Source organism: Colius striatus, chromosome 1, assembly GCF_028858725.1.
Source record: "Colius striatus isolate bColStr4 chromosome 1, bColStr4.1.hap1, whole genome shotgun sequence".
NCBI classification, from domain to species: domain Eukaryota; kingdom Metazoa; phylum Chordata; class Aves; order Coliiformes; family Coliidae; genus Colius; species Colius striatus.
Window position 1 is genome coordinate 145,427,566 of NC_084759.1, and position 132,942 is coordinate 145,560,507.

The 132,942-nt window shown below is 39.3% G+C and overlaps 1 protein-coding gene across 1 annotated transcript; it reads right to left on the reverse strand.

Annotated features, from left to right (window-relative positions):
- Positions 1-42,352: 42,352 nt before the first annotated feature.
- Positions 42,353-110,829, reverse strand: PTN (pleiotrophin). The gene is made up of 5 exons (XM_061988894.1): positions 110,693-110,829; positions 61,372-61,481; positions 59,721-59,894; positions 58,599-58,760; positions 42,353-42,500 (listed from the first exon to the last, which is right to left on the reverse strand). Exons 2-5 carry the CDS (start codon positions 61,478-61,480, stop codon positions 42,448-42,450), a joined length of 498 nt encoding a protein of 165 aa, XP_061844878.1. The 5' UTR covers position 61,481; positions 110,693-110,829; the 3' UTR covers positions 42,353-42,447.
- Positions 110,830-132,942: the final 22,113 nt, after the last annotated feature.

The window sequence follows — 132,942 nt, forward strand, 5'->3', positions numbered from 1 at the left end:
AGCCAGTGTTGCTGTATAGCTGCTTCAGGAAGTAGATTTCTAAAGACAGAAGCAGACAGACATCTTTTATGATGTGACACATCTCTCAGCAACTCCGTTAAGTGTACTTTCAGTATAATGGTATGGCACAATGCCTTTAAAAAGATTGCAGTTGGTAAGTACAACGATTGGGCCGAAACTAATCAAGAGAATTTATTAAATCAGAAATTTGAATTCAATGCAGAGATTAATTTGAACTAGAAGAGTTCTATAAAAAGGTTAGAGTTATATAAATGATGAACAGCAAGATTTTGCTCTCCTTTACTCCTGCAGTTTCTTGCTCTCTCTCTTTCCATGTCTTTGTTAAAAGCTATTTCAAGTTACTGAAAAACACATTTGTTCAAGAGAATCCTCAAAAAATTCTGTTAAATTTCTTGGTAATTAAAACTCTTCACCTTTTGAGGTGGAAGAAAAAGTTATCGGTGGGTAAGAAAAAGGAATTAACAAATGTGGCCACTAATTTACTATTTCAGCACATCAGAGATGGAAATAGTCACAGTGAAATTTTTTTATCCACAATATTGAAAATTTTAAAAATAAATAAAACACAAACCCAGCAACAATTTCTAGCAAAGGCAAATTTTACATGTCTCTGAGAAAGGTTATTTGAGAAGGCAAAAATAATGGAATATGCTCTGCTTTCTTTTCACTAAAGCAGACATTACATAAAACAGCATCATCATTGGTTTAGTCACAGCATTTTTCACTTTGAGATTTCAGAACATTAGTGGTATTTATTTTTCCGCTGGGTTCATTCTCAAGCTCTTTCTGAATACGCATAAATAAATTCCTGCAGTATATGCTCACTTTTAAAAGCAACAGTTTAATTGCTTTGGTCATAAGACCTGTAAATTAACAATAACAAGTAAGTTATGTTTTCATTGTGATCATTTCTCAAACAAAAGTACTCTAAGCATTCAAGACAACTGGCCAAGGCAGAACTTTGGTGTATGGGAAAGACATAAGAATTTCATGGATCCATCTGAGTTCTCAAACATGAAAAGCCAAATTTTAGACCATCCTGGATGCACTTTGCAGTAATTTACAAGCAAGAAACTTCTCTGCAGTCTCCATAAATATTCATACATGAGGAAAAGGTCTGTGTGCTTCTGCTCACAGCCAGAGCAGGGAAAAGCTGGTTTCAGGATAATGGCTCTTCTCATCAAACTCCAGCAGGTGAGGGAGTAGGACCAGCAGCATGGATTTTGCGTCATTTCACTTTGTTGTTGCTGTGAGGAAGAGAATGTGAAGCTACTTAAGATTGCTCATCCCTTCCTAGCCCTTGATCTGCTTGCAGCCTAGCCCTCACTTTCCTCAACTGTTGCTCTATCTGTAGAACAGAGGAAAGCAGCACTTCCCTGAAGCTGAATCAGCAGCAAAAGTATTCCCCCATTCTTTAAATAAAATGTGTGTGTTGTTTTTGTCTGTGCCTGTGACTTGCTCAGATAAGAGCTGCCAAGGCTTCCAGCATGGTGAGCATCAAGAGGTATCCATCACCCAATATATCTAACAGGTTGAGATTTCTGTTTTTCTCATCCACTCTTCTGGCTTGCAGCTAAACAGCTGCATAAGGAAATGAAGACAAGTTTATTCCCACTTTTTTTCTCCCACAAATTAGTGAGTATCATTTCCTTCTAGTGCACAGTTACTGATTTTTCAGTAAGCAGTGCCTCACCAATACACCTGTAAATAATCTCAGGGCACCATTCTGTCAGTCTAGTTTGACCAACAGCACAACACAGGTCACAAGACTTTCAGGAGTAAATTATTTCTGTTTGGACAAGTGTGTCCACTATGGAAGAATGACTATTTTTAATGTCACAGATTTCAAAACTGGAGAATCACAATTCAGTAGAAAATCTTCCAGGCTTAGCTACATTCATGGTTTAAAACATGCTTCACATTTTTAGGAATAATCTCTTGTGAAAATAATTTGAAACATTCAGGTTACTGGATGGCTACAAGTTCAGAAAATAATCCAAGTAAGCTTTCTGTAGGACAGAATGTATTGCTTTCGTGGAACACTTTTTATTTGTAATCTGGGTTTTTAAATGTTTGAAAACTATAACTCTCAAACTGACACATGTGTCTGACCTTGAGTCTATCTATTTGAGGTGTATTATTGAAGACTAGGGCTTTTGTTTTTCTTTTAGTCTTTACATGACTTGGAACTGATAATGACATATGTATGCTGGCTAACACTCCCCTGAAGGAACCTGGAGTGATGGGAATGTTTAGCTCACTGGACAGGCTTCCTGTAAAAGCTCCTTCTTCTTGCAATAAGGCATCTACCCTTGCTTGACCCTGCGTTTGATGTCAAGATAATATGTTGCTAAGGATGTCACAAGCTCAGCATAATTTTCCTTCACTAGAAGCTCAAATGCAGTCAAAGACGGAGAACAGTTCAGAGAAGGCAAGATTCAATTTAATTGCAAATATCTATAAAATTAGTGGGAGATAAATTGGTTTATGACTTATTAATAAAAAAAGAGCTAAGTTTTCAGTTTCTAGTGTGGTCCTTGATCCTACTGTCTGGCACTCCTTATATATGTGATAATACAACAACACAACATCAGCCCTGTCCATCTTTTTAGAAGAAATTTACATATTTACCTATCTTACATTCACATACTCTGTATCAAGTACTCTAAACTGAATCTATGGCAATATTTCTGTTAAATTTTCTATTCACTGAAAAATGCAAATTAACAACCACTGAGCTTTATGTATTTCAGATAAAATTCAAAGGAAAAAAAACCCATTTATTATTTTCATATATTACTTCCAAAACTAAGGAGAAATTTCCACATTTTTTCCATTGCAAGCTCCTTTTTTCTTCCAGTTTAAGGCTTGTATCTTTAAGAGTCCTTTTAACGGGAAGTTTTGGCATGTTTCTTCATCAACTACAAAACTTTTTTTTTTCAACCTGAAAGAAATGTGGACAATAAAGGTTTTTAAAATATTGTAAATAGAAAATAAATAGTTTCATTCTTGACAATGCTAAATAACATTTGCTTTTCAAGGTACCCTCACTAAATAGGCTCATCCTTCCCAACATTTTCTAATACTAAAAACTGACCTTTGCCAGTGATCCAAACACCAAGATATTAACACCATATAACTTCAAAGAGATGGAGAACGAACTCATTACTGAGCAACTTGTGCACCAAAAGGTTTCACCAAAGATCAGGATAAAGGCATGATTGTAACAGAAAATACAGCATACTCTTGAGATGGTGTCCAAAATGACCTAATTAATATCTTCAGATGTTAACTGTGCTGAAGCCCAATATTACCAAAATCACGTTTCATTTTCTGAACCATCCTCTTATACTCTTATATAGTCTTTAAGTAAACTGTCAAAGCTCCTTTTACAGTTGAATATCATCAGAAGATTATCCTTACATAAAGGAATCCACCAAAGGATAAAATGGTGGAACTCAAGACTAGACTAAAGCTTTATTTTACGTCCTAACAGATTGCTTCTTCCATCAGCTTTTTTCTCAGTAAATATAGGCTCTTTTTTTTTTCCCTAAATGTTATAGTCTCTTTGCACCGTGTCTCTTGCTACAGTGAAAGTTAGCCTGCCTTCCTGCCTTTCTTCATTCATTTCTTCATATCATAGGCCACTTTCAGTGTTGAATAAGTCTAGAGGATTTGAGGACAACACAGAACAAGGATATAACTTCGAAGGTATGAAAGGTTTATCACTGTGTGTGCCATAAGAGGCTAAAAGGACACAAATGCCTAAGACTGTGACAGTTTACACAGCACACAAGACAAATTGTAGTAACTTATAGTCTGTTTCTAAGGATGAACTCAATTATCTCTGCTAGTTGTGAGTTTAAAAACAGTTATAAAAGCAAGTCTTAATAAAACCAACGAGACTTATAAAATCAAAACAAACCACTGCACAAAATGATATAAAGTTGTATTAATAAATAATATTTATATTGATTTAGTCAAAGGCTATAGTAGTAGTTATATGTCAACAGAAACCTCAGAAGTTTTCTGTTGACCTGGATTTGGTTAGCTTATCAATCAGTTCTGATACATTTGCTCTTGAGGGGTAAAAGCATAATCACCTGTTATCTATAGATGAAAGTGACAGACAGCTTTGCTGCCCTGAGGCTTAATCAGGCCATGCAAGCTAGGTAGAGGAGCATATGGTTATTATTTAACCAGTGTTGGAAAGTAAAGCATTTAGCATATTCTAGTATGGCAGAGGGTTTTTCAGGGTCACCACACCTCTAGGAACGAAAAGCCTAGTGACAAATCAAATCACGGAGAGTCTGATTTATCACTTTCCTTGAATCACAAGAAGATATTTCTCTTAAAGCACAGCTTTAAAACATTAACAGGCAACAACAAAGCAATCTATTGTGATGTTACTTTGCAATATATAGCCTTCTTACACCTCAGGTTCTCCCATTCTCCTATGCTAAACTAGAATATCTCCATCTGTTAAGACGCGGTCTCTCTGGGTTTTGCTGTGGTCTTTGCGGTCTCCTTCTCTCTTGTCATCAGAAGAAGCCAAGTTCACAGTATTCCTGCTAGAGTCATTCTTTGTTTTTGTTCTGTAACTAACACAGAAAGGCTAAGATCAAAAAGGATATGTGTGTCAGAAGAATTAGAAACAGGATGATCTGCCAGTGATGCTCACAATGGACAAGTTTAGCTCCTATCCAAAATGGACTCTTTGAATTTAGCATATCCCTGAATTCACTCTTCACTTTCGATGTGCAAGAGCAATCAGGCATACAGTAAAGTAATGCCATTCCTATTGCCTCCCACTCCTCTACAATTAGCTTTCCTTTTAAAAGCCTGCTACAGGCTATATTCACTGTGGGAAGGAATTGCGAATTGCGCAGGAAACCTATTTCCCCTCAGGGAAGGAGTGGGCCATAATTTTATTCCTTAACATTATAAATTATGCTTTTCTTTGCTTTAAAGGTTAGAAAATGCAGTGAAGATTAATAACATCACTGTTATTAATTATGACCTACTAAAATACAAGTTTCCACAATACGGAGGGAGTATTCTCAGTGGGAGACAACTATGCTGGTGAAGAGAAATGACTTAGGAAATAGCTATGCCTGAGTCAGCTGTCAGAAAGCAATTAGAGCTTCTCTCCAGCACTTGGAAAACAGGCAATAGTAAAATTGACTCATTGTATTTTTTTAAATAAACCAGTCAGACAATGCACAAAAAACATAACCATCATACCTTGTGTCAAACTGGAGTCACAAATCCTGTGGAACAAAATGGTAGCAAAGACACACAAGAAGACAGAGGACAGTAAGAAGATCCTGATATCAGTAGCACATTAGATAGACTGGTAGACCACTTGTAAATAATGATGCAATGTTCACTTTATGAGCCAACTGTCAGAAGTTATATATTCTTTTTACTCTGTTATACAGAGAAGGGACAAAGATAATCTTTATGTGCACAAACAGATTGCACACCTAGTCCATGAGATACAAGTAACACACCTGCAGTGGAAGCAGAATATAATTTCCAAAAGGAGTTAAATGATGGATCTCAGAAGAAGTTCAGGTCCTATAGCACTGAGCACTGACCATCATAGATACCTATAGGGAGACGCTGTCAGGTTACAAGGTTCTTTGTGCTGTGCACAGATGGCTTGGTACCCAAAAGGCATCACAAGGCATATTTTGAATGCTTATTCATAGAGCTAGACAAATATGGAATGCAAATTGCTGCAGCAATAGGGAATGCCATCAGGTTTTGTTGGCAGACCAGTGGCATCTGCCCTTAAAAGTCAGAGGATAAGTACAGGCTCTACTCTGGAAGAGGTAGTGTCCAAACCAGAATCCCTTTCCTTACTATAACCACTTTCTGCCCACGCTGAACCAGAAAGAGAAAAAAGAAAAAATAAAAAAAAAAAGAGGAAAAACCCCAAAAAGCATGACTCAGATTACAGCCACTGCAGTATATCTCATTATATCCTTTATGGTTTGAGGCATTTAATTATGTTTCCAGGACTTTGATGGTCTTTTTTTTTAAGAATAATACAATTAAATTAAATTTTATAGTTCTAGTGACTGATCTGTTTTTCTTGTATTTTAGGTTTCCTGTAAAGCTTTTGAGTCCAAATAAAAATGCTGCTTTTTTTTTTTTTTTTGCTAGTTGAAAGAATCGGCATTAAATACTATTTGAAACTGGACACCAGTGATTTTCAATTAACATTAAATAGGAAACTGTTTATTATCAATTGTTATTAAATGAGAACATTAGCATTAAATGAATGTTAAATACCATAGACAAACAAGCCAATATCAAGTGCATTCAGCCTTTTACAGTATGCACTATTCAGTCATGTTTCTTCAGCTAAAAATGCTTCTTGACGAATAGGCATTTATCTCACTCATGCTGCTTTAGCTACTGACTCCATCTGATCTCCACCATAAATATTCACTGGATAAGACATTCCTGTAAATTTTGCTGTGCACTAATTCTATGCCTCCTGCCAAATAATTGTCCTTTTCTTTGCTCCTATTCTTTGAGCTTCATCTCACATAGATCATTAACTCTTTTTTGCTCTTCCATAGGATGAGTTCATAGTGTTTAATGCTTATCCAATTTAAACAAAAGCAAACTGCTGATATCAATAAAACAGTATCACATAAAGAAGAAATGAATATAGAAAAAGTCTTTATATTTTTAAAAAGGCAACCAGTCCACACAACATACTCCTCACTTAAAGTAGACATCAACGTCTCCTTTTAAGAAGGAGTACCGTGTGAATCAAAAAAAGTGTTATATCATGATATTTGTTTACTGGAAAACCTTGATGGTGGCTGAATGATAGATATTGAGTGTCCTGAGGTGGTGGGTACATGCTGTGAGTTTTACTCAAATATAAAACCTAAAAGGAGTATGATTCTATGATTCTACATGCATTGTACCTTATCCAAAACCTAGATGTTCAGATAAGCTTGATGAGGAAGTACCAGTTTTCTTTGTACCTCTGAGATTCTGAAACCACTCTGAAACCTTATTTGTTGGGTATGTTAGGATACAGCTTGAAATGTGTCTCGTGGCCAAGAAGGCCAATGGTATCCTAGGGGGTATTAGAAGTACTGTGGTTAGTAGGTTGGGAGAGATTCTCCTGCCCCTCTGCTCTGAGACCACATCTGGAATATCGTGTCCAGCTCTAGGTCTCTCATTTCAAGAAGGACAGGAAGCTGCTGGAGAGAGTTCAGTGCAGAGCCACAAAGATGGTTAAGGGAGTGGAGCATCTCCCTTAGGATGAAAGGCAGAGGGAGCTCTGTAGCTTTGAGAAGAGGAAACTGAGGGGTGACCTCATGAATGTTTACAAATATGTAAAGGGCAAATGTCAGGAGGATGGAGCCAGGTTGTTTGAGAACAGGACAAGGGGCAACGGATACAAGCTGGAACATAAGAGGTTCCAAAGAAACATAAGGAAAAACTGTGAGGGTGATGGATCGCTGGAACAGGCTGCCCTGATGGGTTGTGGAAACTCCTTCCCTGGTGACATTGAAACCCCACCTGGATGAGTTTCAATTTGACTCTGTCAGGGAGTTGGACTAGATGGTCCCTTCCAGCCCTTCAGATTCTGTGATTCTGTGAAATCAGAGTTATTCATAATCAAAGAATTCTTGGAATTTTGTCACCAGATGGGCTTTAAGCCATAAAGTGGACAGAATCTCTTGAATTTCTGTGTCTCATCTCCTATTCTTACACAGACTGTGTTCTTACACTCCCGGAAAAATTTTATCAAACTAACTTATAAGTTTGTATGGGAATTTCTCAAAAGAGACAGCTATGTTTGGCATCTCGTGCTTAGAATTGAAATACGTTCTCAGAAGGGAACCAAAGACATGAGTATTGTAATGAAATAACAGTATAAATATAACTTAAAAGGAAATCTTCATTTTTCTCATCTAAAGATGAGGAGTTCAGTAGCCTAAAATTTATTTTTCAGTGAGTTTGTGAGACTCTCAGCATACCTGTTCTTATATAGATGCACTGTTTCAGTTGGAATAAGATGCAATTCTTGCAGTCTGCAAACATTTAGTTTTACTGAATTGTCTTCAGAGAGAAAACAAAAAAGAATTATACAGGAATTTGGTACAAAACAGCTTGTCCTGTGTTTGTGAAGTGGCAGCATGTTAGAAAACTGGTGTGACAGTTTGATGGGTTTCCATGGAAACTGCTAGACTTGAATGCATGGATGCACAAGCAAGCTTGCCAGGTGCCTGTTATTGGTTTGGAGAAAGGAAAAATTACATTTCCATGACAGCTATAGATTAGCTGAGCAAGTCTCTTTCCAAAGTGATGTACTTGCAAAAACAGATAAGCACCAACCAGACTAAAATTTGTTTGCACTTTCCACAGCAAGTTACGTAATTTGATCTCCCCTTGAAAATGTCCAGATTGCAGTTTCTGCCCATTGACTGCTTCACCCAAGATACTGTGATCTTCTGCTGCAAGGTAATTTTCTGGGAAAAGCTCACATTAGGTAGGATGAAGACACTAAAATTGAAACAGGAGGGTGATTTCCTCAGAGTCCCATACAAGCATTTTGGACACCAGCGATATGTGACAGAACGAACCACAAATAGGACTTAGTTGATAATCCTTTACATTCACTATACTAGTCTGCTGAGCTATTTTCAAAAATCCAAACAGAACCAGGCTCTCAGTTAGTGTAAATCACCATCCCTTTGATGAAATCAGCGTCATACTGAAAGCTTCTCTAAACTGGAGATTTAACACAATATTCTTCAATGGGCAGATATAGATTAGGCACAAGAGACAGGCTGAATTCTACCTGGTGCCTCATGTACTCTTTCTCAGTGCAAATCTATTGTCTTCTTCAACAATCCTTGGAGTATAACTGACATTTGAATAAGCAACACAAACACCAAAATGTCACAGTCACACCAAGTAAGAAAGAGAGCGAACATTTCAGGAGGTAATGACAAGGAGATTTAGACCCCTGAAAAAGTATACAAGCATATGATTAGAGTAACTGCTCCTGATTGCAGACTAATTTACTTTGGAATTCAACAAACAAGAAGTCTTTTCAGAGGCCATTTTAAAAACGCTAGGGATATGTGAACAAAATCTCACAGAAGTCAATTTTCCAGTTTTATCTATCTGACAGGGAATTCATTTTTCTACACTGGGGAAGACTGGGAGGAGAAAAATAAGCTGTACAGAAGACATATAGGAGGAATTATAGAGATCCCAAAGCTTTGACCTAAGTCCAAAGAACACAATGTAGGCATAGAAAATGTTTCATTGCTTTGTCTAGGTCCCTAAGTCTCACATAGCTGGAAGTGAAAACTTTGTCAGTATGTAAGAATCTTCTAATGCTCAGAGTTTCTGGGATAAACAACTTTTAAACAGATGCCTACAGGTATTGTGCTCTGGGAAACAGTAAACAACTGGTGAACCTTGTGTGTCTGTATCCATGTTGGATGTAATTGCATCCTGGGAGTTTCATTCTCTGAAGGGAGTCTACACCCAAGGTATTTACAAGACACATCAAAGAACAGAACACTGTAATTTACAGAGATAAAAGAAACTTTGTAAGTACTTAGGCTTATTCCTATACAAGTCAGAACAGCCTAGTAAGTCACCAAATATGAGAGGTGCATTGAGGAGTCATTGAACAAAATCTGAGGACTTTCACAATGAAAGTTCTGAGCTCTATCTTTGCCCAGAAGGGCAGTCTTGCACAGCTGTTTGCCCAGATGGTGAGCTCAGATTTTGGATCACTATAACTATTAATTAAAGCCTTACCCATGACAAGTTCAATAATTAAGAAATACTTTTATTTAATGGACCTTTGGGCATATATTTTAAATGGTTTTTTACCTTGTCTCAACTTCAGTGAAGGCTACTCAGAGTATTCACTCCACTCAAATTCAGAAATCTAGAGGACTGTATGTAGTTGTGGTCTGAATGTTTGAAGTCCTAACACAGTCACTAGAGATCTAAGGCTCGTTTGTTTTTCCTCATATAGGCCCACAGTGCTGTTATCCTATGGTATCTTTCCCACCTTTCATTTATGTGCAGGGGATCACAGGATTCCCTTGTGCCCTGTGTCATATTTGCCAGTGCAAAGATATGAAGACAAGTACCTTAAAGGAATTTCTGAATTTGGGTAGTTTGATATTCACAAAAAGGATATGAATAAACCATTGATTCTACTTTGATTAGAATGGGTACTTATGCAACCAATTTGCATCTTTCAGACTCCTAATGTGGATGTCTACAATCATTTCCAACCTCTCCTACTAAACCGTGGATACTTGTGTATGGGTCTTTATGCTTGGCAACACACCAAATGGTTTCTCTAGCATTAAGCATTCATGTCAATAATAAGTGACTGTTTAAAAAAAGTTGTATTTCATGTAACAGTCTCCTGATTATATATGCATATGGCTTTATATTAATTCAATAATACCCTTTTAAAAAGACCAACAACTCCACATAGATTGAACAATAGAAGCCTAAGCCCAAATAATTTTTTTTCAGTACTAGTTGTTCCAGAAATTATTTCTTTTCAAAACATATATTGTGTCTTTCTTAAGGAAATGGGTTCCTGCATCTAATTTAATGATGATCTAAACCTTTCTGGAAGGGTCCAGGCATGAGTCCTTCTGAAGGGTAGCTACCAAGATGCACAACTGTTGCAAACATCCTTCCTTTTCATACTACTTCTGTTGCAGATGGGTCACCTGTGTTATAACAGTTGAGGAGGTGGGAGTGAACATTATCACTGCACAGAGGGCATCTGGCAGAGGTACAGAACAGTCTGTGAGTCCCATACATTGTCCAGTCGTCTGAAAACAGGACAACGTAACAGCTTTGGAAAAGGAACAAATGAGTGTTTTATTTAAACGTCCATTATAGTATATGGTACTTTTCCACTTTTTCATTTGAATAAATCACAGCTTCAGGATAAAATGATGAGACAAAAAGAACTTTGTACAAATGTATTTAGTATAATGGCTGAATGAGCTGACTCTGGAGAATCTTGCATGTTCAAGCAATTTTTTATTTCTGTTTTTTCTTGACACTAATTCTGTCTCTGGCTTCCTATAATACATAATTGATATGGAAATTAAAGCATGAGTGAAGATCAAACAAGAAGTCACAGTACTTGAACTTTGTTATTCTTTCTTTCCTGGATAAAATAATTTGTATTACAGTAACGCAAACTCAGTTACACTAAGCAAATATCAATGACTGAAACCAAAACCACAATACTGGACAGCAAGATGCTGTCTGCAGGATTTGTAGGAGACTTTTTGGGAAACAAAACACACAGTTTTACATATTTGTGATGCCAAAGTTCAAATCAGGAAGCCTTTTAACCTCAAATTACTATATTTTTAAAAGGAGACAAAAGTCAGGAGCTCTCAGCAAGACTCCATAACTTCCCTTGTAATATTTTTTTATAGTTCTTATCTCTCTACTGCTAAGAATCCTTTATCAAGTGGGAGATCCAGATTTATTAATTTACTTCATCTTAGTTGCAAATCACACCTTTCAACCCTTTGAAGCCTGTCAGAAAACACTGGTCACATGATGGGGCTTGAATATAGCAAAGAGTTGTTCTACGCTAGATATAACCACTGTCTCTGTGGTATAAGAGTACCAGAAAAGTATACCAAAAAAAAAGAAAACAAGAAGAGAAACACAAAACACTTTTTGAAAGTGCATTTAACTTCTCAGTGGATATATGATTTTTAATAAGTTTGAAATAACACAGCTGTACACTCTCACACATATGCATATCATTCAAATGTTGCAATCAAATGAGAATGTCTCAACATATAACGCCCTCCCCATGAGCTTTGTACACAATAACTCAAAAAAAAAAAACACCCTAATAATGGTTTCCACAGTCCTGAAACACAATTTGAATTCAGGCTTTACAGGTTTCACTTGTACAAGATACTGTGAAAAAATATCTTTGGTTGTGTGACAGCAAATTAATCAGTTCTACGAACAACGGGTCAAACAGAGCAATAACATTCTTGTCTTTTATGCAACAAGGTAAGAATCTTATGAAGCATTAAAGAATGTTATGGAATTCTTAAAAGTTTTACTTTACCTTTAAAAATATCTCTCAGCTGTTTTAGATGGATTTTGCAAGGGACAGCAAACTCTTTCTGAAATAGTTATTGCTTCTGCAGATGTTGAGGGGGTTTCCTTCCCAGAGGTCTACACTCATGAGGACATGGGAGCAGCTTGTGTTTACATGGAAGTTTCACTTGGAAGACAAATACGATATTTTGTGAACCAGTAACCTGAATATGGGACACAGATGTGCACAATGTAAAATGTACATTCATTTTATCTGACTTAATTCTTAAGAGTTAGCCACAGCTGAGGTACCTCAGGAATAGAGCAACCACCAGGAGCCAGCTAAGGACTTGCAAACGCTTTGATTCATCAAAGAATTATGCACATACTTTTGGATTTTAATCAAATGACAGAGATATGCAAAGGCTTAAAACCAAGTCCATACTTAAATGTTGGCATGTACTACAAGTCTTCCAGAACTGAAGCAGAAGACAGTAAGAAATGTTGTCTTGTGATAAACTCATCTGGGAGTCATGTACTCTCCTGCAGCTTTCTAAGACATGAAGCATGACTTGGGATGATAGTTTCTCCATTATACATGAAGATACAGCTCACTTTTCAGTAACACTTCACAATTATAGGTTGTTCAATCAAAATTCGTCTGCAACAGGATTTTTTTAGATTGACTTACTGCATCTCTCAGATTCATATAGTCTTTTGAGTGCTGGCTGGAAGGGATCTCCGTATACCTCAGGTCCTGCCTCCAGAAAGAAACAGGGCCATGGCCAACATTAGATCAGATCAGATCAGCTGTTGCTTGCCTAGCTGAGTCCTGAGAACTTCCTAGGACAAAAGAGTTCACGTCCTCTCTTGAGTAACCTGTTCCAGTGATGCACCACCCTCCCAGTGAAGAAATTTGTCCTAATGTCTAATCTGAACCTCTAAAGCTGCAATATATGACTACTGCTTCTTTTTATACCATCTGCCACTGTTAAGAAGGATTTGCGCCTCTGCAGCTCCCAACCAAGCAGCTGTTTGCCGCTGTTCGTTTGACCAAGAGTATTCACTGGGCTAGACTTTTCCAGCTCCCCATCTTCTCCTTGCAGATCTGTGCTCCAGGCTCCTGCTCATCCTACTAGTCTTCTACTTAACCCGCTCTAGTCTCTTGCCTTCCCTCTTGGGCTGCAGACTTGAAACCGTTTCATGTGCAGCTTCACCAGTATCAATTATCAGCTCTCCTTGGACTACTGTCCACACCACTCCTGACATTGCCCGCTATGCAGTTTGTGCTGTCTGCAGTAGATCATACTGCTAACACAGCTTAGCAGCCAGTGTAATTCCAAGCTCCCTTTCAGCCAGGCTGTTCCCAGCCTATCTGATGCCTGGTGTTAGTCCTTCCCAAGTGCAGAACTTTGCACTCGCTTTCCTGCACTCCATGAAGTTCCTATTGGCTCAAAACTCACATTTTTTTGGATTATTACTCTACTTTTCAGCATGTTAAGCTTTCTCTCAATTTAGACTCATCTGCAAATTTGCTAAGGGTACGTTCTGTCCCTAAAGTTGAGTAATTAATGTTAATACAAGCTACAGGAATTAGTACTGATTAGATGTTATTCTGTGGTACTCCCAAAGCTCATATGAGAAAAATGAAACATCCCAGTCAGGATTTCTAGTTGTCAAGAAATAACCAAGTATGGAATGCCAGAGTCCACAAAGCAGAAACATCTGCAGAATAGTTCTTGCTTGTTGCGGCACAGTGTGCTAAGGATGAGTGCAAAATGAAGAGCAAAAAAAAAGACATGCTCAACAAGAATTAATGAGAGTAGAACAGATAAAGTGGCTAATAAAATGTGGATGAGAACTGACAGAGTGGGTAGCATTTCTCATTTTAGTTTTGTCTCTATTTGTCTCTAGCATCTAGATTCTTGTTGAGTTCTTCACTGTGAATTTATCCTCCCCAATGAAAAATATACTTTTGAAATACCTCAGAAGTAGAAACTGAAAAGAAAACTCAGCAGTCTCTATTGCTTTAGCCATAAATTCCTCCATCTATTCCCATAGATGAGTGAGAGCTAATGATACAGGAGAAAGTGTAGTTTTCCAAGAGCAAGGTTTAATCTGTACACATAAGAAAAAGAAAGCAAACCACCTCTTAAGCTGTGTGCTGAACAATGTTTTCCTAGAACGGCTTTCCTAATTTGCTCTTTCTTCTTCTCCAGAAAAAGGTATTAAGCAAGCTATTTTCACTTATTCTAAGTCATTCTATTTCACTAGGTTAGAAGAGATCTCTGTTTTGATTGACCCTCCCTTTCACATATCAACTTTCCTCAAGCCAAGAAAGCTTTAGAATTATCATATAACACTTGAGACCTATGTGAGGGCAGTTTCTTTTGATGGAATTGAGAATTTACACGTCTCCAAAAACAAAGTCATGTATATTTTTTTTCTCCTAAAAGAGGACAGAAAACATACGAAACAGGTTTCTAAAGCCTAAATGAGAAATAGGTGAGTGACAAATTTTTGCAGGGAACATGTTGATCCTGACTCCATTTTAGACACAACAAGTCTATTCTGTGCCAGAGTAACTCCATCAGAAGGCACATGGTTTTACCAAGAGATTCCCATCCCTCCCTTAAATGCTCCTATGATTTGAAAGTCAATTCGCTTTATGCTATGTTAGCCTATATCTCTGAAAGATCACTGAGAAAGGACTATCTGTTCTTCTGATGACATGGCACTGCACCTTTTCTCACTTTTACTGTTTGCAGGGGGCCATCAACATCCACAGTATATTTGAATGCTCAAGACAATGACATAGTCAGCCCTTCTTGTGCTAATAAACAGTTAATCCATTGAAGTGAGATATAGACAGTTTTCTTTTTTTGTTTCTCTATTCAACTGATCTGATGCATGCAGAAAAACTATTCAATCTCTGTTCTCGAGTTGATTTAGGCTCATACATACTAGAGTTATAAATCACCTGGAAATTGTTTGCAGAGAAAAGCACTTTTCTTCCTTATAAATGTTTTTGGTTGGTTACTGGAGACAAACCTGAGATACACTTTGTGACCATCTCCACTCAGACTATGCTAAAATGCCCAGTGAGCATCTGGAAACAAGAAGCATGAAGTGATCAAGACTGCTTTTCATTTGAAGCTTAATGCAGACTGATGCATGACAATTTAGCCTTTTATGGCAAAATTTGGCCTTCAATACAAAGCATTGACTAGCCTAGAGCTTTACATATCCTCCATCAGAAATAGAACTGCAAAAGTAGTTTACCAGAATGAGTTACATCAGCAAGAGGTCCCTCTCCTCAAGATGATGTTCTCCCCTGAATTTCTGAGTTACAGCAATATGAGAAACTGCCCCTTGGCCCTAGGAGTACACTGCCACTTGTTTTCCCCACATATCATATCTTCTGTTGTTTTTCTTCATCTCCTCAACTTGATGCCAAACTGTTCAAATCTCCCTCACAATGAAGAATATTTAATAAAATGTGAATAGACTTACAAGAAAGAATTTTCTGCTAAAAGCAGCTATTACAAAGGATTGACTTATATTTATTATGGATCTAGGCTCAGCTGGAAGTGCAGAGCATCTTGTGAACTCTCCCTGAAGTACATGGGGATGTCTTCTACCTCGTCTAGGCCTGTCTCTTGCTAGCTTGCTGTCAAAGGAGGCTTCTCTAGTTTAATTTGGCTTTTGTCATCAATTTGTACTAATTATTCCTTTACTAAGTCTATGCAATACATTAACTCACAAGTTCATTTCCTTCAAGGTCTATGCTCAGCAGAGGTTGGTTTATAAAAGCTGCCATCAGCTCTTGTCAAATCAGAAATGAGAAATGTTATTAGTGAGAATTGTGATTGTTTTTTCCACTAGCTATGAATCAATGCTCCTCTGCTTGTTTATTGAGTTACAGAATATTGGCAAAATAACGCCATTATGCCCAAGGAATGTTCCTTCAAATTTTTTATAATGACACTGAAGCCACTGTAATTGTGTAACTGCACTTCCTCTGGATTGAGACAACCTGCACTGTGGGACGTCTCACAATTTAAGAACTGAAGCAATGAGAGTGTCTCAATCGAAGACAATGGCCAGGCAGAAGGAAGCAAGAAGACATAAATTGCCTAGAGCTATTTGTTCCAGTGTGCTCTCCCTTGGTGTTCCCATCCCCGTGGTACTGTATGCCTGTCCTCAAATGCCTCCTCAAAGCATTAGCTGCTTTCCTTACCTCTGCAGTGGCTCCCAGCAGGCTCCTTTAAGCCACTGCTCCCACAGAGCCCTGACCCCTTTCCTGTGAAGCAGCAGCCTAGTCAGTTAGCCTCAGTTCTCTCTGCCTCTGCTCAGTGCTCCCCCATAAAGAAGCAGGGAGTCATTTTACTATAGCTCTGCATGAGGCAACAGTTAGGATAATCTTACATTTCTTCAGACCTCTGAAGTTAACAGAGGAGGTTATTGTCATGATCTTCAATAAAGATTCACCAGGGCTGTATAAAATTCAGGGCTAGCACTAAAGAATAGATTACAGGTGCACTATATTCAATCCCTTGAAAGATAACCCAGTGTCTAGACTAGAAAAGAGTCTGACTTTCTCTCACCTAATTGCAACTACCTTCAACATGGACGTCTGGAGATAAGTGTGTCAGGCTCACTCTGCAGCCAATAGACAAAGCATAAACACTTCCAGAACAGTAGTCCTCTGAAACTTTTCAGTGCCTCCTTTTGGATGAGGTACAGTATACTCAAAGCCTTCCATTGCTTCTCATAGTCTGCAAAGGGGCACCGGGCTGAGGCTGCTGCAGATTACTATTATGGTAAGTTTTTCTTTCAGCTCAGAGCTCTGTTATTGTAAGGTGAATGGTTCAAATGGAAAGAGAGAATAGGCTTTCTGAAGAGCCTGAAACTGTGGCCTTTCTGGAATATTCATCTTTCAGGAGTTGGATGGCTGCCAGGATAAATGTCCCTTGCTCTGGGAAGTTGACAGAAGTGTTTCTTCTGCAAGTCCTGCTCTTCCACCGGCAGCTTCAGAAGCTCTGAGCTCCTGGCAATGAAAAGCAGAGCTTGGGACCTGGAGGTAAGCATATTGAATGTAGCGAAAAGGGAAGGTGGTATCAATCTGGGAAGCCAAACTGCAGAAAAAGCTGTAGCTGATGAAGAGTCATAACCAATGTCCCTCTAGTGGAAGCTCATCCAGTGTCGCAAAGCTTGGGTACATGTTTGTCAGAAAATTACAAAGGAGCTCTGGACTAAGATGGTTCTTGAATGCATTCCTGCCTCCTGAAAGACATAATGGAAAGTGTAGCTCCTGTAGCAGCTTCTGATTAAGAAATAGGGTTTGATGACTATTGAAGAGAAACTTGTCTGCCATCTGCCCTCTGGAAAGGTAACAACTGAGAAAAAGGACAAGGAGAAACATTTTTTCATCTGTAAACTCAATTCCTCTTCCTCCAGAGGAAAGGAGGAAGTCACAAAATCATCTCAGACTATTTGCATCTCTGTGCATTCTGAAGATTAAATGCTACTTACAACTTGTTTCCTTCTGCAAAAACAAAAGATGTCACACCCAAAGAGACAAACAAGCTTAAATTTTGCTGGTAAAAAAGCAAATTGTTTTCTGCAGAACTCACTTTTAACAATATCTCTATTCTCCACCTTACTTGTGGAAGCCTGTCATGGTTTGATGTGACACCCATTTCTGGTAAGGAGGAAGGATCTGTAAAGATGTCTCCTGTAAGAAGTTGCTTGAAATTCTCTCCAGCTCTGAGCCAGACTCACTTCTGGGGCTGAGCAAATTAGACACCTCCACGGTCACTTTTTAAGAAGGAGCTGGAAGAGGAGGGTTCTTCCTGTTGCTTTTTCTTCTGTCTCTTCTTTTCTGGCTGATGGTAGTGCAAAGATTAGGAAGAGAGATAAGCAACCATGTGGACTCCAAGGTCAGTAAGGAGAGAGAGGAGGAGATGTGCTGGAGCTGAGACTCCCCTGCATCCTGCAGAGAGGACTGGTGAAGCTAAGATTTGTTTGCATTTTATTAAAGACCCCACACCAGGGCCAGTGACTCATTTTGCTGAAGACCTCACATCAGGGGCAGTGACTCACTTCATTGAAGACCTCGTGCCAGGGATAGTGACTATGGCCAGAGAAGGCCATATCCGATGTGAGGAATCCTATATTCACAGAAACTTTCACTGTGGGGAAGAACCCGCACCAAATAAGTTCATTAAAATTATTCCCAGAGGAGGCCATGTCTGTGGGAGGGATCCTGTATCTGCAGAAGCTGCAACTGTGGAGAAGAATCCACGCCACAGATATTCACTAAGGACTGCGTCCCTTGTGAGGGACCCTGTATCGGCAGAAGCCGCAGCTGTTGAGAACAACTCACACCAGAGAAGTTCGTTAAGGACTGTGTCCGGGGGAGGAACCCCGTGTTGGAGCAGGGGAAGAATGCCAGGAGTCGTCCTCATCTGAGAAGACAGAAGCAGCAGAGCCCATCTGTGAGAGACTGACCACATCCCCCATTCCCTGCCCCTTGAGCCGTTGAGAGGGGAGGAGGTAGAGATATCAGGAGCAGTGAGCTGGGCCTGGGAAGAAAGGAGGGATGGGGGAGGGAGATCTTAAAGTGCTGGCTGTAATTTTCTCATCATCCTACTCCTTCTATTGCTTTTTGTTCTGTTCTGTTTCTTGTAGGTAGTAGAATAAACTTTCCTACTTTCCTCTCTAAGTCAAGTATTGGAGTCCGTTTTGCCAGGAACCATAATTGGCAGTGAACCCTCCCTGCCCTTCTCTCAATCCACAACATCCTTGGTTATCATTTTTCCTCCCATCTTGCTGGGGCCTCTGCCATCCTAACGAAGGTGAGGGTGGATGGGGGGCACCGAGCAAGAGACTTTCGTGGTGCTTCATTGCTGGCTGGGCAAAACCACAAAAAACCCATAAAATAATACCTTCCTTCTTAGATATGCCAACAAGTATAATTGCACCTGGCAGAGAACTAAAGATAGGTGCAAGAAAGTAACAAATCAGAAATGCCTCTCCAAATGTCTCCACTAAAAGCTACAGTGAGAATAAGGCACTGTTCTGGTCTAGTGCCATTGCCATGCAGTGAAAGTGAGAATGACACCACTGGTGTAAAGCAGTCCACATCTGCTGCTGAACACTGACCTACCTAACTTTCCAGCTACCAGGGTTTTGCATATTGCAGGAGAGAAAAGCTTTCTTCATTAACTGCAATGTCAGTTTTTAGACTCAAATCAATCTTTTTGTCTTAGGAATATAGCAATCTCTTCCACTGCCTGTTTACCAGGCAGATGCAGGCAGATGATGCAGAGAGGCGGTCCAACTGAAGCTATAGTATTAATCGGTGTGAAGAAAAGAACACTATCTTATCTAATACAGTTATGGACTGTTATGGTTTGTTTGTAGCACAGAAATCTTTCAATCTAGTTTCCATCTGTAAAGTCTCCTGCCTCAAAATAAAATATACCAAATAACGATTAAGGACTCTTTGCTTCCTTTTCAGGGGCACGTCTCACTACAGAAAGAAGTTTCTACTTTTTCTGGCTGTTTAAATTAGCAGCTTTTCTTACGTTGAACCAGAAGATTTATCCTCAAACTTTTCTATTCCTACATCCATTGCTTTCCTTTTGAATGTGACTCTGTTCATTTTACCTTCCCGCCTTCTTTCAGTCACAAGGTATCTCTGAAAGTCCCTGAAGAATGCAGTAGCTTGCAGCAAAGTCCTTACAGAAATAACTCCCCTGCTCCCTCCCACCACCATTCCCTCAGTGTCTGTGAAATCTCAGCAGTTAGGACTTGTCAGGCTGCACTAGAGCTGTGCATAGCTCAGTTTGAAAGAAGCCAGACAAGGTGAAAAGGAGAGGATTTTTTCCCAGCTCCTCTCTTTTTTGACAAGTTGATGGTTTTATAAGGGAAAAGACGAGAACATGATGAGTTAAGAAGAAAAAAAAAAAAAGAAGTAATAATTAGAAAGAATGAATGAGAGGGAGTTAATCAAGTGGTAGTTGAGAGGCAGTGAATCACTGCTGGTATGTTTGGACTGTGCTAAAATATCTTGCATTAAAAAGCCTTGTTTACTACCCTGATTTGCTTAGTGATGGCCATTCTGAGGCAGGGCCGAGGACAACTGGTGTATTTTTAGACTGTCTATAAAACTCATTGGCTTCCCAGGAAGCTCATGGATCCATTAATGTTTTAAATATGACCTTGGAAGGGCAAAGTGTAAGGCACACTGTGGCAGGGAGCCCTCTAGATTGTCACAGCTCCAAGTTCCTCCATGCATTCAAATCTGACAAGATACATCCCAAATTCTCTGTCTTCCCTCCCCCGTCTCTATGATGATTAATAATAGCAGAAGCTTCTATGCTGTCTTCTCTTTTCTCACTCCTACAGTCTTGTATTTAGATTGTTGCTAATAGCTGTGGCTGCTATTTCTCCTGCATCATAGAAATCTTTAGAGTATCCAAAACTCATCTTGTTCTTTCTATTCCTTTTGGCAGATCCCTTTGTAACTCCTTTTGTTGGCTGACACTCCACTGTGATTCAGTCATCTACCATTTAGTGCATGTGTATGGACTATAATATCTCTCAGATGACCTTCAAATCACCTAGCCCAGTTACTGGCTTCAGTCTAGCTATTATAAACTGAGAGATTACACAATAAATTAATCCATATGATAACTGAAGAACTGAATGATTTTTCACTGTGAGGGTGACAGATCAGTGGAACAGGCTGCCCAGAGGGGTTGTGGAGTCTCCTTCCTTGGAAGTCTTCAAGACCCACGTGGACATGTTCCTATGCGACCTGATCTAGGTGACCCTGCTCCTGCAGGGGGGGTTGGACTAGATGATCTTTAAAGGTCCCTTCCAACCCCTACCACTATATGATTCTATGATTCTGAGGCCAGGCCTCAAGGTTAAACTTGCATCAGATATCCATGATACTTGCAAAGTGCAAAGTGAATAAAACAGTCGTTTACTGAGGACCATCATACACACACACACACACACACACACACACATACACACATTCACTCCTTCCCGTGCATCAAACTTTGAAATAAAACAAAAATTCATTACAATGTTAGACATGAAGAGTTAAAAGAATTAAATCATAAACACGAGATACTTATCACTCAGTAAGTTAAGTTCATCTATAAAGCAAACCATAGTTTTCATGTCATGAAAAATACATGGGACTAAACTGTGCTGGAGTGACTTTCATTTTCCTCTTTGCACCAATTCCTACCATGTTTTGAATTTGTGGTTTACTTTGCACTGATGTGGGGATTATAATTTCCATCTCTTAATTTTGTGACTTCCACTCATTTAAATCCTTATCTGTGAACCTGTACACAACTTTAGCATGAAAAGATCCTCGAGTCAAAATTACAGCCCTTGCACACTGCCACTCAAAGCAGCCAAACAGCAGAATGATGGCAGCTTGAATGAAAAGCAATAGCAAAACAATAAGGATCAGCCTAACCTTGTCAAACTGCCATGCTCAGCCAGCCTGTTGTTAAGAGGGCTCTGATAGGACTAGTTGGACCTGTGACTAGAAGCCAGTTCTATCTCCCAATAAAGCAAGCAGACATGCTGCATTTCCTTTTAATCTGTGATGTCGATTTCCCACCTTTCACAATTTAGTCATTAGGTAGAGAAAAGGGCGAGGAGAATAAGAGAAAAGAGCCTGGATAAAGAACTCTCTTATTCTTCCCTTCTTTGGACAGCCTGGTTTGGTTTATTTTATCTTGACCATAGGAAAGGATGAAATAGCCTGCCTTAGGACTTGTGTAAACATTATTAGCAGAAAAGGTTTTGTTTGCCCTTCCCAACATGACTGAAAGCTACAGGCTATTAACATCAGCTGTCATTTTTAAAAAGGCAGAGTATTAACTAACCTCTTGACTGTGCATTTTAGATATGGCTGTACCTAACAGTTGTCACTGTTCAAAAAACCAGACACAAACATCAGCCTGGTACAAGAAGTCTGTAAGAGTAACACTGAGCAGCAAGTGCAATATTACTGAGGTAACAGCACCCATATCACTCTCTTTCTTTACTCCTTTCAGTCCATGGAATTCATAGCATTGCTGTCAAAACACAGACTTCCTAGTTTTATTACTTTTAACACACTTTCAAAATTCACTTCATAATGGCATACAGCTTGACAATAGAAAAGTCCTACAATACTTGCTGACCCAAATATGCTCAGCTTCTGCAAGCCTCTTAGGCTCTTTCTATTCTCATAAAGTAATCCCAGCATAAACTGCCACAAAACTGGCCCACACTGCAGCTTTCCACAGCCTTAGCATGGCTCAGCGAGCAAGCTCTGACAGTACAGGAGCTGCACGCTCTGCTGGTCCTGCACACGGAACTCCCCTGCAAACCAACTTTATTCACGTGCCTGAGGCATTCTGCGGCCTTCAGAGCTCATCTGCTGTGATGGAAGCCACCAATCCTTCTGCTCTGTTTGTCCCAGCTGGACCCAGGCTTGTTTGTGTTCCCTCCCCAGTATCCTTTCCTCCTTAACAGATTCCCAGTTCCTCTCGCTGATGAGACCTCTGAGTTTCACTTTTAATTGCCACTGTATGCTCTCTCCCAGCAAGTGGGACACGTATTTGCTTGATGCCACTCATGTTTGCTTGGCTACGAATGCTGCAAACTCAGTTTCTGCCTCCATGTAAAAATTACATATCAGAGCAAGAGATACAGCATTAGAATTATTCCAGAATAATTTCCACTCATTGACTATTTATGAAGCATCATTTTGATTCCAGAATATTTATTGTTTCACTAAAGTGGATTTTTCTGAAGTTGGTTTGTACAGATTCAAACTTCTCCTCTCTTCTGGAATAGTTACTGCACAAATGCTTTTTGCTGGATTGCTATTCATTCAATCACTACACACGTAAGATAGAGAAAAGAGAAGAAAATTCACAGCATGAGGGATCTGAAGTCAGGACATTCCTAAGGGAAGTTGGATTAATGAAGAAGGCCAACTCCAGTTTATTTTTCTTTTGCTACCCTTCAGAGAAAACTTCCAAATCAGAAAGTGTTTGCTGGATGGCTTCATTGCCTTGCTGCCAGACTAGTAACTGATTCTACCACCTCATTAGCTAATCCACTCCCAAATTAAATATGGATTGGATTCAACAGGCACATACGCAGGAAGGGTAGAGAAGTGTAATGGAAGTGTAATTTCATTTAATGCAATGTAACATCAGAAAATGCTTTACATTAATTAGTGTTCCAGGGCAATCTGTCTAGTCTCTTACCTAACTGCCCGTAGACAATGTGAGGTTATGGAGGAATATCTACAAATAAAGCTTTTTTTGGTTCTTTCACTGGTAAAAATGTCAGAAAATGGGTGGGAAAAGGATATAAAATAGAATAAAATAGAATAAAATGCCCAGGATGTGGGATTTTTTTTACTTAGACCATAAGGTAGATTTGCCCTCCCTTACCTTAGGTTTTATGTACAATGGCTTTCAGTCATGGTTTTACCTAAACACTGCCTCAAACTTTTACCTTTTCTGGTAAAGATAACAAGGGATAAGATTGTGCCAGCTGCAAAAATGGGATGAGAGGGGCCACATTATCTAATGCCAAGTTTAGCAGGGAATTCCTGGAGGTAGCCAAAGAGTAAGAGCTCAACCACAAATGCTGTCAGATCAGAAAGGACCAGAAGAGACAAAAACAAGCATGAAGGTGTCCCAGACAGTGAATGCCTTGAGCAGTGGCCCTGCAAAGCACTGCACCATGTGCAAGAGCCGCTTTGGAAAGTAAAAACAAAGGTCTTGTGCCTGCACAACAGGCACAGCTGGGTTGAAACTAAAACATCTGCTCTAGTCCACCTAGCAAACGATGTTTTTCTAGTCTATTCCTTGTGGGAAGGACATGGTGGTTTTGCTGGGAGAGCTCATCAGCCTGGGAAATCACAGCAGATTGACTTAGTGACAATGTATTTGGAGGACGAGGACATTTCAAACAGCAGAGATGGATAAATGCTGAAAATGTGTTTTCACAGCTTTGATAATGAGAGAGGATAAATTCGTGGAGTGCACTCTGTTTAGAAAATTACATGACACTGTAAAGAATGGGAGTAAAGAAAAAAGTCAGAAATCATGTATTCAAAGCAGAAATAGGAGACCAAATCATTTCACTATATGCTAATAATGTGTCTTTTGATCAAATTTAACTGCATGATGGGCCAGCTGGAATTTTTTAGCAATGACTGAGGAGTAATCCTTCAAGTTATTACTAGTCCCACTGAACCACCTGGATTTTCCCACTTTACAGGAAAGTTCCAGTTCTCTTCAGAAATAGTATTAAAATTGTATTTTTTGCTCATGAGGCCGCACTATGTGCCAGTCATGGTTGGTTTGTATTCAGAGTATATGTCACTATTTTATAAAATAAGCACAACTTCAAATTACAGCCACACTACAGGGAAAAAAAAAAAAAGAAAGATAAGCACATTCTCTAGGCAAAAAGATAACCTTCCAGTCTACACTTCAAAATAGGCAAAATAATTAACTTCACAGGGGTGTTCACCTGTTACTGAAACTTCCCAGCTTACTAGAACTCAAATAAAGCATTTCATAACTGATGAAAATGAGGGCATGATGGTTCAATTCTTCTGATTGTCAGGCTCCCATGTAGTTCAGTGGAAAAGCAGCCAAAAGCAAAAAGAGAGGGAGCTCCAGATAAAACCAAAACCTCTCAGTAAATCAAGTGTAAAATGTCTTCCACTAATACTAATTCAGATTATAAATGGGTTCACTCTGAACGCACAGATGCCTTTTTTCTGTTTGCTTTCTGGAAAGAATCCAGCAGTATGGTTTACTGGCAAAAATATCAGAATAAATAGCTCATTTATGTCAATTTTTGAATCTGAAAATATTATCATTCCTGCTAGTGAGACAATTCTAATAGTTTCACAGACTCACTTAGAGACAGAGACACAGTCCATGCCATATTGCATGTGTCCAGCTAAAGAACAAGCAGTGCAGCACAAGATTTCATAAAGCAAATCTCTGCAGGAAGATGCTTGCAATTAACCTCCAATAATTAATCCCTCCTCTGTAGAGCAGCATGTAGGAGCTGTTCAGGAACAACAGAGGTATAGAAGAGAGGAAACAAAAGAAATAATTAAGTGAAAATTATTTACTCATTTTTAAAATGTTTGTGAATGTAGAATTAATATGAGAGCATAAAACACCAACATAGGGCTGATCCATGAAATCTCAGTCTTTACCCAAGCCTGTGGCAAGACTCTCCCTCATGCCCAGAGCTGAGAAGGGCAGTAGACGTGAAAGAGCAGCAGCAGCCCTCACTTTCATGTTCTGCAACAGCAGGATGCACTGTTAGACTCCCTGGGCATGTTTCTGGGAACTAGTCCCTCCAGGCTGTCTGCTCTCTTTGCTCTTCTTGAGCTCTTTTTCACTCTGCTCACTGACACCAGATTGCTGTTGCAGGGAAACAGAAGGAAAGTGTGATTAATAAAGGTTGCAGTAAGGGACTCAATGGCTTACAGTTAAACACTGGAAACATTACAGAAAATACGAGGACATATAAACAGGTAAGAGCGAAAGTCCGGTGAGCTCTGTGTGCTGCCTCCACATGGTCAAAATGTTTTGTGGCCTCTTCCCTTTCTCTTTTTTCTTTTTTTTGTTTTGTTTTGTTTTGTTTTGTTTTGTTTTGTTTTCCCTCAACACCTTTGATTTAGCTTCTTCTTTTTTGCCTTTTTTAGACTGGTGGAGATGGTACTGTGAAGAAGTTTTAGAGGTCAAGCACCAGCCCAGCCCTAAGAGTTGTCAGTACAGACACTAACCAGTTGTCACCCGTGGAAAAAATATCTGGACAAAAAAGACAATCTCTTACTTCCTAGTTCCTGTCTACTGACAATCCAACAGCTGTATCTTGGAGACTTCCTAAATTACAGGTGGTAACTTTGCATTTAGCAGATATGAATGGATTTTTTTTTTCCTATGAATTTGCCAAGTCACATTTTGAACTTGTTCAAATTTTTATCCATCAACAGCTGGCCAGAAACAGTTCCACAATTTAAGCACATAGTTTTCAAAAAAGAACCCACAAAACGCACTTGTAGGTGGTGTAAAAATATATTGAAATATAACCTATATATGTATATGTATCTTCTAGATAAATGTATTTATTATGTTTATACATAGACATGCATAATCAAATTGATCTTAGATCATTTTGGTATGTCTCATACCATGCAAGTCTTAGTATGTTGGCCAGGCAGTGGGAAAATGACTCAGCTGTCCAATGGCTCACTTACTACTCAGATATGAACCTCTGTCCTAGATAAACTCACTTCATGCTGCTCTCCACCTCACATAGACTTTTGTATCCTGCCTCTATATGCACAAAAGTAGCACTGATGACTCATGTTCCTCTCCTCCATCGTGTTTTAGATTTATCCTATACATGTACTCACCAACTTCCCTGGCTGAAGCTGCTAGGGTGTGTTTCCAGCTGGCTTCCTGGTCCAGGCAACAGTTTCTTGTTCTTCTAGGCATTTTTGGAAACAAAATAACTTTAGATGGAAAACGGCAGCATTCTAAATTTTGTAGATTATGAAAAAATATGGCCTGCATAAATATTACATGAAACAGTCATCTCTAGTGCATTCTCCACCTGTGCCAGATAGAAAATGGACTCTGTAAGACACCATTAACATAAACAATTGATAAAGAAAACATCAGCTGTATTTCTCTTCACCATTTCAGTTTATTTTTTCACACCCCATTCTTGGAAATAAACAGAGAGAAGAGCTGTGCCAAATGCTACTTGTAAACACTATCCCTCTTGCAGAGCATCCTGCCTCTGGGATGCTGCAGTTTGGTAAAGGAATATTCAAGATGAGTTCAAGTCCAGGCTTTCTGCAGAGGGCTTAAAGTCATTATGCGGGAACAGGGCTCGGGGCTTTTGCAGACCAGCTTTTTGGAAAAGCAACGAGTGTTGCTTTTCATGCAGGGAGCATGTTTTCTTTCCTTCTAAAATGCTTCAACATGCAAGAAGTTAAAATGGACTATGGAAATATTTAACTCAAAGAAGTCACACAGAAAGCCAGGGAGTAGGGAAAAGTCTTTAGCTCCATCCCGTAACTGTTGAGTATGTTGAGTCTCTTCTGATGAGGCAATAACTAGAAAGTAAGTAGCTTGAAGAGGTGTAATGCGCTATGACAGAGTGCAGAATATATGAGCAGAGGTATTTTGCCAAAGAACAGCAAGTTAAACTCCTTAAGTTGTTGACATAGCATGAGCCCAGCATACTCAAGTCTTGCTGAATGTTTATAGAAATAAATAATGATAAGGAAGTAGACTTTATTTTGGCTTTTTATTCCAAGCCAAAAGATACTTCTAATCCATTCTTTTCCCTTCTAAAATCTCTTGATGCCAAGAGGTTAACTGGTACACGTAGTAGTCTGTCTAATTCTATGGGTAATGGAAAGAAGCTGAAACACAAAAAGTTCAGTTAAAACATAAGGAAAACCTACTTCACTGTGAGGGTAATGGAGTCCTGGGACAGGCTGCCCAGGCAGTATGTGGAGTCTCCTTTTCTGGAGGTCTTCAAAACCTACCTGGACACCTTTCTGTGCAACCTAACCTAGGTGAACCTGCTTTAGCAGAGGGTTTAGACTAGATGATCTCTAAAAATCGCTTCCAACACCTACCTTTCAGGGATTCTGGGATTCTGCAATCTACACATTACCCAACCGTTACCAACTTGGTTGCGTTTCAATGTCTTTTTTGCATATAGAAAGCTGTGACTTCTAGGAATGTCAGTTTATTTCTTCCAAAATTACATGTTGGTCAGCAATATAAATGCTCATATTTTAGACAAACAATTGTTTCTTTTTCCATAGATACAAAGTATCTCTTCATGTCTAAATGCATCTTTCTCTTCCACTGAACTCATTTCTGGTGGACATTTGTGTGTGTTGATTTTTATTTATCGCTATTTCCATCTCCTATCTCCCTGAAAATCTGAACTGTCTAGTCCTGTCAAGAGATCTGCAGTACTCATTGAGTTCACAGGTCAGAGACTAAGCCAGTTTTACACAATTGAGAAGATGCCTCAAATTCACATACCTCACAGAAATGTAAGCTAAAGCCAAAACAGATAACATTTTCCTTGTACAGTGTAAAAAATATTTTCTTACACTAAAAAAAGACTAGCACGGCAGGAATACAAAACACTGAAGGAATGTTACATAGTGTATAAAGTGCATAGTGTATAAAGTGTATAAAGTATAGGAAGCTTATTGTGAGCTTTGATTTCCTGTGGTTGCTTTCCAGATCATCACTGAGGGAACAATTACCTAATGGAGGTACCTTTATTTAGTGACCTAGTCATCAGGCACGTAACCTCTGAGGAAAGCAGCTCTGAAAGCCAGTGACCATGTTACTATCATGCTCCAGCTGCATTCTCTACACTTTGCTTTATGGTGTCAAAATTGCTTGAATAAATCTGTGTATGTAATTTGGTTTCCACTTTCCTGCTCAAATGTGCACAAAGTAATCTCTAGGCCTATCACTCCTGCTACTGTTTTTAAGGATGCAGCATGTTCCACTTGTTTTACTCAGTCCCCTCTCATCATAGTTCAAAGGCTTCAGCTATGCAAAAAATCTTCTTCCATCACTGATGACTGAGCCAGACCAACCAACTTACACATGCTGAAAATCAAATGCTTTTTCCAAAACACATTACTATGATGGAAGAGTTGTTTGCTTTATAATTTCCCATTTCCTTTTGGCTTAACCTCTCTGTCTCACCTCTCATGTTTTATATTTCAATGAGGCATTTGCTTGCAGAATCTCCGTTTCACAGTTTCTGGAAGGTCTCATGTGATTTCACTTAGAAAATCTCTCTGCAAGTGAGTGTGTTGTATCAGTAAGGCAAAAGCTGCACAAGCATAGATTACAGGAATGCATGAGAATTAGTGATAGCAGGATTAGTAAATTATACCAGAGAACTGAAATCTCTTTTCTGTAGTCCATTCAAAAGAGACCTACCCTTAAAGGCATGAGGGAAGAAAAAGAAAGGATGTGCTATCAAATGGTTTGCCAAATGCATAGCCTTCCTCATTTCTCCCAGCAGGTCACATCCTTTGGAAACTTTTGCTTGAGGTGGCCTGTCCTTGTCCCAGTCTACTCTGATCTCCCCATCAAATAGCATGTTACACTAAATCAAGTGACTATAGAGCTTTAAATTCACTCTACTGAAAATGTTATCTCTGTTTGGCTTCTTGACCACCACATCTTAGACATTTCAAGCACTTTTGGTACTAACTGACAATGATACCAGCAACCAAAATGCCCAATTCCCTCTAGCTGTTTTCAGATATCTGCAAAGCAAAGAATAGGAGAAGTTAGTGATGGAAGAGGGAGATTAATATCTTCAGTTACATCCGATTCATAAAAAAACACAAGTCAGTCATTATTTCCAGCTTTTGGCTTAGATCCTCAAAGGTATTTTTAGGCATCTAATTAAGTTTTGCACTATTTCAGCAGGTGAATCAGAAAAAAATAAATTTGATGACTACAATCCTCACATTATCATCAGAAGTCAGATCTAGAAACAGTAAACCCAGGAGTTTATCTGAGCTCATTCCCTCTCTGAAACTGCTGACTGCCCAGAAACTTGTATTAAGGATCCCGCTTACCTGGACTAGTTCATCCTTAAGGTCCCAGTCTGGTTATTTCCTATTGATTTGCTTTAAACCTCCAGAAGAGCCCAGTCAGCAGACTCAGGGGCACAGGGAGATTTAAGGATATCTGGACTTACACTTGGTACCTCAATGCAGCTGGCGGATAGGTCCCTTAATTCAGCACATGCTTTAGCTCCAACAGTTGGAGGTTCAGTCTCCAGAGGCACTAATTTTCACAGTCCAGCCTTTCATATCTGATACAGAAAGGAAGATTGAGTTTTTAATTTGCCTAGATTACTAGAAACATACTGAAAAAAACTTTTAAAAAGTTCAGCCTTTCTTTTTCAAGGATTTGGCTTTAAGGCAAAATCAGCACCATGGCAAGATGTGGCAAATTCAGCACCTCAACATGTCAGCTCTAACTCCCACCTTTAATTCTGTTTTTGTGAAGCTCCCTGACAGTGGCTGGTCCCCTGAATCAGCAGCACAGCCTGCCAGATGCAGCCTCAGGCCTCCTTTCTTTGACATTCACACCTCCCACCTGGCATTGAAAACACAGATTTAAATATGTGGTTTTGTCCTGGCAGAGGCCCCTGCATGCCAGGCACTTTGCTTAGAGCTTTTGTCATTGCAGTCACTGATATGGATGCAGAAGGAAGAGTGTTGGGCTGGCAGGAGCTTGCTTATGCCAGAGGGGAACTGGGATGTGAGTAAGTAGGGCCTGTGGGTACTACGATTTTTTTTTTAAGTTTACATAGCCCCTTTCAACTGAAGAATTTGGAGATTTTTTTGGGGGAGAGTAGCTTGTCATAGAGAAAAGTAGTTAAGATACCAATTTTAGGTTTCTAAGGAGATGCTGAACACCTTGTGGGATGAAGCCCTAAATCTGTCAACGAGTAATGCTAGATAAGGAGTGGTCCTGCAGAGCTATTCCCAGACCATCCCCATTCTTGCTCCAAGGCCCCTTCCTGTGTTTGCTTGTTTCGAGGAATTACTGGCCTGCTGTTGAGAAATGTGTCTTCGCTCTGGTTCCCAGCTCTGATATGAAAGAAGTGGGGGCATCCACATCCACATGCGCATTCATCCGGGGAGAGGAGCTTCCCTTCACACCTGCTGTGTGACACAAAGGACCAAGGCCTTTGCCTGGCCTCTCTCCCACCCTGCCTCTGCTGAGGCAAACAAATGAACAAAAGCAGGGACTTTGACTCCCTTCTGCCTCAATATTGGAGTCAGGGCCAAGGAGGAGGGAGCAAACTTTCCTCTTTCACCTGCTCTCCAGTCCTGCTCAGGACTGGGCTACATGAGCAGTCCTCCTTCCCCTCTGACAAGAAAGATTTGCACTGAGACTTCAGATCAGATCATGTGCTGCCATAATCCCAGGCCCTAGCCCCCTTGCTTTTAACATTTTTTGGCCCTATCATCAAAGCTGTTAAGACTCCTTACTATGAAAATCTCTAGTGCTGGCCCTCAGTGTTGCAGCTTGCTACCTTAACGGAGAAGCAAACTACCCTACAAAACTCAGATCAGTCTAATACACTTAATTTCCCTAAACTCCCTGCACAGCTAGAAAGGAGAGAGGCCCTTCATGACATCTTTCAGATTTTCTAAATTAGCCCTCTACTCTGAATCACCTTCTGAATACTTGTCATGCTCCATTGACTACAGAGAGAGCCTAAGGACAACCTCTGAGATTAACCTTCCACCTCACACACGGGACTGTGCATTGACAAACTGCATAGAAGTTTTTGAAGCAAAGATGTTTTGCTACATATTAATTATTGTATTTATTAATTAATAATAATTAAATGCACCGAGAGTGTGTCACTAAAATACAGTGCAAAGCACAATAATAGCTGTTAAATTGTAGTTTTTGCTACTAATAACAACACAAAATTAAGCATATTTCTGGGTTTAAGATTAGAGTGGTTTTCATCTTCCTTGATTAAATTGATCTACTCCAGGGATCTGTAGCATAAATACAAAGTAGTAAGGTATCTGCCTTTTCCATTGTTTTGGGGTTTTTTTTCCTCTAAAAGCTTGTCATTCTGCTTTTATCATACTATTTTACTGTGATCCTTACATTAAGGTTGCAGAGCACTTACTCTTTTGGGTACACACTGCTCTGAAAGAAAAACTTACCAGTCTTTTTCTTCCCATGCTGGTAGATAGAGCAGTGGCTTATTTAGGGAGCTTTCCTGATAAGACAGTAAGTAGCAGCGATGATACACAGGCCTAGCTCAAATTCAACTGCTTACAAAACCATCTTTATCACAGAGAGCATGTGTTTTGTCTTTGCAACACTCAGTTGTGCAGGTGGCTTGACGGACCCCTGTCATCAAAGGAAAGTAGCAAAGCAAACAAATGTACTTTGCTCCCAGTTAAGGAGAAATGGAGACCTGATCCTGCTGCTCCTTGCATTTTTGCACTGGGAAGTGTCCAGTTGAATTAGTACGTTTGTCTGCAGCACATAAAGCACAGCACTCGTGTAAACTGCTACAGAACTAAGATATTATCTATTTTTATAACTTATAGTCTCAAGATATTTCTCTAGGTTGAAAATGCACTACATCAGATGCAGAAAATATCCAAAATCAGGTCCTGAATTCAACATAAGTCTTTTTTAAAACATCTTATTAGAAGAGGACAAATCTCTGGCTTTCTTCGCAGATAGTTTTGTCAGCTGCCCAGGTACTTGTATGTTTGAGCAAGGAGTCTTTAGCACCTGGAAGGAAGGAAGGAAGGAAGGAAGGAAGGAAGGAAGGAAGGAAGGAAGGAAGTGTAAGTTGGTCCATTCTTGTAAATGAGGATTCCCTTTGCATCAGGCACATCCCCTGGTAGCCACTTTGTCAGACTGATGCCCACTGTACACCCGGAAGTGACATCAGCTGTGTTTGACCAAGGTTGAGTATCTAGGTCACATGAGCACCTGTCGTGCTGTGCAATGACTTAAAGAAATACAAGAATTAACATAAGAAAAATTCAGTTTTTCAGGAAAAAGAAGAAAAATTTGGATACAGATACAAAACTCTTTTATTATGAGCAGTAGTTCACAATATCAGTGTAAAAAAACAAAACAAAACAACCTGTATTTCAAAATGCAATATTATGCAACTTAATTTTCATTATGATGGAAACCTCTTTTCTTTTCCTCTTTCCTCGGCATACTACATTTTTCTTTTACTCTGCCTCCAAAACTTTCAGTAACAAACACTTTAGTAACAAACACTGCTTAATAGCTATTGATTGACTCAAAATATTTTATTGGTTTGGGTGTTGTTTTTTTTTTTTAATAGAAGGACTCCTTGTGTTCTAGTGTTGAGTGTTTATCTATTGAAAAGCACAAAAAACAGCTACTGACCTTTTCAGATCCAAGCTCTCATCTTTTGGTCCTGAGGTAGAAATGGAGGGAAGCAGCAAATTAAAAGGACTAAAATGTAACTAAGAAAATAGAGGCTGAAAAAAATACAAATAAAACTTATTCTTTGTCAATGCAGAAAATAGTTTCAACAGTAATTGTGCAGTAATGGAGCCTTCTATGTAACACAGGATACCCAGAAGGGTTGGAGATATTTTTCTGTAGAAGACACTCTGTGCATGTGTATTTATATGCAATGTCAAATCTCATTTGACCACAAGTGAAGTGTAATCACTTACAAAATGCTCTCAGTACAGAGTGAAGATTTTATAACAGGTGTGTTTTTTCTGTAAGATTACAAGCTTTTTCCTTCCATTTAAGTTTCTCTAGAGATGCTTAGTACAGGCTAAGTAAGATAAACTAAGAAGATTTCTGTGTGGCTGGCTTTCCACATCATAGAATCACAGAATGGTAGGGGTTGGAAGGGATCTTTAGAGATCATCTAGTCCAACCCTCCTGCAGAAGCAGGTCTGTCTAGATCAGGTCACACAGGAGCACATCCAGACAGGTCTTGAAGACCTCCAAAGAAGGAAAGACAACAACGGATAGAGATGAATTGTTACTTTGTGTGGGAATGCTTCATCTTGAACATGAACAGCTGATTGTGCAAATTCTCTGTTCTCAATGAATATCAGGTGTTGCTCTGTCATCTACAAGGCAAGGAATGAAGTATGTCTGTGTCTGTGTGTGTATATGCGTTCATCATTCTTTTGAGTAGTAAGTACAATTCCACTCTGTGCAAAGCCAGATGAAGTACAAACAGGTTTTCAGTTTCAGCTGTAGTATTGCATAGATTGAGCTTTAGAGTCTTACAGTTCTCACAGTGTTACAGAGGCCTTCACACTGCTGGTGGTTACTTCCGCAAGGACATCTTGTTCCACACACCAGTAGTGGCCCTCTTTGCATCCATAGACCCATTTCATGAACCACCACTCCCAGAAGTTTGGAGCACAGAGTGGTAGAAGAACTTGGGTGTCTTCTGCATGAAGTCCTCTCACTTCATAAACTCCACATATAACAAAAAGAGGCTACATAAAGAGAGGGATGGCATTCAAAGACCCTATTCCATGACAGCATCCCATCAGAAAAGAGTTAATCTAAAAGTTCTATGCCAGACCTGCTTATAGCTTAGTCAGCATTTGGGGACAGAGATGAGAAGTACAGAGACCTGTGTGCTCTGCATGATGGAACTTTACAAAGCTAAGTATGACTTGAGCCAATCCTCAAGCAACTCAGTCTTACTGATGAGATCAAACATCTCCCTTGGAAGAAAAACAGCATCTTAAAACTCTCTCATTACTCAGTAACCTAAAAATGTAACTAACTGCTAAGTAGCATACTAAAAAGGAATTAAAATTTTTCTTTTGTAGTACTCACAATAGTGACTATTTGGTCTCCTTTCCAAGGACAGGATTTGAATTGCTGAGTCCATTAGTAGTTGGAAGAACGCACTGCCAGTTTTCATACCTTATAATATGTTTCTTTCTTCCAAAAAATTTTAGAAGCTTGCATAAATCTCCTCATTTTGTAAACTGTGTGAAGTATCTTCCTATTTTGGCAATGAGTGATAGAACAGCTTGTATTGAGTAATTAATTATTCAAACTTTTTAACTAATAGTTAGACACAGAAACAAAATGGGGAAAACCATTTGTAAAATAAAGTAGATTTGGGAAAACAAAATAAAGATAAATAAAGAACAAAAGTAAAGGAAAATAAATTAACATATAATGACTATTACCTGTATTTCTGCATAGTTCTGTTTAGTCCATTAATGTAATTTAAATTCTTTGCAATACTCTTGATGCTTAATTACCTCTCACGGAAGATACACACTTATTGAAGTCACTGTTAAGGTAAAACAGTTGAGCATGACAGGGCTGGGAATAAGGTTTTCTCACTGTTTAGCTCATAGAGTAATTTAAAAAAGAAAACCAAACTCCTCATCTGTTACCCATCATTGTGTCAATATTATATAAAGCTGAAATAACTGTAGAGTGAAACAAGGTGCTTTAAAGACTGAGAAGTGTCAGGAACTTGAGGCAGACAGACTTCAGTATCCACAAAGCCGAGAACTGTTTTCTGCCAGAATCATTTTCTGGTAGATTTTTTTTCTATAGACTACTTTTTTTAAATTATTTATTTACAAAGAAAAGTGTTTCTGTGACAAGCAACACCTACAGTTAATGAGCAATTAATACAATAAAGACAGACCACTCAGAATACTTCAAGTTAATTTAAGAAACTTCAGAAGTCCCTTACAGTTTCCACGACCAAAGGAGAACACCACACTTCTGTGTATTAGTTTATTTAATTCTGTATCGCTACTAAGAGCAAGTAAATTATGTTGATACAATTGGTAAACATATACATTCACTAGAGCCTCCCACAATCCCACAAAGCTAAGGGAAACATTAAGGGACGTTACAGGATTAATGCTTTAATTCTACAATATGGATATATGGCTTTCATACAATTTTTTAAAAAATCAAAAAGGTAACACACTGCTAGCTTACAAAATCAATATACAAACTGAAAAAAAAAGGAAAAAGAACAGGAAAAATTGAGTAACCCATGAGAAGATATCATATAGTACTGGTTTAATAGATATATACAGAATTAGAAATCCATTGAACACGATATTCAGGCTTTAATTTGTTATTTTGACTTTCATTCCTTTGTTCTGTTTAACATTCAAACTACAAGTATTAAGATGATTTCCGTTCTACTTTTTTTTCCTTCTTTTTTTCCCCACTTTCCTCACTTTTTATTGACAGAGGAAAAGCCCTTTTCTGCCTGGGGTTTCTATGTTCACACCTAACTGAAGCAGTTCATCCACTTTGAGCCTTGAACAAAGTCTTCCAGGTATTTGGTGTGACAGAAGAGAACATCACTCTGATATAAAGTCCTACAGGCCATTTCATTGACGTGTTTTGCATTTTTCTTGGACACAGCTGTCCTTAAACTAATATGCCAGCAAGTAAGAAGAAACCTAGCTCTTCATCATATATACTAATTTTGTATCCTCGTGTAAACAACAACACAGGATAAAAAGCTCTTTCACTTCTACTTTAGCATGAAAGCATGGCAATAGTTGTGAGACATATTTTGAGTTATGGATGAACTTTTTAACAGTTTTGATTCTTCATATATACATACATACATATATATATATATGTAGTATGTATACACTTATATTTAGAGAGTTGCTGTTTCTGATGCTGATATCATCCTTAGGTGGTTTCTAGCTCCAAGCTGCAGCGGTACTAGCCTGCCTCTGCTTCAAGTCCTTTCAGCAACCACAACACACTCTGGATTATCAGAACCATTTCTTTCAAATGTGAAAATCTAGATTAACTATATAACTACAATATCGGAACTATAATGACTGATGTAATGAGAAAAGTTAAATAATGTTTTGATGCCAGGTAGATTGGGGGAGGGAATTCAAACAGTGTAATTAATTGAATGAAACAGGCTATGAGTAAGACAGCCATGCAGAGGCTATCAATTTTCCCAGCTTTACATCACTGAATTCGGGACTAAAGCTTTTGTATGGTCTAACTGCCAGTGATCTACTAAAATGAGAATACTCGGGAGCCTCTGTTTTACTTCATCAGTAAATTCATACATTGGACACATGCTTTCAGTTTTGTTGTGGGTTTTGTTTGTTATTGTGGTTTTTCAATGAAAAGAATACGAAATGTAGGTACATGTTTTTCATAGGCAATTCACTCAAAGCCAAGAGATTTAAAGGCTAAGAGATAACTACTGAGTTTTTAGCCATACGGGATCCCGTGACACTCCACATTTCAATGGTAAACTGCAGGAAGGGCAAAAGGATTGCATAGCCCCACCAATGAGATAATGATACTTGAATATAGTTGAATTCCTATGCTTTCCTTAAAATATCTAATTTCTGCTCATCAGAGATGAGGCCATAAGGCAGACTGCCATTTTGAAGAGTAGCAGAAAGGGAACACTGGGAAACTGATTAGACTTCAGCATCACTTAGTTTTGGTCCAAAAGCATACAAAGTTTTCTGCTCCTGTGAACCAGACTACCTAGACCTTCTCCAAATGCATATACCCATGGGGTGGAAAAGGCTCCCTCTGTGCTCTACTTTGTTCAGGCAAGTCTTCTACTACCCCTGAAGTTTTATGTGCCACATCTCTTCCCTTTAATTTCATGGTACATTGGGAAATGATGTAGCTTCTTGACACTTCTTATCTAGCTAAGGTGTCTTTTCTATCGGAAAGCCTACACTGTTTTACTGTTGCATCTAATTTTCTACCAAATGTGATATATTTCTGTCCCCTAGAAGCTTTGCCCAGATTGAGCTGTGACAAAGGTTTTACCAGCAAGCCACCGTCACAAAGAATCCAGAAAATCTCTTTGTTCATTCTCACATTTCCTTATTAATTGTCATCTTCTGATTAACAAGTTCTACCATCTCTTTCAATCTCAGAAGGCCACAATGAGAGGTACCTCATGGCAAGGTCTTGTTGGAGTTGTTTTGCAATGTTCCAACAAGGAATGGAGAATATAGCCTCAAGCGTGAGGAATGATCAACAATATCCACAGAAGTTTGGCCAAGAGGTAGAATACCTTAGCAGAATTGACAGAAAACCTACAACTACTATAAAAATTACAGGTAAGTGGAGGAAGGCAGACAACAGATATAATCAGTCCCTGCAATCAAGAAAACACAGCCAGAAGTTCACAGAACATGCTGTCCCAAAGAGTTTAAAAAGATTGAATATGAAATACCTACCTCCATTGACATGCTGCTTCCCCTTCCTATAAGAATTTGGGAGATGTGAAAAACTACTGTGTATTGTCAAAACAGTGTACCTCACCAATATTTTGCTTAAGAATAATGGCAGGCTTATACTGTTAATGCTATTGCAATTCTTATACTGAGTGAAAGTCAAGCTGGCTTTTGTTCCACCCTCATAATTGAAATTAGACTAAGGAAACTCAGATAAAGTTCATGTTAACAGATTTCATTAAACAAATGGTAAGGGTATATAACGTTTATCTTCAGACACTCCCTGCTAGAGGTATGGTTACTTTCAGGAGTTTTCTAAGCTTGTTTCCATAGACAGTCTTCATAATTATTCACTTTGCCTTAGTTCATCCTAATGCACTGTTGTTTTGCTTGAATTGTTCATTGTCACATACCAAGTGGTGAAGGATATACACCCAAGTTAGAGAAATACTTCATGTTTTCCCCTATCAACATCATCATCATAACTTGCACTCCTAAACCAGAAAAGACAGAGATATTATTGCCTCATTTTGATGTTGCCTTCTGTTGCACAAGTTCTTTTAGAGTTGGAGTGGAACTTTACTTCTCTTTAACATTCTGTGTTTCATTAGTTTTCATTAAGGCATAAATCAAGCATAGCATAAGATCAAATGTGCCAGCCAGTAATCTCACCTTTTCTACTCAAGATGCATGCAAAAGAAGTTTGTTAAAAATGCTCCTGATTTTGTACCTGTCTCTTCTTGACAAAGTCTCCAACACTGTTTGTTGATCTGTTTTGTAAGTTTTGTTCTTTCATTTCTTCTATATTTTTTCTTTTGAAGAACAGTACACTCCACAGTGTCATTATGTAATCAGAAGACTAGAATGAGTAAATGATAACTTAGTATCTACCTGTGTATATAACAAATGTTTTCCCTTCCTGGAGCCTTGCCCTGTAGTTTTGCTGCACTTCATAGTCTGTTACATATGCCAGGCTGAGAAACACTGATTTTCTTTCAATATTGGCACTTCTGTCAGGGAGCCTCTTCTGTCAAAATCAGAAAATTTCCCAATCCTCAAATATCTTTTTAATCAAGATACAAACAGGCCTAATTGCTTAGAAGCATGGGTAAGCCTACTTAGAGGGAGATATACCCAAATTCCCCTAAGTTTAAACTTGATAAAATCCAGAGTCTGAATTCAGTTTCATCCTTAACTGATGTTCAGCAACTCGTCCCTCTCTTTTCTAAGAGATTTAAGTGCTCAGAAAAAAAGCTGTCCTTTGGGAGATTGCTATCATCTCCCCATAGCACATTATAGCTGTAGCAAATGAAGATGGAAACCACTTCTCAAGAGGGACATCTGTGAAATGAGCTTCAGTCAGTTAAAGTAGCTAAGCAACATATCTATGCTAAGTCATTTTCCATTGTAACAGGATAGCACCAAGAGGGTAAAACAAATAGTTCATCTGAAGTAGCCACCCCCACAGCACTGTCAGACAAGCTTGCCCTCCCAAAGGAGGGAGGGTAGAAGATTAGAAAGCAAGTAAGGAGAAAATTCAGAATCACTCAAACGGAAACTGAGCAAGATAAGGTGAGAAGAGGTTTTGTTCATGTACTTGCCTCCTACTTTCTTGATAATGTCACTGGAGAAGCAACTGCTCCTGCTAGGTACCTGCATTCAGAGCTCACCTAACAGACCTATTCAGTCTTCCTCTGTGTTCTGCTATTAATTACCTTTATCATCTCCCTCATAACCAGAGTTTTCTCAGAACGTTTTCTTCTGATTTCTTGGAAAAATTCTTCATTGTTTATAAACTATGACAGATACAACTCCAATTATTGACAATAAGATGATCCAAATTTAAGTGGCTGAGTAGTACAGAGGAAGTGTTCTCCTGTTTCACACCCTTTGCTACCAGGACTGCTGTGCTTTCTTCTGCTCCTAATGTGATATTTTTTTGTTTTTTTCTTTGTCTTCTGTAAACTCTCTCCATTGAGGCCCTACACTACCACAGGAACTTGACTAGCTTCCTTCAAAAACTATTAGGAAAGTTCCTTTTACAAGTCAGATGGTCAGTTAATCATAAGGGCCATAAGGTATCAGAGGAAACACAGGGAAGTTTATTATCTTCTTACTCACAGAGGTGGGAATCAGAAGTCAAATCTAAGATTTGCTAAAGGATAGTTGGTCTCAGCGTCATTCCCAACTCCTGCCAGCTCCCTATGAAACATGGACTAGATTAACCAGTGTAAGACAATGGCGCAACAGTGTTTGCACTCAAAGCTGAACCACTTTAAGTGAACTGATGCAGCATTTAGACAGACAAACCTTTGGTGAGTGAAAAAGCTTCTTTCTCCCTTTGTTTTCTATCAGACCTACCAATCCATTAGATTAAGTCTGAGGCACAAGCACAGGTAGACCTGATTAGACCATGAACAACCCAAATAGCACCCAGAACCACCCAAATATGAGCCTTCATGATTTTGGATTTGGTCATTGCACATCCACCACATGTTGGGGACATTTTTAACTATACCACTGGCTCAGGTATGTCTAACAGCATAGTCAAAATAACAAGGACATCAACACAGATTGCAAAACACACCCAAGGAGTCTGGGAAATTGTGTGGCTAGTCTACCTTGAGTGATGTGCAGCCTTGACTAGCTGGCTTCAAAAGTGTTTGGGAACATCTACAGAAGACTTGCCTCACTGTGAGTTCAGGTCAGCCATACCCTCCATGTGAGAAAAAAGAGGGCAAGCTCTGCTATTGTTATAAATTTTTTGCATAGAAAAGGGGAGTGAGGTTAGTCTGGAAAAAGACTCTCTGCTTGCCTACAAACTAATCCCAAGACAGCAATGTGATTTACTCAAACACAACCAGATGCAGCTCTGCTGAAGTCAGTAGGTACCCACAGCAGTAAAAGGGAGACTATTCGTCTTGACCAGTAAGAAAGCCTGCAGCCTAAATAAATGACAAAGCTTATTTCTTGCTGGTGAATTTTAAGAGTTAGAATATAAAAGCAGTAATTTTGAAATTAATTTGGGAACTGAAATCCTTTACATTTCCTCTAAAAAATCTGGTCTGATGGTTGTTTAGTTTATTAAACAACCCTTTTACCTGTGGAAAGACCAGCCTTTTGTCTTTTTTCTACTTTGTGACTTTTTGAAGGATTTATTATCCTTTAAAATAGGTAAAATTGAACAAACTGAAAAACAGTTATCTTTTTTTTTCCCTGCAGGCAATTATTTTTTCTTAAAGTCACAAAACTATTTTTATTTTGACTGAACTTTTCCAGAGTCTCTTTGCTTATACAAAAATGGAAGAAAGCAAAAGATACTGGTCCCTTCTGCTTTACTAGCAGAGAAACAAAAACTATTTTCAGTCCCGTTGGTTTGAAGTCCCACAAATCCATCCCTTTTTTTGTCAAAAATATGATCTGAGACATATTTCTTCTGTTACCTCCCACTAGATGTAATATTTTTCAACTAGTTATAATTAAAGTCAACAGGAAGATTCCCACTGTTACAAAAGGGAGTTGGGTCAGGAAGAATCACAGTAATTTAAACTAGATTCTTGTGAAAAGGATATTCTCCCTTCTGGCAAAATAAACATATAAAAGAAAGCATTTTTTAATTTTTATAGGTAAAACAGAGGACACTACCATCCACCAGTGTTGATATACTAAAAAATGGAACATGTTGCTATCATTCTACTTGGAAAACACATTGCTAGAAAATTGTGAAAAATTAGGACTCTTCTATGTCTGACTATTGTAAGATTTCAGAATTTTTACTGCCAATATCCCAACTATGGCCAAGGATAGGAGTGCTACCAGTTTTTATATGGAGATGTTGGCAGTTTGGAATGAGCATTCACCACACATGCAAAGAAATTCTATGCCTGTAAATACTCAACAAAATGCCCCCATCCTTTTCTTAAGCAAATAATTTCCTACAGTTATCCAGATGTAATAAGAACTTAAGAAACAAGTCTGTTTTTTTTCAGATAAAGAGGTCCCAATCTTAAATATAATTGTGCCCAGTCAGACTCTTATGTCCACACAGGGCACTACTGGCTTCAGCAGAGCTCCACACAGGTTCAGGTTCTGCTTGTATGGAGTAATTACCAGATTGAGGCCTATGGTAAGACTTGAGGAAACAAAAAAATTAAAACCTCCACATTGTTCAATATGCAATAGATATAATTTTCTAAATGAGTTTGGAGTCCTTTATTATAGGCCTTTAAAAATTGTTGTTACGGTTATGCATTAAAATACTAAAGTAATTTTAAAAAAAGATTTTTTTTCTATGTTTGTTTGTTTTCTTCTATGGTATCATTAAGCTATAAATAATTTTAGGATAAAATGCCTAGATATAAATGAAACTGTTAACTGAACGTGTTTACTGATGTCCCTTTTTCACATTGCCCAATTTGGCTCCATTAATCCAGCATCTTCTCTTGTTTCTTGCCTTCTTTTTTCTTCTTCTTGGATTCTGTCAAAATATAACAAGCATAAAAAATTAGCATCTAGCAGTCACTGCAATAAATTTCATCCAATACCTCTGAAAGTTACCCACATTTTCTCTATGCACATAAGAACAAATTTTGCTTCCTCATTCTGAACAAGGAAAGGGAAAACATAAGTAAAAGGAGTGATCATGATGCTATAAAATATGGAAAGGGGGGTGCATGTCCAGTTCAGAATCCTTCCTATCTGAGCAGCTGACCCTGCTTGGCATGCAAAGCATTGTCTCAGGAACTTGCTTAGAAAATAAGAAAACAGCAGGCAGCTCCTCAAGAAACCAGGTCATGGCTCAGTGGAGAGCTGGAAGAAAGCTTTGCATACACTACACACACACATACTCCTCCCTTGCTTCCTTTCTGTTTCATTGTTAGTCTTTGGCTTTCTCTGAATATGAGAGCAACTCCAGAGTTTGGTGAGAAAACTCACTTGTTTGTTCACCTTCTTCATTGCCAACCCTTCCCCCTTTGTCTGGGATAAACAGCTACATACACTTGAGAGGCAATTGAAGTTTGGCCTGGAGTCATTAGAGCACAGTCTCTCCAACCAGCTGGTACTGATAGGGCAGGGAAGAGACTAGGAAGCACCTGCCTTTCTGATTAATTTGGAGTGATCTGAATGATGGGAAGGTACAAGTGAAAGTTTATACATCATACTGCCATCTGTGGAAACTTTCATTATGCTATAGGGTACTGTGGTGTTCTCCAAGTCAAGGAAATCACAGAGTGGCCTAAAAAATGAATATGAATTAAAGGGATTAGGTAAACGAGTATCACATGTCACCTTGCAATGGGGGAAATAACAGCTCTCCCTGTGAATGTGAGCACAGAACACAGCACAACAGGTACTACAGAGAGACAGAAACTGAGTTTCTGTGAAGAATCTTTTTCGGAACCAAAACATAAAGCAAGTAGCTCCTTGTTTGCCTTAACCCAGATTTCACTTTCTTCCTTTGAATCCTCCCTTTGTTTCTTCCTTCTCCAAAAACACTTCACCTCCCAACAAACAAACTAATACACAAAACCCTGAAAACAAAAAGAAAAAAGACAAAACCTATTTCAGGTTAAATATCAGCATAAGTGAAAAGACAAGTACTTTGCCACTAAGGTGGTACTTAGTGAATATGATTCTTTTCTCTCTGACTAGTTTACGTAATATAAACAGTCAAGCAATCATCAACTCTGGTAAAAATAGACTACTTGCATTAAAGCTAAGGGAACAATGCTGACATCTTTCAGCTATGGAAAGGTACAGACTACCTTCAGTAGAAGGCCAGTTTAGATAATCGCATTTGTCTGATAGTTGCTTTTCCTATTTCTTAGTGTTTCGAAATAATACATTTTTTCTTCATATTTTTCAACAAGACAAAAATAGTTTCCAATAATCCTTTAGCCAATGTAAAATAAAATACCTTTTCATAGATTCAGAGAATGGTAGGGGTTGGAAGGGACATCTAGAGAACATCCAGTCCAACTCCCCTACTAAAGCAGGAGTATCTAGATCGGGTCACACAGAAACACATCCAGGTGGGTTTAAAAACCTCCACAGAAGGGGACTCTACACCCTCACTGGGCAGCCTGTGCTAGAGCTCCCTCACCAGGAGGACATTTTCCCTTGTGTTTAAGTGGAACTTTCTGTGTTCCCACTTATGTTCACTACCCCTAGTCCTGTCACTGCACAGTACAGGGAAAAAAGTGCCACCTTATTCTCTTAACATACACCTTCTGAGTACTTATAAGTGTTAATGAGGTTTCCCTTTAGTCTTTACTTTTCTAGGCTAAACAGTCCCAGGTCTAACAGACTGTCCTCATAAGGAAGAAGTTTTACTCCCTTGATCATCTTGATAGCTCTCTGATGGACTCTTGAAAAGTTCATCTTGAGCTGGAGAGCCCAGAACTTGACACAGTACTCCAGATGACGTCTCATCACAGCAGAGTAAAGGGGGAGGATAACTTCCCTTGAGCTGCTGGCCACATCCTTCTTAATACTTCCCAGAATGCCATTGGCTTTCTTGGCCACGAAGGCACATTGCTGGCTCATGGTTAGTTTGCTGTCCAACAGAACTCCCAGGTCTCTCTCTGTAGAGCTGCTCTTCAGCAAGTCAATCCCCAGTCTGTACTGGTGCACAAGGTTGTTCCTTCCCAGATGCACAACTCTGCATTTGCTCTTGTTGAACCATATGAGGTTCCCATCTGCCCAACTCTCAAGCCAGTCAAGATCCCGCTGAATGGCAGCACAGCCTTCTGGGGAATCAGCCAGTCCTCCCAGTTTGGTGTCATCAGCGAACTTGCTGAGGGGACACTCGGCCCTCTCATCCAGGTCGTTGATGAAGATGTTGAACAAGGGTGGCCCTAGAACCGATCCCTGTGGATCTCCACTGGCCACAGGCCTCCAACTTGATTCTATGCCATTGATCACCACCCTCTGGGCTCTGTCATTCAGGCAGCTCTCGATCCACCTCACTGTCCACTCATCCAACCCACACTATGTTTAGTCACATCATCTGCTCTTAAATCTCTTACACTTAGAAACTTTGCTTCAGATTTAAAGGAATGATAATTTAAAACAAGAAGTAATTTGATTTTGTTTGAATATGTAAAAATTAACTAATTAACTTCTTTTTTTCCCCTTCCCTTCAGAAATATGTCTGTGCTTGTGAGTGCTTGCACATGTGTATGCATGCCCACAGTCCAGAGCCATTCCCAAAGTCTGGAAGTATTTTACAGCCTTATCACTCAAAAATGTCATTTTTCATCAAGTTAATACCTCATGTGCTTTCAGCTAAAGTGCTTTTTTCCCCTACAAATTTCCTTTCTACCCTCTAATTCTCTTCTACTCATGTCCTCCACTTCCCCTAATTTTTCTTCTGTATCACTAATTCTCCTGGATTCTCTACTGGTTGTATTCTTTCACACTGTCTTTCCCCTCAACACTGCCTTTTCTGAAAGAAACAGCAGCATTTTATCAGACTGGAACTTGAATATGTAAAATCTATACCCAGCACAAGCAGAAAGGCATTCCGCAGATTTCAACTAAATTTACTAAAAGCAAAGGAAATGTAGGAATGTGGTCAGACCACTAACAGGATTCTGTTGAAGAGTATGTGCAGTTTATGGTAGGGATGAAGTCACCACCAGGAGAAGGATTTGGTCCAGTGTTATGTGATCACATCAGGTCCCTATCACTTGACTTGGGGTATCAGACAACCCACTGTTTACTCATTTGCACTTGGCCCCTGTGGGTCTATATCTGCTCCTGTTAGCAAAAACTCCATTCCCCCCTGTTGTCTACCTTGAGATAATCTGTTTATCACCCCAACAGCCAAACCCATCTACCTACAAAGACAAGTGATTCTGCACTCAGCAGTGAAACCCTCATGTGTGGGACATAGTAAAGGTATTCGCATCACCACAGTTTAACCTTTCAGATTGGTAAGATGAATTTATGGAAAGCACATATGTTCCATGAAAGCACATACCTTCCCAGAGGTGTCTGTGTTTCTTAGTCCTTATAACTTTTAAACATCCTGCTACAGACACCAATACCCAGGTATCAACTCACAAAAATGTTGCTGTTCATGCTCTCAAGCACAAGGCTGTTCACAGCTGCCCTCCCCCTGTTTTGACTAAGGTCAGGCTACAGACTATGGAACATCCATGGCTAACAAAGTTGCTTTAAGATGTATTTTGCTCAAGTTTTCTTTTTGTTCAGACCTACTCTTTGGTATCTATGTAATTGTTCCCATCTTTGTTCACCCTACACTACTATTTCAATTTCTATGACATGCTATCAGGACAGCTCAATACAGACACACTGGGATCCGTGTCACCCTGGTTACTTGGTCTGCTCATGCTTCCTATCCCAGAGTAACCAGGCTTGTCTGAAAGGGTCACTATGCCACCAGTGCCAGCACTGACACTGTGCTCAAAAGCCCTGGTCAGGACTCACATCAATCCCATATCCTAGCACCAGTTACAGTTAAGTGAGGGAAAGATTTCCTAAGGTACACTGTCTCAAATAATCACATTCCTATTCCACACGTGAAAATTGCCAAAATTCAGTTCAGCTTAGCACAGACTGGATGTAAGAACTTCAGTTCAGCCACTTCTTACCAGGCCTCTTAATGTGGTCTCAGCATGCCATCAGAAGCTATAGCAACCCATCAAGCAGTGCCCACTGTAACAGCCTTTATGATGGGGAAGCCACTATGCTACTCAACACATCTCACTAGCACTGCAAAGCAGCTTGATGTCAGCAATGCTCACTTTTGAGCCAGAAGGAAGTAAGAACGGCTGCAGAGCAAACAGAGACTACCTTAAGCAGAAAGCTGCTATTTGCAAGCACTTTGGGTCAATGACAGTCCTCTTCAGCACACCTACCTGATTAATGCAATATTTGATTAACGTAATCATGCAATCCCTGACTCTGTGGATCAGCTCTGCGTTGGCTACAGGAAGCATGTTTGCTGTAGACAAGTGCTACCAAAAATATTGAGAACCATTATGAACAAATGACTCGATGGGTTGAAATTCAGGTTCACACCAGCTGACGTAGAACTTTCCTCTGAATGTATTCACTGCACTACTTGCTTTAAAGCTAGGTGGTCTGGTCTTTTCCATGTTGAGGCAGACGCTAGTTGGAGATGTCTTTATGAGCTACTTATAGTGACGTTCAGGAACCAGAGATGAAGGAGCAAAGCAAAAAGCAGGATGATAACCCTGGATTTCAGAAGAGAAGACACTGGCCAATTCAGGGACCTGCTCAGTCAGGCTGCAGGATCACTCTACAGGCCACATCTGACCTGTAGGCCACAAACTGGAACTTCTCCATATAAAACCTTATGAAAGGTCTGTAAAAATGTTTGATATTTATATTTAAACACATTATTTTTAATATATTAAAGGCCTTACCAAAGGTATTTCTTCTACAAATACCAATACCAGAGTCAGCACTCAGGTGGGAGTGGGTGCTATCTCTTGCTGTCTCTCAATGCTTGAGGTGAGCAGTCTCTGTGCAGTGGTGGGACAAGGGTAACTGCTTGCCTACTGTTTCATGTGCACCATGTGTTAGTGTCCCAATCAAACTGTCCTTCCACCTCCAGCATTGCTCAGCACACAGCCACTCTGAGGAATACAGTAGCAGAAGCTATGTCTTCTCTATGGCTTCCTTCACATCAAGGAAATACTTTTCTTTACCATCCCTGTACATCCTTGCAGCAAAACAAACACACCAGAAAAGTGAGCCACGTATGCTCCAGAATATTAATGATGACAAAAATATTATATCTAGAATATTAATAATGGCAAAACAATCCTCTATTTTTGAGTCTGTTTTACAGCATACATTTTCCTCCTTCCCTCTTATCCCATGGTAAGTGAGTGTCTAGCAGCGCTCTTTCTCTGATGGGAGGCCAGGATCCTGGACTAGGGAATACACGAAGAGTAAATTCAGAGTACCTGGTAGTCTCTGCAGGGCACAGCAACCAAGCACAGCACAGTATCCTCCTGCCTCCTGGAAGCCAGAGCACGTCCAGCAAAACATCTATATAGCACTGTGCAAATACTCCTGCAAAACTATGTTAATGTGCACATGTTGGATTATCTAGTCATTCGTCATTTGAATAAACCTATGAATAGTTGCATGCCTAAGAATTATTCACAGGATTAAAAGGTGTGTGGTCATGGATTAACACTGGCCCCACTTCTGCAGATCCGTGATGATCAGTGACAAAAATTGAAGTGAGGATCTTAATGAGTAAGCAAATTGACTTGATAAGCAGAACTTTATGTAATTTGGAATGGCAGCAGCCCTTTTTAAGTAGTCATCTTTATTCTGGAGCCTCATTCTTGTTATGCAGGCAGCAAAGGAAAGTAATTATGTTGAACGGGAGCCACATACCATTTGAAGCCACTCTTAATGTATAGGCACAAAAGGGAGGTAATTACTTTTTAATGGAAGCCAAGCTTTGTAAACCAAGATTTGCACATATTTATTTTCATTTGTTGAAAAGAAGGTAACAATTCACTCGCCATACTGTTGAACTCTCATATATAAAAGTCAAGCAATGTCCCTCAAAGCAATATAAATCATTTGAAATAGCAAAAGCTCTACTGCTGGAAGGTTAGAGCAAAGAATTGCAGCATCGAGTGTTCAGGACACAGTTTTCCCAGGAACTAGCACTCAGTCCCATTGAGTTCAGAGGAAACCATGTTTTCTAAAACTCTCTCTACCTTTCATTGGGGCAGATTTTCCAAACCATCTGGTTGCTATGGTGGTGCACAGCAATGTTGCAATTGAGTGCAGCGCACCTGGGAATTTTGGGGATGAAATGCCAACTCATGTGGAAGGGAGAAGCCTTGCTTTTGACACAGGTAAGGGTTTTACTCCTTAGTGAAAAAAAAAAAAAATCTCACCCTAAAGACCTTCACTCTGGTCTCTAGTAACACAAAGTTCTGTACCGTCTTGTGATTTCCATGATTGTAGAAATAAATCCCCAGCATTCTGAAATACCCTTTAAATATGATATTTCTTCAGTTTCTACAGAAAGAGAATCTTTAATAGTTATCTAATTCATTTTCCTCCTATTTTCCTGCCTTACATAAACATCTATGTTTTCCAAATTATTTTAAGAAAGAAAAAATATATTACAATAGTAATTGTTACAAAATGAATTGTTCTGAAAAGCCTCTTTGAGCAACACAGAGTTCTATTGGATGTCAAAAAAAAAAAAAGCAATACTCCATTAGCAAAATAGCAGTAGAAGGCAACTCTGATGAATCAATGACCTCAATGTGACTTTTAATTCATTAATATATTACAATTGATTACATCCTCATACTTTAGCTCTGTGCTGTTTAATTACTTTCTCTAGTTATCTTTAAGTGTTTCCCAATCTCTCCAATATCCTAGCCACTCCTGTCCAACAGTTCTGCTTCTTTGTTCTGCTTCTCACTTTGCTAAATCTCCATTTTGGATAGACTTGGATTTTTTCCCAGTTTAGCATAAGATGGACCCAATTCAAACTTACAGGGTGGAGCTGCACCATAGAAGCCAGAAAGGCACAGTACAATGTGTGTTAGGAACAAGGAACAGCTAGATTTTAGGCCAATAACAAACATTAAAAGATCTGACAAAGAAATGGACCAAAGAAACATTCATGCAATGTTTCACTATTTTTCTTTCTCCTTGGAATTGCAAGAAGAAATAAATGCAAGAAGAAATATATGCAAGGAAAAAATAATCCAATTTATTCTAAAACCACCCACAAATCTCTGAAATTATCTTAAGACAGTCGGAAACCATTGCCCGAACCTGACATTTGGATGTAAGTCTTACAAAATGTCTACTTTTTACAACCTTAACATAAAAGCCATCAGGAATTATGGTAATTTTTTTTTTAAAAGAAGTAATTTGTTGAAGCTATGTTTTTTCATGACAAAAGTTTAACTTTGGTGATATTCTTCATGGAAAAAATGGAAGAAAAAAAATTTCAAAGTTGCATGTGTCTCTGTGTAGTCATTTTCTGATTTTGCTAGATGGCCTATTTGCCCAAAGACAAAGATCAGGAAAGTTTAATCTAATTTTCTTTATGTCTGGGTCACAAATATCTAAGATGTTAAAGCCTTTAGAGCAAGTATTCGGAAGATTGCAATGGATAAACTTTTCAAGTGAAGGTTGGTTTGCAATTGAAGACTGATGAAGCGGTCTGGCTAACTGGAAAGTGAATTTCAGAAGTAACTCACTTTGCTCTTGTTCGCTTTTTCCTTCTCTGCCTCTGATACATTTGTACTGCTGCTTCTAGAGGGTATGGACTTTCTTACTGTTCTTTGTCATGTTCTCTGCTCAGCACAAGAGGGACTCAGTCCCAGCTGGCTCTCTATGCTGTACACAAGATCCCTCTTAATGCCAGCGAGACAGGTGCAGGCAAAGACTGATACATTCAGAGTTCACTTGCTGCATTCACATGTCTGCAGGAGACTACTGAAAAAAAAAAAAGTATTAATAATCCATTTGGAGTTTGGCATTTACCTGTATCTACAGAGAAGCAAAAAGGTCACACATTGAGGCAATTCATATGTCAAACTGAGATCATTAAATGTCTATTGAGTAGAAAGTTATTTGTGATTTACTGTGAACAGAGATCCTATTTTATTTAGTTAATTTTTAAAACCAGGCACTTGCTTTTCACTTGTACTTTCTACATCTGCCCAGATGGGATCTAAACTCAGGGCTTTGCTTTGATCTGAGCTCCACACTCTGAAAACTTGCCTGTAAAACTTTCACAGTAAGCACAGACTGAAGATAGAGATGGTGACATGGAAAATGAGATGGAGAGATAAAGCAGTGGGAAAAACCTTGAAAGGAAAGGAAGTGAAGAAGCAGAAAAGGAAAGCAAAGGGCTGAAAGAAACAGAGCTTTTTTTCTTTTTCACTGCTGGGAACAGTAATCAGTGTAAACATTTGCGGATGGCATATCTTTTATCACAGCAAGTCCCACAGCTTCAGGCATTTTGATGGCTCAAGGGCACTGACTAATGCCAAGGAGGCTGGACTGCTCTTGCAAGCCAGGAAAGTGAGACAATGAGCATGTAACAGAATTGGCACACACAAGGCTATTTAAACACTCCCCCACAAATGTCTGTACCAAACTTCAAAAAGCTCCCGCAGGCACAAGAGGGTTAAACAAGAGCATTTGTCATATCCAGTGTTTCATCATTTGAGGCAGTACAGAGGAAAAAAAAAAAATCTGAAATACAAACAAGGAGGTGAAAAAACATGGAGGTCTGGGTTTCCCATGGAAATTCCCCCACCTTGTCAAAAACTCTGGTACAAGCTGCAGGACAACTAAAAAAAGTAAAATCTTTATTTTAAAAAAAAAGATAATTTATCTTTCTCCTTCTCCTACAAGCATTTCCTGCTCCCTGAAATCAGAACTGTGTCAATCAGATTGAAATTATGTTATGATCGGAAAATACATTCAAATTACTTATCCAAACAGTAATATTTCTCAAAGGTACAAAAGCAGTCTCAAAGGAGACCACACTGCAAAGCCTCTAAGAAACACAAGGTAAAGGAAGCAGAAAAGATACTATTAAAAGATATCCAAACTTTCTTAGTCAGGGGCTGCATTGGCATCTTATTTGCAGCTTGAGGCTGGTCCACACTGTAATCATCACTGTGTTTATTTTTCTTTTATGGCTTACTCTTATTTTCACTTAAACTGAGAAAAATCTTACTTCCCCATATTATGGTAACAGGAGCCAAAGCACAGAGATGTGTCTCAGAGCCTGAAATTTCCAGTGAGTTTTACTTTATCTTGAAATAATAAGCCTTATCCTCAGACCAGGAGCACAGGGAAATACAACCAAGCATTTAGTACCCAGTCTCACTCCTCTGGACCACGTTTTTTTCTCTTGGTTTTCACGTTTCTCAGCTCCATAAGGCGTAAATTATTCATGGCAAAACTGCCTCTCACAATGTTTATGCAGTGCTTAGTACAATGGCACTCTTTTTCAGCTGGGGCCTCTGGACACTCATGCTATACAAATAATCATGATGATAGCAACAATAATAACAGCCAGCTATGCTGTTCCCACTGGGCATCCACTGCCATTGTCTGCCTCAAAGAGCTCAAATCACTGTATTTCACTGCAGGCCCCAAGTCAGTGCCAGAGACCATTCTTGAATAAACCCGCCTCAACCTTTACAGCAGGAATAAAAAACTCCTAATTTTGCCTTTCAGATTTTTGTTTAACAGCTGTTTCCTAATATGAGAAAATCCCTCATTTTTATATCTAATTAGTTTGAGCAGATCCTATTATTCTGCCTCCTGTAATACTAATTATTACACTAGCTGCATGCCTGCTCAGCTAATGAGTTACATTAAAGATGGGGAATTCTGAAACCTACAGAGGGACATACAGCATGACTGTGATGTCAAAACAGGAGACATCAGCATCTTTCAAACAAAACAAAACCTCAGTCCTAACAAGTAATTTCCTCTCCCTCTGTGTCCCCTCCAGCTAATCTTTAGAAGCAGACACTTTGCTGCTTCACAAAGGCAAAGTTGAGAGAAAGCATCCCAGAAGAAGCAGACTGCCCAACATGCAAAATGGGACCAGGTAGTCCTTTGCATGAGTGCAGCACAAAATTTGAGCAATGAATAGCTGCTTCTCAGGTGAGCAGTTCATTCAGACATCACTACCTTGCAACAGCCAGTGGCCAAGTCATCTTGTCAAAGTGCTGTCAGTCTGTTCTGGCAGTGCACTGGTCATAAGAGGTCCTCTCTGCAGGTAGAAATCAAGGCTGCCAGCATAGTGCTTAAAAACCACACGTTGTTTTCTGCTCTTGGCACCAAAGTAAGGACATAGCTATATCTGCTCATTAACAAAAGCACAACTCTCTGCTTTGACACCAAGCTCCCTAGGCAGACATGAGATAAGGCAGTGTCAAATGTTGTCTTAAGTTCACTGAGATTACTAACATCAAAGCCAAAGACCCTGAATAAACCCTGACTGAACTGCAGTTCAGACCCTCACCTTGAAGTAAATCATTACATTCTAATAATTACGATTACAGACTAGGATAAAAGGGAGCAGGAGCTACTAGTCAATACATGGAGCCAAGAGTCAACAGCTCCTAGCTGAGCGCCTGGATCTGCCACTGATACTGTGTTCACCTGGAAAATTGCTTCGCCATTTTGGCCTGTAATTCTTACTTTTCTTTAAATTGTACTTCCTCAGCTCCAAGGAGTGATACTTAACTGCTGCCTGAAAGATTGCTTGATAAAAGAAACAATATAGTTCAGATTATTTACATGGCACTAAACTCTTAAGTAAAGCTCTTCAAGTGATATGAAATTATTTAAAATACACGGTGTGTAGTCTTTCCTCCATGTACAGCAGCATGCACACCATGCCAAACACACTGAACTGCACTGACACCTTGCTAGACTCTCATCTGGTACATCTGATCTGCATTGCACAAAAGAGATTACATCCATTAACAAAATGGGTAGGTCTTGCTTTTATGTGAGAAACCTTTCCAAAAACTGCATATCAGAGGATGTGATTTCTGGACACCATCCCAATTATTAAAGACAAGAGTGTTCTAAGCAGTGTTAACGTTTTCCAGCCTTAGCTGGAATTATTTTCCTCTGGGGCAAGAACTGAGCTGAGCCAAGGAAAAGTAACTTATAGATCAGATATACTGTAAATTGATTAAGAGGTTGGGAAGAGAGATTTATTAAAATAACTAAATACAGCCAGCCAAAAGAGTTATCAGAAAGGGGCATAACTCAAAAAATGAAGGGTACATTGCAGAAAAAGCAGGCAGACATTCTATTTAGTTTTATCTTGATCAGAAGAATATATAGCTAAAAGTAGGGGCAAGGGAAAGAAAGAGAGTGATGGAAAGAGTGAAAAAAAGAACTAAAGTTGATCAGGTAACCCAGTTCAATAAAAATAAATTCTTCCTCTCTCAACAATTAAAGCAAAATGCTTCCTGAATCCTGACAATACTCTATTCTTCTACTTTCTGGCTGGCAGGAACCCGAACATCCATCAATCAAGTTTGGGTGGCTGTGAAGTAGGCCAGATGGAGTGTGTCGGAAGCGTTTCTCGCTCTTCAGTGAAAGTTGGCCATTAGAGCAGCCACTCAACAGAAGTGCCTGAGTCTTTCACATCTGTCAAGTTAGTTTAAGGAGACCTTGAAGATCCCCAGCCTTGCAGACACTGATTAGAATATGCAATTGTGTGTGCTAGAGGAGAGATGGCTGCCTCCTCTGGGATTTTGTGACAAAAATTATCCTTTCATCCTTTCCAGCCTTTGTGACAGGCTTTCTCATGACCTCATCTGTGTACTAAATACACAAGCCATGGAGTCTGGGATATCACTGTCACATTGCTGACAATCTCTCTGTCTATATGTAAAATATCCAAGAATGGATGACAATTTCCATCCTCTGTTAACTACACTTTAGCAGAGCAGCCAAGGACCAAACTATTGTCTTCCAATCTGAGAACACCTCAGAAAAGCTATGGAGAAAATTGCTCATCAGAAAACCAGGTAAAATTCTAACTCCTGATTCATCATCTGCTCTCCATCTTAAATCAGCAGAGTTTCTCCAATAATTCTCTTCTTGCAAGCAGTAAGATCCAAAGTGTCCAACTGTCACAGCCTACAATCCATATTTCACAGTTAACTGCTCAGAAGAAAATATACTGAAACAGAGAAGTTTCTAATAAGGAAAAAATACAATTACTTAGTTTCCAAAACAATGAGAGTGCTTCAAAAGATTTGAAGGCTTTTCCATGACTGCTGACTAATGATAAAACAAATCTAAAAGAACAATTAGATTACCAGTTTATGAGGTAAGAATTGATTCCCGAGGTTAATGAGTATTTCCTCGTTTAACTTAGCAGTTCTGCCACAGCTCATAGAAGCTCTTGGAAAAGCAAAATATACTTTCATCAGCAAATTTGCAAAATGGTAACCCTTGAGATTTTTCTACAGGTGTAATTTTCCTTTCTGTTAAGTATAGATCAAACTCCCATGAAACAGTAGTTATCTTTGAAATAGGTGAGAGGGGAAAGACACAGGATTCAACTCACGAGCAAAGTTGCTACACGTTCATAAACTGGAAAGGAGGATAAGCAACAGGAGAGCAGCAGTTACAGTTGGGATCCATTTATTTGCATTTTTCTCAAAGAGTAGAAAAGGTGAGGAGGAGTTTCAGACACCAAGCTACATTAAGGAAATATGTCAGCTGAAATCTAATACACAATTTCATTGGGAAAGCCTAGATGAAATAGTCTACCCTACCCACACATCTCTTCAGTTCTTAAGAAACCAAATTATTTAACTATTTTTAAAAAATATTGGAGTTAAGGAGAATTGTGAAAGTCTCAGATAAAGAAATCTACTCCACATGCAAGTAGCAATCAAAAGAAAAACATATTTAGGTTATTTAGTGGATGTAATGAACAATGAAAGAATGATAGTTTCTTTTTCATCACAATTCTGTAGAGGATATGCTTGGAATACTCTGTACAGCCCAATCTCTTCATCTTAAAAAACAGTTTTGCAATAATAGAAAGATTTTAGGTAAGTTGGGTAGAGAGTATTCTTGTTGTGGAGAAGCTAAATAGGGGCTTTTACTCACCCTGTTTACAATATGAAATCAAAAGGAAAGGTATGTAATGGAGAGGTTACAAACAACACCTAATAGAAGAAAAAATTCAGGGCACAGAAAAGGGACTTAGTCAGGAGAATAATGGAAACAATCCTTCGTCTGAATATACTGAGTTTTCTTCATTGCAGTATTCTCAGTCAGTTCACATCTGCTTTTGGTACTCCCAAACTATTGTTGTCAGTGATGCAGCTCTTGAAGCACACACAAGTCAGAAAGGTAACCATATAGTCGTATACAACAGACTCCTGTAAACCAAAAAGCCTCTCACTACTCTGCTGCCAGAGATCCCAAATGTCAAAGACACACTGCCCTGCTACTCCAGGCAACCTCAGTAGGAACAGGCAGCATGTGATCAGCATTTACAAGTCTAGCTGCATATTATTATAGACCTTAGGCAACACTATGCCTCCGAAAAAATAAACCTGCTGCTTCCAAATAATATATCATATGTTTTTCCTCTTGTAGTTTCAAGCCACTGATAGGAAGCTATGGGTGAAAAGGGAAGCTAATATGTACCTGCTGTCCATTCCAAGTCCTCAGACAATAACCTAGATCTTACTTCTCGTCTCCAAAGTATTAAATTGGGCCTATTCTAACAATAGACTAAATACAGTTTAATTTTTCCTTTATCTAGATGTGAGTGGAGATTTACTTTCAGCCTGTAATTTCCTTCACCTCAGGAATAAAACAAATACTCTTAATTCCAGCCAACATGTCAGCACTTGGACTTTTAATTCAGAAATAAATTTCAGCAGGACACAACATTTCACACAGTACTAATTTGCTTGACCCAATTTCTTATTCAAGTTCTTCCTACTGCTGCCAACACATTGTCTGGTGTAGCTCCTATGTAGTTATACCCACAGATTTGCAATATGGATTTCTGATCATTAGCTCAGGGTCCAGGCAGACTGTGAGTGTGCGTGCTGCTCCTACTAATGCCAACAGCAGATGAAGGAGCAGGTGGCATGCAGGAAGATGCCATGAGACTTCTAACACAGATTAGGAGAGTAGAATTTCTGCTCACAGTTATTATGATCATAAACCTACATTCCCTCAAATCAAATAAAGTCAGGTTTACCAGTTCAATCAAACCACGTAACTGTTTGCTGCAGTCATTCTCAATATGAGTTTCAGGGTCATCTATAACTTAGCTATATCTGGAATTAGTTGAAGTTGACTACAATCCAACAATTTCACAAAGTCTGCCTTTAAAACTGTAACTTGAAAATAACCCTTTACCATTCAACAGAATTTCTCTCACAAAAATTATGCTGCATCAATGCTCTGCTTTGTTTCCCTCTAGTCTTTTTTAACAGCCATTGATATACTGACTCAGAGGGATCAGAACAAGGCAGAAGGCTACCAGTGGCTTAAGCAGTAGAGGCCTTCTGACAGCACAACAGGAAGCTTAATTTAATAAACTCTCAAATTTCAAGCATGGAAACTTACTCAAAAAGAAAGCAAAAAAAAACCTCATACCCCAACCAAAAAGTCCCTTCCCCAAACCAATAAACAACAAAACCACACAGCTCCTACCCAGTCACTTCCACTCCAAAATGAAGATCTTTAATCCTACCAACTCAACCAAGTCAGCTGAACTCTGAAAATGTAGTTATATCCTATCTGCTTCACAGCTTGTAATTATCTACACAGGTTCTAGACTCTGCGCTTATCTCCATAGGTGTAAGAGAAAGATCAGTTACAGCTGTACAGGCTGCAAAGCAGAGATGCATGCACGCACGCACACACAGCAAGTGTCTGCAGCCTCATCAGACGTGCTTCCAGTTGCACAAGCAGAGCAGGCCACCTGCAGGTACTCCTCATATCAATGGTGCACCACCAGCTACAATTTGAAAACTGCTTTTCTCAGTCACACCTGTCAATCCTTATCACATTTATTTTTATAATTATCCAACTATTCAGAGTCTGGAATGTGTTAAACCTAGCTGGTTTTAAGCAAACAAATGCCAGGGTAGCATGGCTTGTATAATCCACTTAAAACACATTACTTCTGTATCTCAAACAAGATCTCACAGTTTTACCTCCCACTATAAATCATCCTACACACATAACACCTGCTACTCCAACAAAAGAGTGAGCTAAAAGGCTTTAATGATTAGAAAGAAAATGAGTTTGTCTGAGGGACACCTGGATACACAAATGCAGAGCATATGCCTTTCTGTGAACTAGAAGTTATTTAAATTGCATATACATTCTGTACTCTCCTTCCTACTGTCTTTGAATAAAGAATATACAACCTCAAGCGTGCAGAACATTCATATATTTCAGTGTGCAGTGAGCAGAAAATCCTTTTAATACTATCTACCCACAAGGAAAGCAGTCCTTTATTGAAATAGTCATTATTCAATATGAAACAAAATCTACGTAAAAGGTATCTTTATCAAGAGACATTTTTGCATGCTGTTACTGGCCTGTTCCCATCAAAAGGTGTTATGAAAAATAACTGTAGTCCTTTTTTCAACCAGTCATTATTCAATACCAAACAACAACACACGTCTTTATCAAGAGTGATTTTTGCATGTTATTATTGTCTGTCACCATCAAAAAGTGTTACGAAAAACATCTGTACTCTGGAAGTCTAGTCACATCAGTAAACCGATAGCAGTATAGATGGTCTAAGGTTAAAATTCAAGCTCTAGTCTTCAGCTTAATTCTTGTGTGTGAGACTGCCTTGACTATACAAGTCAGGAATATTATCTGCCTAACCACTGAGAGACAGAAGCAGTGCAGAACTGAGGAAAGGCCATGAAAGTGCAATCTCCTGTATTCCTGAGTTCCGACTGAAGCACAGGAGACATCACAAATCCAGCAATTTAAATGAATTAATGTGCAGCTTTCAGCAAATGGAATTTACCTTGAGGTTTGGGTTTGGTAAGCTTCCCACAGGGCTTTGAGATTGTTACAGTCTTCTGGCAGTCAGCATTATGAAGGGCTCTCTTTAGGTTCCCGGTTCGAGTCTTCAAGGCAGTATTCAAGTCACATTCTCCCCAGGCCTGGAACTGGTATTTGCACTCCGCTATAACAAGTAAATAAATGACAATATTTAAACCAGAATGACTGAGTGTGAAAACAATTTTCTTTTTATTCTAATAGGATATCAGGGACAGCCAGTACTTGCAGTGAAAAGGATCATGCAACTAACAAAAAGAATCTCAAGAATATAAAGACAATGTGCAGTGATAATTGCAGTGTCCTCCCCTCCAAAAATACTTTAAAGTGGAACCCTCTTGTTTTGGCTTGAATATTGTGTTATTGTCATTTAAAGGAAAATACATTCAACTATGAAGATATAATTAAAAAATCAAAGAAACAACAGCAGTGGGAAATGTGATTCATTTTCTATACAGTTGTTCCATTTTTGAGATACCAAAAAATAGTTTCAAGGATGTATGTGCAACCATGAACTTGGCAAGTCTGAAACTGCTGCACTGATTGCCTTGGTAAGGTCTCAGTGATGTTAAAGCTGTATTGGTTGTTTACTGGAAAAAAAAACAAGTTTGCTACAGTAATAAGATCTGAGTCCTGGACAGACATCTTGCCCAGGACAAATCTGACAAATCTTTCTGAATCGTTACAGGTGAACTTTCTTTACTGAGTGATATAGATGACATACATTTGTCTTCATTTACTCCTTTCAATGCCACCCATGCTCCATGCTGCAAAACACAGTAAAGGTCACCTAAAGCCTCTGGTAACCATCACAGAGATTCACAGTTGTGACAGAACACACACATTGCTGCCTTAAATACAGTTGTAAACCTGGGAACATTGATGGAGCACTGGGTTTACAATAAGTAGGTTACATGGACTCTGCAGAGGAAGAAGCTGCCTTCTGATGCATTACATGTTCTACCTGTGATAAGGCTGAAATACAGAAGTAGCCTATTCATCAAGACATTTCCAGAGCTAAGCAGAAAACAGACTCTCCACACTTCAGTAAAAACCAAAACAAATACCTTGAGAGAGTGATGCTTACCTCCAAATTGCTTCTTCCAGTTGCAGGGAATCTTACACTTCTGAGTCTTGGTGGTTTGTTTGCATTCTGCTCCTGTGCGAGTGCCCTCGCGCGTCCCCAGGCCACAGTCACCACTGGTGGGCACACAGACACTCCACTGCCATTCCCCACAGTCAGACTTCTTTGCCTTTTTCTCTGAGTGAAGGCAAGGAACCAAACACAAACAAGAGAAGTGGTCAGTACCCAGATCCTATGGAGAAGTTCCTTAAACTTCATTAATCAGCTACCGCATGACAGTCGTAAAACAATTGCTTCAAAAGCAAAAAATCTGACATCCTCTTCACAGTTCTGCAGAGAACTGACTCCAAAGCAGAGTGGATCACTCAAATTCATTCCCACTACCACATCTATCAGTCTGCTTAGATATTCTAAAGTGGATTCTCACCTTTGGAATGGGGAATCATCTAGAAACCCTCAGAGACCACTGACTAAAATATGCAGGAGGGCTTACTCAGAAAGGACATTCCTCTGTCTCCCGTAGCTGGTGGCATGCAAATAATTTCAGTTCTAACTGAAGCACTACATCCTAGATTGATTAGAAATGTATGTGTTGATGTTGTGTATCCAAGGATTTGAGCACTTCTAGGGAACAGCTGTGGGACAAACTTTTCATTTGTTAAACCATGCCAGATTTTAAATATGACCAAAATTCTAAAGGTGAAGAGAAAACTACATGGAGAAGTGTTCACAAAATGCTCTTAGTAGAGGTGGGCTTGCTACTCAGATTGAATTAATTAAAAGTAATTAATTCAAATTATTAAACCCATATCTTATAAGACAGAAATGTTATCAAATTCGAGGGTTCACAAAATAGTTGGGCCCTCAAAACATCACCAGTAACTTGAAATAACCTTATACAAAATTATTTTCCTTCCAGCTCTTGTATATTTACGTTCACATTTTCTCATATTTCCATACAGCCACAGGTTATAAACATCTGGGTTTTTTCTTTTAATGGAAATACTAATTCTGGTAGACTCACATGTCATATTAACTGGTGTTATAAGTAGCCTATTAATAATAAAGCCTTAAGAAAACCAAAAGATATGTTCCTTAAAAAAAGAAAGTCAAAACTGGGTTTGATAGATATGAATATTCCACCCCAGGCCTGCCCATGTCTGTCTCTCATATAATGAGGTCTGAGTTCATCACTGACAGAAAGCAATTACTGCTGAATGTCTGGCTGTCTATCTGCAGCAGTGAGTTACTTCAATTCTTTGTTGGAGGATTTCCACGATACACAGCGCTGGCATAGCTTTGTCACATACAACGCTGAACGAGTGACATGATAACTGCTTTCTCATCACCCCTGTTTGGTTCTCCCTACGTCAACCATGAACCTGTTCTCAGAGTAAATTTTTTGCTGCCTTGCAATATCCACTTTTTGACTAAAGACTCAAGTCTCTGGGGCTGTCAAGCTGACAGCTTTCATGGAAACTAGTTTCTGGTTTTGTATTCAACACAGAAAACATGCCACAGTGGAAATCCCTACCCCATATGTCAAAAGGTTAATGAATGACCTGAATTTCATAACAAAAAACAGAAGCATTTGACATTCTCCCACACATGCAATCCATCTTGGGGATTAACTCTGAATGACACTGGACCTTACCTGGTTTCTCTTTTTTGCCGGCCTCAGTGGTACTCACAGCTGCCAGAATAAAAACGAGTGCCAGGAGGGCAGCTGTGAACATTCGACGTTGCTGGTGTTGCTGTTGCATTCTGAGGATTAAAGAGAGAGAGGGAAAAAAAAGGTTGGTTAGACTGTAAAAAGTAGGATCCCATCTAAAATGTAGGTACATTATTTTTGGGAAGTTATGCTTCAGGGCCACAAGACACAAGCAAGTCAACAAAATAATTTGCCATTGGTAGAATGAGCATTAATCTTCACTTCAGAGAGAATACAAAGATTTTTAATAATTATTTTCCAGTTACCATACCAAATCCCCGATCTACTTTGCTGATGTTATAGATTAGTTTTATCAAAGAAAGTTCAGTAATTATTGCTCACCTTGTAGAAATCACCCTCATCTCTCTTGAAGCTGTTTCATGAAAACATTTGTTTGCTGTGACAAGTACAGTCCACATGACCAAGTGTACTGACTTTTAGGAAAGACATGTCTTATGGACTACTACAAATTCCAGCTCTACCAGAGATCCAACCCAGTATCTACTTAGGGTAGCACAGTGGCATGTACACTCTTATATTTGGGTCCAGAAATGTTACATCCATTTTCATGAAGTGATGGGATTTGTCTAACAGCCCAAGTTTACTGGTTCCAACCCAAGAACCTACAAACACAGCTTGCTTCCTTTCTACACAAGCTGGCAGCCCAGATGTTTTCATGCTGTGTTCCTTAGACCTTTGGATCTCATTTAGTGCAAGTCAAGTTTGCTAGAGCAACTCTATCTTCACTCATGCCATTAACTCATATACAAGTTCCATATCTCCTTCCTGAACACAAGCATCCAGAACAAAACAGATCATTTCAGATTAAGCTCCATAGGTAGGCAAGTGTTTGTTTTTCCTAGCCTTACTGAAGCTAGCATATGCAGTGCATCCAAGGATCACATATGTCTTTTGCAGGTGGCTTTTTTGCTGTTAATAACTATTACTCACAAATCTTTCCCTTCATCTGTTCTTTCCAAAGCAAATGGCAAGGTCCCAGATTATAGAAGTAAGTATTTTATTATTAGTCCATATGACTGTAATTTCCCATTCTGAACTATCAGGTTTTCTGACATGATTTAACCCATCCTTATCCTCAAGTATAATACGCTAAATGTTAGCTATGTTAACAATGCTGTTACCCTGCATCTACTGCAACTCTGTATGTAATGCCGTCACTAATGACAGGCCATGGGCTTTGTAATGAGTTTAAAAGGTCTCATGACTGAAGCTTGTCAAGGCTTGCTCTATCTTCTTCAAGGATGAAGCTGGAACACAAAAAGTTTAAATAACCTTATATAAAATTATTTTCCTTCCAGCTCTTGTATATTTACCTTCACATTTTCTCATATTTCCATACAGCCACCCCATGAGGGTGATGGAGCAGTAGAACAGGCTGCCCAGAGGGATTGTGGAGTCTCCTTCCTTGGAGGTCTTCAAGACCCGCCTGGACATGTTCCTATGCGACCTGATTGAGGTGAACCTGCTTCTGCAGGGGGTTTGGGCTTAGATGATCTCTAAAGGTCCCTTCCAACCCCTACCATTCTATGATTCTATGATGATCTGAGCTTTCCTGGGAAGCTTTGACACATTTGATTTAGCTGCAATAGTAATTTTTCTAATTTAATACAACTAGCTATGGCTAATTTGATTTACTTTTCTTTGCAATTGTATGGAACCATCCAGGTTTTATGACCCTGTTTTAATAATAAATTATAATCATATTTTTATAATTGTCTACATTATAATATAATAGAGAGAAATACAGGACTGGTATCTTAGCAAAGGCCTTGAGAAGCAGAGACATGAGATGCAGTGTAGAGAAGTAGAGGTATGAGAGATACAAGATAGGGCACAAGCTTGACAATGGAGATCTCCAGGTTTAAGCAACTAACTCATGGTTAAAAAAAGAAATGCAAATCTGGATGAAACTGTATCTGGCAGCAAGAAAGAGAACACAGAAATAGTTTCCAACATACACAACAGCATGTTAGCAAACATTAAAAAAAAAACCCCAAGTTGATCAATGAAGAAGAAATCAATATGAATATCCTCTTTGATGAGGATCCCAGATGATGACAAGTCACCATAACCATCCCCATCAACACTACCATCATGAAACCACAGTCTTAGAACCAAGAGGAGCTGTGGAAGGCTGAGCATAACAATAGGAAAAGCAGCTAAAGTGTATGGGTAACAGTTTTAACTGTAGTGGTAATTGCTGTTACTGTTATTATAACATCTACACAGATATGTTCTTTCCTACTTCTATTACGTCTACACTAATAAAAATTATTGGATTAGACTGTTAAGATTTCAATTACACTATCAATAAGTTTTTACTTTATATAAATATTTTTAAAAGGTATGGATCTTCTTTGCCTATAAACAGTATTTTAAGCGTAAATATGCTCCCAGCTTCATCTTTTAGTACACTATCATTTTCATTCCATGATCATGAATAAATGAAATGCATTCCAAAAGATGATCTCTAAAGGTCCCTTCCAACCCCTACCATTCCATGAGTCTACGAAAAGCAGACTTAAGAAATTATTACAGACCATTATTTCTTTTCAAAACATTGTTCATTTTGAGTCCTCCATAAGCTCCTTAACCATGTTAGGACTACCTTTTGCATTAATCTTTCCTTTTTCCCTGCTTGGATGAATAATTTGTCATCAAGTCCCACAACAAATACTTTAATAAATTACAGTTTGATTAGTCCCAGATTTGTCAAACCTACAAAATAAGTTTTTAAATGAATGAGCTAGTTTGGGAGAGTAGTCTTCTTTCAGTAAACACATGCTGTGTTTAATGAAACTTAACATTTACCTCCACTAAATTATTCTCTTACTCAAACTGTGTTCTATGTTGCAGTCCATTGAGGACAGATGAACATGTCCTCAGTGACTTGGATCTGTTTCTTGATCCCTTCTTAAATATAAATATTATATTTGCTATGCTCCAGTTGCACAGCAGCAGGAAGTATTTGATGCATGTTTTAACAGTTTTAATGAAAATGAAATGTCAAGTGCCATTTTTACAGTACTCTAAAATGGAAACACAGAGTTTTCTCTGTAAAAAAGAAGTTAAGAGTCCTTGAGTTCTGCAACAGCTGCTAACTTCTGCTTCTCCAGGTGTCTTTCTCACTCACCATTTGGTGTATGCCTCTATGTCCTACCTGATCTTCTGTACTGAAAACCAAGGCAAATGCTCACATACTTTTGGAGCACAAAGAATACACTTTGTGAACAGTATTCTTCTGGCTGTAAAATATACCCTCTTCCTCTGCATACACACACATTGCTTTTGTTGTCTTTATTTGTGGCACTAGCGGGAAAAAAAAATCTAGATTTGCTTTTCATTTCCTTTGCAAGATTTAAGTTTTTGGTGAGTCTCAGCAATGATCAGTACCATTTTCTTAAATTCCTGTAAGCTCCTAATAGCACTTTAGTGGGCTGTTCCCCAGTTAAGATTTAGAATTCTTCTCTACAGGCTTTTCTCCCTCTCATTTTTTCTTGAGGAAACAAATTTCTTTTTTTTTTTTTTTTTACTTTGAAAAAAGTTAAAAAAAAAAATCTTTCTTAAAAATCTTGCACTTGTTCAACACATATTTACCAGGTTTTTTTATTTGAAAACTTTAATTAGATTTATGTTTATAATCCTATGTAATATAAACTGAATCAGCTTTCTAACACTTGATACAAGTGGTTATTTTTAAGGCTGAGCTTTAATGATGAGCTGTAAGGTCATACTGAATTAAATTCTAAAATAGCACCAACTCTTTATAGCCCTATGGCAGGCAGGGAAGCAAACACATCACAAATAATTAGCCTCTATTGGTGCTAAGAATAATTTACCTTCTAATCTAAATTTGGAAAGATAAACCCTTCTATAGTGAGGTACCTCCTTATTGTATTTTCCTCATGCACACAAAGACTTTTAACTAAATCCACATCCAACTTTGGGTTGACACAAGAATGGTAAGTATTTTTCTATACTCCTCCAAAGTAATTTTGTTATATGAATCTTACCTTATGCATATCAGTAGCTCTTAGTTATTTGCAATGTATAATTAATTGACATTACAGCCACATGACTTTTACTGTGGTTTCTATCTTTTCTGGACCTTTCTGGACCCACAAGTCCCACCTACTAGCAATGATTACTATTACAGAGTGTGAGGGAGTTAACCAAATAATATCCATTTGCAGGTACTACACTGCTTTCCACCTTCTTCAATTCATTGCCTAGGCCACCGGCACCTACTATTTCTCTATGATGTCACCAAAGTGTTTTCCAGGTACCAACTTTTGCTTTGCACCTTGCAGTTTTAAACAGCAGTAATGTATTTCTTTAGCTTAACCATCATTGTTTGTCTTGGCCCTTTCTGCCACTGTAGTGTTGTTTCTTTACCTAATGATAAATCTTTATTCACCTTGGTTTTCCTTACTAAGCACTAAAAGTAAATAGAGACATCACATACATTTCTCTGCATGTTTCCTTATAGGAAAAGATCTCCAAACTCTCCAGGTCAAAGCCTTGAGCCAACTTGCTGATCTTCATCATTTAATTGCACCTTCATGGACTAAGGTGATCTTTAGATCACCTTTCAACACTTAATATTCTGTATTCATATCAAACAGAATTACTACTACAGCCTTAGTGGTATAAGTCTAAAAGTGAGCTATGGTTTAATGAAAGAAAGAACCTTAAATTATAACGATTGCTTAACCCAATGATACTATCTTTGGATGAAAAAAAACATGCCTTAATCTCATTTCTAACCATGATATGTTTCAGAATTATTTTACTAAGAAAACATTCTAGAATAAGGACAAAATACCAAGTTTACTTATTTGGTCAAATTAAGAAATTAAGCAATACTTCACTGTTGAGGAGGGAGAGGGTGGAACAGTTGGTGAGCAGAAAAGAAAACCCATATGAATTGAAAGACCTGCAGCTACTGCAATCCTGCCCAAAGGAAAATCTGTGTGCTCATTTCCCTTACTCCTCTGACTTTTCTGTGAGAGATTTGTATTCTCTTGTGATGTAGTCATGAAATTTTGGGAGCTGAGTCAGTAACATCAACAGTGGATGTCACAGAATCACAGAATCTCAAGGGAGGCCAGTGCTCTGAGTCTGTATGCTAACAAGTTAGATCAAAGTGCTATAGGAAACCCCAAACCCCACTGAAAAAAAACTTCCTGCTCCATCAAGTGGATGGTTGGATAGCGGAGCCAGCATCCCAGCACAAGCCTTGAGATCCCTGTTCCAACACTCATGACACAGTGCAGCTGTTTCTCTGTCTGGCAAAATGATAGAGAATCAGGAAGTTTCAACAAACACATGTTTCTCAGCTTTTTTTTTTTTCTCATCATGTGTTGTGCTTCCATGTAGCGGGAGAGAGAGGGTCTACCCCACATGGAAGCAGCTCCAATAATGCTCTCCCTCCATGAAGAAAAGGGGAAGAGGGCAAGCAGCAGCCAGTAGAGAAGAGGCAATTTCTTCCCAGGTGAGATGGTTCTGGAAGGAGTTGGGCAAACAGTAATTTATTCAGCAGTGTAATGGCAAATTTTAAAAGAGTAAAATTGAGTAAAACTATCTGTTTGTTGCTGCAAATCAGTCAGGGAGAAGTGAGAAAACTCTAGAAGGCTGAAATTATATTTGTCAAACTTTCTTGGTTTTTTAGACCATCATTTATGCTCAACTACAGCACAGGATACCCATAATAACAAGCCAGAATGAAACAGCTAAAAAAGGAAAAAAATCACAGCTTGATCCTTCTGATAAGCCCAAGTCAAGCTTTTCACTTCAAAAATTGCAGTGTGCAGCTCGGGGACTATATTTTTCAATATGTAATCAACTCCACATTCTCTTTTCAACATGGACAATATTAAGGGCTATAAAAATAGGCAGCAAGACCAGCAAGCTATGCCAATGCCATAAAAATGAGCAGGAAACTACAAATTGCATGAGTGAAAAAAATTATTAAAATGTAAACAACAAAAAGTCAAAACCAAAGATCAATTAACATGCCTCATCTAGCTGTTCAAGTAAATAAGCTAAAGCAATTAGTTAAGTTGTGGATAACAGTTCCCATAGCCTTTGATATTTGCATAGTTGATTGCATGTTTGTCTCTTTCATCAGACTAAGGCAAACACATACTCTGTGGATATTTTATATTTCTAGTCCCCCAGACATAAATTAATAGTTCAAGTTGATAACAGAAACCCTGGGTACACAAATTTTCCCTTTTGGTGCCCAGCATAATTTCGATTGACTCAAAAAAAGAGACAGCCCACACAAATACAGACAGAATATTTCTTCCATTCTTCCCAAATGCTTTACCAAAATTAAAATGTTTCATGGGAGAATACCAGTTTCAACAAGACTGCAAGTTTTTGAAAGCATTTTTAATGAAATTAAAAAAAAAAATTAAATTCTTTTTCACTAATATTAAACTGTATTCCCTTCCATTAAAATTTTAATTTTACACAAGCCTTACAAAGGATCCAATTGTTTCACATAGGTAGAACCTCCAGATACTTCTGCAACATAACAACAGTCCTCAAAATCTGAACTGCTATTTGGACCTCTTCTTAACCTCGTCTATCTGTCAGAGAGCAAGAAGAATTGTGTGATTCCTTTATTTCAAACTTTATGCAAAATTTTGCCAACCCAGGACACTCTAAGACTTCATCCGATCACAGAAAAGGGACTTATAAAAGGTGCTATTTTAGGGAGGTGTGAAAGTTTAGCATTCATGCAGTAGTGTTCTGAACAAAAATATAGTGGTAACAAACAATTTATTCCTGAGAGGGAAAGTGTAGTAAGTGGAAACACAGTGCTAAATAGACCCAACAGGCAGTATGGATGGTTAAAAGGACAGGGAACTAAAAAAATCTAATAGAGATGGTTAAAATGCTACAAAGGGCATTAAAAATGTCATGCTTCTCTCTTTCCAAATTTTCAACATGAGATTTTACAAACGTGATTTTATTTTCAGAAAGCCTAGGAAACACACCTATTTTTTTAAAAAGTCATAATTGAAAAAAAAAAAGAAAACCAACATATTTTTAGTATCATAAGCTTCTGTTAAGAAATTAACCATGTATTGACATGGTTAGAGTGAAAAAGCATGATATCATGTGATTTTTTTTTCCCCCCTTACTGTTCTTCCCACAATGATCATGGCTGCTGTGACATCAGCAATAAAGTCACACTGGGTTTCTTTACACTTTCAGTTCTCCAAGACTAAAGATGAGATTAAACAGTCCTGGATATGACCACCAAGAAGACCACAGGAGACTCACCTCCATATGGAACAGGCTGCCCAGTGGGGTTGTGGAGTCTCCTTCCTTGGAGGTCTTCAAGACCCGCCTGGACATGTTCCTATGCAACCTGATCTAGGTGAACCTGCTTCTCCAGGGGGATTGGACTAGATGATCTCTAAAGGTCTCTTCCGACCCCTACCATTCTATGATTCTATGATTCTCTCCAATTATTTTCATTTCAGTGAGATCATGTCCAAACTGATGGATCAACTCTTCTGTGCATCATCCACATCAAGGTGTGTCTTCTGGACAATCCACATATTGTGGTCATGAGTTTCCCCAGCCACAACAACTGGCAATTCCTCTCTCTCTGTTCTCTTTCAACTCAGCTCCTCCAGGATACAAAAGATATAATTACTTGATAATGGCAGAGGGACAAAGCATATCTTTTTAGGGAAAAACAAGCTCTTATTACAGTTCTTCTTTCTGCCTCCTTTCCCACCCCAAACTGGCTAGCAACTTTGCTCTACTTCTGGTTGCCTGAGACTGTTAAAACACAAAGTATTTTTCCATGCTTCTGCAATGCCTATGACAAGTGACCAGATCCCTACTGCTCCGCTACTGTGATACTACAAGAGCAGAAAAGGGCGAATAAATACTGAAACAATACAGAGTCCTCTGGTTCAAGGAATACAGCTTACACTTCCTTGGCTAGCTAATGTGTTCTCATCCACCAAAGATTAATTTGAGTTCCTTCTGAAAAATCTTAGAGTAAGGAGTAGAATATTCCCATCCATTTGCTAAAAAGAGAGCAGAAAAGAGTCTCGCGTTGTCCCTGTCTGACCAAGATAAAGTTTTCTTCACTATTATAAATTCATTAATTGAAACAGAATAAATTTATGAAGCCCTGTTTTCTTGACTGCAGCAAGCCCTATGGGTATCACAGATTTTTACAGAAGGAGCAATCAATGAATATAACTATTTTTGTAATTAGATCCACAGCTAAAGATTATTATTGCTATAAGGACAAAGTGCAGATATACGCTGATGTCACCTCAGCCCCAGTGGTCATACCATTATTGTGAACGCATCATGATTTGAGTGCTGTTTAAGCCGTGACATGATTTTCCTAATGAACAGCTGTACTGTACAATCTAGGCAGATGCCTCCACTGTATTTTCATTTTCTTTTTTCTCCCTCTGCCTCAATGAGGACATTTTCAACTCAATGGCAATAGGCAAATCACAGCATCTGTCACTACCCTCATTTCTCCATCTATGAAACAGGGGTAATAGCACTTGCCTCCTTCCAAAGAACACTGAGAAATCTATAATAAAAATCATTATGCAAAGGAGGAATAATTTTATTATCCAGCATCAATTGCAGCTTGCTCTGTTTTTCTGGATCTAGTGCCTCCATGGTTCCAGGTTTTGTGCAGGGTGGCCAAACTCTCCTAAGTAGAGAAGCAGCAACACTGTGCAGCTTCCACTGGTTTAGTATGTTGTTGATGAGGAAAGCTGCAAGACACAGCAGAATCCTTTTATCTTTGATAACTACCTTCTCTTGAAAGCAATAAAATATCTTAATTCAAATACTTGAGTTTCAATTTGGCTGAGTTGACTGTCAGGTTGGAGATTTTTTTTTCTTTCTTTACCTCCAATTAGACTCTAAGAAATACTCTATACTCCTAAAGAGAAGAGCCCATTTTATTTCCTTTACTCATTGTGACTCTATGTCTCCTTTGCTGTCTGTCTATCCAGATGGCACTCCAAAATACATAGTGCAGTCAGAAACCTATATAAGCTGAAAGTGAATGGCCTCTCAACTACACCCTCTATTTTTTCCGAGTCATTATGTCCTTGCTTCAAGTGACAAATCTTAGGGCATTGGGACAGCTATGTAAAAATGAATGAGGAAAAAATTAATTCAAACAAAAAAATGCAACATGCAAATGAAATTTGTTTTGTCCATATCATATCACAGGGACAGAATGTATTTCTCAATCACTCTCCTCCAAAAGCAGTTTGTGACCAGAGGGCAGCAGGTGTGTAGCATGTTATCTCCTCCTTGCTAATCAGAAAGCAAATGACATCTCTGAGGCAGATATGTCCAGTTCTGGGCTCCTCAGCTCAAGAGGGACAGGGAAGTGCTGAAGAGAGTCCAGCACAGGGCCACCAAGATGATCAGGGGTATGGAACATCTTTCATATGAGGAAAGGCAGCCAGAACTGGGACTGTTTAGCCTAGGGAAGAGGAGATTGAGGGAATATCTTATTAACATTTATAAATATCTGAAGGGTGGGTGTCAGGAGGTTGGGACATCCCTTTTTTCTATAGTAGCTAGCAACAGGACAAGGGGTAATGGGATGAAGCTGGAACACAGAAAGTTCCACTTAGACATAAGAAAAAACTATTTCACCATGAGAGTGAGGGAGCCCTGGCACAGGCTGCCCAGGGGAGTTGTGGAGTCTCCTTCCTTGGAGATCTTCAAGACCCACCTCACCATGTACCTTATGCGACCTGATCTAGGTGAACCTGCTTCTGCAGGGAGGTTGGACTAGATGATCTCTAAAGATCCCTTCCAACACCTACCATTCTATGATTCTCTGATAAGGGCAAGGCAGTACAATATCAAGTAACCTTACTGCTTTTTTCTCCCTTGCACAAGCAGCAGTTACTCCATAAACTTTTTAACTTAACCTGCAGTTATGTATAGCTACATCTCATAGTTGCATTTCTCATTTAATAAAATATTTGCCAAGTGTGATTCAACAGCAGAGTTCCACGAGAGAGCTCTTTTTTCACATGTGAAAGAAACTGCTCATAAGCACTTCAACCATCATAATGGCAAGATTTTTTTAGAACCAAGTTCCAAATTTTTCTGTTCCCTGCATGTCGTACTCAGGGATACTTAGCAGATTCAAGTGAGAGAAACCAAAGCCAAATCCATGTTTTTCAGACCATATTCCTAAAGTTGAAACCCTGGTGGTGTCTTTAGAGTCTGCTGATGAGCAGAGATCTAGGGATCACATTGTTTACACCATTTGGAGAGCTATATTTTTCTCCTGTCCTCATGCAAACTGCCACTTCTTCTCTTCCCATTCTTCTGCACTGCTATTACGTGCAGAAATTCAGTACTGTATTTCTCCATATGAAGAAATTGGCAAGGAAAGACTACATGCTCTTGGCAGAAGTTTACCCTGGGATTATGCCAATAAACAAACATTTTCTGGTTGCCACAGGCATTCCATTATTTCTATTTGGCCATTCAATCCACCCCAGTTCAGCTCTGTTAGTGCTTCTTTAATAAACCCTTATTATCAGGGACTTAGCCCTCAGTCATTTGAATTCATGGTCAGCTGGGACTTGGTATTCAGTGGCCCAGTCTGAAAGTCCTTAAAAAAATATATCATTAAAACACTTACTTTGCCACAGAGCAGAGACAATTGAATTCCATTGGCTGCAAGTTATATTTGTACTCTTAAAGACTTAAGAAAAGCTGGATTTTGAGGCTTGTTTTATAAACAACAGTTGGACGCTTTGGTTCTCACTAGAAGAGAAATGTGACAGCAGTCTTTTGCCTTCGTCATTCCTCGCATATATATGCCTGTTTTCCACAGCACAAATAGATTTCATCTTCTCATCAATTTATCACCTACTTTTGGGGGTAGACTGGGAGGAGGACCACTGGGGTAGGTATCATTCGGTGACAGCACCTGAGACAGCTCCTCCACCCGTGGCACAACTGCAGGCTGATCCACTAACTTGGTGCCAGCTCAAGCCACTTATCTGTACAGTGTGGGTTTTACAGCTTTGAACCAGGCATCTCAATTTTCCTAGAAAGCAGCAGGCAGTCTATATCATTACATATCAAATTAGCAAGGTGACCAGCTCCAGGCTGAATATTAAGCAACCAAAGTCAACTTCATTGATGCATAGATCAATTAGGAAAAACAGTTTGTGCAGAGATTAGCTCTAAATCCCAGATTGTTGAGTTTGTCACTGAAAAAGCTCACAGTCACCTCCCTCATGTACCCCACTGTCATAAATCCCTTAATATTTAACTTGTGCTTGATTTTTTATTCATTACAATAAAAGCATGAAAGTTATCAATCATACCAATGCATTGGCCCAGGATGGATGTCTTTATGTGGTGCTTCTATACCTCAAAAAGCAAGCATGGCATTTGTCTGCTCTTCTGTAGCTAGTTCACTTTATACAAATTTGATTCTACTATAGTTACAGTGAGAGGCTGTAGAAACCAACACTTAAATGCAAAAAAGGTATATCACCCATGGATCAAATTAATAAGGCTTTACACTATATTTAAGTTCCTTCCCTTCCAATATATCATCAATCAATATCATATGACCCTTACTGTCCTAAAGGTAAGTACCAGTGAAGCACATTCTCATCCACTCCACCCTCTTCTCTCCTTTGTTCTCTGCACTTAATCAAACATTCAAACCACAGAAAATGGAATCCCTGCCCTGCATTCTAATAAGGGCAGCTGGTCTCCTAGAACAAACTGGATTGCAAGATGTAGAAATCACTGCTGGCTTCTTTTGGAAGTAGAAACAGGAAAAAACCAAACCAAAACAAAAAAGTGTGATAAGAAGATATTTGTATTTTGGACTTCTATAGTGAAGTCCTTCTCCATTTGCTAATGCTAGTCACTCTGCAGGCTGCTACAAAGCATAGTACAACCTGGGAGGACATGGAAAGTATAGAAGGTTTCTCAAAGAGGTTCTCCTAGTCCAGACAGAATCCCTCAGGCACTCTTTTTGTCTCTGTTCCCATAAATTCAATTGAAACCCTTTACTACTGTTACTGGTTGAGGAATTTGGAGAACAGCATGGTAAAAGCAGCTTTCCAGGGACTGCACTACTACTGTGAGCTGCCATAGTGGTAACAAAAGAGAGCTGACGTGTAACTGAAAGACAAGTTTCATGCACTCCTCTCTGGGCCCAGTGGCCCATGTCAGAGCAAAGAGTTCCTGAAGGCACTCTTTTCCTCAGTTACAACAGAATTACACAGATTGAGACAACACAAGTGCAATCAACCTCAGCTAAAATCAGCCATATAAACCTGTGAGATTGAAGTTGTCTAAAAATTACACTGGAAGATCAGCTCTCATAAGATCTCGACTGCTTTTTATATCCTAATGAGGGCTGAATATATTTGTAACTCTAAATGGTACTTCCCATTGGTCTTTTGCTTCTGATTTCTTCCCAGATGTTAAATGGATAGAAAAGTATTGTGGTATGCATATTTGTTACAGTTTCTTTAAAACAGGAATTCAGTTTCAATGAGTCTCCCAAGAACATGGTCAGTCTTAACTACTAACTTTTGTCGTTTCTCACTTTTGTGAATTTGCAAGAAATTATGGTGAAAAATAAGTGTTAATAAAACTGCAAAAGCTGAAGAACTTAACAGGCAAGTACTGGGGAACATTAAGGGAAGGAAAGAAGGACAGGTGAGCAAAGTTAACTCTTGATAGTTTTGGTGGAAAATTATGACAAGTCATGGTTGTTTTATTTCTGCACAGCTCAAACACGTAATGCAATCAGTCCATTCTTGTATCGGCAACATACCTACCACCATTGGGAGTGGTTTCCTCAGTAACACTCTAGGACTTTATTGCAAAACCTCAGCTACAAGGTTAGTATAATCTATCACAAATTAAATGCATGATTTCTCATTAGGGAAGATAATTCAAAGGTCTTCGAGGTAGACTCATTTGCGGTATCTGTATAGGTGCAATCCAGCATTGCCCTCTGCTGGATTTTAAGCTGTCTACTCATGTAAAAGTTGCCTTTGGCTGAGCTAGAAAGGATGATTTCTAAACAAACATTGTACTAATCATCGTAAGGGGGTAACTTGATGCCAAATAAAGAATGAAATAGTGAATTAATGCTTATTCCTAACACTTTTCACAGGACTAGCACTACTTCAGACAGGACAACTGTTGACTCATTCAGTCCTTCCCTGGTCCAGCAAAAGTCACAGACCATTTTGCATCCCCTAGAATCCCAACACTGAGCAGAATCAGTGCACAATCAGATCTACAATATGTAAAAAGGCCGAGGTGGAATTTTAGATGAACTCTGGTAAATTCATGACACAGTTCGACAGGAACGGTGTATCTTGCAGTCACATCCACCTAGGTGTTCCCTAGCCTATGGCATTCCTACTAGACAAAAGTCCACTGCCATCAACTCCTTTCTGTGTACCTCCTGATGAAAACTCAAGTGCTATTTCCAATTTCTTCATAGGTATGAATATGGAGACTACATCACTGTGGACTGATGTAGGATGAGTATCACAAGAACAAGGAATGGGAAAATGGATGCAGCACTGCAATGTAAGGCAAATCTTTTTGTTTGTTCTTGCTATCCAGCATCTATTATTTTCTGACTCTTCCATGACTTATTAATATTTAGTATAACTAACCGAAAGCACACACATATACAAGTGTAGAGGTATAACTATATGAGCAAACACATATTTGAACACAGCTGTGTGTGATGGGTTAATTCTAATCATATGATCTAGCTAAAGACAACAAATCCCATTTCTGTCCTTCTTCAGCTATTCTTCTTGTTGATCATGTAAAAGACACAGCAGGGCATTTTGCATCCTGTAGTTTGATGCTATGCAAAATGGGACCACATCCAGAGAATCAGGACATCTGCTAATTCAGACTAATATATGGGAAACTGAGAGTTTGCAAAATGCTCTTTCAGGAAAAAAAAAAGTACAAAAAGAAAGCTTTTTTCGATTTACACTCATTTCCAACCATAGTCTACTCTTGCCTTTCTTAAATGCATTCTTTATTGGGTTTCTTTTAACTTTGCTTCCTCATCATTCTGTCTTTCAGTCTCTATCATATTCTCCCTTACAGTCTCATTTTAACATTTTTCCTCTTCTTCCAAAAATAGATGTTGTATATTCTCTTCAGAATAGCTAGACTGAAAAAGCAGCTGCTTATATCCCTAGTTTTCTCAGCATTCTGACTGTTATGTATCTGTTCTGTGTTAGCTGCTGTGGGAGCAATTCACTCTTCTCCATGGGTAATGTTGTTAATAATAATAATAACAACAACAATAATAAACAACAACTCCGTTTCTAAAGATACTTTCTTGCTTTGTTGCTTGATGAGACTATCTGTACTCTAAAAAGCCCTCTAGTCTGCTTCTCCCTGCAAGGTATTCTGTAGTTCTCTGTGGGAGGTTTTCTCCTAAAAATAAATGTCACGATTTGTTTTCTCTAATGTTACATCCAATTGAATTTTGCCACCATAACATTTCACTATCTCATTATGCTGCATTTCCAAAGTATCAAACTACACTTTGCCCTTTTCCTGCTTCTTTTTCTCCCTGTACTGTCAAGACAAGAGCAGTGGCTGGGTTTTAATATGAAAATTATCAACCCCAACCACATGCAATGAAAATAAATAAAAAACCACACATTGTTTGATCTCTTGAAAGAAGTTAGCACCAGGAGTCAAGATTTGATAATCTAACAACTTCAGCTTAAAAACTGTGGAAAGCAGGAAATTTAAGTGTAGTACAAGGTCTACGTCACTACATATGAAAGCACTCAAGATATGAAAATATGAATAATGTACTGAAAAGCTGACAGAAGATAAGAATTATAAATATCTTTTTAAAATGGTGATAAGGTTCATATTATCCAGAACTCAATTCTTAAAAATAAAGTTTACCTAGACGCCAAAAGAGAGTTTTATGGACCAGGCAGGCATCAAAGAACACAATTTACAGCATCAGTCCAAATTTTCACTGCCTTGTGCTTTATTTAATTATGTATATTTGTGGAAATGAGCGGACAAAATGATCCATTAACATTTTATACTCACCTTTTAACCAGTAACTGAAAAACATGCAAAGCCATCAAATGGATCATGTAATGATGACAGAAACCCAAACATGTAGTAATTCTACAATGGTACCAGTTATCAATTGTTTTGGAATTATCAGCAGTCACTATGGGTAGTGACACAGATGGTCTCTCCAGTTTAAGACTGAGGGAATATGTCATAGTGTAAATGATTCAGCAAAGCAGTCAGAGATTCAAAGAAATATACAAAATTCTTGACATGTCACACTCAGGTGCACTTTTTGATTTTAAAGCATAATCATTCAAATGAAAAAGAAACAAAAAAACAATCAAAACCCAAAACATTGCTATTCAAAATAGAAGTTACAGTGACAAACTTCACCTAAAGACTATGTTCCTGAACTTCAGACACACTGTGCATCATGACTGATTATATTACAACACATATTTTCTATGTTAGCCGTTGGTGGTTTAAATTGGAAAATGCTTAATGACAGTGATGTATCAGAATGTGAAAAATCTCCATGTGATCACAGTCCTGTCTTGACTCTATGTGTAGGTAAACATCCACAGTGAAAAAAAAGGAAAGAAAAAAAAAGAACTTTGCAAGTCTATAGATGGGCACAAATAGAACTGTGACAATATATCCCTGCTACTTTTTAATAGCTATGTCAGAAAGCCAATGCAAGAAAGCTACTAAACTGCTGATCCTTCTTTTTTCTCCAATGGTGTGGGTGTCCCAAAGGTCTTGGCACATTCCAAAGCGGTTTTCGAGTCCCTGGAGGACAGGACTGGAGTGGGAGGATGCTGGCAATATACAAGCTCTTTTCAAGTTAAGTGTTGCCAATAGGGGAGTATGAAAAAAAAAGATTGCTCCTTATTGCTATACCATGTAACTGAATTTGGAAATAATTGCCAACAAGCAGGTAGAAAAAGTCTAATGTGGATTTCAAAATATCTTGCCTGAAAGAAACAGTGGTATTTCAGCTTTCCTGAGACTATCTTTTTGTCTCTATCTGAGAAAATACCTATGAGGATTGAGTTCAAGTTTCGACTGCGATAAAGCATGAGTAAGGTAGTACAGTCCAAGCTCAAACAAAAAATTCCTTTGACTGACTTATACCCACTGAGATCCCTTGGCACTGTGGCTCTTAAGGAAATCTGAAAAATGGATGAGTAATCCTGATAAACGAGCAAGAAACAACCTTCCACTGTTGAAATCTCCTGAAAATTATGCTATTTGTTATTGGGCATTACATGCCAAGAGAAATCAGAGCTGAAAGGTGCTTTGTTTACAAACAAAGCCTAAAGCACTGGGAAATTTTATGCTCACATATTTCATTCCCATTTCAATTTCTGTACAAAAAATAAACAACCAAAATTCAACTTAAACCAAAAAAAAAAAGTTAAACACTTAATGGACACAGTGTTGGATCTTCTCTTCCATACACAGCTACAGGTTCATGTGTTTATTTCTGTAAGGCTGTATGTTTTATTATGTCATTGTGGTTTAACCCCAGCCAGCAACTAAGCACCATACAGACACTCGCTCTCTCCAGTACTGCACAAGAGATGCCCAATGCAATTGCTCACACCCACTGAAGGGTGCCTGAGCAGTGATCCACCTCTCCCTGTCCACTCCCTCCCTGTTTACATACTGGGCACGATGTCCTGTGGTATGGAATAGCCCTTCGGCTAGTTCAGGACTGCTGTCCTGGCCATGCTCCTTCCCAGCTTCTTGTGCCCCCTCAAGCCTCCTCATTGGCAAGGCAGAGTGAGAAGCAGAAAAGGTCTTGATGCTGTGCAATCACTGCTCAGCAATAACAAAAACATCCCTGGTGTTCTCAACATTCTTTTCAGTGTAAACCCAAAATATAGCCCTGTAGCAGCTACTAGAAAGAAAAATGAACTTTCCCAGTTGAAACCAGGACAAAAGTAAAAACTTTCATTAAGTGATGCCTTTAATGAATGAGAGTGGAGATCCCACAACTCCATTATTGTTTACGGTAACATGTTGTGTGGACAGAGTTAACTAGGCAACTGGTTAACTTTATACCAGGCTCAGGCATAAAGTCCCAAGGGACTTAGGCCCTTAATGGCACGTGAGATCCCTATATCCACAAACCATGAATCTTTATACCTCTTTTCAGTGCCCAGTGAGTGTTGATAATGTCTCTGATGGCAATGCATTTAAATGTAGCAAAATATAAATGTAGCTCCGCTTTATCCTGAATAGCTAGAATATTGGAAATCATTGGCTTCATAGGGTTCATTGTAAGCTAACTTACCTCATCACCTTTGTGTATGACAGTAGTCACATGATCTTTAGCACCCAAACTACCACTCAGTCAATAGGCCCGTATGGATTTCAGTCATATGCTCTTCATTCTCTCTGTACATTAGTCTTAACAGTTCTTAATTCCACTCCTAAACAATTAGCTCAATAAAGCTGAATGCAGCTTCTGAGATGTGTGCCAGCACAGGAGACAAGGGATCTAACCCTAAATACAGTCTAGTCATGTTAGTTTTTTCCTTCTGGATAGTTTGTGATCCAGAGTATATTCAAACCTGTAGGGTTTTTTCTATTTTTACCTTTTCCCAGGAACAGAGAAGTTCAGCTTTTTGGGTAAGCCCACCTCCCCATCTGATAAAGAGTGGCTGACACATGTGCATGCAGGAAGGCAGGGTTAAATTCAAACTTCCTTGAAATTCCAGACCATTTCAATTAACTTCCTTCTCTACCATCCTCTTCTTAGGTCATTGCATCACTTACAAGAAAATAAACACATTGTATATCTGCTGCCAGTTACTTTCTGCTGGCACAGAGCATATCTGTATCTGTTTACATAATGGGTGTATGTATAAGGGCTTGCTTCTGAGAATATTTCTGCCATTCTTTATTCTAGCACAGGAGAAACAAAATCACACAAAACAGAATAAAGAAAGAAGAAAAGTTGAGGAAAGTGAATATTTGATTATGGAGCATTCGCATGTCTCCACTTCATTAATATTTGCACATCTTCTGTGATGGAAAAAAATGAACAGCTTATATTGACAAGGATCATAACACCAGTTTCCTCATGTGTGTATTCACAGAGGCAAGAAAGAGCATTCCTGCAGGTAATTAGCCCTGACTGCTAATCACATCAGCCAAAAGTGATGAGCAAATTAGAGTTTCAGTAGAGCAGTTAGTCTGATTCTTTTGCTACATCCCTGGAGCAGCATTGCTGGTTACTGTGATGCTCTGATGCACAAAGACTTGCAATACATCCTCACTACCATACCAGAACTGGCCTTCACAGCAGTCTGCCCTTGGAATGTATGGAAATGCAGACTGAGTGTATTCCATTAGCATCTTACTCCACCCCAAGGACCATGTTTCCTAATGGGTCAGAGTAGATATTCAAACTCTGATTCACTCCATTGACCTGCCCTCATGTTGCATCAGTACAAAACAAAGAAGAGTAGAAATTATTTGTTTCATCTTCTTGGTTGGTTTGCAGTTTTCCAGAAAAAGAGAATGGTCATGTTCACCTCACAAAATGAACACAGTGAGAAATGGACAGTTACTTGGATTCAAATTTGTTTGTATTCTACAAATCCTTTTTAGAAATATATTTCATTTAAAAAAAAAATTAAAAGTGAAAAAATCCTATATCATTGCAATTCTACAGGATTTGTCACCTGAAATATTATTATTTCCTAAAGATACAAGGTAAAGTCTCAGCACACACATCTCACTTGGAAAAAAGCACCTTTATTCAAGTAGTCAGCATGACACAGTTTACACCTACACCACCTATACCTAGGACCTGAAAGAAGCAAGTATGCAAGCAATCCAGTTCTTACAGACTTCTCCCAAGTGTCATACATGAAGCACGCAACCTCAGAGTTGCTAGTTTCAAAAAGCTCTTCCAGAGCCAGGGCTGGATCTTACATAGGTCATCTGTGATGCTTTGTAATCTTTCTCCGACTCCTTGAGCCCCCAGACACGGTTCCATTTCCCTTTCAGTCAGCTGCCTTGATTACTGATTGTACCTGGTTAAAAATAAAGGTTCAGTTCTGCTGGGAACTGGCCTGATCTTTCTATCCCAGGGATACAATTACAAAAAGTAGCCTAGTGCCAAGTCTCTTTCTTTACCTTATGCCTCATACTTACATTATAGGACACATTTGTAGCAGAGGGAGAGCAACAAGGCCCTTGCTTCAATGGCATGCAAGGTCAATGCTACAGCTGCCTTAAGGGAGGGAGCTAGACCAAACTGTGCAGAGAAAGGATGATGACTGTCTACTACAGCTAAGAGGCTACCAAGGTTAAGAGAATAAAGCTCTGATTTTACAGACATTGCACATATATATTGTATAGACATGTTATATGAAACTGTCTCCAAAAGCTGACAGGGATGGGGCAAAAGCCGTCTGCATATTAGATACTCTGAATAGAGAAACAGTCAGTCCCAACTCTGTCACTCAAGGAAAAGACTCTGAAATATTTTGGGGTAGAGCACTATGTCACAGATGGCAAAGACCTAAAACAGATGGGTTGAAAAGGACTTGGAAGATGATGATAAGGAATGGAACGGGCCAGGAGACACAGTGACACGAGATGTGCATTGATGAGGAAGGTTGATACAGAAAGTATCTGAATATGAAAGCTCAGCGAAGCCAACTGTGCTCAAGACACAGGGTCTGAGGTGATTGCTCAAACACCTTGAGAGCAGGCAACTAGATTCTGTGTTCTGACATTTTTAGAAACTCAGCAAAGAAAATGGAGAAAAATAAATCCCTTTGAAGATTCTCTTCTCTATCCAAGACAAAAATAACTTAATTACATTCTAATTTATTAAGGGATAGATTTTAAAATACCCTGTAAGATTTCACAGTATGGAAACATAGAATTTAATAGCTATTACTCCTAAAAGCTTAGGAATTTTAACTGAGAACAGTTACAAGTAGACATGAGATTTTCAAATGCTAAATCAGAGTAATTTTATTCCTCCTCTTGTAAACATTTACATAAGTCAGAGGCTCCTGAGGGATTTAGCAATGGGTGTTCTACGTCAGAAGAGTGGGATTTCCAGCACCTATTTCGAGACCTGTGATCCAGGCTACCCAACCCCATTGCCTCCCATCCCCTTTCTCAGTGCCACTGTATAGGCTTGTTGTAAGCAGCTTTCTGCCAGAAGAAGGTTGGATGATTAAACTACCTACCTCAAAAGGCTCATGGATTATATCTCTCTCTTTACTGACCCAGAAATAACCTTAAAAAGAAAAAGCAGAGCTCTTAGTGACAAATGCTGGGGCAGGAAAGAGTGAATCCATTGGAGCAGTTCAAGTTGTTCCAGTGTTCAGTGTGTGAGCCCATTCCCAGGACACTCCTACCAATTTTTCTAGCAGCAATTCATTCTCATGGGTTTTTTGAAAGCCATATTTAAACACTTCCTGCAATCGAACCTCTGCACACCACCCAGACGGCACAAAATTCTAAAGATACCTCTGCTTTCTCCCAGAGCAAACACAATTTTGATTTAGACAGCTGGCAACTTTGGCTTCCCTGCTCTGTGACCAAAGAAGACACACAGAATGCCTAGAAATCATTCTGGTCTTAAGTCCTACTACATCAGTATAATCCACAACACAGGATTCATTTTTCTGCAGCTCCAGGTTTGTCTTGCAGTGCAGTAAAGTCCCTTTGGAGGAGTAAGAACATTGTCCCTCCAGATATGACTTTTTATCAGGATGTCAGTCTGTGTGCATGGCTGGAATAGTAGCTGAAATGTTTCCACTAGCAGTTCCTTCAAGTAAAAAGCTAGTTTAGTATAATTTGTCCCCTTCTCTTTTTAACACAGCACACAGTGCATAACATATAAATTGGTCAATTCATTAACAGTAGGACAAAGATGGAGAACAAGCCTGAATGAGATAACTGCAACCAAGTCACAGAATTAACCTGTATGGGAATCACAGAATGGTTGAAGTTGGAAAGAATCTCTGTTACCTTGCTCAATTCCACTGTTTAAGTAGGGACACCTAGAGCCAGTCATCTAGGTCCACATCCAGATGGTTTCTGAATATCTCCAAGGACAGAGATTCCATAACCTCTCTGAGCAACCTATGCTAGCAGTCGGTTAGGAAGAAACCCAGTCTCACTCACGTTTGACACCACAAGCAGGCTTGGTTTTGTACGAGGCTGGGCACTTACAGATGTCGTCAAAGTCCCTTACTGCGGTGTGGGATTTTTCTTCTCTCAACCCTGCATCATCCACATCCCTGCATGGCATCCACACCAACACGTGCAACTTTTGCAGTCAGGACTCAATCAGCTACAGAGACAAAAGTCTTGTGATTTACTGGTTTGTCATGTCTGCTCTTGAGAAAGATATATCTCGAAATGGAAGGCATAATTATTATAGCTTACGCAATGTTGTATTTCTGCAATTTAATTCTCAAAATGGCTTGACAGAGGAAGAAAAACTGCTTGTGCTTTACCCAAGCAATCCTATTACAGCCTCTGCAAGGCAGTGTACGCCCACTCTTCAGATAACATACAGATTAACAATGAGGTCAGCTTTGTGATTACTCCTGGTACTGGCTTTTTTAAGCAGTCAACATTAACAGGTGGGTTAGCTACAGAGAGGGGAAGATGTATTACAATCAGGTTTGAAAACACAAAGAAATGTAAAAGAGTAAGCAAGGCAACACCCCTGAGGGTGAAACTACAAGACTGTCTCATGAAGTACAGTGTATGCTTAAAAGTAAGATCAAGCATAGCAGAACAGGTAAATCAAGTCTCTCCATTAAATCAGATCTCTATGCTTCCTCCTCATTGTCTTCATTCCTTGTTTATTCGGTTTCAAGTGAAAGGAGGACTGGCTGAACTGAAAGTCCTGTAGATTTGTTTCAAACAAGCATATCATCAGTAGACACAGATCAGAGAAGGAGCTAAATCTCTTAAAGGGGAAAAGACAATGGCTCTAGTTCACCAACCAGTACAGTCGGTACCAGTGCTGCTCTTGAGGCCATTCACAGCATCCTTGCATTAAGAATATGCTTCAATGAACGTCACCATCCTGTAGATACAGTGAGATCATCAATCAAATGACATAATTAAAAATATGATAGTGGATCCCCTACTATTCACATGCCAGCAAACTGAGAGTCTGACTCTACTAAAGTAGGCCAATATCTTCCTTATTAACAATGAAACTCTCCACCCTCAGTCCCTGCACTACTTCCTTCTGCCTCTCATATAAAGAGACCTATGATGCTTTTATTCTCTGTTCACTTTGTCTCTGCCCTATTTCTGAGGTCCCTTCAGCCTGCGTTTGCATACCTCTGAACCAGTGGTTGCTGTTTCAGTTTTGATCCTTTCCCTGGCTGGTTTAGTTGCCTTTATTAGCTGCAGCACATCTCCAGTTAGAGCCGTTTCTCTCAGCAGTCTCTTCTTTAGCATGGGATAACACATATTACAACTGATTCTTGCCTTAATTAGAGGACTTTTAACATCTCTAGAGTTACATAGGACTGACAGAGATCTCATTTGTTCAGTAATGTAAACATTTACTCCTTCTTTGATTCTCAATTTAGGATATTTCTGGCACTTCAAACTATTCTTATCTTCTTCATCCCCGAAAAACCAAACAAAAAACCACCCCATGCACATGGATGTCCAACATTTCTAATAACTTTTCTAATTCCTCATTTTTATTTCCTGTGGTCACTATATACAGCCCCAATTCTTACCTTTACTGCATCACAAAGATGCAGGATATGTGCAAATTGGTCTGAGAAATCCATTATTCCTTTTGCTTTGAGTTCCTCATTATTTTTAAACATCTGAAGAAATGCCAGGGATAAAAAAAGTACATCATCTTACTAGATCAATTACTGGCTACTACTTTCTTTTATACCACACAAGAAGGAAAAACATCATGAAAACATGGACTTGAAAAATATTTTAAAAATCTTTAAGGTTGTTATTTTACAAATTTCTAGATTTAATTTTAATATATGAAGGAATAAGTAATAAAAACCACAACTGCAAAACACAGGTAAGAGTCTGTCACAGTCTAGTTTCAGCAAAGAACCCTACCAGATTCTAGCAATAAAAGCCATGATTTTCTAGCTAAAAAAAAGAAAAAGAAAATAATCTTCCTCTATCTTGAACATGTTAAGCCATTTATTTGAGGGCTACAAGGAAGCTCACGGATGCTACTGAAGACCTTGCTTCTAAGAAGCATCAAATACCTTGAGAGAGGAGGAACTGAGTCAGTTATATGGCTTTGGTATCCCTCCAGGGATGAGGACTCTCCCACCTCCTGGGACAGTCTGGGACGATGTCTGAAAACTCTCTCAGGGAAAAAGTTCTTCCTCATCTTGAATCTAAACTTCCCCTGGTGCAACTTGAGGCCATTTCCTCTTGTCCTGTCACTTATTACTTGGGAGGAAAGACTGATCCCCAACTCACTACACCCTCCTTGGAGCTGCAGAGAGTGATCAAGTCTCCCCTCTGTCTCCTCTTCTCCAGGCTGAATACCCCTAGGGCCCTCAACCACTCCTCACTGCATTTGTGCTCTAGACCTTTCCCTGGCTCTGATGCCTTGCTCTGGACACTCCCACCCAGCCTTTCCAGGCATCTCAACTTGACCTGGATGCTGAAGGCTTGAAGCTTTTATTTTTATTATCAAGTGTGATTCAGAATCCAGAGAGATTTTGTTAAAACTTGGCTGCTGAGTGCACAGCACAGTTTTTGACAGTGGCACACTCAGGACTGGTAGGAAGAGTATTGTTCAGTTTGGGATCTAGATAGATTTAGCAAGCTGAGAAAGATAAGTCTGGGAAGAGGTTTCAAAGAAAGTTCAGCAAGGAGTTTTGCACCAGATTTCTGCATTTTCCTTTAATATAGAAAACATAGGAGACCAAGGATGAAAAATTGTATATGTTATATAATTAGCAGGTTTTCATGCTAGTACCCATTAGGATCAGCTCATCATAAAAGAAAAACTGGATAACCTTGGGGATGGAAGGATAACAAGTTCTGAAACTCAATAGTACCAGAAGCAAGATTACATGCTTGGAAACTAGCAGAAAATTCTGCTTTGAACCACTGTCTCAGTAAGTTGCACAAGTGATAAAGGGGAGTTTTAATACAGATACGATTACTACCATGATGAGAACACTCAAAGAAAGTCCTGTTGCCTCCTTCTAATTCTTCCCCCTGTAATCAATCCTCGGAGAAGAAACATCTGCAAATTACAAAATTCAGCAGATTTTCCTTTGGTTTTGTTTTTTTAACACATAGACTGGCAAGTCTCAAAATTTTATGTTTTTAAAACACCTAAATTTTTGATGTTTGGAAACAGCTCGATACACTTTGCTCTACTTCACATGTTGTCTTCTGGGACATAGACTTTCTCTCAGTGACTATTAGTACGATGCCAAGAAAACATCCCTCATCTTTGTTGGCTGAGTCCTCCTGGCATCTCTGTGAAATAAATGAAAAAAATAACCTCATACAATCTCAAAGTGGATGGGATACTCCTCTATACTCAATTTCACCCTCCCATTTCTCAAAGGAGAAGGGTTGCTTACTTAATCAGACGATTACATTTGTTGATCAAAGGATGAAAGGAATCCTCTCTAACCTGCAGATCCCATCCGCATGCAGATTTTGGAGCATGGCCTCAGTGAAGCTCAGTGTATGGCAACACAAATTAACTACCCCTATATTAAGTCACCAGATGTAATCCTGACAGCAACTCCAAGCGCTTGAGTTCCTCTTCCTCTGATCTCTCTCTTTCTCCTGCCTCCTTCTCCCTGTGCTTTGATGACTTTGACAGCCAAGTTGTTGGAGAGTTACTCCAGGTTACAACGTGTCACCTTTAATGGAATTCAAAGCTTTAATTCAGAAAGTGGCCACTCTTGACCTCTGGCCCCACTGCCACCCACTCTGCCACCCCCCTCGTTTCTCCATCACCATGGAAATGAATAGCCAAGCGAAAAAATGGGAGCAGGCAAAGTCTAAAGCTTTTCACAGAGCCCCCAAAAGAGAGATGAATGAAACTCATTCATCACTGAGCAAGGGACCCAGAGAGCAAGACTGACTGAAAAGCAAGCCAGAGGGAGAGCAAGCAAGGGAGAGAGACAGACAGAGATAGAAAAGGTTACCTCATGCAGGAAGTTATGTGATTTGAAAAAGAAAAGCACAGGAGGTGTGAGGGAACATAATTCACTTGCGAAAAGTGTGGATTCCACCAAGAAAGATGCTGTTATTTGGGAAGGAGGGGTTATTTCTTCAGTCCCTTCCCCAGATAGAATTTCTTATCAGATTACCACAAACAGATGGAAATATGGGGGAAGAAAGGAGAAACATCTGAAAATAAATTGCAGGGAAAGCCTATATAATATAATTAGAAACAAAGCTGCGTTTGTAATGCTTCAATTACCTTCACCAAATCTCACAGTTTACAGGTCCTTTGCCCCCAAGGCATATACCTGATTTTCTTCCTCACAGCCTCTGCATCATACAGCTTGATTTGCCTTAATATGTGATACCAACCAAATATCAAGGTAATTTTTAGCACTGGGGAGCAAATGCATTTAAGAGGCAATAACTTATTCACCCAGACATAGCATCATTTCTCTGGTGTTTTCTCTAATTTCCCCATTTCTTGCAACCTCACTACAACTGCATTGGCAAAGAGCTCCTTCTTTCAGAGTATCTGAAACAGATGCATGGTTTAAAAAAAAAAAAAAAAAAAGTTAAATGACATCATGTATCCCAACAGCAGATGAAGGAAAACGTGCTCCTGCACGCTCCTCAACAGAGCTGAGAGATCTTGCTAATGCCAGTGACAGAAAGAAAGTGAGAGGGAGAAAAAGGGAAGCCTGAGAAACAGCATCTCCAAAGAGCTTATTTGCCTGTGCCACTTGAAAAAGAGATAAGCAGGACAGAAGGCAAGAAGCAGTAGCAAGTGTTTCCCTAAATCCAGAATATTTCGAAAAGGTGTTGGATAAGAATGTCACAGATTATTCTAGGATACTTATATCGTTAATGACTTTCCAGAATAATCAGTTCAAACTCATCTGAAGCATATCAAAAATTAGGCAGAAACCAGTAGGGCACTTTAGGATGGTTATAAGAGAAAAGCTGTAAAGGGCAGATCTCAAGAAGAGGTAAATTCTTACCTAAGGCTGCCTTCTTGCCTTATCCTGACAGAGAGATGATAATGCAGCTCTTTTCACTGAAGGTCAGTCCAAAGCTTACCTGTTAAGTACAACTCAGAAGACAGCCTACCAAGAGATTAAGTGATAACTCCAGGAGATAGTTACCCCTTGGAGAGCGATTACCTTTCTGAACCCTGAGATTCTTTTTCCTCCTTCCAAAGGCTACCAGGCATGATTCTCTTTCATTCCCCCAATCCCTTTGCCACAATTTAATTCCTTCTTTCAGTGTTGTATTAAAAAAAGGTATCACCTGAGAGGCAGGAATCTTTAAACTTCATTCCTTGTTAATTCACAGAACAAGATGCCAAGCCAAGCTTCCTGGCACCTTTGCTGGCCAGTGAGCTCAGACCCAGAGTTCATACTTTAGCTTCAGCTTTTTGATAATCTGTATTATGATCCATGGTGGTTCATACTCTAACCTGAGCCACCCTAGGAGAAAGACTCGCTTCAGCTGTGCCTCAGACAGCAGTACGGGCATAACCTCCTGGAGCCACTTGGCTCAACGGATAGGTCATTGCTACGGAAGGTAGCATATACAGCTTGTGAGACACAGTGAGAGAGACACGGTACATTCACAAAGCCTCTTGAAAATTAAAAAAAAAAGAAAAGAAAAAGAGAAGTGACATCTTATACACAAATGAACTGAAAATAAAGCAGGCATTCTCCATTGCTCTCAAGTTTGTCTTCCATAGCTATAAGAATATGTCTATCAAAAGTGGAAGCAGGGACAGACAACACTCCTTTTCACTTGCTGAATGCCTACTACTGAGATGTGGTTTTCACCTTGCTGCTTCCCCTTTATTGGGTAACCATTCCCTCCAAATACTCAAAGATTTGCTAAGATCACAGGTATCAACTGTTTAAGCTATTAAAACATATTTCACTACAGACCGATGCCAGCACTGAAGGCAAAATGCAGATTCACTGCTACTTCTCTACACCCCATCCCTCATGAGAAGCAATTTCACAGATGTAGAAAACACAGAAGTAACACTACAGGTTCATAGACCGAGGGTAAAAGGAAGAGAACTGCAACATCACAGTGAGGGAGAGGATAAAGCCTAAGAAACCTTACTGCTGCTCCTCACACCTTGCCTCATCCTCCTGTGGCCCACTGGCCTCTTCCTCTCTCTCTATCTCCATGGGCCCATTGCCTTGCTTCTTCAGAAGCTGACAGAAAGAATGAGATTGCTTCAGAAAGGTTTTGCTAGTTATAAAAAAATGACCATTTATACGGGGCATGGCAGAAGTTAATAGGATGATGCTATTCCACACCAGCAAAGTAACAATATGGCTCTGGTCTAAACCAACTTTTTTTCATGTTAAGAACAGATCACAGTAATATCTTAGTGAGGAAATGGTTCTTCTCCCTGGTGGCCTCAGGCTAAAGCTTTCAACTGTCTGGAATGAAGATGTCTCTAGTTGATCCATGCTTAATTCCCACTGTAGGAATGTTCAGGTCAGCTCTGTGCTGCACATCTGCTTGTTAAACACACAGATTTTGGCAACAGCAAATTGTGCCACAAATGGCTCCACAGAGGTAGGAAGCCTCATTTCATCTTCAAAGGAACCAACTTCCTACAGTACATTTAAAAACTTCAGTGCTGCAAACCATGAAGAACACCTGCATGTCATTAAGTACTTAATGCTGAGCATACAGCTTTCTGGGTCACCATCTGTTCAGCAAGAGCACCAGCTCCTGGCTGCTGCTCCCCAATTCAGTGTGCTTCAGAGTTTGAACTCTCAGCCTTGGCAGCTCACAACTACCCAAAATGTAGCATGCGTGGATCTTCTGTGTCAATACAACAAATTGAAAAATAGTGTCCCAAGAGAGAACAATTCAACCAGGCAGAGTTCAGTAAAGTCTGTTTAAGGATTAGGAGCTAATCACAATAGCTCAAAGTATACACCTCAGTGGTATCTACTTCTGTCTTTCTAATCTCATCAAGATACGTACTTATCTGCAGTTATTTGGCTCCAGTAGTACTTATTGTCCTTGTTGTTTAAACTAAGTTATCTCTTGTGCTAGAAAGTTTACCATCTAGGCAACAACTCACAAAACAAAATTCAAAATTGACACGCCCTCACCTAAAGAAGAAAACTTGTGGAAAACACACTTTGTTGCAACAGGCAGAGCAACAGGCACTGTGGCCAGTGGAGTTCCACAGGGATTGGTTCTGGGGCTAGTTTTGTTCAATATCTTCATCAACGACCTGGATGAGGGGACCCTCAGCAAGTTTCTTGATGACACCTAACTGGGAGGACTGGCTGATTCCCCAGACAGCCAGCAGGATCTCAACCAGCTTGAGAGTTGGGCAGAGAGGAACCTCGTGAGGTTCAACAAGGACAAATGAAGAATCCTGTACCTGGAAAGGAACAACCCCATGCACCAGTACAGGCTGGGGACTGACTTGCTGGAGAGCAGCTCTGCAGAGAGAGACCTGGGAGTGCTGGTTGACAGCAAACTAACCATGAGCCAGCAGTGTGCTCTCGTGGCCAAGAAGGCCAATGGCATCCTGAGATGAAACAAGAAGAGTGTGGCCAGCAGGTGGAGGGAGGTTCTTCTACCCCTCTACTCTGTCTTGGTAAGACCTCATCTGGAGTCCTGTGTCCAGTTCTGGGCTCCTGAACTCAAGAGGGACAGGGAACTTCTGGAGAGAGTCCAGCGCAGGGCCACCAAGATGATCAGGGGTCTGGAGCATCTTCATTATGAGGAAAGGCTGCAGGAACTGGGGCTGTTTAATCTGGAGGAGACTGGGGGGGGAGTCTTATTAATATTTACAAATATCTACATGGTGGGTGTCAGGAGGTTGGGGCATCACTTTTTTCTATTGTATCTAGCAACAGGACAAGGGGTAATGGGATGAAGCTGGAACACAAAAAGTTCCATTTAAACATAAGAAAATTTCTGTTTCACTGTGAGGGTGACAAAGCACTGGTGCAGGCTGACCAGGGAGGGTGTGGAGTCTCCTTCCTTAGAGATCTTCAAGACCCACCTGGATGCGTTCCTATGCGACCTGACCTAGATTGACCTGCTTCTGCAGGGGAGTTGGACTCGATGATCTCTAAAGGTCCCTTCCATTCCATGAATCTACGATTCTACTTGCATAAAGCTAGAGAAACATCTCATTAGCTCTAGAAAATCAGAAGGACTTCCCTCCTGCTGCACAGGAGCCAGGTCGGCACAATGCTGGTACTTCTCTCCAATGTTTTCAGCCTAGAGCTTGAGCCTTTTGAAGCTGAATCACCAGATAGTTCTGCTACATCAACATCATCATTAAACTGGGCAACATTAATCACACAGATAAACAATAGGCAATTGTTTCTAACTGTCACTCAGGAAGCACAGCCTTTGCAACTTCTGCTTTTTGTCCCCATTCAAGTTGTATTACACATGAAAACTCAGTTTAAGGAAATGTACTTTGTGGAACAGTTCCATAATCTCAGAAAGAGAAACAAACAAGTTTTTTTTTCCTATTTGGAGAAATCCTTTTTGGGATCTGATCTTCCAGAACCTTCTTGAAGCCAGCAATTTATTATAACTATAGTAGTGCTCAAATTGAACTAGAGTTCAAATCTGCTAAGCTACTTCATTCTTCTCAATGACAGGAAAAACATAATTTTCTTGATTCTAGAAACAGAATTGGCTTATCCATATAATTAGAGAAGTATAAAGGTCCCTCAATCCCATGAGTAAAGCAAGCCAATAAAGCTGACACCTTCTCGCTCTCTAATGCCTCAGTTTTCTCAGTCTTGCAAAATCCAGAGGACCTCCTTATCCCTGCATACTTTGCACATTGCCCAACTAAAAGTGGGCAAGAAATAGCACACAATGGTGCATATTAATACTCTGAGCTGGCAACACCTACGCTTGATTTAGTTTAGTTCACTCTAAAGAGATTTGTTTACTTAAAAAATTGACATAGGCTGCCTCCCTCACAAATGCATGTTTTTCTTCATTCATATTTACTTTTCTAAGGGGTTTTGGACAGGCAAGATAGTAAGATGAAACTTGGATAGAGATTTTTTAGTATAAAGGAACAAGGTTTCAGGAATAAGGGCTGTGGCCTACCTGTCTGCTATAAAGAAAATAATTCTTGATTGAAAGGAAAGCACACACTTAGCTACCATTCCACTAAGGCAAGGTAAGTAGGGTAAAAAAAACCAAAACAACCACACATTTGGTAAGAAAGGAGTACACAATTCTATACTTTGATGGTAAATGCCTTCCTAGCATGCCCTTTTAGTTTCTATAGTGTGTATTTCTCTGTTCACTCTGGTTTTTGCATGGTGTTCAGCTACTGGGATTACAGTAGCTGAGTTAGAATTTTATATGATCAAGGGCAACACAAGAAGAGATGTGGCTTGCAGACTGTTATAGCCTTTGTAGGAAGCAAATTGGCACCTAAATTACAGTATTTGCGCATTACAGTTAAAAAGAGAACTTCATTTCTTGTTAAAGAGGAGCACATTTGCTACCTTTTAAAACCAACTTCTGCTTCCCTGGCCTGCCTACATCTCACCTCTAAGTAGCTGAGAAAAACTCTTCTGTCAAGACAAAATCGATGTCCTTATGCAAAAGCCCAAAGTTAGTTTCTTGTGCCAGTCTTTCGGAATCCACAACTCTATTTACGCTTCATTAGATGAGGGATCTGCTGCCTTCTATGAAAGCTTTTGTGAAACTACCATCCTGCCTCCCACCATCAACACTGTAAAATAGTAAATTAGTTTGTAATTGAATTTTTCTTATCGTGGCTTTCCCCAGCAAGTCATAGAGGCCTTCAATACATGTTATTTTTCTTCCCTAAAAGATATATATATATATATAATGTGGTTATCTGTTCTGGAGTCTGTCGGGCAGACTAAGCTCTTTAAGCTGCAGAGCAAACTTTCTCCAGCCATTAGTCTGTTGGAGAGTTTTTCCTTTCTTTTTTCTTTTTTGCACCTTTTGAAAAATGTTGACATCAACACAGAATGCCTTATTCTGCTATCTCTGTCATCAGCACCATCACCCTATTCCAGTCCTCTCACCTGTGTAAGAATTGGATTTAGACATTTCTCCACAGCACTACATTCAGAGCTCATCTGCCAATTCCTATCTCCTACAGCCCCCTAAAATTCTTTTTAGTCACTGCTTTCCAGATATTTCCCACCATATAAATCTAATTCATACATATAGAGTTAGAAGGGACTAAAACATGCTGTGCTAAGACAACTGTATTTTTATTTTCAGGCCTGAAAACACAACAGGGAAAATGTTGCCCATCCCTAAGACACAGAGACGGGGGAAGGAACAGGTGGAGAAAGGCTCCCTGCCTTTTCCTGGAACTTTTCCCCATTTCCAAAAAAGACAGGAATAGTATCTCAGCAGTCTCAATCTGTTAACAATGATGCCAGTGCTCAGTTAGTAATGTATTTTGCAGTTTTTATCATTTTCCTTAAAGACTAAAGACTAATTCTTCATTAATTTTTAAAATTAAAAAAAAAAGTATTTTCAGTTTTCAGCTTTAAAGAAAATACTTGAAAGTGTGACCAGTAGGTTACATTAAAATAATGAAAACCTATGTAGATATCCAAGACAAAGAATCCCATCCCTGTTTTGGGTTTTCTTCATCTAGTGATTCTTAGGCCAATATCCTGACAGGAAAGGGGGAGGAGTGGGGCTGTCAGTACTGTATTCAATGAGTATAATTACACTGAATTAGTGCTAAGGGGTTTAGAGAGAAGCAAAAAATACTATTCCAGAGAGTTAATATAAAGTGGGCTTTCATGTACATACAAACCCACAAGGACCAAGCTACTGCCTGCTGAGACCTATTTGAGAGCCAAGGGATTGATCGGACTCAGACAGCCCTTGCTTAAGAAAAAAGCTGCAGTGCTGAATTACTGTAAAGCGGTATTCACATGATTGATGGGTTTACCCCCACCACCACATTTGTTTCAAAGATCCATTTAGTCTTCTGTGGCGACGGTGTGAATTAACCCTGGCTGGCTGGATCTTGCCAGACTAGTCCAAGGTCTAGGAGTTTGATGAAGCTTTTATCAGATGCAGCTGTGTCACTGAGAAAAAGGGAAAGATATGCTAACACTCAGGCTTCTGAGGAGCACCACAATACTCCTCAAATAGTCTTCAAACTTTCTGCCATCAGACCAGTGGACTCCTCACCTGCCTAGAGAATCGTCTTTGAAGGAGCTCTGCCTCTGATGTCCCTTGCAGTCTGGTAGTCCACTTGTCCTTACATCCAAGGGAGCATGCACTATATTTATTTCATCTCTTGCCTTTTTAACTTAATTTGCTGACAGCAATAGACTTTTTTGTTCTTCTTTTTCCCCATGGAGAGCAAGAGAAAGCCTGAACTCTGCATGCAGTAAAGAACCCAGAGAGCCCACGTAGATTTGTGATGGGATTTCTCCTCAAGCCTCAGGTGCTATAAATTTAAAGCAGTAATTAGAACAACCAAGGGAATGAACAACCAGAAATGGGCCCAGACCATGACTAGCTTTTAAAAAGCTCCTGAAATCTTTTGAACTGACAGTATAACGCAGAAAGCCAGATTTCCATGGAAGCCTGATCACATATCTGCTTAGGAACAAGCCCACAACATCTCAGGAAGTGGTTCATTCAGTCAGGAATAAATCCGTGTTAACTGCAAACTGCACTGTGCTTTTCCCAGTTCCCAGGAACGTACTACATACATGAATAAGATTTCTTTTTCCTTTATGAGGTAAATACATTGCTTAAAAGGGGAATAAAAACCCACAAACAAACAAACAACAGAGCATTAAATACTATTAGCTACACCAAGCTGGCTGCAGGCAAGTGAAATGTAATCTTCCCACACACCACTCTATAAATGCATTTCACACTGTGTCTGCACCATTTCATTTCTCTTGCCTGGGACTTCCACAAGACCACGTGTCTTACTCTAAAGCACCTCCTCTGTATTCATAGTCCTGGTTCTAGCCATAAGAAGAAAAAGAAATGTGCATTGATAGTCCAGTCATCTGTGTCACTGTACTCCCTACTACCACACTGACAGCACTTCTTAATTGCTGCCTGTAGCATCCACTGCTCCTCAGAGTGTGAGAGCCCTTCATTCCAGCCCTAACACCTCACCTGCCATTCCAAGCTTGGCCCTGGGAAAAGGGTGTAAGAGCATGACAGAGCAGATAGTTTTACTATGAATGTTAGGCAGGGGAGCTTCTCAGCCTGTCCTGCCTTGGTTTGTCATGGGACACTAGAATTTCCTTCCTCCAGTTTAGAGCACTTTATAGTCCTTTTTGGTCCTTTCTTGGACATTATCTTCCTCTATCTCAGTAGTTATGGCAGATTTTGTGGGAACCACAAATGCCGAACCCAAATGCAGCCTCCAAAGAGGCTGAAGTATCACAAATGGAGTCAAACACACTCCAGCCACTACACACGATTCTTACTTGGAGATGCAAATTCTCATGTCTAAATGTGTCATGTCTGAAAGCATCCAGTACCTAGGTTAGTCCCTGTGCATCAAAGTTGTTATTAGTGACCCATACAAACCACAACCAGAGCTCAGCTGTCCAGGAGTGACAGGGCTAACAGATGAACACTCAGCATCCTCAGCAGCATATAGAAACTGCTGTCAGCTCTTCTACCCTACAACTAGTTTTCCAAATTTTACGTGTATGTATTTTGTTAACCCCAAAGGACAGCATGTTTCATTTCTCTATGAAAAACTCTCTCAATTGCAGAGAAACTGTCCAATTTGTCAGAATCATTGTAACTTTTACTGTGCCTGTGACCTCTCTTGCTGTGCCTTGCAAGTTTTACCTATGTGCTTTCTGCTCCACCATGCAAAGGGAGAAGAAGGAAAACGGGATCAATGTCAGGCTACTCCAGGACATCACAGAGCTGCCTGCAGCCTGCAAACCATGTATACAGAAAAGCACACCCTAAGACAATGTCATGAATCCTGGGTGAGCTTGAAGGCGAATAGCAGAGTACACAAACATTATTGGTGTGCTAATATGAATTACACTGCTGTGTCAATAGAGACGTCAAATTGCACAGATCTGCCGTTAACAGGCTGAAAGGCTCACTCTTGTCCCAGGAGGATGGTGATCTTCATTTCTACTTCTTGTATGACAAAAAATGTTTCCACTGAGCTCTAATCAGTAGATTAAGTTATTCCCTTCCCTCCCCCACCAAATCCTAACTGCATGGTTCAGTCCTGCAGCAATAGCAGCTTGATGTGAAACAGAGGTGTGCTATTAAGAAAGGTCAAGTTATTTCATTTCCAAAGCCCAGGCACAACCATTAAAACCCGTCACGTTTTTCTTCTTGTTTCACCTAAACAATGATTTGCTTTAAACAAAAGCTATCTCTTGTTACCCCTTCACTTGCCATGCTCAAAGGCATCATAGGCAAGTGATCTAAAAGCACCATCATTAGAAGGAGGTGAACTGCAACCTCAGTTCACTTCTGTTACTGCTGATGCTGCGTGTGTCATGGCAAAAGCTGTAATGCATTTAGCAGCCCACATGATGACAAGGAGCACTAAGCTCTTGTGCCCATTCACAACACCCTACATAAAAGCCACTTGAGCTCATCAAGAATAGGAATGAGCTCTTTCTGAAGTCCAGCCCAATCCAGTTAACAGGCTTACATTGAAATGCTGAGAGACAGGGCTTACAAGTGGCAATGCACCTAACCTGCATGCATAAATTTGCTAAAACTTAAGGAAGAACATGTATGCACCACCCAGTTGAGGTCTGTAACTCCTTCCTCTTTATATATTCCTTTACAGATGCTTTCCTCTAAATTTAAGAAAGGTCTCAAGTGTCCTTTGTGATTAATAATCATTGTTATTATGTAAATCTTGGTCCACTAGCACAAAAATAAAAATCCTATTAAACACAGAAGCCCATTTCAGTCTTCCTGATCAATTAGCCTTCTCTTCCTACTCTTGGCATATGTTTGCATAAATTGATTTACTTCTGCTAGAGATGCCAGTATGCACCGCAATAGCAGAAAAGATGCACAGAGGCTTTGAGATCGTTTGTTGTGACATCAGTCAGGCTAGCCTACCACTGCACCATCTCCCTCACTCCATCTGTGCACAGAGATGCAGCCTCAGGAAGCAGTTACTCCTGACCTTCTGCTGAGGAGCATGCAGCTAAGTGGATGCCCAAACCCTGCCCTGCCCACCACTACTGAGCATGCAGGGTAGCTCCAAAATGAAGGATGCAACAGACGACTCCTCTCATTCAAATTGCAAAGATTTGCTTTAGGATTCATTACTTCAAATGTAATAACCTTAAAGTAGCTGTATCCTCAACTCGCCAAGCCTTGATTTTCTATATCAGAAATCAGAAGGGTCGAAGGCATCAGTGGTACCCAGAATATGAATAAATATGAGTTAAATGAAAGACATTTTAGAAGTGTAATTGTTACTACTAAGAAGTTGATATTAAAAACTTTATCTGTGAGATGCAGGGAGGCTAAGTCAGCATCAGATTAATTGAACACAGCCAGACATAAGAGAAAATGGGTATTTTTCACAGGATATTCCAACTCTGACAACATGCTTGTTTTCAAATAGTTGTTCATTTACCACAGCTGGAAAGCACCATATTAGATGCAATCAGCTTGCATTTCTCATATCACAACCAACCTCCTGCAGAACAGTTTGCTCAAGTATAGAAAGCAGTAACACAAAAAAATGATGCATTATACAGTCAAGCTAAATGGCAACGAGCCTACATTTATTTTTACATATATATTTAGTTACTTTGGACTTCAGATTTATTTACATGGACTTCAGATCAGGCCTTTACCTAAATTGCTTAGAGAGGATTCTCCTAAACAGAGAAAACATACAGCCTTGGGCTATGATCAGGCTGGTCAGAAAAAGGAAGTCAAAAGTATAAATCTGACTTTTCAGGGTCTCTTCTATATAAGTTTCCTTGAAGGGAGGTATATTAGGGGAGAGTTTCCAACTACAAATTCTGAGCTACAGTCCTAAGGATGATAGAATACAAGCCTCCAACTCAGCCCACAGCTGCTCAATGTAAAATACTTGGTCATCAAATGATGACGACATTACCATATTCTAGAAATGTGAAAATGATAATTTTTGTAACAGATTTCTTATCAGAGTAACCAATTCATACAGTGGCAGCTGGTTTGAAGCCTGCAGAAGCAAAAACTACACTGAGTTAGTCTCAAATAACGGAAAAGAAATGATTCAGGAATTAGAAAGGGCTATGTTGCTAGACTAATTTACAAAGGGAAAATTGCCACAGTTTGGATGCATTTGCATAGGATATAAACATAGAATTCTCTCACAATCCTTTGAAATATTCATCTAAAAGTTACTATGTGATTATCATGGATGCTGCAATTGAGAAGTCATTACCAGTCCTAAGAGAACTGGGCTTCAAGGACAGTACGTAGAAGTCACTTTTTTTCTTCCCTGCAAGACTTCTGTCAATAAACATTCAAGAAATGAGCACAGATCTTCTGAAAGGATGCCAAGTGCAATCACTGACGATACTCCTGGCTACTAAGGTAAAAAAAAAAGGAAAAAACAAAAAAAACAAACAAAAAAACCCACCCCTATTTCTCTAATGTAGTTTAAGAATTTATTTACTCACAGAACAAAAATGGAAATCCAGCCCAAGTGAAACTAATAGGACAGAACAACTTTGGCAGGTAAGATGCAAAATGAGGTCCAAGAGCAAGGTTGAGGAACAAGGAGGCAAATACATAGTGACAAGTAATAAGGCATTCCTTTAAGCACACAGACACTAGAGCTCCATATGAGCGAGTCGGTCCTGCAGACTACACTTCAGACTATCCTGATGCAAAGAAGTCAATGAGGGCAGAAAACTGAGATTGCACAGAAGTGGCTCCTCTGCTTGTTTTCACTTGAAAATAGAGGATAGACAAATGCCCTAGGGTTATACAAGTACAAAATTTGAGGCAGAACTGCCAGACAGATTTAGGGGAACCCAAATAATAAAATAATGTAAATAAATAAAATAATGTAAATAATAACAAAAAAAAAACACACAACCAAAACCAAAAAAAACTTGGGAAATTTGATTACACCAAATTGCGTTTCCAGAGCTGAGAAAAATCACTTATAGGCAACTGTAAACCAGCTACCCTGAAATAGAAGTCTCACAAACTAGAAAATTCTAAAAAAACGCACATTTTTCACAATGATAAATCACGCTTCACTAATCTAAAAGAAGCTTTTAAAAACTTATCATGGCTATTTTTCACTAGATGTAAATTGTTTGGATTTTCAAAGTCTTGGTAAAAAGCTATTAGGAGAGCTTGGTAATCTTGGGATAAGAGGTAAGGTCTTGTTACTCTTTAAATATTCGTCTGGAAACTGAGAGTCCCAGGATAAGAGCAATACTCAGTTCTTCATACAGATGAGACGGTGGGCGAGGAATGTGGCACCCAAAGTTCATCCAAGGATCAATGTTATTAAGTGTATTTATGAAGCATCTGAAAGAAAGAATTAAAAGCCAGGCAACAAAATTTGCTGCCCATATAAAATGGTATTAGCCAACAATACAGAGATTCTTGTCCTTATAACCACACAGGCAACGTGACAACACAAATATCAGATAAAATTCACCTCAGACACACTGAAATGCAGTGGAACAAAATATTTATATGCTTATGTAACATACTATATATCAACAATCAATGAATTAACTTCTACACATCAAAGAAGTTCTGGAGACAAAAGATGTCACTTTCCTGTGCTTAGTGGAAGAGTCATTTCAGTCTAGACAGAAGTGTAGAACATTGCTGTTAAAATTTTAAACTGTAATATGAAAAAAGTTGGACTATGGAAATTGTAATACAATTATAGAATGTCAAGTTAAATTTCAACTAAATGTGCTTGCATAGAAATAAACAAGCTGAAACATTTTGCTGATTTAGAATTAGCCATGGGGCTGCAAAAGGCCAATGAAAATGAGAAGCATGAGAGAATGTGGAATATTTGTGATGCATGACCTACTACACTATTTAAATCATAGAATGGTAGGGTTTGGAAGGAACCTTTAGAGATCATGTAGTCCAACTCCCCTGCCAAAGCAATACAAAAGAGATTACAGCAAAGAGAAGTTGAGGTTGTGAAAATAAACACATTAGAGACACAGAAATTCAGAATTAGGATTAAGGAAACCTCAGCTATTCAGGGGTCTGGAAATATGTCTCCAAAGCAAATCAGCTTGAGTGTGGTTTATCTGTTCTGAGAAAAATACATTTCAGGACTACGGACATTTAAAGCTACAGAAGACGAACACCTCCTGCGGAGTTTTAAGCAGTCCACATAACACTTCCCTTACAGAATTCAACACATGCTCTTCGTCCACTTTCATATCTTGCACAGTTGGCTGCTATTCACATGGTATGATCCGTGTCTTAGGAGAATCCAGATCTATTTCACAGTCTGATACAGCAGCAAAAACTGGGACTGGACAGGAATCTGAGCAAGGAAACTAAAGAAGTAGGCAAGGCTCCTCAAAGTGGACAGTTCATCTGAGATCAGCTGCCACAATATGTAAATCCTACTACTTCAAAAAAGTTTTTAAACCTAGAATACTTTTTTAAACCTGGGAGAACAGAAGATGGATATACATCAGATTTAAAGATATGTTCCCTTCACTTCACACAAGTCACTCGCTGCATCAGGCAATGAAAATTATATTCTAGATTAAGAGACTACTAAACAATGAACAAAGTCTGAAATGCCTTTTGCAACAAAAGCTATGATTATGTAGGGAGAAAAAAATAAGTAAATCCCAAACATCACATCCTGCAGAGCAAGTGAAAAGAACATGTACCAGTCTTTTGGAAAAAATTGGAATCTGAATTCCATTTGCATTCAATTCTATAATTACAGTAGTAATAATTTTAAAGAACACTTATAAATTAGTACAATAATTTACAATTATTTCCAAAATAAATTATTTTCTAATACAAATAATTTTGTAATAATGTACTATTTAGAAATGTTTCCAATTATTAAAATATATATGTAAAATTAAAATTGTACATATACATTTTATTCTGATTTTCAAAATTATACTTTGAAAAAAAATATTTTAGCTGCCCAGGAAATAATACAGCTGAAAAAAATGCTCCTCATTCCCCATTGCTATATACTATACCACTTGTGAGATATCATGAACATAAAAATGCCCTAATGAACAGCATCAGCTGGATATCATAAAGCATCATGAAGAGCTTAGTGGAGCCAGTGTATCTCATATGTGGGCTCAGTTCTTATTTCCATTCCCGGAATACCCATTAAGTGATGCAAATGTTCAGACATAAACTAGAATTTCACTGATCTGGAATACAAATCTTGGATTCAGTAACTCAAAAGCTTCCATATCAGTAAAGGAATGTAAAATACTTCAGCTTTTCTTGACTTAGATCATACATATTTTGTGGGCTTCTTCTGCTTTGGGGTTTTTTTTTTTGTTTGTTTGGTTGGTTGTTTGATTCAGAATTTCTTATTTAACTAAGACAAGAAGTTCCCACCTACAATTACTTGAGAAATCTCACTTGGTAAAATCCCAACAGGAATTAGAGCCTTATTACACATGCTGAAAGTGTCAATACAGAAAGATGTGAACTTGTCATTTATAATACATGTTGTGCAATTGGAAAGCCTAAAGTTAGATAACACAGTTTTTACTACACATCCCAACAGTTTGAAAAATTTCTTCAGAGATTCACTTTTGATATATTTATGTAAAGTACAATGTTGGGGCAAAGTCTCCTTCTCTGGAAGTTTTCAAACCTTCCTGGATGTGTTGCTGTGCAACCTGATCGAGGTAAATCTGCTTTAGCAGGAGGATTGGACTAGATGATCTCTAGAGGTCCCTTCCACCTCCTACCATTCTGTGATTCATTTTTTTACCTCGATAAAACCTCACAGACTCCATACCCATTTAATCTACAGTGTGGTTAGCATAAGGCAGAGCAGGTCATATTTCAAGGGCTGCTTCCTTGTAGATAGAGTCATAAATAATTAAAACTAAGCTATAGTACATTGCAACTAAATGAACAAATTATGTGCTGTAATATACCATCTTTGCCTTTTGCTACTTTCCTTATACAGCAGTATTCAAACTCCAGCCATTCTCAAGAGCTCTCACCCTTTGTGAAAATTAGCATGTACATGCTGTAATTGGGCACAGAGAAGCAGCCAAGGAAAGGCCAGTACCATGTAGCACGTTACGCTATCAAATAAGAAGTAGTATTTCGCAGAATCATAGAATCACAGAATGGTAGGGGTTGGAATATTCTCTTAGTTGCAAAATACTAAAAAGATCTATAAATGTTTTTGAAAGCTGCTTCAAAATAAATTTTCCAGATCAAAATTATAAGTAAGAGCAGAGAGTTCATGTACTTTTCATCCCACTACTATCTGGCTTTTGAACTTATTTTTTCATCATGAAAATGTGACCAGTGTTGCAGGTAGTTAGGGATAGGAAGAGAAAACATTCACCATTTTCCTACATTTCTGATTCCATACAGCTTTACAAAACCATTTCAGGTGGTAAGCCCACAAATTTTCTCCCTTCAGAGGTAAAACCAATGGCTGATCCCAGTGGGAAGATTGCACCCTCCACCTTTCATGAGGATAAAGTCAGAACCTTTCACAGCACCAGACAGCAGTACAAGGACAGGTTTTGGCAAGGGGTTGTGCTTGGCCCACACCATGCCTTGGAAAGGTACAGTTACTAACAGAAGAAGTAAAGCTGCTAAAGGCCTCACAGTAGATTTATTGCTATAAACCTTATCACAAGAGATTTCACTCCAATCCAATCATAATGAGTATGCACTTGAATGCCAATTGTATCATCTGAGATTTTTATTTCAGCTGTGTTTAATATTATCAATTAAGGCACTGACTAAGCAAAGGTTTCATATATACTTTTACATTTACATTGTCTAAGTTAATCCCACTGTTCTTAGTGAAGTAACTCATAGCCCATAACAGTGTTCCAATATGCAAGACGTACAAACGCTATAGCTCAAATTAAAAGTGTTTGAAAGAGGAGACATATACTTCTTAAAACACATACACCTATAATCCCAATGGCCACTCAATGAGTCAAAAATATGAACCAAACTCCATGTCCCATTTAAAGACACGTTCTTGAGCTAACAAACAAGAAGGGAGTGAGGCCTGTCTTTTCTTATCACCTCATAAAGACAGATCCCATACTATTTTGCAAGTACAGGAAAATTCCTGATAACCGGATTCAATATAGATACCCCTATTTAGGAAACCCATAAGCCTTGCAACTCTTTATAAATCCTCTGATGGTAGATAATCTATTCATTATTAGGAAAAGAAGGAAAACGACTAGTCTTTAGGTTCTTCTGAACTCTACAAGTCTTTGGTCAAACTAGTCAGATCACCATACTGTAACTGGCTCCACCATGGCTTTCTGTTGGTTTGTTGGGTATTTTTTTTCCCTGATGCATAAGTATGCCTAGAAGAGGAGGAGGTCTGTAGCATGCAGCAAATATGCTAATGCCATATCATACTGCCATGCCAACAGCAATCACACACACACCCGCTCACAAGCTTCTGCCAAATAATCACTTAGGCAAACATCAACTACAGAGATTAGCAAAAGCATCTGACAATGCGCAAATCAGACAAGAAACATGGGCTGAAGGGACAGTTTAGGAAAGTGAGTATTTAATAAGTGAAATGACATGAAGTTCCTGAATCTAAGCTTGGAGTGTTTTTGGAAGATTGCTGAAAATCCTATCTGTTTGCCTTAGAGGGAAAGCTAGTAGATTTTTTCCATCCCTACTGCATATCAGCTGCAGTCAGGCAGGCTTCTAATAAAAGCAAGTGACTCTTGCACTAACAAAAACATCTTTGTGACCTCTGGGAAGGCAGCAATCCAAGCAAACAACCAGGCAGTCAGGTGGTATAAGCTATTGCGAAGCAATCAGAGCATCTCAGGAGCCTTTCATCAGAATGAGAAGGAAAACTAAGCCACTACGGTAGAACTCTGGGTTTCCAGGAGAAACCCTTGTTCACCCTAGGTAGAACCAGAAGTTCAAACTATTCCTGTTTGATACAGTGGAGAAGCTACTGTTGAACACATAATTTTTATTGTCCAAATTAGAGTAACAAAATGTTTTCTTACCAGAATTACGGCAAAGTACCAGAACAATCTCTTCATATATCTTTAATTTACTAAAAGGTGCTTCACTCCAAAGGCATTTTTAATTAAAGTAATGAGATTATGCTGCAAGAATTGCAAGAAGAGTCACAATGATTTCACCAGTATTGTAACTCATTTGTGTCTTATTTTGATGGATTTTTCACCAAAACAAAAGTGTGAACACACTTTCTAAATCTTAGGCTGAATTCTATAGTCCTTATTCTGATAAATCTCTTGCTGAAGCATCAATTTTGCTTGAAGGATATATGCCTTGTTTAATATTAATCTCTAATTAATCTGGACAAGAAGAATACAGTTTTTAGTGAGCTGGAAAAGATCTCAATATTGAAGTGGAAGAAGTTCAGTTGTCCAAAAGCAAACACTGCAAAGAGAGCACCATATTAGAGGTGCCATCTTTCTTAAGTCCCTTCCTACATCCCTTTCAAAGACAGTAGACCCTTCTTAATTGATTCATCCATTACCACCTAATAAAGTGCCCAGAAGAGCAAAGAAATATTATAATGGGCACTTTGAACCAATGTCACTCATTCCACTGCTGCTTCCATGCTGTCAACCTGTAAAAAAAAAAAAAAGAAAGAAAAAAAAAGAAAAATAAAAAACACCTGTACTACAGTTCTTTTCAAATATGAAGTTTTTCACTTAAGAACTACCCACACACAGTATTAAGCATATTTTGGATGCTCCTGTCACAGAAGCAAAGACACTCCAGACTGTGAGCCTTCTGTTGCTGGCTACAGATGGGCACATATATTTGCAGTGCACTACTAAGGCTCTTTTGCACTTTTGAGACACATGATGTGCGAGAAGTGCAGCTAAAAAAAAATAAATACATAAATAAATCTGTTGTGCTAGTGATCCAGTTGAAACAAGGAAGCTTTAAATGCAAGAGTCAGCTCATCTTTAGTTGGTTATTAAACTAATGTCATTGTTCACATGGCTCCAAGAAATGAAAGCCAAGAACAAAACAGGTTTTGTGCCTGTTACCCAGTGCAACTGAATTTGAGAAGCTAGTCCAGAATTAGAATTTAGAAGTCAGTTTGGTCATTTTTGTTTCTTGCAATCAGGTAGGGTTACTCTGACTTCCACAGATATCAATGTATTTCCTGCTTATGTCACTCAGGGAATTCCTCCTTTCTTACATACCCATAGAGCAGGCTTATCTGGTTTTTACCTTTCTAATCCTTAGGGACAGCCTAAAACAACAGGCAGGTGCAGGCAGCACAGATGGTGACGACAACATCAGAGCGGTCTATCTTCCTTAATGAACTCAGAAGATTAAGACTCACTTTGCATTCAAGCCTGAGAAGCAGGCTACCTCCACCTTGGTCCCAGCAATGCTAGCACTGTGCCTGTCTGCACTGCCAGCTGGACCAGCCTCACTAGGACAGCAGAGCATCAGCCCAGTAGCACAGAGAGGTTTGCTGAAGGACAGAAGATCCCATCCAGCCTCCTTTTCCCTCCCAGTTGTTTGGTCTGGTTTTACTCCTCAGAGCACAACTTGTACAGATAGTGGGTTGTTCCAAAAATATTGTTTGAAGACAACAGAAATTATATCTCACTTATGCCATTAGCTAGCTGTGGACCAATGTCAAAACAAGCATTTGGACTGAGGTATTAGAGATTTTTTTCCTCTTTCTCTTACCTCCCCACAGGCACTTGACGATGGTATCATCTACTACTAAACAGCGGATGTTTACAAGGTGCAAGCCACACTGGAACTCTGTAGGAACTAATGAGGAAGGAAGATCTTTACAACACTCTCATGAAACATTTAATGAGCTCTGAAATAGCGCTGGCAGGCCTCAGAGGAGAAAGGACCAGTTTAAAAATGAACTTTGCAGCTAACTAAATGGCAGCAGGCTGGAGCCCCAAGCACTATTTCTTTTCAGAGACTTTTTATCAGAAAATCCCCAACTCCTGTAACGCTCTTCTGTTCTAAAAGTCTTTACCCTGTTGTAGCTGCCATGCAATCAATGTCATTTAGCAAGCAACATGATCCTGTAGTCCAAATTAACATCGTAATACATTTTTCTTAATGCAACAAAACTGGATTTTGTCTCTGACATAGTCAGCACTACTCCTCACCTACAGAGGTTACCCACATTGAAATCAGAATTTGCCATTCTGAGAAGGCAATAAAGGGGAGGGTTTTTGGAGTGGAGGGACAGAGGAAGTGGAAATCACCTTGCTGCATCAGTAATACATCTAGCTTTTTATTATATTCACATTCTCCCTTCTCATCTCACATGAAACTACCTACAGCTGTGTTCTCTCAACCTTCCAACTGAAAAACATTAAAAAACAGCCTGCAAGATGACTACAGATTTTAAAAAGTCCTTCCCACATATGTAAGCAAGGAAGGGATTTAGAAAAGGTGTTTTTAAAATAAGAAAGTTAAGCATCATGGTGCCACTGCAAGAGGCAAAGCCAAGTATTTTAAATGGTTCAGTGATTCTGTTGCTTGCAATAAAATAAGATGAGATATATTGGCCAAGACAGTGTCTAGTCTGGTAAATTTCAACTGACCCTTTCCAACATGATAAGGTAACCCATTGCTGAAAACTTACCGATCTGAACTACATTAATACCGCTAAGTCAGACACCAACTGCAACCAGGGCCCTTTAAGTTGTAAAAGTCCTTACTTTTTACAAGTGAGAAGACTGTAGGAGTTTGAAGAGGGTCTGAAAAGTATTAACGAACCTGGCATCACAAAATCAGTTCTTCTGGCAACTCAAAGCAAACAAAACTTTAAGCAGTAAATTCCATACTGACTGCCAACTCTTATTTTGTGGACTGGATCAAGCTCATGTTAAAGGCAGTGGGATTAATGAGTTTCTCCAGCTGATGACCATCTCTATTTGATACAAGAGCAACAGTTTTCAAAGCATATTTAATTTTTTTTTAAAAAAATCTACTGCTCATTATTTAGTGTCTGTTACTGTAGGCACAAATAACATGAAACAGTCCCTCGGAAGTTAATAACACAGAGAAGATTAGCCTTTTCTCATCTTGTTTAGTTGCCGCTGTGTCAATCCACAGAGACACCACCATACTATTTCTTAGATAACTAGAGTGTTCTGTGAGTTATTGTAGTAAAACATAAACATCCACATTAAATAAGACATCGCTTGCTTCTTTAATTTCATTTTTCTACAGTGGTTCTTCTGAAAAAAATGATGTGAGACAACTGATTCAAATTTCCCCCAACTCTCCTCAAATGCACATTGAACACTTCACAATGCTCACTTTTCTCTTTTCCTCTCCGTGCCTCCATCAGAGAGGACTCTCTATGCATTCAGGGCTGCACAATGGAGAATGGTTTCCAAAGCATTAACTTGGAGCCATTGAGACTTGGATGTTTTAAAAATGACTCTATTGTGCTCAAAGGATTCTAGACTACCCCAGCTACTCTAGAAGAGGGGCTTTTTCCCTTTCGCAAAACGTCCATCCCTTGAGCCATCCCTGGAGTGCATTGTTGAGGCTGATTCCTTAGTGCAGCAACTTCCATCAGTCAAAGCTCAACAGATACAAATAATATCAGGATATGGATATAAATTAGCGCGACAGACCCTAAATAGTTTTGACAGGTTTAGTAAGTATATATAGTGACACAGAATGCTATTCCTGCTGTCAGACATCAATATGTAGACAGAAGATTGGGGGCACCATGGAAACTCAGTGACATAAGAGTGGTATTGATTGGATAGAAAATAAGGCTGCAATTTAAGCTTAAAGCTGCAAGAGATGCCAAGAATGGAGAATGACCTCCAACAGTGAATTTTCAGCATAAGCTCCCTGTGAATGAGTCAGTCCAAGAAGGATAAATCAGGGACAAGCTCACCAGGGATATGGGTCGACCAAATGCAGGCTACCCTAAGCAGATGAGAATCACTCAGTGTGTGCGCGCGTTACAGTGACCTAGTTCGTTCAAAGACAGCGTTTTGAATGGTTTATTATGGAGACTTGAAACAAAGAGATTTCCTCAATTAAAGTCCTGAAATGAATCCTCTAAATGAAAATGCTTTTGATACACTGATCAGCAAGAGGTTGTAAATATCGAAGCAAAGCGTACATTGTTAAAGAGCAGTTCCCACAGAAAACACCACAGTTGGGAGTGTAGGTAATGAGGAGGCTTGAACAGAGCAGGAGGTCCGTGAGCGATGCCAGCCCCATCCCTAATCCCCGAGTGCTACACTGAAACACTTGTTACACTATAACACTTGATAATTCATATCTTCCACCCTGTAAAAACACACTAAAATAAGTACAGTATGAGTTAAACAAGTACATTTTCAAAGTAAAAGTTTACTTTCAATTCTTATCTGAGGACTCAAGAACAACCGTTTGATTGAGAGGAAACATAGGACATGTTTACTGGAGCCATGACTACTGGAAATCAGATAAGTAATAATATTCACATTAGGGGCAGAAAGAAGAATCTACACAAAGCATCCATCAATACAGCTGTGTCAAGAATAAGATAAACCTGCCAAGTGTCCTCACTCTCAGCACTGACATAGAGAAATACAGGCATATGGCACTGGGAGAGCAACATTGTTTTGTAATACTACAGAGTAAGACCAACCTTCTGCTGGCAGGGATTTATCAGCTACAGGCGCATCTCAAATAACTGCTGATAGACATCTAGGTAATTGCAAAAAATCTGTTTTTCTTAGGCCACTTCTACACTATAAACAAAGAGTTATCATTTGTAAAAAAGATTTGCTTCTGCCTTCTCTTTTTTTTTCCACCCAAAAGCCTTCTCTCCAGCATGCTAGTCAGTTTCTGTCCCTCAATTTCACTTAAAGCTTCCTAAGTAGTAAGTCACCAAAGAGTTTAGCTTAGCTTAGAGACAGGAGTATATTAAAACCCCCACTTTCCTTCTCCTTAGAAAGAGTCACTAAATTATGCAGCAGGTTTTTTTCTTGCTGGTCTTTTTTTGTTCATCCTTTCCAATGAAGTAGTCTCTCCATTCACTTCCAAATTTTCATTACCACAGCAAACTAACAAATAGTGACATAAATATGCAGGTCATTTTTTCCCTTTGGACCATTTCTCTTGATCAAAAATTCAGAATTTTTTTTTCTTTTAAAAATGATTTTATTTTTTTACAGAGAGGAAACAGAAATACATAAAAAACCAAAGAGCATTAAAACCGATTTGTAAATCAGCTCAAGCGTGCTGTCCAGAAAATGTAGAAACCAAATACTTCTAAATAACAACTTTTCACATATCTTTCCCTTCTTTATCTCTCCAACCCTTCCCTCCCTCCTTCTCCCTAATACAAGCAGGTACACACTCTGTCTGCTTCTTGTCAAAAATGTTGAACTTTGATAAAAGCTGAAAAAGAAAAAAAAAATCAAGGCCAAAAGGGAAATCAAGGAAAGGGCAGAGAGTTCAAGAGTTGATGAGCCACAGGTAAAGCATTCTTCTACTGTAATATAAATCATTTGGAGCAAACAGGATCTAGTTAAAACACCGATCACCATCCATAGCTGCACGATTATCTCATGGGGAAAGATTTAATACATGTCACAAACATTTCCACAGTGCTCTCAAGAGCTAGTCTCTGGGGTTGACATCCTAGAATCCAGCTTCAGAGTGTATCACTGAGCTAATGCAAGGTAGATATCAGCTGCTAAGGCAAACCTCTCGCTGAATGGAAGAGAGGTGTGCAACAACCAACTGGAACATGTAAAAGGAACATAGGAGCTCCTGAGGAACAAAGGCTACCTTTCCCCTATAAAAAAACCCCTCTATATTTAAAAAGAAGAAGATGAAGGATGATAAAAAGTTAGAAATATCAACATTGAAGACTGGAACACATTTGCAGAATAACATGTGTGTTCAACAGGAGGAAACTCTGTTTTTATCATTGTTAACTCAGCTTTTCACCCTACAGATCCCTCCAGAGCAAATGGATGACACAAACTAATGATGGCACATTTACCTAGATCTATCATCACTTAGTACATTCAGTTGTTCCACCAGAACAACCAGGGATAAAAAGGCAAAGTTGCGAAAGAAGTATCAGTTAAAGTGCTTAGTTTGAGAGTACAGTTTAACCTCATTATCCCACGTCTTGGCCGGAACGTTCCTGGCACAGGGCAACTGAGACCTGCAGGGGGTTTGCCACTCTGAGGTCATTCTGTTGCCCTTTTGTCCCCTCGAAACGGACCAGCCCAATAATTCCTGCCTCTTTTCCCTGCTGGGGCACGTCCTTCACCACCACCTCCCTCCTTCTCACTCTCTCACTCATCCCTGACTTTTTAACGCTCCCGCGTACCGCCGCACCGCCGCTATGTCGAGCCGGGCGGCCGTCGGGCGGCCGTTCGCGGCCGCGCTTCTCGCTCCGGGCAGCGACCTCCGGGTAGGGACCGCTGCTCCCGGACACCTTCAGCCCTCGCCCCCTCACCTGGGCAGGTGTATCTAGGGCCGCAGATTCCCCCCACCTCCCCGCTGGGTCCGGGCTCCTGCTGAGCCTCATGGCCCCTTCGAGGCGGCGAGAGACGGCGATATGGGGCCGGGGCTGCGGAGCCCCGCTTGGGGCAAGTCGACGAGGCAGGGCGGGTCGAAACGCTTCCCAACCCTCCCCCCGGGGGGAGCGAGCGCAGGATTCACCATCCCTCGTGAGGATCCCAGGAGCCCCCCGCCGCCCCCTCGGACTTACTTGGGGAGGCAAAAAGCTCTTCTGCCGCAGCTAAGAGGGGCAAGCCGCGGGCGTCCCCGATGAGCAGCGGCTGCTGCTGCTGCCGCCGCAGCAAGTCCCTTCGCTTCCCCACGAACGGGCTCGCCAACCGCCGCCGCACGCCCCGCTCCTTCTCTCTCTGTCTCCCGCCGGAGATTTGTCGCCGAGAGTTTTATACTGGAGGCAGGGAACCTGATCCGCGCTTTGACTCAGCAGAGCCCAGGCTGCAGCGAGGCGGTGAGACGAGAGAGGCAGGCGGTCGCCGGGGCAGAGCGAGCGCCCGCGCTGCCCCCTCGTGTGATGCGCTGGGGCGGGCGGGTGGGTCACCCGCGGGGCAGCCTCGCCCCCGCCGCTGGGGGGGGCCGGGGCGGTGGTGCGGGGGCGGTGCGGGGGTGGGCGGGACGCGGCTCGGCAGCGGCTCCCCGAGCTGCTGAGGGAGAGCCCAGCGGGGCGGTGCGGAGCGGCCCCTGCGACGGCAGGGATGGCCTGTGGGACAGTAATGGGCTTTTAAACCCAGGCGACTTCCCCTCCTCTTCCTCACGACACCCCCGGCTGCTGAACCAAGGCGGTGAGACGACAGGACCATCTCACGGTACCCGCTGGCCGGTGTGGCTCACCGGGGCTTCAACTACCTTTCCAGGCATGAGCATCCACAGCTTTTGCCCGGGTAGCCTTTGGCTATTGGAGTTTGGGGAACTTTAACTTCAGCCACGCAAACTTCCAGTTTTCTGCTTATAGAATGGCAGCGCTCGACTGGAAATACTACTGGGGAAGAGGAAATCAAAACCCAAAACCACTAAAAGCAAACAAACAACAAAATGACAACAAAAACAAAACCCAAACCCCATCTTTTAATTTTAACTTGGGCTGAAAGTGCCATGAGAACAACTTTTGTCATGGCATTTCAACACTTGTGGTTGTAGCGGTTGCTGGAGTTATATCAAGGCTTTCATTTAGAAGCAGGCTTTTCCAACGTTTAGGTTCATTACATTCATTGAATAAGAGTGTTCCTCAATCCACAGCTTAATTTAAACCTACATGGACTTGTTCCAAACTCCAGGCAATTTCGGCATAATTCCCAATCCCCAGAGCAAGTCTCTGCCTTCATTTCAAAGACTGGGCCCATTGACTGATTGAGTCTCAGCTGAGATTGCAGCTTGCAGTTCCTGGTCCAGGTTTGCACAGAAATCCAGTTCAGATTCTTCTCCTGTTTCCAGAGGAATGAGCTAAAAAAGTAATTTGTCTGGCACCGTACACATTGCATCATCTAACACCTACCATCTGTGACAATGAAAAGCACTGTATGGCTAGTCCCAGCGTGGGCAATTGCACCCACCTGCAGTCTTTCTTAGCAAAGTAAACTACTCCTTTCCATCCACACCTTGGCATCTTCTCTTCATCACACAGTTATATGTTTAGTCCTGGCATGGCTGTTCGGGATTTGCACCACCGGCAGATTTAATGACAGTGATGTAATTTAAAACAACAATTTTGATTTGCAGTGTAATGTGATGGCTTGCGATGGAGAGAATATCCCTTATAGCAGCTGGGCAACTGGAAATGAGCACTCAATAGTAAACTCCAACTGCGTGTTTCAGAGCATGCAAAGCTGAATGGATCCTTGATAGATAGATAGCTTGCCCCTTCCTGATGGCTTCTCAGCGAAAGCCTGGCATCACAGTGCTAAGCACCATAAACATCAAGAGAAAGACTCATTCCATCAAAAAACACCTGATAGTGGTCAACTCTTTAAGCCCTCAGTTTCTCGTACAACCCCAATAGTACATTTCAGATGGTCGATCATGTCTGAGTAACAATGTAGGAATGAGGGAAAAGGCTGATCTGTAAGTTATTTTAATTGAAACCAAAACAGATTGCATCCAGGTGAGTCAAGAGATCTCTCCCTTTCCTTATAGAAACCTGAATCTTAGCTAAAATGCTGAAAATGTAACGCTTCCAGTTTTTTCAGAAAACAATGGAAACTTTCTTCAGAAAGCAATTGCTTTTCACAAAGACATGCATGGCATTAGAGAAGCCTCATTTGTCTGCTAAGTTTTAGGAACAATGTCAACAGTCTTTGACCAAATTTGCTCAGAGATTTTCTCCTTACCTAGTTCTACATAGTTCAGAAACTAATTTCCTGAAACTCAGTTTACATGTACAGAAACAAGTTTTGTGTGATACAGCTTGGGTTTTAATTCAGAAAGTCTGAAATAAAACTACAGATGAGGTTAGCACAGCTGCTCAGAGGGCAGATTGTGGTCTGAAGCACCTATGACTGAAAAAGATAGTGTTTCAGTTTTCAACTGACAAAAAGTAAATGTGTTTTAATGTTAATATTATTTCTGTCTCAGGGGCACCTTGAGGCTTAAGTGAGGTTTCCATTGCAATAAGCACTGTACAAATACAGAAAGGTATTCTTCACCCCAAACTGCCTGCTGTGTTTGATGCCTTTGGTATTAATGGAGTATAACACTTGAATTTCTTGACTGAACTCTTGCTATTGAGATAGAACTCATAAAGACTTAAGAGAAGGTGAGACAGTTGGTGAATACTGCAATCTTGGGAGGACCAAGGTAACCTATTTTGCCAAGGAAAATTCATCAAATACAAGTTAGTCACAGCCTTAAAATGTTTATTGTGCTAGTTCTCCATGGGAAAGAACAGGACAGCATGGAAGAAAGGGATGGATGGAAGATAAGCTATGACCATTTACTTGCCATAGGAATATTTTCCTTATTGAAAGAACTGTGAAGTTGAAAAGGCAGAATTTCTTCGCTGTTTTGTCTCTCCTGACTTTGTTTTCCAGCCAATGCTTTATTGCCTACACAATCTCTGGAACTACAATCTAATCCACGTTTCTTGTGACATAGAAAAATTCATACTGAAAAGAAATAGGCTTTTACTATTACTTTTCTAGGCTGGACACATTGCTAACCTAGAAATGAGAATTTGTTTGCAGATTGCCAGGGATATTTATCTTTAACATCCTCTACATATGTTTACAACTTCTGGTTCCACTCTGATTAAAAAAAAAAAAAAAAAAAAAGAGGTGAATAATGGACTGGCGGCTGTGAAATTCCAATTTCTTCTTTAATGTCTCCTCTTTACTATTCAAACAAAAAATTGGCAACCTAATGAGAGAGACAGGGATGATTTTTTTTTTAAAAAGGAAAAAAAATGAAGGTTAAGGCTATATTAAGTTATAAAAGGTCTTCTGATTGATGCCATATTCAAATGCTCTCACAAGCAATCCAAAAGCATTAGATCCCAATTCAATCAGTAAATGTATAAGGCAATTTGAGGGAAAGAAACTCCCCGCATTAGGTACAGTTTGTACTAAAATGTAGAAAGCTGCCCATAATAAATTTCCTCTCACTGAGTTTCTTTTCCTTTGAAAAGAACTGAATTTTTCCTTTGAAGGTGGGGATTCTCAGTACTCTTAGGCAGTCACTTCAGAAGCTACCTGAAGGAGATAGTTACTTGGATCTCATCAGCTTCTAATAAGACTTTGCACTTTTTTTCAAAGATGTCCTTGAAAAAGTCTTGGCTCTAAAGCTCAGACTACAAAGTCAGAGGGCAAGACTTTATGCAATTTGCTCCCAAGAAGCGCTTCACTCTTTTCAGTCCCACTGCTGAGTAAAATGAAGCTGTAGTTTTCAAAAAGCAAACATCACTCCTTGAGCACCAGTTAAAAGGTCAACTGGAGCTGAACTTGCTTTGTTTGTTTCAGACACACTGTAAATATCAATTTCTTTCTCTTGTGCTCCCTAGCCATCAGCAACAGCAGCTCCAGGAAGATGTAACATGATTCCAGGAAAGCAACGAAGAGGATTTGACAATAGTTTAAAGATTTTTTCACCTTTTGCTCCATTGTTGTTTCCAAGCTATTGAACTGCCAAACCCTGGCAACTGAGTGCCCCCGATCCCCTACTCCTTCACTAAGATCAGATTTCCATTAGTAGCACTGAATTATTTAGTGAATGCATTGAAGACTGAAATAAACTACTTCTGAGCTGTGTACCTTGCAACTCTATTGTTCATTTCAAGTCCACAGAATGGCAGGCATATTGTCAAAGAGACTATCAATCCTATAATTAGAGTAGAAAAATCTATGGAGTTCAAAAATAATAACTCATGCCTCACTCTCTAGTGTTAATACAGTGTACAAAAAAAAAAACCCAACCAGATTTCCCAGATGTATACAGAAGGCAGCAAACAGAGAGCATGAACCCAAAAGAGTAATTCTTTCCTGCACATATGCTAAAAACTTCAGATATTTGAAAACAAAGTCAATGTCCCAGAACTTGGTCTTAAGCTTCAGTCACCAAACTGTGAATACATTTTGTAACTTTACACATTTGACTGATTCTATTTTTCTACAAGAGGATTAAAGCTCTTGTGCTGAAAATTATTCATGTGCATACATCTGCATGTTGCAGTTTGAAATCCACAAATATAATGTGACACAGCAGGCCTTTCCAGATCCCCAGCATTTAAAAGACTGTTATTCGTATGTTGGCTTCTCTCACTATTTTCTTCTTTTGTGCTTGCAATCCTGGGAATGGAAGTCCTACACATCCAGGATTTGCAGTCTACTAAAAAAAAAAAAGTTATCTATGGTAAAATAGTTGCTGCTTTGAGTATCGTATCACTTTTTTCCCTATGTAAATAAATACATTCATTTCACTACAGTTTTAACGGTTTTGGGTGAAGTACAACCCAAAAGAAAATGGCATTTTATTTTGAAGGTTTGAGTAATAGCTAACATTTTTGTTCTGTTTACAGGGGCAGGGTGAGGGGATGTCACTATGTGTTTCTGTGTAAAAATCAAAGTAAAATGCAGAAACAAAATGTTCTTCCACTGAAACAGAATCAATAAAATTGACTTTTTTTTTTTTTTGGTTTCAAACGTATCAGAAAATTACTGAACAAATATAATGCAAATTTAGTTTCTAATTTCTCTCAAGAAGAACTTGATTTGTTAATATCTTTTTCTGTTGTTGTTGTTCTAAAGGAACTATACCCACATGCCTAACTACTCTATCAAACTACTGGCTTCAGAAGTAGAGAAGGTAGTATTTATAATCCCACTGAATCAGTCCTTGATACTTTGTTAAGCCAGTCAGCTGGTATTTGTCATCACATTAAATAGCTTTTCTCTAGGCACTGAACTGAAATAGTCAGTTTTATTCTAGTGTTGAGGCAGCAAAACCAAATTTGAAGTGCTAACTGTATGGTGGACAAGTGGTTGGAAAATGCGAAGAGTTCTGGTCTTCTGCGTATGAGCTGAACCATAAAATTTAACCATTTTCCAGTTAAAACTGTGGTAACCACATTTTGAAATAAATAAATCATTACCTTTCATTTAAACAATGTTTATATAATTAAAAGAAGTCTTTCATAATGTATTTGTTCTAATAATGAATTACTACTATTGTGGGGAGTGACCATAGGGATACTCTCTGCATCCACAGCGCAACTCAGCTGAATATATGAACAAAGAAGAAATTGCACTTATCAAAATGTTCTCATACCTTTTAAAATGATTTGTTTGTCAAGTTGTAAGGGGTTCACCTGCATAATTATAATGATGTTAAATTTCAGATTTAAAGACAAATAGAAGCAGTTTTGACAAGTTTTCCAGTGTGCAAACAAATGAGATCTTCTCCTTCCATGCAAGTTCAGAAATCCTTGATTATGAACTTAAGTGAAATCACAGTAATAAAAGGAACACTGAAAATATAATATTGATAAGTTATTATCAGATGTTCAGAAATATCATTGCCAAAAATTCTTTATAGTTGGCTCTTCCAAGACTTCATTGGATTAGTCTCAGTCCACAGTTGAGCTCATCAGCTCACACTTTGAATGGTTACAATACAAGCTTGAATATACTAGTGGAGCTTTTTTCCTTCAGTTTTAAGTAGTAGCACTCAGCTGTAGTAAAGTCAAGCCTGCACTAAAACTGACAGCGGTTGAAGTAGCAGCAACTCATCTATAAAGTAGGACATAATGAAGTTCAGACCCTAAAGATGGTCACTCCCAAGGATGATGGGGTTGCAAAGCTCTTCAGGTGATAGCTTACTAGCTAGATATTTCACAAGAGAATAAAATAAGAAGTGAAGTTGTATTAAGTAATACCCTTTCACTGCTGCCATTTTATAGAGATAACTATGACTAATGGAAAATTTATTAGAATATGTCATGTATATAGACACACATACACACACATAATGAAAAACCAACATAAAGGTCTGTTGTTAGAAACATACGAAGTGAAAGACAAACCACCTATAACCTGTGCATGTGCAGTGCCTCAGTTAATGTAATGGCTGTGATTTTGCCTCCATAAGAACACAATTAGGTACATCTGTTCTTAACTTACTGGCAATTTCTTCCTTGAGATTTGAGCCAATTGCATGCCCCTCATAAAGCACAATACATCTTTGATGGAAACTCCTGCGGGATGCTGTTGGCTTCAATGTCAGCTTGAACTAGGTTTTCACGCTCAGGAGTTTAACAAAACATGGCATCATCATTCACAGGCCTAGACCAGGACTGGTTGTTATAAAAAAAATATGAACACATTAAAACCCTTTAACATCCACATTAAAGATTTCTTACTGATGGGAAAGTATGTGAACTGGTATGGGCAATGGTAAAACTTCTTGCTGAATGATATGAGTTTTTCCCCAAAGACCTAGTTCTGAGCATTATATGATTTCATTAGAATCACAGTTTTCAATAGCAAAAAGTGAAAAAACAAAGAATGAGGAGAAAGTCTTGATTCTTCCACTTTTTTTTAATGGAAAAAGTTCTAAATATAAATGTTCAAGGCTCTCAGAAAATCCAAAGATAATAAAAACATACCTAATGTGTGTCAAAATCTGTGATATAAACATATATTATATGCCACATATAAATGGTTAAAATTTGTAGCCTGTCTCATGAGGCCTTTTTCTTCTTTTACACATTTTTAAGTCTTGGAACTATCTGCCATACTTATATTAAGTGTTATTTTCTTTTGTTTTCTCCTCCAGCACATTCTTCATTTCAGTGATTCCTTTTGCACATCAGGATTTTGAAGGGGGTAGAACACAGGGGAAGGTGTATTTCCATGTGGACTAAATTTTGACATCACTCAATCCTAATTTTAGGCTCATTTTGACAAAAATCATTATAGCTATTCCTAGTAATAATCATGCCTATGCCATTCATTTTTAGAGTGAAATTATGGAGATTTTAAAAGGAGATGCATCTGATTAAACTTATTTTGTTCTACTTTGAGGAGCAGGAACAATCAGGGTAACTGTGCAATCTACAGTTCTTTTGGTCTTTGAGATCATTTTTTCTAATAAGAAATGGATAGGTAGCAGAGTCTTATCCTCTGTCTTCTGAGATCAGGAATTTTATGCCTTTTGAAGATCCTGTGATCTTTTAGTATTGTATATGCCATGCTTAAAACAAAGGAACAAAATTCTTAGCTAGGATGCTTTTTGTCCTCATTTTAATATTAATGCTAATTAGTGTACACCAATATTAATAAAATGGTATTAACAGGCTTGCAGAACCTAAGAGGATAGATGAACTTGTACTTCAATAGCAATTTGTTGCTTTTCCAATTTTCTTTTCAATCCTACAAGAAATTGCATATACTACTAAAATCTCTTTAGAATTGTTTTTGCCTCCCCAGGCTATTCCTTTTCCAATTATTTGGGCTAAATACTAAGATATTGCAAAGTAGACCTTTCCAAACAGTTAGATTGAGCTCTGTCTCCCTCTCTACATCTCCACCCTCTTGAGCATTCTTTCCACTCTCTTTAAATAACCCACATCCTTCTCTTTGTCTAAATGACGCTAATATAAGATCCTATTAAGACAGTGGAAATAATACATATCTAGAAATTGCACCATTGTCAAGGAGTTGAAAGCAGCAACAACTTAAGATTTGTGTTAAGAACCACTGTTAGCTGCCTAAAAGTAGCTTGATATTTTGTGAAATGTTCATAATATTTAATAAAATGCTCATACTCTTGGAATAATTTGGCTATTTAAGTTTCCTCCACCATATTTTCTCATGAGGTAGAAAACATGAGTCTTTAACAAAGAACTTATATGAATCTATGACCCTGCATCACTATTGTTATCTAAATTCTTTCTTTAGTGATATGTTTTAGATTTTAATAACTTTTTTTAGGGTTTTGTGTGTGCGTGTGTGTGACATCTGTTTTGTTTCAGCTGTCTGGGATAGGAAATGAGGAGCACTTTCATAGTTGGATTGCCTGTCCTTACTCCAGTATCTACAGGTACCATTAATTTTCCAGCTGAAATATTGTTTTGGAATGTTGTAAACTGATACTCCCTTCATGTCTCAAATTATTGCTACAGTGTTGGTCAAAAGACTGAGAAACACCTAATTTTGAAGCATAGTCATAGGACCAGGTCACAAGTGTAATTCCCTGGGTGTTTTTCCCACAAATGTTTTTACCCTGGTTGTTCTGATGATGAAAGAAGTGCTAGGAATTTATGAACTTGTTTATCATGTGTGGGTTTTGTGAGGTATTTTATTTATGAAATTGAAAAGTGAAGATGGGAGAAGACCCTGCAAACCGTTAGACTACTTGATCTGGCCAGGAAAAATTCATCCTTCACAGAGTCCTGGTTTATTAAAAGGGATAACATTTTTATTCAATTCTATATGAACCCTCACAGCTGGGTTTTTCCCCACAGTCTGTCTAATACTCAGATTCATTTTGTAAGGAATGCCCACATCAAACTGTAGGCAGATTGTAAGCAGAATGCATTCAAACTGTCCTCACTGTGATTCCTATTCTCACCTATGATTTTCCCCAGTAACATAATTAGCCAGCTGCATGAATGAGTCAAAAATTACCTAGCACTTTGTTAGAAGAATTGATCTAGGGAGGAGATTTAAGGCAAATTTTGTTTGTTTTGCTGTTATTAAAGAAAAAAAAAATCCAAACCACATCAGGTAAATACATTGAAATTATACATTCTCAGGCTCTGATAACAATGTGTTCAGAAAACTTCAAGATCACAGGTACTTAGATTCATTGGATGTCAAGCTCTCACTCAAGGTGTCACAAAACTGTTAATGATTCAAACTCTTCTCTGACTACACCTTCTCGAAATTCAAATCTCACCCTCTAAGGTCATTGAATAGAATTTGAGAAAGACCAACACTATTCTTGTAATATTCAGGTGCTTTGTTATCTGGGACAGTTGAGAAGAACATTGAGTCTGGAACCACTTCAGAATACAGACCAGACCACTGTTAAGCTCAGGCTGTCTAAAAAAATGAAGACAAATTAGAGAAAATGGAAAGTGATTTCCTGTTCCTTGTGTGCAGAATTGCTTGACTGACATAGTGAAAACTCCAACATTCATAACTGTAAAAGTCATTAAGCAAATATCTTCCAGCTTGAAGAGGTCTTGTTTCCTACATCCCATCAATACTTAAGACATGGGGCAAGACTGAACTGCTAGTTTTGACCGTCATTATGCCAGATTTTGCTTTATGACCTCTGAAAAGCATTTGCTTAATTACCATATGAAGCAGATTAAATTAGTAACTTCTACTCAAGGTTTGTTTCTTAGTGGTGGACAGCAGCTTTTTGTAGTGGTGTTTTGTTTTTTTTTTTTTTAATTAGTTCTTCAAAACAGCAGCTAAGAATGGACAAATTTATTTCAGGAAGATTAAAAGCTTGAGGTAGATTAAACAAAGAATGCTTAGAATAGTAGCTCTACCTTAAGTATAATTAGTTTTATTCAATTGTTATTAATTCACCCGAGAACCAAAAGCTTCATCAATATTATTCCCTGCCGTGGTAAAACTGATGGTTAAGAGAAGTTAAATCCATCTTCTTTTTTTTATTTATTTTTTTAATTAGTAAGTAAAATAAATGATGAATCTAAGTTCAAGCCTCTGGATAATAGCTTGCTTCTGTGTGTGTACGTGTAGAACAAGAAATGGACACTCTCTGCCACCACAGTCCCATCCCATGACAAACAGCTGTAGCACAGCTTGCTCTGTTGTCTTATGGCTACACCAGACCTCATTAGACTCCTTTATTTCATGTTTGCATACGAAAATGATGACTAGAAAATAACTGAAAGACAGTGATGGTTGAGACCTTAGGTAGATATGTGAATATACATGACATCTACGCACATGATTACACTGGGATAGGAACTTAAAACTTGTAACCTTATAGCAGGGAGATTGCCTGGAAATTGCATTTGCTTCTTCCAGTCAAACACACTGCTTCTCCATGACCACATTTAGGTAAGCATGAACACAGCTGTACCCGAGAGCAGATCATTTTTTAACTGTTACACTTAGTTCACACTGAGATAAAAACACTTTGTTGTTGTTATTGGCCAGTACATTGGTATTTGAACTGATGGGGTAAGCAATTATCTTATTCTATAGACTAACAGAGGACATGAGCCCTACACTACACAGGATGTGTAGTGATTTTCAACACTGTGCTCATTTTGAAAGTGACAGAAGAAAAACAAAAGAGAAAACATCTCCATATCTATTGTTTTAGAGTCTCAGAATCAGACTTTTGCCTGGTGTTGATGTGTATCAGTGGAAGGAATGTGGCAGGGCTGCAGGCTGACCTCTCCTTCTCCCAGTTTCCATTTAAAGACCCAACATATTTGAGAAGAACAAATCTGTTTCCTATCTTCTGCACAATAGGGATGCAGCTTTTAGCTTCAGGGGACAAAGAACCCCAACAACTCAAAGCAAAGTGTACAAGTTCATGAAACAACCCTCATCACAAGAGAGACTGCAGAAACTAGAAAATTCAACAGGAGAATTCAACAGTGCAGTAAAATTTGCCAGAAGTGAAGTTAACATAGTGAGAGCTAGGAGATCCACAAGTCTGTTCTTTTTTCTAGCAGCTACTTCCTGGGTGCCTTTGAGTATGTAAAATAAACCTCTCTTTAGCTGATTGTGGTGTGTTTAGTCTCTGATTCTGCAAGTCACACACATTTTGCACAGCCTCAGATTACCCTTGTTTGTTCATGCTTTCAGTTCCTTGCAGCAAGTATGTTTTACTTTCTTTCTGGTTTTGTACAAACCCAAGGAAGGCCTTGATAAGACCTAAATAATGGTCCTAAACACAAAGTTCTGACCCTAACTTTGAAGTTGACCCTGGTTTGAGTGTGAGGTTGGATCAGATGTCTCCACTAACCTAAATTAGCCTATGTCTATCACTATGTGCTTACATGAGCTGTCAGTGATGGAAGCAACCACCAGATGACTGGGAGAGAGTTAGTTTTTTTATGGCAGGTAGTGCAGGGGTATGTTTTGGATTTGTGCTGAAAACAGTGTTGATAACACAGGGATGTTTTAGTTACTGCTGAGCACTGTTTATCCAGAGTCAAAACCTTTTCTACTTCTCACTCCACTCTACCAATGAGTTGGCTGAGGGTGCATGAGAGACTGGAAAGGGACACAGCCAGGACAGCTGACCCTAACTGATCAAAGGGATGTTCCAGACCGTATGACATCATTCTCAGCATTTAAAGCTGAGGGAAGAAGGAAGGAAGGAGGAGGACATTTGGAATGATGGCATTTGTCTTCTGAAGCACACACCACACACCAAGCACCACAGAGCCCTGATGTCCTGGAGATGGTTGAATACCAGCCTGCCCATGGGAATGGGGAAATCAATTCCTTGTTTTGTTGTGTGCATGGCTTTTGCTTTACTTATTAAACTGTCTTTATCTCAACCCACAAGTTTACTCATTTTTACTCTTCTGATTCCTTCATCTCACTGAGGGGTGTGAGCCAATGGCTGTGTGGGGCTTAGTTGCCATCTGGGCTTAAACCAGAGCATAGCAATAGAAATTCACTGTGTGTTTCAATATGACAATAAGTTTGTTTTGAAGTCTGCATGTTGCTAAACTGCATCTTTAGATTCCAGATAGCTTTCTACAATTTCTAAAACTTTCTTGTGGGAGGTTGTTCATGGTGTTGCTCACATCCATCTTGGGTTGAAAAGGTTCATAGATCTATGTACAGAGATCTATATACAGAACCATAACCCATCTCTTACATTACACAGTAAGTGGAGTTAAGTCCATTTCTGATGCAAGATATCTAGGAACAGCAAAGACAGTTTGTGAAGGCCACCAGTCACTCATGGAGAGCTAGTCCTTTCCTTCTTTCTCCAGATAATTGCAGGTAGAATAACTTGAGATTCTCTGACTTGGAAAGGCTTTGAGCAGGTTTCCCGGTAGTGGCAGATCTGGAAACCTTAAGCAAAAAACTTATGCCCTGCAGTTAAGAAGTTCTACTGTGTTCAGTAGAAGAGGATGTGTAGCATCTACCTCCCCTCACAGAATCACAGAATCTTAAGGGTCAGAAGGGACTCTGAAAGATCATCTAGTCCAGCCCCACTGCCAGAGCAGGAACAGAAAACAATTTGTCAAGTACTGACTAAGTGCTGTGGGTGAATACCCACCTAAGTGTCATTTCTTTCCACATGAGTGGAAAAAATACTTCTTGCCGTGCGTCCAAAGGAAGCCCATATTCACCTGCTTTTGTCTTTCTGTGATCTAGTGATGAAATATAACAAAGAACTGCAAAAAATGTCTCCTATTTGTTAGGAAAGAAGTGAAGTATCAACAGGGAGGTTTAATCTGTCTGGATAAGACAAAAGTGCAGATTTGAGACAATTACAACTAAGCACGGCAGTCTGGAATCTGACATCAAAAAGCTTCATGTCCCCAAGACACAGGTAGCAAGAAAGAATCTAAAGCAGAAAAACTCACTTTGGCTGATCACAATGTTTCTGAATTATTCATCATTTCCAAGTCCTTAGATCCAAATGTTTCAGAAAATTATACAATCACTCAGGTTGAAAAATATTTTTTAACATCGAGTCCAACGGATAAACTATGACTGCCACGTCTACCACTAAACCATGTCCCTAATTGACACATCTATGTCTTTAAATATGGACAGGGATGATGACTCCACCACTTCCCTGGGCAGCTTGACAACATTTTCAGTGAACAAACTTTTCCTAATACCCAATCTAAACCTTCCCTGGCACAATTTAAGGACATTTTCACTCATCCTATCACTTTTAAGTTGGAAGAAGGGATGGACACCTACCTTCCTGCAACCTCCTTTCAGGTTATCCTAGAAAGCAATAAGATCTCCTCTCAACCTCCTTTTCTCCAGGCTAAACACCACCAGCTCCCTCAGCTACTCTTCATAAGGCACATGCTCCAGACCCTTCACCCTAGAAACACATGTAGTAATTTTTACAAACTTCTGTTTGGGGGAATAACTGAGTTGAGACAATGAAAAAGACTGTAATTTAGAAGAATATGTGAACCTATGTTCTGGAAATACTATTGTCAATGTTTGCTACTAAAAAAAATTAAAAGGATAATCCAGATACTGTATTGCTGGCTTCTCAAAATCAGAATACAGAAAAATTTAGAAGCCTTAAAAAAATAATCTTAAGCAAGAGTAGTTTGGAGAGTATTAATATTACAAATCCAACAGTACCTTGTAATCTTAATTAGCCCTTATTCTCTTTCCTCTACATGTCCACACAGATGCTTAACTTCTGGCTACAGATCTGACCTTCTTCATTGTTAAGAGCAAAAAAACATCTCAACCTGAAGAGTACTGCAATACTGAACAAAGTCTCCTGTGAGTAAGTCACTTTTAGAGATAGGTGCTACAATTTGATGTAAAAGGAAATCCAGTGCAAGAATTTGAGGGTGCCTTGTGGAGTCATGCACTTGTACACATACTGATGACATAGTTTTGGAATGAGGGAAAATTTAAACTACAAGGTTGAATTTATACATGCTGTCCATTAGTTTACAATAACGTTAATTCTGGACATGTCTGTGAGTACATGCCGAAATTCAGGCCCTCAGTGCAATGTTAGGTGACGTATAACTGAAGATTAAAGTATAAAACTTGAAATGACTGGAAAGACTAAGGAGAACTTTTAATAGCTGTGTTGCACTGAGAAATTAGTTAGTTATCCAGTGACCTCTTAGTCTGCAACCAACTGTACACAACTGATTATATCTGCCCCACTATCATACATTTGGTAGAAGCAGAACAGAGAAACAAGGAAAAATAGTGAACAACCAAAATAATGACCCCTTATGTTTATATGGAACCTTGTATCCCATTACCTACTTCAGGTATGATAGTAAGACCGATTAGCAAAACACAGATACTCCTGGAGCTAAATTTATATTCATAAATGGAAAGACCAGGTCTTGTTAGAATATCATCTGTTCTGTCAGCAAAGAAATTTATGTGATACTTATGTGCATTAACAGAAGCAGACAGGTAATCACACCCTATTTCTCGTACACACAGTCCTCAGTCTGCTGGCTAATTATGTCAGCAACAAAACTCCCCAAATTCTAGACTTCAAACAACAGTCTGAATCACATAACAAGATTGTTTGACTCATGGTTATTTAGAATGGATGGCACTTCAGAATTCAATAAACAAGGCTATCTTTTTCATCTTACTAATTCATTTCTTAATATTTTCTTCATTCTCCTATCATCCTTTGAAAAAAAAAACTGAACAAAAACCCCTCTTCCAACTACTCTATGTACTCCACCTTTTGTCTAGCATAAAAGAATATCCATTTGAGCTGACCTACACCTACCTGTTGGTGAGAAGCCTCCTGGCTTTTTCTGACTTCTGCAGAATGTTGCATCCAAGAGCCAAAACATCTTAAATTAGAGTGAATTACTCTGTACAGTTTCTTGCCAAGCCATTAGGTGCTTTGGTGGCAAATATAGAACACGCAAGGTTGCAGTCAAAATTTCCTCTGACAGTCATCATTACCAATTTTTGTTAGCTCCCTAAATAGACAGCAAATCAATTACAGATATTAACCAGGCAGTGTTTCACTTGACTTCCTATCACACTAAAGATTGCCCACCCGAGTTTAACTTCCAGTAGGTAGTTCCTGTTTCATATACACAAGACACAAAATGTTTGTTTTTCTGGCTGTTAGGATTCACAGCTCACCTTCTTCCCTGCAGGATGATGTGCCTTACTGAATGAGAGCCGTAGGATCCAAGCAGCTGACAAACTCAAACTTTAAGTCCATGTTCACATAAAAACAGATCCTGAAAAATACAGAAACACACACACACACACACACACACACACATATCACTAGTGCCACTTAAGATTAGGGACAGATGGGACAGAAGAAGAGAGGGAGCACCTCTGAAGGCTTCCTTGTCCTGTGGTATCCTGCTGTGAGCAAATATGGCTGCAACATGCTCATGTATCAGTATCCCTTGAATGTGAAAATATGAGACCCAACACCTTAAAATTATGGGACTGCTTCCAATATTTACCTATTTTTATACTTTACAACCTTGGCAACATCCCTTACAAGCACCACTACCTAGTTTAAAAGATCCCTTGTGAGAGAGAACCACATTTTAACTGCAGGGAAATACTGAAGTCACTTGGCTGCAGTGAAACTGCAGGGGTTTTGCAGGGTTTTTTTCCAAGTCAATGATTCCTGTCAGGATTCTTTTTTGTTTTTTCCCTCCCAATAATGGATTTTTTTTTTTCCCTGTAGTTACATTCCTATTATGAAAGGCTTAGTTTTTTAAAATAAACAGGTAAGTTATTGCATTTCATATGTAAAGAAAGGTTGCCTGAGAAAGAGAATTCCTCACTTAAGAAAATGCATTAGTCTATGGGAAAGATATTTCTTTTTATATGCATGTGTACATATATGTGAATTTATCTAGCTTTATGGAAGATTTTTGTAGGGCAAGCTGTCTGTAAATCAGCCCTGAAGCAGCTAGCATAGCTGAGGAATGAAGGCAAACTGCAATGGATGAGTGAAGCAACAGTTGGGCTCTCTGCAGAACTACATATGTGTATAAGGCTGCACATATTCAAGAATATGAAGTGCAAAACAGGTAAGATGTAAAGCTGTACTCTCTTTTCCTTTAAACACACCACTGAGCAGCTCTGCCCACAGGTGGTGGAACACCTCCAGATGTAGCTGTGAGGGCAGCTCTGAGAACATCAAAAAGCATCTCTTCTCCATGGCCATTCCCAGAGAGCAGCTGGCAGCCATTTGGTGCAGCATGTTACTGCAAAGGAGCTCAGAGGATTTAGTGCTTTGTACCACAATGTTTATGAATGTCAAAGCTGTGCATGGTAGTACTTTCTTACTGTGCAGAAAGACCCAGTCTAACTCATGCCTGAGTTACATCCTCAACCAGTTCTAGCCAGTTCTACACAGGCAGAACAGTTACAGGATTTTAGCACTATTATTATTATTAATAATAATATTCCTAGGCTGTCTGAGCAAGCAGGAAGAGAAGGCTTAAGATATCCTTTAAAAGAGACAAGCACACAGCTGGCCATTGACAGCAGCGGTGAGCATCAAAGGGCCTGGAGTGGGGGGGAGGGAGCCTGGACCGTGTGCAAGGGAGGTGATTTTGTTGCAGACATTGTCCCAGAGAGACAGAGCAAAGGAAACATCACAAAATGACAGAGAAATATGATTTCAGGATGGGAAAGCAGAGGCAAGGGAACAGTGAGGAAACAGTAACTTGCAAGGGAGAGAGGCCACAAAAACTTGGCATCAGAAATGGCACAGAAACTCCTGAGTGGGGTAGGATGGGCAGCTGCTGAAGACAAGAAAACAAGCAATGGCCACAAGAGAAATGTCTTCAGTCACACACAGCTGGGCAGAAACAAATAGAGTCATTATCCACTCATGGGTTAGTCTTAAAACAGTACTAAACTGAGAACCTAAGACAATTGTGGGGTGAATTGGAGAGTGCGCTGGAGAAATGCTTCTGAAGTGCATAGCTAAGACCCTGAGGTGCCTATGTCACAGTTCAGATAAGTTTTTCTGAATCTCTCTTGCTCACACTATGCTGACAGCCTGAACTTACTGAGGGACTGAGAAGATTTGTCTAGAAATATTAAGGGTATCAATAACCTTTTTTGTAACTATCAGCTTGAACTTTACTTATCCAGAGGTTTAATACTCCCCTTCCCATCCCTTCCCTGCACTGCCACACACACATACACTTACATACATCCATAATTTTGGCCCTTGCACCCCTTTCCTCTACTCCCCCTAACTCTTCACAGCTTTCAAGTCTTTTCTCTCTGCCAGAAGCAGCAACCCAGCTCCCCCAGCAAATAACACAAGGAAACTCAGCCCAGCCAAAGCATGAGCTTCTTCACTTTTATTCTGTACATTTCCACACAAGTCACAATACAGAAAAAAACGTCCAAAAGGAACAGTAACCAGACCAGTTCTTTCACTTTATACAGATTTCCTCTTTCCTTCAGTTAAAAATCTCCTTATTTAGCAACACAGTGATCAAGATACTTTGTATAAATAGGAAATGCAAGAAAATCAGGGAAGAAAATATTTTCTAACTTCATTACAAAAACCCTCCCCCTTTCTTGTCCCCCTTCACTGATGATTACCTGGACCCTGATTTTGTTAAGCTTATAGGTTCATTTTGTGGGTGCTGCTGCATGCCTTAGTTCCTTTTGCCAGCTGGCAGCCTCATGATGCACAGCTCCGGGGCATTATGCACGGGGTCAGGCAGCATAAAAGAGCCCTTTGTGATGTTATTACAACTCCTGGAACAGATGTGGGTTCAGATAATAGGATAAGTACAAATACTGGAACTCTGGATGCCCATGAAATGTTGGCTGAATATGCACATTTGCTATTCGGCTTTACTGCTGTATTGAGAGGACTATACACATGGAGTGGTCCTGCTTCTGACCCCGTCACAGCTTGGATCACAGGACATCAAGATCTGTCCTTTATCCTTCCTCCATCATCTCCAGGAAGCAGTAAGTGAATATCCACTAAATAGCCTGATGGAAACTCAGCCTTTCCATCATGAGCATGTTCATCACCATCCCACACAACGGCAACATCTTCTTAGCCTTGTTCTTTTTTTGTAGGAGACACCTTCAGTTCCCTAACACTTCACTAACTATCATCCTTGTTCTTTATCAAATTTGATCTCTCATTTGCTAAGTGACTAGAGGAGATGCTAGTGTGAAGGCCAGAGAGAGGCTCTCACACAGAGGAGAGGTGATGGTATCCTCACTTTAAAGATAAGGAAACTGAGGCAGGTTAACTGGGAAGGTTAAATGATTTACCCAAACCAACTCAATGACAGTGGCAGGAATACAACCTCAACCCATCAACTTGCTACCTTCTGCTCTATTCCATTGACCACAGTATCTCCAGAGAGAAGTGCTGATAGGTTATAACACAAAGCAAGTGCTTTCACTACTCTGTGGCAACCCTGTGACACACAAATTTGTAACCTATCATCAGACAGAAGCAAATCATTAAACGGAATGATCATTTTTCGCACAATCTTTATGTTTTGCAATAAAACAAGTCAGTTCTTGCCCAATGAGCTAGCAGCGATAGTCTCATAAACCAGGTTCAGTCGTTACATACATTATGCTTTCATCAGCACACACTTGCCGTTTGATGGGTATTTGTGTCCACAGGAAAATCACGTTTCCTCACAACACCCCTTTTTTTTTTCCCAGTGCAAGGCTGCAAATCCATAAATGTTTCAAAGGCCATGCAGAAACAAAGTAGCAAAAACAGTGGCACAAAGGCAGGCCTGTAGCTTGTAGCGAGATGTTCTGCTCACTGACTCAGAGAGGACACTGAAACCTCCATGGGCTGCCAGAAGGTTTGTGTGGGAGACACAGAACACGAGTCCTCAGTTATATCATTGGCTAGACTTTCCAAAATCTTTCAAAAGCCTCCTGTTTCCAAAAAGCCGTCTGCATCCAAAATGACTGGCATGGAGTTTTCAGCACAAAATAATAGAGGCAGGAGAAAAAAAATAGCCTCCATTTCCCACTGTGAAAGCACAGTGGGATCACCTTGCAGAGATTTGTACAGAGAAACATTGGCAGTCATATTTCATGTTCCTGTCCCCAATGTACCACACCCTGATGAACCAGCATCCAAGCCTGAGTGCTCCCAAGTCCATTTGGAAATAGATTATTTGATTATTTCCTTTTCCCACAAATTTACAGGACACAGAGCATATGCAACCCATGGTATGAGGGCAGCTAGATGGCACTCATTACAAAGGGCAGTCCCAAGCTGGCTGCTCTGAGAGGGAACAGACAAGAATCCCTATCCTGGGGCTGCCTGTGTCTCCACACCAGGAAGAGAAACTAAAAGAGCTCAGAAGAGCCCTTAAGAAAGGAAGGCAGCTCCAATAGTCTTACTGAAGTCTATGTGTATTTTAGACACTTCCTGGCACAAGGTGGCGAGTCTGGAACAGGTGGCCTCCAAAGAGTTGTTGCTTTTGCCAATAAGATGTTAGATAGATCCTTCTGCACATGAGGCATCCCTCCATTTTACCTTTCCCTAGATCTGTGAGGCACCACCATTAGCTACAGAGAGACAAAGCTCCCAAGAGGTGTTTACTGCTTTGAAGGCTCAGTCACTTATTTTCTTTTCTTCCAAAGCTGTTACAGGATCAAAGGAGGCATATGGAGGAGAATCACTCTGCAGTGGCATGTAAATAGAACAAAAAACAAACCCAAAACCCAAATCCTGATAAGCCTCTGCCATATCCCTGTGATTTTTCTGAGATACATGCTGAGCAGAAAACCACAACGTAGCAGGGCCAGTGATTTCACATGAGAGACCAGCACACTTGCTCACCAGTTGGAAGCAGCTGATACTTGTTACAAGCACTTCATGGAGCAATACAATCACATTTTTTCCAGGTAAATATGTTTAACAGGGAGATCATAAAGGGAAGAAATGTGAGAGTAGATTTCCCTCAGTTTTGTGGAGTTTTTTCCCTATTGATATTAAAACTAATTCTGAAAAGGCTGAAATAAATCCTTCAGGTGTGGAATACCCAAGTCCGTCGTGCTTCCCATCCACTTAATCCTGAGATGTTACAACTGACCTCAGAGGAACCTTTAGTGCTGCGTGTCCAGTTCATTCCTAGTACAGCAGAGTTTCAACATTCCCTACCCATATCTAGGCACGGTCAACGCAGACTGAACCCTCTGTGACTGGCCTAGAGGCAAGCATACGAGCAGAATTTTAACTTTCCACTCCAAAATGAAGGTAGCTAAGGAAAGAAGAGTTGATCAAAGAATGAAGAATTCAGTAAGGAAGGTCTGAAAAGGACAAAGGTAAAAAAAAATAGGAAGGAAAAGTAAAAAGCTTTGAAGAGTATTTAAAATCAAATTTAAATAGAATTATGTTCCATTACTTTCCTGCTATTAGCTGTCAGCAAGCTTACTTATTTCTTAGCTTTGACATGAATGTGCTGCTCTCACATGCCGTGGAGATAAGGACAATATTATTAGAGTGGCCAGACAGCAGGGAAGAACAACTCAAAGCTGCACCTATCTCCTGATAAAGTAGGTACATGATCAACAGCTTTCCCCTTCTGATTTAGGAAAAAAAAAAAAGGCAGTCCTTGGAAAAGTGCTGAAGCAGAAGTCAGGAGAGGAAAGACAGCTATTTGCTTTATGGCCTGCAGTAATAATACCTTTTGATATGACATTGTTTGCATTCATTTGAAAGGAAAGTTTCCAGTTTTGGCTGAGAAGAAGGAAGAAGTGTCGTTGCACAACTCCAGGCTCATGTCTCTCTTCATGAAGCCTCAAGATTTGCAAATAGAAGGGTGTCCTCCACCAGCCTGTGTGGTGACCCTTGTGGGGACAGAAACAGGATATTCCCAGTACCTGGATGACATATAAGTAGGGAGCAGTGAGCTTGGAGAAGAAATGCACCCATCTCCCTTCATTAAAAGTAGATATGCCTAATTTTGGTACATAATTACTCAATTTGGTAATATTCAATAACCAGCTTTACAACTCCTTACCCAGAAAACAGCAGTGCTTATACAAACCATTCTGCAGGGTCCCCATTCCCATGGCCAGCTTAGCTCTGCTTTTCTAATTTTCCTTCTTTATTTTTTTTTTCCTTATAGGAAAAAAAACCCCAACACATTAAAAAAATAGAACTATCTATTAAAGCCTAGTTAGTCAAGTAGAAATCATTCATGTCTGCTGCATCAGGCTCAAGAGCTTCTTGAGCTGCATCTCCATACCTACAAATCCAACCGGTTCCTACGGTTCCTAGACAGGTCTCTGAACACACACAGGAACAGGAACTGCCTTCTCCCTCTGCTTGGCCACAGGCTGAGGAAAAAGTAATAATTGGAGGTCACTAAGGTTGTTGTAACCAGAAGGCCATTTTTCTCATTAAAGTAAAGCATAACACTAAGAAATGAATTGCTTCTGTGGTTCATGCATTAGTAGCTAATTGCTGCAGCACTTGTCAAAACGGAGCACTGGATTGCCACCACATACACTTCTCTGAGTGGTAGCTTACAAATCAAGCAGCCTCCTAGACAGGGACTAATTGAAGAGCCAGGTGTTACACTTTGCCAGCAAAAGGAGGCTTTCTCTGGATGAAGCAATTACTTGTGTAGTAATATATTGCTAAAAGTAGTGCTTATTTCTTGCATGTCAAAATGCTACAGCTTATATATATATATATATATATATATATATATATATATATATATATGGGGTTTTTTTACAAGAATGTTGGAGTAGTTCACATATTGGTGAACTCTGAAATAGCATTCCCAAATCAAGGTTCTGTTTGTAGTGGATGAGGGTAACATAATAGAAACAAATTTCTGAAGAAAATAAGTCTTCCAATTTGATAGTTTTCACCTTCTTGTATGTGTCTGTCAAGAGAATCACTGCTTTCTTAGATTCCCAAAATCTCTTCCACGTAGGGGATTCAAGAGCATGAGCTGACGTTTTTTAAAAGCCTAAGCATCAAATTATTTCCTGAATTACAGATGTGTTTATGTGGAAACAAATGCTTTTGTTGCAAGGTAGATTCCTGCTTAGACTTAGAAGTCATGACATGCTACATCAGAAGGAGGGGCTTTTTAAAAACAAACTGCCTGTCCTCCTCACTTTCTGGGTAACTAGATACATGTGTATTGCATAGAAGAGATTGTCTCTTTTTTTTAAAAAAAGGAAAAAAACAGCAGTCAGAGAAACAAGAAACTGCAGCTGAGACTGGAATGTGGCACCTTATAAATAAGGTGGGAGACAAGATGCTGAATATAGTAAGGTTATTCATCTCTAA

Coding starts and splice junctions, on each gene's coding strand:
- PTN (XM_061988894.1), bottom strand. CDS start 61,480: ATGCAACAGCAACACCAGCAACGTCGAATGTTCACAGCTGCCCTCCTG. Junction 59,895..61,371: donor CGGCAAAAAAGAGAAACCAG/GTAAGGTCCAGT, acceptor GCCTTCACTCAG/AGAAAAAGGCAAAGAAGTCT. Junction 58,761..59,720: donor CTGGAAGAAGCAATTTGGAG/GTAAGCATCACT, acceptor TACTTGTTATAG/CGGAGTGCAAATACCAGTTC.